The sequence below is a fragment of the Dromiciops gliroides genome, chromosome 2 (assembly GCF_019393635.1).
Source record: "Dromiciops gliroides isolate mDroGli1 chromosome 2, mDroGli1.pri, whole genome shotgun sequence".
Classification (NCBI taxonomy): domain Eukaryota; kingdom Metazoa; phylum Chordata; class Mammalia; order Microbiotheria; family Microbiotheriidae; genus Dromiciops; species Dromiciops gliroides.
The window spans coordinates 34,916,526-35,060,704 of NC_057862.1; the positions used below are offsets into that span (position 1 = coordinate 34,916,526).

At 45.5% G+C, this 144,179-nt stretch overlaps 1 protein-coding gene across 1 annotated transcript; it reads right to left on the reverse strand.

The window, feature by feature from the left end:
- Window positions 1-309: 309 nt before the first annotated feature.
- On the reverse strand, window positions 310-103,288 carry PSTPIP1 (proline-serine-threonine phosphatase interacting protein 1). Its single transcript, XM_043980696.1, has 15 exons — window positions 102,901-103,288; window positions 49,275-49,375; window positions 45,115-45,189; window positions 28,096-28,130; window positions 27,163-27,269; window positions 24,857-24,919; window positions 23,689-23,787; window positions 21,536-21,581; window positions 19,647-19,726; window positions 17,998-18,096; window positions 17,135-17,231; window positions 13,658-13,748; window positions 4,010-4,080; window positions 2,632-2,750; window positions 310-2,089 (listed from the first exon to the last, which is right to left on the reverse strand). The coding sequence occupies exons 1-15, from the start codon at window positions 102,931-102,933 to the stop codon at window positions 1,958-1,960; spliced, it is 1,248 nt and encodes a 415-aa protein (XP_043836631.1). The 5' UTR covers window positions 102,934-103,288; the 3' UTR covers window positions 310-1,957.
- Between the last annotated feature and the right edge of the window lie 40,891 nt (window positions 103,289-144,179).

A 144,179-nucleotide genomic window follows, 5' to 3' on the forward strand; every position in this document is an offset into this window, starting at 1 on the left:
TACGGGGCACACCCCCCTCCTCATCCTAATGTCCCTCCTTTGGATGTGGTTTTCCATTTTCATAAAACTGATGCCCAGAAGAAATCCCACTGTTCTGAATGAAGTCTGACCAGGGCAAAGGATGATGGGACTACTTCACAGAATCACGGATTTCGAGATGGGAGATCATCTCGTCCAACCCCTCATCTTGGAGGGGAGAAATGGCTCAGGTGGGGTTCTGGGCATAGTGAGCAGTCAGAATTTGAACCCAGTTCCTCTGACTCCAAATCCAGTAGGAAGCCCACACGGATGAAATCACATTGTCTTCAAGTGTTTAATTTCGGCAAAAAGAAAGAGGAAACACAATGGCGATCGCAGCATCAGTCTAGTCAATTTTCTACACTAGTAGAGAGGAAGAACAGAGATTCAGCACCGGGTGTTGTGTGATTTCTCCAATTAGGGAAAGAGCCAAGTAAGGACCATAGTCTTTATTAAGAAGACCACAATCGGTATGATGGGAACCGGGCCATGGTTCACCTCACTGGGGGTGGGGTTGTTGAGTGTGAGCCTGTAGGACTTGTACAAAACTGATGGGACTGGCGGCCTATCAGAGACCTCTGCACCCAGTCCTGAGGTGGGGGTGGGGACTGACTGAAAGATGAGCCCCTCACCAGCCAGCCTGGGCCTGTCCCTTTGTCCCCTGAGAGACTAGGAAGAACAGCTGACGCCTATACAAGCCTTTAAGCTTTGAAAAAGCACATTACAAAGATTAACTCATTCTGAGCCTCACAACAATCCTGAGAGGTAGGTCCTGTAATGATCTCCGTTTTACAGATGAGGGAACTGAAGATCAGATAAATTAAGTGACTTGCTCAGGATCACACAGCTAATTTTAACCTAGGTCTTCCTGACTCCCTATCCTGTGCTCTAACCATCCAGGCAGGCTGGAGCTGTGTGGGGGGGCAGCCCATGCAGGGATCCCCTCTACAGCATCATGGACAAGTGGTTGTCTAGTCTCTGCTTGACCTCTGGGGCAGCCCATTCCACTTTCTGATCACTCATTTCCCACACCCACATCCCCAAATCCCCCCCTTACTTTCCACTTACCCTGTGTGTGTATGTGTGTATGTGTGTGTCTGTCTCTCTCCCCTCTCTTCCCAATTCAACTTCCTCGTACACCATCTGCCTCCCATAGTCTACACTTTAGTCTGCTTGCTTCTCCCCCTGTACCCCTGCCCCACCCCCAGACCCTCATCTTCACCCTCTATACCATTCCTGGTATTTCTTTCTCTGTCTGTCTCTGTCAGTCTCTGTCTCTGTCTCTGTCTCTGTCAGTCTCTGTCTCTCTGTCTCTGTCTCTCTCTGTCTCTCTGTCTGTCTCTCTCTCTCTCACCTGGAACAACCAGCCACTTTTTCCCCCATCAGATACTTCCCATTCTTCCAGGGGCAGACAACACCCCACCTCCTCCAGATTCTTTCTCCTCTGAGCTCCTACTGTAAGGGACACATCCTTTGGCTCTTAATTTCTTAATTGGTGTGTGTGTGTGTGTGTGTGTGTGTGTGTGTGTGTGTGAGAGAGAGAGAGAGATTGAGAACTAGCTGGAAAGGGCTTAAAACAATGTCAGAGCTGGAAGGAACTTGCTGGGAAGAAACTTGGAAATCATCCAATCTAACTCTTTAATTTCATGAAGGGGAAACTGAGTCAGAGACTCTTACTGCCTATACTGAATTAAGGACAGAACTGGGACGAGCACCCAAGCCTCTCCTGACTCCTGATCCCGGCTCTTCCTATCCCATGTGCCCGACTTCCCACCTCCCCAGGTGTGGCCCCTTACAAGCGGTGGAGAAGGTTCACAGCGGAGGCCATGTGAGCCGGCCCCAGAATTGGAGTCCAGGGGGTTAAGAGGGCATCTCTTCCAGGGCAAGGGGCATGGCCCAGAGTGGGACAGAGGGGAGGGGGTCGAGGCAGGCTGCTTCCTCAGAGCTTCTCCAGGTAGGAGCCTGGCACAAAGCCCCTCTGCCCATTCCTCTCAACTGTCCACCATCCATCTTCCCCCTCCAGGATGACCACCAGGATGTCTCCAGCGGTGATGTCCAGCTCATCAGCATTCTGAAATAGACTCATGAAGTCAGCAGGAACCTGGAAAGAGCCAACCTCCCCCCCCCCCCCCCAGAGGAACCTATAGCCTCATCTTAAGTAGTCCATGTAAGGGGAGCTCACTACCTCCTAAGCCAGCACACTTCACTTTGGGCAACTCTGGTCTTTAGTTTCTGCTTATATTGAGCTGAAACCAGATTCCCTGCAATTTGTGCACCCCCCCCCATCTCCACCCTCCATGTGCTATGTCCAGTTCTGCCCTCAAGACCCAAGCTCCCCCCAGCCGTCAAAGACTTGAAGACAGCGTCATGTCCTCCCCTTCTCTCCATCCTACACATCCATTTCCTCCTCCAGATCCTCTGGCAAGCTGATTTATATCAGGGGGGTTAAGAGGGAAGGAAGCATTTATTAGGCACCTACTGTGTGCCAGGCCCTGTGCTAAGCACTTTACAAATACTATCTCATCTGAGCCTCACAACAGCCCTGCGAGGTAGGTGCTGTTCTATAACCCCATTTTACACATGAGGAAACTGAGGCCCTTGCCTCCTACTCACCTGGGCCGTATAGTCATAGAGCACCCTGTAGTCCTGGGTGGAGGTTTGGGGGGCTAAACTAGCATGCATAATGTCTGCGTAGACAATGTCATTCTTCTGCACAGGGGCGGAGATGAGGCCTGCCCAAGAAAAGTGGGGTGAACTTCCCTGAGAGGGCAAAGCCGATGGACCCCCCAGGAGCCTCCTGAGAAGCCCCCACCCCCAAACCGCGTCCCCCCAACCTAGATTGAAAACTCCTCGAGGGCAGGAATTGACTCCAGTCTGAGCTAAAATCGACCTCTGGCCTGTTCTAATCCACACCCCTCCGTGAAACCTCAGACCCTCCTTTTTCTCTACACTTTTGAGATGTGTGAAGGACTTTAGGTGAGGCCTCCCAGGGAGGAATTGTCCTTTATGGAAATTTCTTCCCTTTTTTGAGTTGCCTGGAGCCCAGACCAGTTAAGTATCTTGCCTTGGGTCACACAGCCGGAAGCGTTAGAAGCCCGACTTCTTTGCCTGAGGCTGGCTCTCCATCCTAGCTGCTGGTGGCCTCTAATCTAGTGTAGTCTGCTATAATCGATTAGGGCCCCCCCCCTCGATTTGGGGATCTCTCTCTCTCTCTCTCTCTCTCTCTCTCTCTCTCTCTCTCTCTCTCCCTCTCCCTCCCTCGTCCTCCTCCCCCCCCACACACACACATACCCCCTCCCTTGGTTTCTCCCTCTTTCTATGGTCCCACTTGCTTCCTCTCCCTCACCTCCCTTCCCGCCTCATGCCCTCACTCTGTACTGAAATCCAGTCTCCCTTGGCATCCCCTAGTCCTGCTGGGGAGCACGCAGGCCTGTCCTTGGGGCCGCTCCCGCTGATAATGCTCGTGCCCTTCTCACTGGGGCCAGCCCTCGGGCCAACAATCCCTGCCTGGTCTGGGCGCCAGACTCTTAGGGGAAGCGCCTCAGCTGCTCTGGGCGCCTTCTCTGCTTTCCCTCGCACTCACTTTCCAAAATTAAACGCAGAAAAATATCCCCAGCTGTTGTCCGGGGCCCCACCCGGGCCCAGAAGCGCAGGGTCTCCGCACGCCGACGGGGCCGCTAAGCCGGCCTCAAATAGCTTTTGGGAAAGTCCCAGAGCGATGAGGGGGGAGTCGGGAGACCTGGGTTCTACCAGGAATATTCCGGGGGACTTTTGGAAAGTTGCTTCCCTTCTCTCTGCTGATGTCCCACGCTCTGTGGCTCGCTCGGTGTCATCTCCTCGTCCCTCCTTCCATTCCTCCGCTCGGCTACTCGTACCAAAGGCCCCTGGGAAGGCCCAGCACAAGGAGCAGGGACCCACGCGCCCCTTTTCTGCCCCCCCCCCCCCCCGGCCAAAGCTCCGAGCTTTTATCCGGAAAGGACGGCACAGTTACCTGAAGGAGGGGCGGAGGGGACAACGTTCTCGGTGGAGTTTTTGGGGCTTCCCTGTAACAGCCCGGAGAACCTGTGCGGTCAGAAGGAAAGATGGCTGGGAAAAGTCTCCCTCAAGACCCCGGAGCAAGCAGCCCACATTGATGTAGGGCGTAGGGCTTTACACTGGCTTTCTTTCTGACACCTGGAGTCGGGGAATGTATGTTTCAGCATGCGGATGGAGACCGCGGAGGATCAGAGAGGGGAACGCAAAGCCTCAGAGCTGAGATTCCAGTCAAGCTCTCCCATCTCTGGCCCGGCAAGGGTAAAAAAAAAAAACAAAAAACGGGACTACAGGTATTCTCTTGGGTATTGAGGACAGAGCTTTATGGTCACAAGACCTGGCTTCCACTCTCGGCTCTGCCACTGTGGGATACCAGACATTGTTTCATCCCTTTGGGATTCAGTTTCCTTCTCAGTAAAATGTGAGGGTTGGCAGACTACCAATCTATCAATCAGTTAGCACTTATTAAGCACCTACTATGTGTCAGGCACTGTACCAAGAGCCAGGGCTACAAAAAGAGGCAAAAGACAGTCCCTGCCCTTCAGGACCTTACAATCCAACAGAAGAGACAACATGCAAACAAATATGTACAAGGCAAGATCTAGGCAGGATAAATAGGAAATAATTAACAGATGGAAGACACTAGATGGAAAATTCTCTTGGGTCACCATCCTCCACAGCCCCTGTGGGCAGGGATTTCTCCTGCTCACCCTCCTCCCAGCATGCTTTTCCTTGGCCTCCTATAGCCTTGGCCTTCTGTAAGTGCCCACCCCTTGTCCCATTTCACAAGCCCTGACCATCAGCAAGTCTTCACAGCATCACAGGCTCCCTGAGCTGCAAGTGACCACAAAGGTCATCCATTCAGCCAGAGCAGCCCCCAGACAGGGGCTCATCCAGCCTACATTTGAATACTTCCATTGATGGGGACCTCATTATCTATCAACTGTGATTATCAGGAAGTTTTTCCTTTTCCAAGTGAAAAATCTTTCCCCTCTAACTTGCTGTCATTGTTTCTCATTCTTTGGTGTCAAAGACATTTCTTTTCCAGGCTGGCCCTTCAGACACATGAAGGTGGTTACCACATCTCCCTTCTCCAAGCCAAACACCCCCAGTTCTTTCAAACACTGAGGAGTGTAGGGTCTCCTCACATGGTTTTTCTTCTCTGGCTGCATTTGAGCACCTTAATGCTCTTCCTAAAATATCATGGCCAGAACTGAAGGCAGCACTTCAGAGGTGTGGCCTGGCATGGGAGGACTATCACCTCTTCTGGCTTTCTTAAGACAGAGTCCTGGGGTCAGATTAGGATTTGGGGGCTACCTTCTTTTGTTGATTTTCATTGAGCTTGTAGTCCACTAAGACTCCTGGATCTTTTTCATACAATCTGTCACCTGGCCACCCCTTTTACCTGTCTTAACTGATAAATTGAAGGCAAACCCCATCACCCAGGGGGTATTCGTATTTTATTTGGGGGAACTCAAAGACCCAAAAGGCTAAAATTGTAATAGTGAGATCTCTGACACCATCAGAAGCTGTCATGGTAATTCTTTGGAGCCTTTGCTCTTTCCTCCCATCCTAAGTAGCCATCTTTCATTGCTAGGTCTGGTCCTCATGCTCTCCCCTTCCCCACCCCCACCCCCACCCCCATCACACCTGTTCTCAGGAGGGGACACTAGGTTCTCTTATAGTTCTCTCCAGGTGACTCAGGCTCTGAGTCGCCTCTACCAGGAAGTCTACTTTCATGTTGTTAGAAAGTGGATTAGAGGGGCAGCTAGGTGGTGCAGTGGATAAAGCACTGGCCCTGGATTCAAGAGGACCTGAGTTCAAATCTGACCCCAGACACTTGACACTTGACACTGACTAGCTATGTGACTCTGGGCAAGTCACTTAACCCTCATTGCCCCGTCCCCCCAACCCCCCAAAAGTGGAGTAGATTCCTAGAGAGAGCATTGCATTGGATAGAGTACTGAGCCTGGAGTCAGGAAGACCTGAGTTAAAATCTGGCCTCAGACACCTAAATGCTGTGTGATCCTGGCTCAATCACTTAATCTTTGCTTGCCTCAGTTTCCTCACCTGTAAAACAGGGATAATAATAGCATCTACTTCACAGGGATGTTGTGAGGATCCAACAAGATAATGTTTGCTATGTGCTTCATGTAGTACCTGGCACACAGTAGGTGCCCTGTAAATGCTAGGAGCTACTGAGCCTCCAGAAAGTAAAGGCTGAACGACCATCTGTAGGGGCTCCTGGTTGGGGACAGATTGGATGGATGATTCCTAAGGTTCCTTCTAAATGTGGAAGCCTGAGAATCTAGAGGGGCCTCCAGAGGGAGGCCATGTAGGTGGGGAGGGGCCCCCAGAGGGACACGGGCCAAATAAGGGGCAGGGAGGGGTAGTGAGAGGGTAGTGCCAGAAACAGATTGAAAGAAGTGTGGCCCAAGCTGAGTTACCACTTATCATTGAGGGATGGGGGGCAGTATAGAGGCAATGCACTTCCCCATTCCCCACAAGCTGAGCTTTCCCTGGGTGATGAACCGCTCTGTGCCCCAGGAAATAATCAGAGCAGCTCCCATTTCCAGTCCTGGGGGGATGGTGGAGGGATTCATAAACAGGAGCCAAGTTAAAATCAAGACTCTGCTGGATGGCTTGCCAAGTGACCTTGGGTAAGTCACTCCCCATCCCCACCTAGACTAGATGACCTCAAAGCTCCCATCTAGCTGCCCCTGGAAACACATTTTAAAAAAATTTTCTTTTTCCTCTTTGACAATTCCTCGGCCTGAAGTTTGGGGTTTTTTTGACTGGTTTCTCTCACAACCTAGCTACTGTGGGGATGTTTTCCATGACTGCTCCCTTCCCTTTCTAGTAATAGGCCTATGATCCCATTTCATAGGTGACAAGGTAGAGGTTTAGAGAGACTCAAAGACTTGCCCAAAGTCACACCCTTGCCTGGCCAGGGCTCCACTGTGCCCTTCTTCTTGCCCTTCAATGCCTCCTTGCCTGGGTTGTGGAGTATTAGTACGACGGGGAATGGCCCTTTGGAAAAGCCACATCCCAGTGGCCGAAGTTAGGACAAAACCAATTATGCAAGAAAACCTTGTCTGTACTAGGAGGGCACTTGGAGCCATCCTGGGTCTCAGGTGGACTCTAGAGAGAGGAGCCCTGTGGGGGAGGTCGGGGCAAGGAGGGGAGGCAGAGCCCCTCCCTGCCCCAAGAGGATTAAGGTGACCTGACCCACAATATCAGCAGCTCGGGCTGCTTTTGTCCACCTGAGATCTCCCCCAACTTTTAACTTCAAAAGGCTAGCAGGAGTCAGTGTGAAGAAATGGAAAATGTGTCAGATTTGAAGCCACAGGCCCTGGGTTCAAACCTCAGCTGTCCCACGGGTCTATCAGGAGAATTGGACTCTAGGGCCCTCGAGTTGTCATTTCCTCAGTGGGATCATTGCTTGTGCTGACCCAGCTTCCAGCCTGTTCATGCCTCTTGGTGAGGTGGAGGACCCCAAGCCCCTCACTTAGAGGCCCACCCTCTAGTGTGGGGCTTTTGTCCACTGGGCACCTCCAGGCCAGTCCTCAGACACAGACAGCCCAGGCCAACCCAGCTCCGGGCAGGGAAAGGGCTGAAGGAAGGGAAGCCCTCAAGGACAGAAAGTCTACGTCCTGGTAACTTTAGATCTAGATATGGTTGGCTCAGCCTGGTGGGTAACTAATCAATGCTTGTTAATTTCACCTGCCTCCAGCTGTGAGTGCAGGGAGGGAGTGACGTCATCCCTGCCTGGAGCTGGGAAATAATAAGGACTCCTATTTCCACAGCTCTTTGAAAAGAGCCCTTCTCTGGTTGATTTCCTTTCTTTCTTAGTTTGTAGATTTTTACTGATAGCCTTAGCTTCTCTGGAATCTGAGGGTTTACAAGCATTTTCCTCACACACACACACACACACACACACACACACACCTCCCCCGCCCCCAGGGCTGAGGCTGAGGAGGGAGACTCAAAGAGGGGAAGGAATGCGCCTAGGGCACACCGCTAGTCAGTGGTGAAGTGGAGACCTCAGATCTCTGGGTTAGAATCACTGCTCTTTCTGCCAAACCGAAGCACCCAGAAAAGTCTGTGGGAAACCCCTAGGAGTCAGGGGAGGGGGGAGGGGCAGCAAGAGAGACTAGGCCTATTCCCCGAGCCTCATGGTCTGACTCCAGGCAAATGGCCTTGAAGGTCCTCAAGACATCAGCTCTGCTGAACAGGAGTTTGCCAGGGGACAACAGACACAGTGACATGTTCAGTGTCGAACTTTTGTGGCCCCATTTGGGGTTTTCTTGGCAGAGATCCTGGAGCGGTTTGCCATTTCCTTCTCCAGCTCATTTTACAGATGAGGAAACTGAGGCAAACAGAGTGAAGTGACTCGCCCATGGTCACACAGCTAGTAAGTGTCTGAGGTTGGATTTGAACTCAGGAAGATGAGTCTTCCTGACTCCAGGCCCCAAGCTCTATCTGCTCCACCACTACACAGTAAAAGGCACACAGACACACACACACACACACACACACACACACACACAGAGTCCCCACTACACGTGTAGGGAAACAATTGTTTTTCTGTGACCATGACGAAGGCTGAGAGCCAGGGAGGGTGGGAAGTTGTGCCGGGAGCCAGAAATCCCTCAGAGAACCCACTTTGCTCCAACGTGGGAGCCAGGCTGGTTTTCCTTCCTAATCTTCTGGTCACATGAGAATCCATATCATTTTCCTCCTTCCTTTCAGCTTTTCACAAGGGAATAAATGAAGCTTTTTCTAGAGATTTCAATGGGGGAAACCTGAGTCCTGAGCCACAGAGAGGGAGTAACTAACTGTGTGCTCAAAGCAGAATCTGTGTGTGTGTGCGCACATGCATGTGCACATATTTAAAATCACGATTCCACAGTTTGGTGCATGGGTTGGTGATGTGAGCAGAGATGGCAAATCCCTCACTCTGGCATTCAATGCTGTCTGCAACCAACTTGCTTCTTGTCCCACAACTCCCGGCATGTTACTCTATAGGGAGCTGTGATTTCACTGGTAGGGAAATCCCAAGTGAGGAAACTCCCTCTCCCAGCACAGGTTGGCACCTCCAGTGAAGTTGATAGTCTCAGGAAATTCCCTAGGCAGAGGTGTCAGGCATGTAACTGGGAAATGTTTGTACAACATAGATAATGATAGTTTGTGGTTTTTTAAGGTGACAGGCGGCCTCTCCCAGATCCATTTCTATTTGGGTTTGACTCTGTGAGATTGGCTTGCTCAGGGTCACAGAGGCAGAATGTGTCAAAGGCAGAAATAGCCCAGGTCTTCTCATCTTTGAGCCCAGCTCTCTATCTACGGCACTGTACTGCCTCACACAGAACCCTTTCCATTCTCCAGCCAAACCTGACTCCTCGCTCTTCCCCCAAACACACTCCCTTCCTGCAATCTCTACTTCCAGAAATCCCACCCATACTCTCAGGGGGCTCTTGGATACCACCTCCTCCGGGAAGCCTTCCCTGGCCTGCCTTCCTCCCACAGCCAGATCTGAAGAGTCCAAGGCACCTGGATTCTGCCTCCCATTCCAATATCCCAACGGACCCTCTCTTGAGCTTGCTTTTTGAGGTCTTTGAGGTGCTCAGGGTCATGGGATTTTGAGCCAGAACACAGCTGAGTAATCTCATCCAACCCTGGCATGTTACAGAGAAGGAAACTGAGACCCCGAGAGGAGAAGCCCCTCTGACTGACTGCACTATGTCTTAAAACCTTCTCCTCATCTAAGTCTCCCCGACAGCCCCAAGTCCCAAAGATGACAGGTGTTTGCTACATGTTTGTTGAATGAATGAATACATGAATGAGCCAGCTTTGTGTATTATCCCTGAAGAGATGCAGGGGTGTGGGAGCCTTCGGCTCACTGTACCAAGAAGGCTCAGCTCCTCCTCATCAGCAGTGAAGCAGGGCTAAACGGTGGGGGAGGGGGCTCCCTAGGCCACAGGCAGCAGGCTCCCCCGCCCCAGTCCTAAGCAGAGGATTAGCCGGCTGGCTGAACTCCCTGACATCTGGGGTTGGGGAATTCTTCCCTACTGGTAGCTATGGAGGGAGAAAGGCGACTCCGAGAGAGCAAGGCAGCATGATCTTGGGGGAGGATATGAGTATATGCCTGCCGCATTATATGCCAGAAATTGCCTGTTAGAGTTTCATTCCTTTGGGAGTAAGCATTGCCTTCTCTAGGTTCTTTCAAAAGGCCACTCCCCCTGGGATGGGGACCATATGGAATTCCTCAGAACCCAATGTGAATTGGTCTGTTTACCAGCTTTAATCCATGAGAGCAGGAAATTCTGACCCCAGGTGAATCAGAGTAGAAAGATCACTGGATTGTGAGTGAGAAGCCCTAGGTTCAAGTTCTAGCTCTAGGCCTCAGTTTCCCTGTCTATAAAATAAGGGGATTGGACAAGTTGATCTCAAAAGCCCTTCCAGCCCTGCTTAATACTAGGATGTGAGGCTTCCAGGTGGTCAAACAAATGGACCTTTTTGTTGGGGCTAGAATTCATCCTTCCCACACCAAGTGACAGAGGACTTCAGCGACCTGAGTCTCTGCTTCATAAAGTGGGGAGAATAATGGTTATACTTAAAGGAGGAGGGGGAGTGGATGGACTAGACTCACACCAAATAACTCTCTGACCAAGGGCACACCCCTTAATGTCTCATGGCCCCAGGCAAGGAGAGGTGTAGCAGGGGAGGGAATTTCCACAGTGAGAGTTCTCCACATCAGTGAAATCACAAGTCTAGCCTCTCAGTCTGTTTCCTCATCTGTAAAATGGGGATGATGATATCTGCCCTGAGAGACAGGCAGTGCCCATGTGGCAGATAGCAGCCCCCGCCCCCCCCAAGAGGCAAATCTCTGGTTTCAATGCAGCCACCTCAGGGAAGCTAGAACAGAGTTGAGTTTGGCCTCTGACACATCCCAGCTGTGTGTCCTTGGGCAAATCTCTGGACCTTGGTTACCTTCTCTGTAAAACGGGCATAATAATGCTTGATCTATATGTCTCCTAGGATGGGTGGGAGGAAAACATTTTGTAATTCTGAAAGTGCTAAAGTAAACAGGGAATCCTTATATGATTTTGACTCTGGGGCTTCTGTAGGCAACAGACAATTATTCATATCTGTTCTGATGGGAGGGACCATGAAAAGACGAAAGTAAAAGTAGAGGGAAAAACACTTAACGACATTAAAAAGCAAATCAATGCATTGATCACTCTTGACTCCAGAGGACTGATGAGACAATACACCTCCATTGTGAGGCAGACACTGTTTGTATGTGGTCAATGTGTTGACTTCACTTGGTTAACCATTCTTCTTTGGTGTAAGGGGAATTATTTGGGAAAGGGCTGCAGGGAGTGACAAGTTTTTTAAAAGCAGCAATAAGACATTTTTTTAAAGAAGAAGGTGTCAGGAATAGGACAACCTGACCACAGGGCTCAGGGGAAAGATGGCCAGGAAAGCTAGATGAAAAACTCTTCAACTGAAGGTAGCTTGGGCTCCTTATCAATGCATTGCTGCAGGGTCCAGGTAATGAAGGCTTTGGTGTTTGTTGGAACATTTTTTCCCCTCAAGGCCTGTAAGAGGATATCAAGGAAGTTTGCAGGTGCAGAAACAACATGAAACACAGAAGTTGGAAAGCAGGTTAGAAATATAGAACAATAAAAAACCACATTGAGGAGATACTGCAGTAAGGAGACATACAGTACTGCCATAGCTTCACAGAGAAATAAGGGAGCCACAACTCAGCCTCAGGTGTTTTTCAAAGGTCTTGCTGGAACACAGGGGCAAGAGGCCTAGAGTCAAAAGACCTGGGCCTATGAGCTTGGGGGCCAAGGGCAAGACTTTTCACTTGTCTGGCCTCAGTTTCTTCCTCTGCCAAATGAGGGTGATAGCCCTTGCCCTCCCCAGATCACAGTGCCCCAACGAGAGAATGGATATCAAAGCTCTCTCCGCTGCATTCTGCTGGACAAATGTCAGCCACCATGAACCTGAGACCCTAGTCGGAAAATGTCTTGGCCAAGGCCATGCAGAAACTAACAGCAGAACAAGGGCTAGACAGGCTTAGTGGAGGCATCAGGATAGGGGTGGAAACCCTTGGATCATTAAATCTGTTACCTAGAAGAAATACTACGAATTGGGCCTACAGCAAGGGGCATGATGCTGACCTCCTCGGGGGAGATGATGTGGGATATTGCCTGATGAGGATGGAACCTAGACCCTGGGACACTGGTTCAAGGTCACTGATAGAGCTCCTGGGTGTGGGTCACTAGAGCTCACACCAGCCTACCTCCTGGCAGCTTCCCAGTTTGCCTAATTATTGTTACTCACTTGGCTCTTCTGCATCCCAGTTTCCCCCTTTCTCAAATGGGAGAAGGAGAAGCAGTTTGTCACAATGGGTAGAGAGTTGACCTTGGAGTCAGAAAGACTTGGGTTCAAGTCCAGCCTAAACCTCTTAGTACTCCAGGCAATTCTCTCAGTCTATTAGGTTGCAGAATAATTGGGGGGATCTGTATGGGGGCATCCTCTTCCATTGGCAGTTTCCTCACTCCAAAGAAATCACAGGTGAAGACAAAAAAATATTCTTACTAATTAGCTTCTAAGTTCTGCTGTTTCTAATGCGGCTAAAGGGCTTGCAAGTGCCCTAAATTAGGCACCATCTAAATTCAGTCACCCAGGGACAAAGGCACTGCTGCCCCATCTTTGTTGTGGCCTTTTCTAAAAGTGACATAAGTTCTAACAAAGACAAGAAACACTAAATTGGACAGCAGGGCAGAGTCTGCAAAGAAGGATCTTTCTAAGGGATCCCAGCTAGAGAAAAGTCCTGTGATTTGAAGAAAAAAAATGGAGGATACAAGACCTGTGTTATAAACCATAAAATAATGGCAAGTTAAGATGATAATGTATTTTGAGTGTTGACCTACTGTGATGGACTATATTCTTCTCACCAATGCAATGGTACAGAGAAGAGTTCCAGGGAACTCATGATAGAAGAGGATCTCCAAATCCAAGAAAAAAAAAAGAACTGTGGAGTATAGATGCTGAATGAACCATATTATTTCTTTTGTTTTGGGTGCTGTTGGTTTTTTTTTTCTATTTTGAGGTTTTGCATCACTACTCTGATTCTTTCTCTTGTAACAGGATTAATGCAGAAATAGGATTAATGTTATTATGTGTATATATATGTGTGTGTATTTATCTATATCTATATGTATATGTATAGAGATATATAGACATAACCTATATCAGATTACCTGCTGTCTAGGGGAGGGGGGAGGGAGGGGAGGGAGGGAGAAAAATCTGAAATTGTAAAGCTTGTATAAACAAAAGTTGAGAACTATCTTTACATGTAACGGAAAAAATAAAATACCTTATACATTAAAAAAAAAAGAAGAAAAAAAAAGATGATAATGTATTCACGGCACCTTGGGTGCAGACTGCCCAAAATGTGCATTCTCTGGGCCAGTGCAGCCCCTTTGGCCACAGCAACTGCCGCACGAGGGACAGGAATGGACTTAGGCAAGTCCCAGGGCCCCCGCTGGACTCCCTCACCAATCAGCCTCCCAGTCCCCAGGGTCCTCACCTCTTAATCATTCCACAAGCGGGGTAAATGTTGGGACTATGGGAGCCTCCATTGGCATTTCGCTCGTAGTAGTTCTCATAGAGAATGGGTTCTGTGCATTGGTAGAGAAGAAAGGAGGTGAGTAAGAAAAGGTCTTGGTGGCCAACAAAGGCACCTCTCGATCCCGCCCCTGCCCCTCCACCTACTGCTATTGGGCAGACCGAGCCTGGCACTGTCCTGAGAAAGAGGAGGGGGCCCTTCCCAGGCAGGCCCAGCTCATCCTCTAGAGGTAAGGCCACAGGTTAGAGTAGGGGGTCAGGGGGCAGTAGGGATCTCAAAGTTCTCACTACCCTAAGGAAAGGCCCTCCCTGAGCCCTTCCATTCCCTGCTGGGAGATGTAGGGATATCCTCCCATTGTCACTGGTAATAGAGGACTGGACTTGGAGTCAGAAAGACCCTTCTTCAAAGTCTTAGTAGCTTCATAACTTTAGTCTAATCACTTCCCCCGAGCCTCAGTACCCTCATCTATAAAATAAGGGGGTTAGACTTGACCAGCTCCCTTCTGGCTCTGAGTCCCTGACTCAGTGGTCCCCTGGAGCCAAGGGGAATGACTCCCGTGGCTAAAGCATTTTTCTTATGATGCCAACACGGGTCTTGTATCCTTACCCCCATTTTATAGATAAGGAGACTGAGGCACAGAGAGTTATATGTGACTTTCCCAGGGTCACACAGAAAGCAAATGTCAGGGCTGGGCCTCAAACCATGGCCTCTGGACTGGAGGACCCCATTTTCCAACTATGTGGCCCTAATTCTGTGCCCCCAGGGAATGGGCTGGGGTGGGGGGGGAAGGGTCACAGAATTTTGGAGCTAGACAACAGTTTGGCAACCATCCAGTCTAAACCAGGCTGGAAAAAGAATTCCCTGTTGGACAGACACACTGACAAGCGGTCACCAGCTCCTGCGGGAAGTCCTCCCACCCAAGAACTACATCCTGAGGCCGCCCCATTCCACTTACAGTCACTTTTAATCATTAGAAAGGTTTTCCTGACATGGACCCCAAACCAGTCTCTTTGTAGTCATCTCTACTTGTTCTGAGCCCTGGGGTCAAGCAGAAAAAATGGAAGCTGTGCTCTGCAAATACTGGGAAACAGCCTTGTCCCCAGAATCTTCTCTAGGCTGAGCATCCCTAGCTTTCAGGCATGGACGTGAGCCTGGCCATCACACTTGCTCTCCCCTGCCTGCTGTCCAGCTTACCAAGGTCTTTCCTAAAATGTGATATTCAGAATTGAATCCAGTATACTCCATGTCTGGTCTGGTCAGGGCAGAGTACAAGAGGGATGGTTACCTCCTGGGAGGGCCTGGGGACCATCCCACATTCCTGGGGGCTTTGCCTCTCTTCATTCAGCCCAGAATCATCTTCATTTCCCCCCTGACTTGATTCTTATCGAGCTTAAAGCCCATTAAAATGCTTAGATCTTCATCAGATAAACCCAAGTCTAACCATGTCTTCCCCCCTCTTGTACTCACAAAGTCAATTTCTAGAATGCAAATCTAAGACTCTATAATTAGCCCTATTGATTTTCAACTTATTCAACAAAGTCCAATATTCTAGCCTGTCAAGACCTTTCTGGGGCCCTAACTCTGCCAGCCAGCATCATACTAGCCCTCTCTCCCAGCCTGGGGTCATCTGTGCATTTGGTGAGTGTGTCATCTCTGACACTCCATTGGGTCAAACACAGATCTCCAGGGCTCCCCACTGGAGACTGTCCAAGCTGACACTGAGACATAAGACTAGTCTTTGAGCTCAGTTTTCAACCAGTTTCAAATCCATTTAATTGTCCAAGCATTTAGCCTACATAACCTGCTAAAACCCTCTTTCACCCACCTTGCCCTCCTCAATGCTAATGCCTTCCCTCTGAGATTTCCTTTGATTTATCCTGTCTATAGCTTGTTTGTATATCATTATTTGCTTGCTTTCTCTTCCCTTAGATTGTAAGCTCCCTGAGGGCAGGGACTGTCTTTTGCCTTTTTCATATCCCCAATGTCTGGTATATAGTAGAAGCTTACTAAATGCTTGTTGATTTGACTTGAGAATTCTACCAAATACTTTGCTAAAATTCAAGTTAATTATATTCATAGTGTTCTTCTGAACAACCCGTTCAATAACGTTGTCAAAATGGAAACTAAGTCATACAGGCAGGACCTATTCTTGATGCTGCCCTGCTGGTTCTTTTTTTTTTTTTTTTTGTGAGGCAATTGGGGTTAAGTGACTTGCCCAGGGTCACACAGCTAGTAAGTGTTAAGTGTCTGAGGTCGGATTTGAACTCAGATGCTCCTGACTCCAGGGCCAGTGCTCTATCCACTGCGCCACCTAGCTGCCCCTGCCCTACTGGTTCTTGAGATGCTCTATGATACTCAGATTCTATATGTTGGTTCTGGACTTACCACCTGAGGCAGCTAGAGGGCACAGTGGAGAAACCACTGTGGCCGGAGTCAGGAAGACTCAAGTTGAAATCTAGCTTCTGATACTTACTAGCTGTGTGGCCCTAGACAAGGCACTCTTTGCCTCAGCTGACTCATCTGTAAAATGAGGATAATAATAGTATCTACTTCCCAGGGTTGTTGTGAGGGTCAAATGAGCTAATTATCGTAGAGTGCTTAGCACAGTTCCTGGCACATAGTAGGTTTTATATATATATATATATAAATATATAAATATATATTATATTTTATATATTATATTTTATTTATAATATATTATATTATATTTATAATATATTATATTTTATATATAAATATATTATATATAATATATATTATATATGAATAATTATATATAATTAACATATATATGTTAATTATTTATTATAATTTTACTAGGAAGATTTAAAATCCAGTTTCAGATATTTTCTATGTATGTGACACTGGGCAAGTCACTTAACCTCTGCCTCAGTTTTGTCTACTATAAAATAGGAATAATAATAGTCCCAGCCTCCCAGGACTGTTGTGAGGATGCTTAGTACACAGGAGGTGTCTAATAAATGTGTGTTTGTTTCCTTCCTTTCTTCCTTGGTCCCTTCATTGATCTTCACCCAAATACTCTTGACTGTACCCTCCTTTCCTCCTTCCACTATGGTTCTTGGATTTCTTTACCTGAGTATGTCCTCATAATATACAGTGCTACCTCATTTTCTTTCTCTTCCTTCCTTCCTTCCTTCCTTCCTTCCTTCCTTCCTTCCTTCCTTCCTTCCTTCCTTCCTTCCTTCCTTCCTTCCTTCCTTCCTTCCTTCCTTCCTTCCTTCCTTCCTTCCTTCCTTTCTTCCTTCCTTCCTTCCCTCCCTCTCTTCCTTTTTTTATTATCTGAGGGCAACATTCTGTCTCTCCTAGGCTGAGGCTGTGGTATAGAAGCCTCTCTTTGGGTTCATCTCAAAACCAATGTGCCCCTTCCCCTTTCCCCCCACCCTCAGGAATCCCAGAAAAAACTCCAACTGGACTTACCTGGCCGTTCTGTTCCCGTCATTTTATTCTGGATGAAGAAGTCTATGTCTGACTCTATACTGCAGCCCTCTAGACTTATCCGGACCCCTTCATAGTACTGCAAAGGAGACAACATCAGCTTGTGTAGGTGAAGAGGAAGAATAGGGACCAGGACTCAAGAGATGTGGACTCTAGCCCTGGTTCTGCCACTATTTCCCTGCATGACTTGAGGCAAGTCCCTGACTCTCTGGCAAACCATTCATTCCTCTAATAAGAAAAGGAACGCTAGGGTATAATGAGGTCATTAGAGACAGGGACTTGACCAGTGCTTTCACTGGTAAAGAGAACTCCCAGATTAGGAATCTCCCTCCATCAATGCAAGTTAGAGTGTTAGAGAGCTGCTTAGAACATTGAGAAGTGAGTTGACTTGCCCAGGGTCACTTGGCCAGAGTGTCCAAGGAGTTACTCAAACCCAGGTCTTCATAGCATCAGGCAGGCTGCCTAGCTGCAAAACCAGACTATAGTTTCTCTGCCAGTGTCCCCACCCCCATGCTACTGCTGCCAGGGTCATTATCAGAATCAAATGAAATAATACATGGGAAGTGCTTTGCAAACCTTAAACTGCTCTTCTAAATGTTAACTATTGTTATTACCACATGAAGAGAGAATTATTCTTGTCTGAGTGTCATTGAGAAGCCATCCAGATTCAATCCATTAAAACCCTCCTTCCACAGAAGAGCTCCGGCATAGCTGTCAGCAATGCCCTTGACTCTGGACCTATGCGAAACCACCAATGGCCAGAGGTGTGCTGACAAGTGCCTTGGCTACCAAGGAAATGCAAGCAGGGGAACCAGCCAGGTGAGGGAGCAGAGAGCTATACCTACCTCATCATCTTTGACACATTGCATGGAAAGCTGATTACAGTGGACCCAGAGCGAGTTTCGGAGAATGGTGAGTCGGTCAAACTCCTGCAGTTGAAAGGCCTAAACCCAGAAAGAGATTTCCTGAGGTGGGGCTGGGGAATGATGGCAGCACCAAATGCCCATCTATCATACTGCCCAGCTCTGTTTCATCAGGGGTCACGCCCCTCTGACTGACAGACCATTTTTTTCATATTCATGTCTTATCATCCTATCCTTTAGGTAGCATTGGCCATTAGAAAAACATACTGGTTTTGGAATCAGAGGACCTGTGGCAGTTACTAGCCATGTGACCTTATTCAAGTCACTTCTCTCTGAGCCTCAGTTTTCTCTTTTGTAAAATAGGAATAATAATATTTGTACCATTTACCTCACAGGGCTATCTATGGTAAAGAAAGCACTTTGTAAACTTCAAAGTATTTTAGAAGTATGATCCATCTCTATTATTATTATTATTATTATTATTATTATAGAAAATGTTCTTGTCTTTGATGAAATTTAGACAGAAATGGCCCTGGGACAAGGTGCCAACCTTCTATGATGATTTTACATTTAATGTTGACAAATCCTGCCTTGGACACTTATTGCCACTTTATCTGCCTCAATTTCCTCATCTGTTAAATGGTATTCATAATAGCATCTACCTCCCAGGGTTATTGAGAGGATCAAATAAGATAGCATATGCAAAGTGCTTTGCATACCTTAAAGTATTATATAAATGCTAGTTACAACTATTATTAACTATTAATTGCTTTATTATCATTATTGCCACCATCATCATCTCTTTCATCTTTTTCAATAGAGCTCAGATAGAAACAGCCTTAGGATGTGCCAATATCCTGTGATGCTTCTTTTGTCCTAAGTACTCTCCAGGCTATCTTGATCACTCTCAGTGAATCCAGGCTGGATTTCTTTTCTAGGTGCTCATTCACCATCTCTTGGCTAAGACTTTCTAGAATTTTCTTGCCTCCTCCATGAAACTTTTCTGGAGTCAAAGAATCTTAGAAGGGGATTTTAGGCTACTTGCTTCAACCTTCTTACCAGAATAGCAATCCCCTCTATGCCACCCTGATTGGAGATCTAGCTTCTGCTTGAATACTTCCAGCCACAGGGCCCTTGCTACCATTTCAGACAGCCCATGCCCTTGCTGGATATCTGATCATTTTTCCTAATACTAAACTAAAATCTTCCCTCTTGGTTTAAAAAAAAAATAATGAAATCTTTTGTTTTTATATCACCTTCATTTCTCTCTCTCTCTCTCCATACAAACACACACAGAGAGAATCATGCTTTATAATAAAGAATAAATAGTAAAGAGAAAAAAATAGTTCAGTAAAATTACCAAATGCATCAATTATGTAGCAATTCACGCCCATAGGCTCCCACCTCTGTCAAGAAGCCTGTTGATCCTACCACCCCTAAATGGTAGTGACAGAGAATCAGGGACCCTCAGGAGCTTAGAGGGCATCTGGGCTAGCATCTCACGAATGTCACTTCTCAAACATCCCTGACTAGGACGGCTGATAGGGCATTGCCAGCAATGGGGACCTTGCTCCCTCTAGAGGCAATTCCTGCCATTGCAGTCCAGCTCCAGTCGGTAGGGAGCCACTCACCTCACAGGTCTGCTGGTGCTCCTGCTCCCAGTCACACCTGGCCTTCTCCAGCAGGTTAACATTTTGCTTGTACGTCCTCTCTGAAAGGTAAGTCCATGCACACGGTTGCTGGGTTTAATTTGGAAGTCAGTAGAGCCTTGCCGGTAAGAGCAAAGCCCTCCTTGATCCAAGTGTCATCATCCCCTTGTCCTGGGGCCAGTCCTGGACAGTCCTAGGCCAGCCCTAAGGCATGCTCCCTGTTCCTGGGAAACCCTCCCCTAGGATCTTAGTGTCACAGACTTAGAGTTGGCAGGTGCCTCAGAGCCAGGAGAACCCAGGATCTATAACTCCCAAGCTTGAACTATTTCCACTGCCTAACACTGTGCCAGGAACCATGCTGGAGGAACAAAGACAAAAATGAATGTTTCTGCCTGGAACACCCTCTCCTTATACCCTCATCTGTCCAAATCAAACCCACTCTTCAAGGCCCCCCCCATTCCAGGAAGCCTGTCCTGACCAGATCAGCCCCCAAAGATCTCTGCCTCCCAAATTCCTGGAGTATACACTGGAGTTCCAGGGGCATTTCACCATTCATTGTCTTTGATTTTAATATCATTCAATTCGGTGAGCATTTATTAAGTGACTACTATGTACAAGGCACTGTTTGAGGCATGGAAACTACAAAGATGGAAAACAGTAGCCCTTGCTTGTCCTCAAGATGCTTATGGTCTCAAAGAATGGACAGGACATGTGCATGGAGAGGTTTGCTATAAGGCAGCAAGTCAAACTCAATAGAAATGATCCCTGCAGCTGCATGTTGAGTTAGAAAACCACGAATCAGCATTGTCTATGTTAACAAATGTATGTAGTATCTATGTATTTATTCCATTACATAGTTATGCAATACACATTCTATAATAGCCTTGCTATCTTCTCTGTTCAGTATTAGGGCCTTTTATTTTTGTGGGGGTTTTATTTGTGGGGCAATGAGGGTTAAGTGACTTGCCCAGGGTCACAAGCTAGTAAGTGTCAAGTTTCTGAGGGCGGACTTGAATTCAGGTCCTCCTGAATCCAAGGCTGGTGCTTTATCCACTGTGCCACCTAGCTGCCCCTAGAGTTTCATTTGATTTTGGGGGTGGGGCAGGGCAATGAGAGTTAAGTGACTTACCCAGGGTCACACAGCTAGTAAGTGTCAAGTGTCTGAGGGTGGACTTGAACTCAGGTCCTCCTGAATGCAGGGCCAGTGCTTTATCCACTGCACCACCTCGCTGCCCCTGAGTTTCATTTATTTTGTTAACAACTCTCCCAATGACATTTTAACCTGGTTGGGAGTTTTGCCTGAGGTTGATGGCTTTGCTCTAAGTTATAATCCTATAAGAGATCCGGGTGAAGCTCTCAGAAATCGGGAACAGAATATTCACAAACAAGCGTGGGATTAAAGGGCAGAGGACAGAGCCTGGGTACAGGGACAGACAACAAGTTCAAGCAATTGGTGATGCAGTGGATAGAGTACTGGGCCTAAAGTCAAGAAGACCTAAGTTCAAATCCAGCCTCAGACCCTCACTAGCTTTGTGACCCTGAGCAAGTCACTTAATTTCTGCCTGCCTCAGTTTCCTTGTCTGCAAAATGGGGATGACAATGGCACCGACCTTCTAGGATTGTTGTGAGGATCGAATGAAGTAACATTTGTGAACAGCGCCCAGCACATAGTAGGTGCTTAATTAATGCTTATTCCCTTCCCGGTGACAAATCAGGAATAGGGACCCCAGCTCCTTGACTCGCAGTCCGGTCTGACCTATGTGGCCCTCAGAACTTGCCAAGCAGGGTAGGATAGGGATGCTCTGGGGTTGGGGATCTTAGCAGGGAAGGGCGGGGTTCTGGGGAGCAGAGAGGGGCAGGGGAGGATGTACCTGCTTCATTGGCTGCATCCTTACATTGCTTCGCTTTGTTCTGACTCTAGAAGGTGAAGAAGAAAGACATGGTGACTTACAGGTTTGGGCAGGATCATGGAAACCTTTCTTGGGGTCCCCAGCACTAGACTTATTCATGGCTGCAGAGCATTTGCTGCCCCTACATCTCTCCATGGGTCGTTCTTCACTTGGGGATTGACTGTGGTGCCCCACCCTCATTTCCAGCCGCCCTGCAAAGCCCCACTCAAGTCCCAACTCCTTCATGAAGGCTTTCCTGGCCGTACCGGTCCCCCTGATGTGATGGGTCCTGCCTTTTCCTTCCCAACATGAAGTCTATGATGCAGGATAAGCTGCCTTCTCTTGTCCTCTGTTTGGAGGGTTGACCGTATCTCCCCATTAGACTAAGAGCTCCCTGAGGGCAGGCCTGTGCCTTAAAAATTATGTGGGATGCATCCCATGGGGATCGTGGTATCTGGTCCTAGGAAGGCTTGTGGAATTCTGTCCTTACAACAGTGGTAAATGGATGGTATGAACACTATCGTTTTCATTTTATAGAATCAGGTCACCGAGACTCAGAGGGTCAATAGGATTTGCCCAGGCTTATACAACTGGATGGGATGTGAACACAGGCCTCCTGAGTCTGGTAATGATAATAATATACTGGACTCCACCATCTTGACTAAATAGACCAGTATTTCCATTATTTTAGCTGGTCTCTCCATGAAATAAAATGAGAATCAGAGACTCCCCAAATTGGAAGGGATCCGCCAGGGTATCTGGCCCAATATGCTTGTACAGTAGGACTGTTCTCTTCAGTATGCCCAGTAAATGGTCATCCAGCTTCTACTTGAATACCTTCAGTGACAGGGAACTCATTATCTATTGAATAAGCCCATTCTGCTTTAGGATGGTTCTCATTTGGAATAGCTAGATGGCTCAATGGAATCAGGAAGAGCTGAGTTCAAATCCTACTTCAGACGCCTAGCTGCTTCATGATTCTGAGCCTCTCTCAGCCTCAGTTTCTTCCTCTATAAAATGGCAGGTTTGTACTCATTAGTCTCTAAACTCCCTTTCAGTTCTAAGTCTACGATCCCATAACTGTTAGGAAGTTTTGCCTGTATATAGAACCACAATCTTCCTTCTCATTCATTGTCTCCATGTAAAGGAAAGATGGAGGATCAAGAAATGGGCTACCTTCCCCCCAGTTAATGGGCTCCCCCTCCTTAAGGATCTTTTTATATGTAAAAAACTATTATGTACTTAGGAATCACTAACCACCATAAACCTTTCACTATATGGAGAAACCTAAAACAAAGAGGAGAGGGAGAATTGTGCATGAAACTGTGAATCTCTGCTATGTACAGTTTATTTTTTAACGTGCATGTTAAACTTAACTAGGCAGGGATAAACTGTCTTGTTTGTGTCCACTCATCTCCTGTGCATGTTTTAGAAGATCTAATAATTATTTATATTTATTATTATTCAGTATTTGCTAATTATTTATTATTTATTAACACCAAGTTAGATGGGAGAGTTCTACAAAATCGTAGCATCATAGATTGAGAACGGGAAGAGAGCTTGGAGGCCACTAAATCTAACTGACTCATTTTATAGATGAAGAAACTGGGTGGGGGGGGGAGAGGTCCTGCCCAGGGTCAGGAAGCTGGCAAGTGTCTGGGCCAGGATTGAAAGCCAGGTTTTTCTGACTTCAAGTCTAATACACTACCCACTATCCCACACTGCCACTGCTCTGTCTTTCCATCACCTCAAAATCTGAATGATTCAACCTGACCCACAGGTCACCCCCAAACCTCACAAAACCACCCCTCCCATTCCCCAGTCTTTTCATCCCCTCTCACAGGCCCCAGGCCAGGCCCCTTAGAACTGACCCTGTGTTCAGTCCCTGCCTGCATCCTCAGAGTGCCCAGAGACCCCGGCTTTCCTAGCCTGGGCAGGAAAGAAAACCACACCTTCATTTCCATAAACCTGACAAAGATAGCATGAAGTGGCCCAGTGATGGAAGCCCTAGGAGAAGGGGAGGGGCAAAGGAGAGAACCCTGCTTTAGCAGCTGGGGCTCCAAGGTAGGGGAGAGAACTGGGGACTTGCCCCCCAGCCAGGTCTCTCCCTCTCGGGCTGGGCAGGCGCCACGCACCTTTTCCACCTGCTTCTGGTTGCCCTGAGAGCTGATGCGCTCAAAGATCTGCTCTGCCTCATCTGCATCCTTGCACTTCTGCTCATAGATCTTCTTGGACTGTGGAGGGAAGACAGAGGAGGCTCTGGAGTGGGGGGGCCTCCTGCAGAGGGATGAACGGGGAGGGGGGGCCTTGAGGCCGTTGTGGAGTGTTCCTGGGGGGTGGGGGAGGAGGGGTCCCCCGGGGTTATATGACATGGTGCAGCCCACAGCCAAAGCTTCCTTTAGACTTCTTCCAAGAGAGACCTGGGCGGAGTGTGCCCCCATCCCACCCCAAGGCTCTCCAGCTCCGGAATGTGTCCTTCACCCAAGGTACCACGGTGCCTGAAATTCCCCTATTCATGTGCCAAACCCAAGGCCAAGGCCATCACAACAGCCAAGGAGGCCCCTCCCGCATCCAACAGAAAGGAGTCTGTAAGAATCTTTCCTCCCCAGCTGGAGGGACCCAAAGCAGCCTGAAGGACCTGGGACAGAGAGACCTGGGGGAGAGAAGCAAGCCTGCAGAGAGAGGAGGGGAGGCTTCCAGAGACAACCAATGCCCAGGCCTCTGGGGCATTCCAGGTCTCCAGAGACTCCTCCCCCCCACAACAGTCTACAAGGGTCTCCAAGAGAGGGAGGGGGAAGGGAGGGGGGAGGGGAAAGGCCTTCACTAGGAATCTACCCCCTTTTCTTTTTGTTTTGTTTTTGCGGGGAAATGAGGGTTAAGTGACTTGCCCAGGGTCACCCAGCTAGTAAGTGTCAAGTGTTGCATTTGAACTCAGGTCCTCCTGAATTCAGGGCTGGTGTTTTCGCCACTGTGATACCTAGCAGCACCCCCACCCCCTTTTCTTAGTGCAGGTTCTTCCCTTATCCTGATGAACGTTAATGATTGTATTAGTGTCTTACCTGGGCCAGGCAAGGACTAGGGCAGAATAGGCATGACTTGCTCAGGCACCCACCACAGCCTGAACCCATCATGGGGACCAGAGTCCTGCTGCTGGTTACCCAGGACTCCACCCATTCTCCATCGAGGACTGCGTACCCACCCTCAGAATCTCCAGGGGCCTCGTGTGGGATCCGCCGCCCAGGGTCGGCCCCAGCATTCTTCAGGACACCTGGTCAGCTGCCGCTGGTGACCCCGGAAACTCACCTCCATCGTCTTCTTGTAGAGGGACAGCTTGCTCTTTTGCACCCGCTCCATGGCCATCTCGTACTGAAAAGAACACACAGGCCATGCGTGAGCAGTGGCCTGGAAGGGCCCCAGCGGAGGCGGCTGCCCAGGACCCAGCTTAGAGATGGAAGGAAGCTTCTAGCAGAGACACTGCTTGGAAGGGGGCGGATGCCCCGCCCGTGGTCCAGAGCCTAGTGACCGTCCTCAGCCTCTTCCTCGGGTGTTTGGCTTAATGCTGCACATTTTGGACAGGGAGGAGTGGGGGGGGGGGCGGAGGTGGGACAGGCTTTTATTGTCGTGAGAGAGATGTCAGTGAGGAAATCCCCTCTAGCAAAGCAGATCGAGCCTGGTTCTGCACCTGCTAGTCTTAGGGGCCGCCTGGGTTACAGGGCCAGAGGCTGGGCTTTTTCTGGGGGCTACCACAGACTGTTTTCTTGGCTCCGTACATAGGAAGCGCTTAATATAGGTCCCCGCAACTCCGAGGCCTCAGCTGCAGTGAGCTGAACTGCTGGGAAATCCAGGGTGGAAGTCCTGGTTACTGGTCAGTCCTCCATGGCCCTCCCCTAGCGGAGGGAAGCTTGTGTGGTATCTGTGGTGGCTGACCTCTGGGCCTCACTCAGGCCCCTTCTTCTTCCCTCCGAGCTTAGAAAACTCTCCAGAAAACTTGCCAGACCTCAAAGCCGCCGCTGCCCTCTATTGGGGGTTGGCTGAGCAGAGAGTGGGGGGGGGCAGCCTCAGGCTGTTCTGTGGGGAACAGACTTGCCTTCCTTCCCTGCTGCCTTGGGGCTGGTGAGAATAATCACAGAGCATGGGCTGACTCAATGACCCCGTGAGGCAGGGGCAGACTGGAGGTATTGACGGACCCAAATTACAGATAAGGAAACTGAGGCTCGGGAGTCAAGCCTTGCCTGGCGTCACAGAGTAAGTGCCTGCCTCAACTTACAGATATGGTAGCTTAGAACTTAGGTCATCCAAGTGATAAGTTAGGGGCAGGGGCACCCACTTCTCACTCCAGATTTAGTGTTCTACCCATTGCACCACACTCTCTCTCCTCCTGGGGAGATGATTGAAGTCAGTGAGTCCTGATGTTTTTTCTCTTCATTTCAGTTGTGCTGAGTGAGTACATGCCTGTTTTTAATATTCCAGACATTTTATAAACCAATTTCTCTCCTGGATGATTTTTATCCTCTGCTCTCTGGGTCAGAAGTATTAGGTGTCCTGGAGCCTTCCCTTCACAGCCCTGGTGCACCATCCTGGAGGGTTGTCCAAAGCCAACCCCCAGAAGGTCAGGATCTGAGTTCTTCCTCGTTCTCCAGATGGGAGCACTCTGACCCCACCTTCCTGGTCAGGGAGCCTGTTCCAACAACTAGTGACAAGAACCTTTTCTGAGGACCGGGTTGGGCTGGTGCTAATCTACCCAATGGGTGATTCTCTCCTAAAAGTGCATATGAGCACCTCCAAGAGAGACCACAGCTGCCTGGACCTCTCTGAGTCTCACAATCTGTAAAATGGGCATGCAAATGATATTTGTGCCACTCTGGGTCATTCAGTCTCAGCTTCAGAGAAGGAAGGGTCCTCAGGGCCCGCCCAGTCCAACCCCCTCATTTTACATAAGGCCAGGTAGAAAGTAGCTGAGGTAGGATTTGAACCCACCCCCTGAGCTACACCCCCTTTGGAATGCACTGGTTTATTCTGAAGTGCCCTCTAATGTAAACCTCCATCCAAATGCCAGCCATTAGCACCCCTCCCCCCATGCCTTCCCTCCCTGGGCTCCTGCTTCCATGGGGCCACACCAGCAGTGAATGATTCTACATACACTGGCATTTACTCATGTTGTTTCTCTCCCAATAAGACAGAAATTCCTTGAGGCCGGAGACCGAGTCTTTGCCTTTGCATCCTTGGAGCTTAGCACTTCCCTGCCTGGCACACAGTAGGTGCTTTGCAAACTGGCTGACAGCTCCCGGTCCCTAGACAGCACTGGATAAATGCTGCGAGCCCAGTCTGAGAATGGCCTCGGTCCCTGCTTTGGGGTTCCTGTCCAATGGCTTTTGTCTGTCCAAGGAGCTGGGAGATCAATGGGGGAACAATCTCACAGGGCTGGGGGTGGGGCGTGCTGTCTAATCACCATTATAACAACAATGATCGTTAATAATGACAATTCCATGTGTCCTGGGACGGCTGCCCCTGCCTGTGAGACGTGACTGTCCCGTCATTCTGCTCTCTCTTTGGTGCCCAGCCCCACCTCATACCACACAGTCAGCCCACAGCTGATGCAGCCGCCTCACCTTTTTCCTCTGCTCCTTTTGCCTTTCTCGAAACTCTTCGATGCTTTTCAGTTCGTCCTTCAGCATGGCTGCGAGCTGGATGTGGGAGTTTCCCACGTTCTCAATTTCTAGGGCAGAGTAGAGGCTTAATGGTATGACAAAGAGCCTTTGGTGCTCATGGCTGGGCTTGGCACGTCCCTCCCCCCTTCCCAAGGCCCCTCCGTCTGGGCCCAGCCTGTTACTGTTTCCTTAAAGAATGCCAAGGCTGAAAGACCCCTGGACATCCCCTAACCCAGTCTCTTCCATTTTACAGATGGGGAAACCGAGGCTTTGAAAGAGGAGATGAGGCAGCCTTGTGTCTTAGAGCACTGCCAATTACTGCCCGTGTGACCTTGGGCAAGTCACAACCTCTCTGGGCCTCAGGTTTTGCTCGTCTGTAAAATAAGAGGCCAGGTCCCTCCTGCCTCCAAATCCTCAGATCTGGTCCAACCTCTTCATCTTTCAGATGAGGACCTGCTGACCAGTGATTTGTCCAAGGTCATGCAGCTGCTAAGTAGCCAAGTCTGCATTTGAATCCGGGTCCCCCAACCTTGGAGCCCAGAGTTCTCTCTGTTGTACTGTGATGCTGCCCCATTTCTCTACCCCTTCTGCTCCCCCTCTTCCCTCCATAAGCCCAAGCGGCTCTCTGATGTCCGGTACCATCCCCTGGGGTAGGCGCTGCCTACAGGGCAGGCTTCATGCTGACCCTGCACCCGGCCCCAGAAGGAGGCCTGCCCGAGGAGTCACCACCCAGCCCGAGCAGCCTTTGTGACCATCTTTACCAAGAGCCAGACGCTGGATGGGTGGCTCCAGAATAGATTTGGGTCCCACTTCCTGGTTTCCATCAAAGTGCTTTGTCTGTTTGGGGAACCATGAAATTAAGTAAGTGGCAGGAGTGGTGGCAGAGAGACTTACGTTGTTTCAGGATTTCAAAGGAGGCCTTCAGTGTGCTGCAAAAGAGAACACCAGCCGGTCACTGGGGAGAAGGCAGTGTAGATGGGGCAGCCATGCTAATTTCTAAACAATCAAATATCCCAACCCAATTGCTGGGGGTCTTAGTGGACCTCAAGCTCAGGTGACACGGCAGCCAAGGGCTGCATAGAGAGAATCAGAGTGTCCAGGATGAGGGAGGTGACGGTGCTTCCTCTGCTCTGGTCATGCCACATCTGGAGCACTGAGTTCAGTTCTCAGCTGTAGGGTCTACTTGGAGTGGTGCCCTCTCCCTGCCTTATTTGACTCTTCAAATCCAACCTCTTCTCCAATTCAATTAAACAGAAATGTATGAAGTGTGTGCTTTGTGCAAGGCCCTGGGCTGGACTCAGAAGGAATTTACAGTAATCCAGAGCAAGCTTCTTCCCCACTGGGGGTCATGGCCCCCTCTGGCAATCTGGTGATGCCTGGGGACTCTTCCTCAGAATAATTTTTAAATGCATAAAAATTGCCCAGGATTCCTAAAGAAACCTAGTTATACTGAAGTGCAGGTATCCAGCTATTGGAGTAACAACTTCCCAGGGGTCCCTAGAACCCCTGATCAAGTGCTGCCTCATTCAGGAAGCCTCTCATGTCTGGCTGAGTCCCTCCCTTTCCAGGCTGCGCCTTCTTGTGATGAATGTTCCCTAATTGTTTTGTGTGCATGTGCGAGTGCACGTGTGTGACTGTACATGTGTGTGTGCGTGTATCTCTGTGTGGTTTCCATGCTTAGCTGGTTCTGCTCCCCCCCTCCCCGGGCAGGGCTCACAGCACTAGACATTATGGCCCTGAATGGAAAGATCACAGGATTCAGGATCAGACAACATGGGTCTGACACCCAGCTCTGTCCTTTGCTGCCTGTGTGACCTTGGATAAGTCCTTGCCCCTCCCTTGGCCTTAGACTCTTTTTTTTTTTTTTTGTAGGCAATAGGGGGTTAAGTGACTTGCCCAGGGTCACACAGCTAGTAAGTGTTAAGTGTCTGAGGCCGGATTTGAACTCAGGTTCTCCTGAATCCAGGGCCGGTGCTTTATCCACTGCACCATCTAGCTGCCCCCGGGCCTTAGACTCTTCATCTCTAATATGAACCAGCTGGTCCCTTCCAGTGACGATTTCTTCCATTCTATCAACCACTCCCGCTCCCATAGCACTCCAGGGCTTACAAAAGGCCTTTCTTCCCCTTGAACATTGAGGCATGTGGGAGTACAGGGGCCTTGTACACGTAGCTGGGAAAGGTCAAATGAACAAGATAGTCCCCAGAACCTTGTAGAGAAGCGTGAGGAGCAATCAAAGAACAAAGAGATTGCCCTGCAGGAGTGAGGGCCCCACTGGGATGGGAAAGCATGCAGAAGAAAGTCTTAAAAGTGTCCTCAGGTGCAGGTTACTGTGCTGGGCACCAGGGATACAAAAATAAAAGTGCCCCTGCCTTCCAGGAGCTTATCATCTCCTGGAAGGGCCGGGGGTAGCAGATGGATGTGCCACGCACACAGCTACATACGATACAAGGGAGGGAGAGCCCCCAAGGCACTGGAAAGGATAGTTTGAATTTGATTAGTTAAATTTAATTAATTAGTTTAAATTTTTTTTTAAGTATGGCCTTAGAACATAGAATAAAGCTGAAAAATCACCCCAGATCCAAGCCCCTGATTTTATAGATGAGGAAAGCAGAGCCCAGAGAGGGGGTCGATGATATGACCCAGAGTGATGCAGCACTTTGTAGTTCACAAAAAACCTTAACAACCTTTCACTTATCTGATCCTTGGCTGCTTGTGACTGTGTGGCCTTGGACAAGTGGCTTAAACTAACTCTCTCTCTCTCTCTCTTTTGGTGAGGCAATTAGGGTTAAGTGACTTGCCCAGGGTCACACAGCCAGTAAGTGTTAAGTGTCTGAGGCTGGATTTGAACTCAGGTCCTCCTGACTCCAGGGCTGGTGCTCTATCCACTGCGCCATCTAGCTGCCCCCGACTTAAGCTCTCTGGGCCTTGGTTTCCCTATTTGTAAAATGAGGGTTTTAGAGAAGCTGATTTGTGATTCTATGATTCCTCAAGGACCCTCTCCAGCTCTGACTGTAAACTCTTGTGATGCTAAGAACCCTGTGGAGTGGGTAGTACAAGCATGGTTATCTCTACTTCACAGAGAATAGGGCTTAGTGACTTATCCAAGGTCACACAGTGGAGGTAGAAACAACTCCCACTTCTCTAGCGTTCACCACTCACCATAACTGCTCTGGGAAGGTGGTGTCATTATTCTTTTGTGGACAAGGGCATCGAGGCCAAGCCTGGGCACCTCTCTCTAACCTCAGCTCCCTCCCACTTTGGATGACCTTTGCAAACCCACCATCTGTGTCTCATCACAACCAACATCCTAAAGTGGATTCCAAAAATCACAGGAACTTCTGTCCTCCGGCCCCACGCAGGGAGTCCCACCCAAGGGGAGGCTCCTAGCAGGCACTGAGGATTCTAGATGAACCGAAGGGAAGCAGGTGAAGGGGGATCCACGGGGTCTCTTCCCTCGTGATTGGGAGCTCACCTCATTATGCTGGGAACCAGCTCGGGAGCTCTCTCTGGCTCCCTTCTCCCCTTGGAGAAGAGTCTGTTCTGATTAACCACAGAAGCAAATGGAGGGGGAAGAGGAGGGGAGGAGCAAACGGCCCAGGGCAGACCCCCATGGGCCACGGGCACTGCCTAGCACCCAGGCCTCAGTAGGAGCTGCCCTCTGGAGCTGGGACCTGGGGGCTCTCCTAACGGTGCTGAGGAACAATATGTATTTGTGTGTGTTGCTCATGGGTGGGTGAGTGTGTCTGCCCAAGCATGTAGGTCCCCAAGTGCATGCACATGTGCTACAGCATAACCTTTGAACATGTATGTAGGAGCACGTCTGTAAGCATGTACCCACATGTATGCACATGTTTATTAGTTTATCCAAATATATGTACACATATAGCCCATACATATGCTTTTGGGAGTATGTGCACAGGCATACTACACATGGGCAAGCATGAACCTCTATACCTCTGTGTGTGTATGGTATGCACACACACATGTGCCCCTCTCTGGGTGCATGCCTGTGTATATGTGTAAGTTTGTGTTTGTGCACATTAGTGTGTCTGGATGTATAAATGTACTTGGACATGTGAAAGGGACATGTGCTAATTTGTCTGGTCATCTATCTGGGTATTTCCGACTCTCTGGACACAGCGTTTCCAGGAGGGACATCACTGATTTATTCTAAGGGTAGCTTCTCCTTCCCTGTGAATTCTTGCTCACTCTTCCCTACCTGGGCTCACGCCTCAGACCACAGGGAAAACATCCCCAGTGACCTCCTGGGGGGTCCCACTCACTGCTCCCAGCCCATCACAGAATGAAGCCCAGACCACTTAGAGATGCCTCTGAGACAGCTCACACAAAGCTCTTCTTCTGTAACTATGGATCTCCAGGGAAGGCTGGGAGGGCAACCTGTCACCAAAAACCCCAGGGAACCAACCCCTGGGGCCCAGAGGGAGATCCAGCACCATGTGGAGGAAATAATGCTCCATGGACAGAGAAGTCCTGAAACAGTAAATGGGGGCAGCCAGGTGGCACAGTGGATAGAGCACCGGCCCTGGAGTCAGGAGTACCTGAGTTTAAATCCGGCCTCAGACACTTAACACTTACTAGCTGTGTGACCCTGGGCAAGTCACTTAACCCCAATTTTGCCTCACCAAAAAAAAAACAAAACCAAAATTGAAAACAAAAACGCCTTCAGCATCTCCGGCTGTTATCTCCCCTCATCCCCAACACCACATACACACATTCACACTCAGAGAGACCCATCCAGTCACAGAGCCACAGACATGCCCCAAGCCTAGTGGTTGGGATAAGCTGGAGAGAGAGAGGACCAACTAATGCAGGGCATGAGGGCAGCATGAGCCAAGAGGGAATTCTGGGAATTCAGTTAAACTCAGGGCTGCAGCTAGGGGCCCTTGAGCACCAGCAGCCATTAAATCCAACCCATCTGGAATAAAAATGTCACCGTCCTTGACAAAGGGTCATGCTACCTTTGCCTGAAGACCCCTGGTGAGAGGGAACTTGCTGTAACGGGCAGTTATCTACCTCAGATGCATATTAGCTATGTGACCCTGGACAAGTCATTCACCCTCTGAGACTGAGTTCTGTCATCATGTTATTAAAGCCCTTTGCCAATCTCCCTCCAGGAGCTAGTTAGATGTCAGTCCATTGCCTTTTGGACAGCTTCAGAGCCCAGATCAGCCCCTCTGTGATCCCCACCCATCACTCTTGTCCTGCCTTCTAGGTTCAAGGGCTCAGGGATCAATCAGTCCCTAATTTGACCCCGGATTCCTGGGGGAGGGGAGCATGTGGTGTCAGCTTCCTAATGAGTCAGGCTTTCCAGTCTGGGTCCAGTGAGGGGATGGGGTCATGTCAGCCCAGCTGAAAGTAGAAAATGTTCTCCTGAGATTCGGTGGCCAAGGGGAGGGGTTAACAGCATCCTCGCTGCTCCTAGGGCCCTTCAGTTTCAAAAAGCAGGCTGCGTTCCTCATCTCCTTCCACGCACCAAATGTCTCATTCCTCTCCTTCTGGGGGCATTGTGGTACAATGGGAAGTGCGTTGGCCCTGGGGTCCGTGACCAGAATTCATACAAGCCTTCTCAAGTGTCTTCATGAGTCAGCATCCCCTGTTTCCCAACCTGTTCTCAGCTGGCGATCAGCTTAGAAAAGGCCTTGTTCTCTCATTCACAGGGATTTGTCCTCCCTCCCCAGGAAATGTGGATGGGCCCGGGGCGATGAGGCCACCCCCTTTTCACTGTTAAGATTAAGAGCCCTGGACAGATCTGCCAAATGGGTAACCCCTCAGTAATATCAAAGGGGCATCCTGCCCTCTAGTGGTCAGTGTGCTGAATGGTCCCATTCCCTGATCATTCTCAGGGGCTGGAACTTCCCAGGTGACTGAGGAAGGTGTGTATATGGGAGTGGGGATGGGGGTGGGGGTGAAGGTGGGAGGATGGAGGAAGAAGTGTGGATTCCTTTATCCTTAGACACAAGACAGGGGGTCCGAGGGGCTACACCTCCCTAAAATCTGATCATTCCATCTCTAAAGCACCTTCCTACCTACTATTTATTCTTTTTCGAAACACTGGAGTGGGGTGGGGGTGAGGGGGTAACTAAGGTTTCCTCTCTGAAATAAAGAGGTTAGACTAGGTGACTCTACGGTTCTTTTTTGGATTTCGTTTTCTCAAGCTTATTCAACCTGGTTGCAGTGGACAGAGCTCTGGCCTGGGTCCTAGTGCTGGATTTGGCACTCACTTGTTGTGTGACCCTGGACAAATCGTCCCTTCTCTGGGCCTCAGTTTCCTCAAATGTAAAATGAGGAGGGTGGACCAGCTGGCCTGTGAGGTCTTGTTTAGCATGGAGGCTTGCTTCATCTGCTTGGTTATTGTCAACCTCAATGGATCGTCTCATTGATCTAAGTGGCTCTTCTTGAGTTGCTGTGGCTGAAACATTTTTCATAGACTCAAATTCAACGCAAGGGCAAGAAGGCACCTCAGACACCATCTAACCCAACCCTATTCATTGACAGATCTAGAAACTGAGGCCTAGAGAGTTTAAGTGACTTGCCCAAAGTCACACAGTAGTAACAAAGCCAACGTTAGTCCTCCGGTCCTTTGACTATCAGACCGACGCTTGCTCTTTCACCCCAAGCTGCCCTCAGACCCAGCCCTCTGTTGATGAGACCCTCTGCACTTCCTCTGCCATCCCTTGGACGCAGCCTGTCACTGAGGCCATATTTGGGGCCTTTCCAGCTAGATCATAGACCTTCCGAGTGGGGAGGGGCCTTAGAAAGCAGCCTATAGAATGTCAGGGATGGAAAAGATCCTAGAAGATAGAACACAGAATGTCAGAGCTGGAAGGAAGCTTCAGACACAAAATATCAGGACTAAAAGAGACCTGAGACATCATCGCGCCCATCTTCCTCATTTCACAGATGGGAAAATTGGGGCCTGCAGAGGGAAAAATGGACTCATCCAGAGTCAGGAAATAAGCGAATGTCAGAGCTGGCCCTCAAACCCAAGCCTCCTTGCTCCCATCCCCGCCTCCCCCCACCCGAGTAACTCCACACTGTCCTAAACTCTTTTCTAAATGTTTTCCACAGGCTGGTTTTATTTCCTGGAAGAGATTCTGAGCTCCCTCAGGACACAGACCTTGTCTGCCTCTCCTGCCTTCTACCAGCGCCCAGCAAGGGCGGCCACAGAAAACCTTCAGTAAACAATGGTGAGACTGAACAGAATCTAGTGAACTTCTCTGTCTGTCTGTCTCCATCTCTCTGTCTCTCTCTTTCTCTGTCTCTGTTTTTCTGTCTGTCTCTGTCTCCCTCTCCCTTTGTCTCTGTCTCTCTGTCTCTGCCTCTGTTTCTACCTCTGACTTTATCTCTCTCTTTTTCTGTCTCTGTTTTTCTGTCTGTCTCTGTTTCCCTCTCTGCCTCTGTTTCTACCTCTGACTTTATCTCTCTGTCTGTCTCTCTCTGTTTTCTCTCTTTGTCTTCCTGTTTTCTCTGTCTCCCTCTCTGCCTGTTTCTACCTCTGTCTTTATCTCTCTCTCTGTGTTTTTCTGTGTCTCTCTGTCTGTCTTTGTTTCTACCTCTGTCTTTATCTCTGTCTGTCTCTCTCTTTCTCCCTCTGTGTCTATTTCTCTTTTTTCTGTCTGTCTCTGTCTCCCTCTCTTCCTGTTTCTGCCTCTGTCTTTATCTCTCTCTCTCTTTTTCTCCCTCTCCCTCTGTCTCACTCTCTGTCTCTGTCTTCCTCTCTGCCTCTGTTTCTACCTTTGTCTTTATCTCTGTCTCTCTATCTCTGTCTCTCTGTTTTCTCTGTCTCCTTCTCCCTGCCTCTGTTTCTACCTCTGTCTTTATCTCTCTCTCTGTCTCTGTCCGTGTTTTTCTATCTGTCTCTCTGCCTGTCTGTCTCTGACTGCCTCTCTGCCTCTGTTTCTGCCTCTGTCTTTATCTCTCTTTGTCTGTCTCTCTGTCTGTCTCTGCCTCTGTTTCTTCTTCTGTCTATATCTCTCTCTCATTCTCTCCCTCCCAAGCCCCATCAGTGCAGCCCACTGTGTACATTGCTCACGGGAAGTTAAGGGCCAATCAAATCTTCTTTCCCTTTGGCCTTCACAAGCCCATCTGAGACTCCTGGATCTGTGTCTGCTTTCCCTTCAAAGACTTCTCCTTCCTCGCCCTCCTTATCACCTTTATCAGCTTCCATTCCCATAGTTTAGAAGCCCACGTTTACACTCCCACGTTTACAGAACCTTTTCCTCTAAATAAGCCTGGGAGAGAGGTTGTACCCATAGGTTTACCCTCATTTGGCCCAGGGAGAGAAAGTGGCTAGCTCCACTTCACTGAGGGGACTGGCAGGACTGGGCTTAGAAGCAGCCAGGCTGGCTCACGGATGCCCGGAGTCATCCAGCCCAATCCCACAGGAGCAGGCAGCCCCTTCAAGGGGAGCCTCCTGCCCCCACTCCTCAGGGCGGCCGGTTCCACCATGGGCAATCTCCTGTTACTCCCTGAGATCCAGCCTGAACGGCCTCCCCTGTACCTTTCACCCATTATTCTGCTTCTGCCCTTCGGGGCCCAGCAGAAGGGGCTGAAGCCTTCTTCTTCATGAAGGTACAGGAGCATCCCAGCCTTGGAGCAGGTGGAGTCCCACCCGACCCCACCGAGGCCTCTTCTCCAAGCTAACCCTCCACCATTGTTTCCATCCATCCTCCTGGGACCTGGCTCTGAGGCCCTGCTCCTATTCCAGGGGGCTTCTCCCCGCCCCCAGCCCAGGACTCATTCTGCTGCTCTTGTTTTCTTAAGATTGCAGGCGTTACTATACTATGTTATGGAAATACTTGTTTTATTCCATAAATTAAAAAGAAAACAAAATTTTAAAAGATTGTAGTTGGCAAGCATCAAACCTAGAATTCAAATCCAGGTCTCCTAACTAAGGGAGCAGACTTGGGTTCAGGGTGATCTGGGTTCAGATCCTACCCCAGATTCTTACTATGTGACCCTAAGCAAGATAGTCTCTCCATGCCTCAGTTTCCTCAGGTGTAAAATGAGAGGTTGGGGCAGGATCATGTCAAAGGTCTCTTCCAACTCCAGATTTATGATTCTATCCCATGAAATATGTCCTGAGGCTCTTTGGAATTTCAATCGGCCTTCCAGTAGGAATTAGAATCCAGTCTCAGACACTTGACACTTAGTAGCTGTGTGACCCTGGGCAAGTCACTTAACCCCCATTGCCTCAAATATCTAGGGCAATGTCCAATTGTCCTGATGTATATCTTGCCACTGGACCCAGATGTTTCTGGAGGAGAGAGAGAGAGAGAGAGAGAGGCTGGTGACCTTGCACAGCCCTCCCTCACTTAAATCCAATTCAGTGCAAGTCATGACATCATCCCGAGGTCATGGTCCTCTTCGAGAATGAAGGACAAACAACAACGACAAGAATTTGTTAAAGCTCAGAAAAGAATCATCTTCTCCTGAGCATCTCCCCTCCCTGTCTGCTCCTAGTTCAGAGGCTTAGGCCCAGGCTAGGAAGGCCCTTTTCCCATCACTTTGGCAGCGACGGACCTGGAATCAGCAAGGCCTGAGTTCAAATCTAGCCTCCAACGTTTACTAGCTAGGTGACCCTGGACATGTCACTTATCCTGCTTGCCTCAGCTTCCTCATGTATAAAATGAGAACAAGAATAGCACCTCCCTCAAGGGTTGTTGTGAGGATCAAACGAGATATTTAAATGCTTAGCATGATCTTTGGCACACAGTAGGTGTTATGTCAATGCTAGTTGATATTATTATTACTGCCTCAGAGACAGAATTGTCATTACTTCCTTGCTCAGAGGATCCTTGGAGGAGAGAAGACAGAAGAAAAAAAAATATATATATATATCCTCTGACCGGAAAACCACTAACTTCTTTCCTTCAGCTGTGTAAGGGTGACTCAGGGGGGGAAAACAAAAACTCAGGTCTCTGACTGTTTGTTTCTCTTTCTGGTTGGCAACAGCCTCAGCTCCCCCACAGGAAGCAGGGTCCCCAAAGGATGTGATAAGGCAGGTGCTGAGGGGCCACTGGAGGGCCTGGACAGAGATCGGCAGCCTCTGCCGGAGGGATCCTCATCGATCCCATAGACCTTGGGTGGCCTCGAACATAGACAAAGGGGAGGGCCTCCTTCAGACACCTTGAAGATGGCTTGGGGTAAGGGATGGGGAAGCAGAGGTCCTGAGGGATCTCACTTCCCCACCCCCACTTCTGTAAGGGGTCGGACCACATGAGTGCTAAGGGGCCCTGAAGCTGAGGATCTACGATTCTTGGAAAACCACCTTTCCCAATCCCATTCAACAAGCACATTCAGGGACAGGGCAGTGCTAGGGGAGACCCTAGGGATTTGGGGGATGGGCGATTTTTCTCCGGGTCTGGACCTTTCATCAGTATGGGGAATTCAATTAAATTGAATTCTATTCATCAAGCATGAATGGAATGTCTACTGCACGCCAGGCTCCATGCAGACTGGTCCTGCCCTCAAGCTTGGGGAAGGGGCAGGATGAGCCGCCGGCACAGATAACTATAAATTAGGCTAGGGTTGAATGGCTGTTACTTGACTGAACCATGTTTTCTCCCATTTTACAGGTGAGGAAAGTCATTGGGTGACTTTCCTAAGATTTCTTTCTTTCTTCCTTCCTTCCTTCCTTCCTTCCTTCCTTCCTTCCTTCCTTCCTTTCTTTCTTTCTTTCTTTCTTTCTTTCTTTCTTTTTTTTGGTGAGGCAATTGGGGTTAAGTGACTTGCCCAGGGTCACACAGCTAGTAAGTGTCAAGTGTCTGAGGCTGAATTTAAACTCAGGTCCTCCTGAATCCAGGGCCGGTGCTCTATCCACTGTACCACCTAGCTGCCCTATGACTTTCCTAAGATTTCATGAGCAAGGAAAAGCCCCTGACTCTTTCTGGTAAGATGTCAGCTTCTTCAGGTAGATGCCACCTCATTTTTGTATCTGCCTCCTCAACACCCACGTGATGCCTGGCACACAGTAGGCACTTTTGAACGGAGTAAAATCTGACAAGCCACACTCCATTTCTCTTGGTTATTCTGTTTTTTCCATTCACTAAAATGGGCCTCACCATTCTGTCCTCAGCCTAACACAGGAAAAATGTAGTGGGTGTGTCCCCCACGTACTCCTCAGCCAAGTGGAGGGTTCCCCTTTTCAGAAAAAAGGGTAGCCCCCAACCTCAAATGTGCTCAGTCCCAGCCAGGCAGATGGGGCTGGGAGGGGCCACGATATCTCCTCCAGCTGCTCGGCCACACACACACACACACACACACACACACACACACACACACACACACACACACACTCATTCATTCATGCGTCTTTTTAACCAGTCCTCACCCACTTGGTCTACTTCTTTTTCCTACTTGCTTCCTTCTCCTCTCTGAACCTTTGCCTTCCTCCTGCGCTCTAACTCGGCCTCCCCCGGGAAACCTTCCCCGATTTGCCCAGTTGTTCAAGCTCTCTGCCTCCTCACATTTTCCTTGGTCAAGATTTCTCTTGGCCCCCACTGCTTCCTCCTTTGCGTTCCCCTGGATTCCAGCCCCTGCCTCTGGGAGAGGGTGAACTCTCCAAGGGCCAAGACTGTCTCTTCAGTATCTCTCGCACCTAGCACAGTGCCTGGTTTAATTGAACTCTAGCTATGAATGAGTGAAGAATGAGAACAAGCGTGAGCATTTGCACAAGCCAGGGCTCTTCTTTCCAAAGAGCGGCTAGGCCATTTCTTCCTTCGGGTCTTTGGGCTGTCTTCATCTATATTCCCCTTTTCTAAAAGAGGGGAACCGAGGCAGCAAAGTGGAGGGAGCACCTTGAGGCCAAACCGCCAAGGGGAGTCTATCTAGGTAAGTAGGACAAGCGTCCTTGTCTTCCATAAAGAGACCGAGGCATGGAGAGGTGACTCCCCAAGAACGGAGGCAGAATGAGGAGCGAGACCCAGGTTCGTTGGCTGTAAATGAAGCTCATCTAGTCCTCTCCTCCCATTTTATAGATGATACAACTGAGACCCACAGAGAGAAGGTCATACCAGTTTTAAGTGGCTGAGCTGGATTCAAACTCAAGACCTTTGCCCCTGGGTCTAGCCCATCTCTGAGACTCCATGGGATGTCCTGGCTCCAGGGCCTCAGTTCTTGTTTTGTTTTGTTTTTTGTTTTTTTAGTGAGGCAATTGGGGTTAAGTGACTTGCCTAGGGTCACACAGCTAGTAAGTGTTAAGTGTCTGAGGCTGGATTTGAACTCAGGTACTCCTGACTCCAGGGCCGGTGCTCTATCCACTGTGCCATCTAGCTGCCCCTAGGGCCTCAGTTCTTTCCACACGAGGCACGGACCCTGGCCCCACCGCAGATTCCCTGCCTGGTGGCCACCTCTAGGACCCTTCCCATCCTTCAGCCACAGGAGGCTCACTCTAGCTTCCAGAAAGGCCAGTCTTCCCCCCTTGCTTTTCTCCCAATCCCAGAAGTCTTGTTGTCTGGCTGAACTTAAGGCAGTTGGGCCTGGTGTCCCAGAAGGTGAGCCAGGGCCGGTTCACCTTCCAGGCCTTCTCTGTTCCCTCCTCAGTCATGGGCTACTCCCGGCCCCCAGTAGCAGCAAAGACCACCCCCACTCACAGTGGAAGCCCACCTGTCTGCAGAGCCTCAAGCTGCACTGCCCCTGCCCCCGACCCCTTCTCTACAAGTGGGCAAAGTGCTTGAGAGGAAGGAGCTGCCGGTGGGATTGTCTTCATGTTACCAATGAGGAAACAGGCTCAGAGAGCTTAGGGGACAGAAAAGGGGGCACTGCTGGGGGAGGGGCGGCATCGGGAAGTCACAGCCGTGCCTGCTTTGGACAAGATGAGGCTTCAAAGAGATTGCTCAGTGCTGCACCTTGGAGTGGGGTGGTCCTCCTTAGACACCACTGTGCCCAGTCACAGGGGAAAGTCCCCAAGGGTCCTGGTTATTTAGTCATTGCCAATGGCTCGTTCTGCTCCCAGACGCTAGGAGTTCCTTCCTTCCTCCCTCTCTCCCTCCTTCCGTTTCTCTCTCCTTCCTTTATTCCTCCCTCCCTCCTTTCTCTTTCTTTTCTTTTCTTTTTTTTTTTTTTTGTGAGGCAATTGGGGTTAAGTGACTTGCCCAGGGTCACACAGCTAGTAAGTGTCAAGTGTCTGAGGCAGGGCTTGAACTCAGGTCCTCCTGAATCCAGCTCCTTTCTCTTTCACTCCTCTTCCTGCCTCCTTCCCTCCTTTCCTTTCTCTGTCCCTCCCTCCCTCCCTTCCATCCTTCCTTCCTTCCTTCCTCTATTCCTTCTCTCTCTTCCTTTCTCCCTCCGGCCTTTCTTTTCCTTTCCCTCCCTCTTTTCTCTTTCCCTCCTTCTCTTCCTGCCTCCTTCTCTCCTGTCCTTTCTCTGTCCCTCCCTTCCTTCCCCCTTCCCTTTCTCCATTTCTTCCCTCCCTCCCTCCTACTTTTCCTTTCTCTTTCTCTCTCCTTTTCTTCCTCTCTCCCTCTCTCTATCCATCCATCCCTCCCTCCCGTCTTTCTTTGTCACTCAACCTCTATCTTCCTCAGTTTCCTCATCCATAAAATGGGGTTGTTACCCCAATTTTACATCCTAGAGTTCTTGTGAAGATTAAAAAAGAAATCATATTTCTAAAAATGCCTTGCACATAGCTTTGCCCAAGGCTTACTTTGTAAATGATAGTTATTGCCATTATCATTATTTTTATTAATTGCCATTAGCATTAAATAATCACTGGGTGTGTCCTGTATATCTGACCCTGCACTGAGCTTCATCTGGACAAGGTCCCCAGCCTCCCTGAGCCTCCCAGCTGCCTCTGTCTTCCTCTCCGAATACTTGCCATTCTTCACAGAACCACAGAATGCTGGACCTGGCAGGGGCCTCAAAGGTCTAGTCCAGCTCCCACATTCCACAGTGATTGGCCCTAGGTAAGCCAAGACTTCAGGAATCCAGTTCCACAACAGTCCTTAAGCCCAAAGTCAGAGAGACACAATCTCAGTGTGTCAGGATGGGAAGAGAATCCAGAGACTTCTGACTCACTAGCTGTGTGACCCTGGCCAAGTCACATAACCTTTGAGTTTCCATCACCTCAGGAGATAATAATACCTGGTTTACAGTGAGGTTGTGAAGACAAAATGGTCACAGGAGGGGGTATTTAGAGCCAGACAGGACTTTACAGGTGACCTAGTTTAACTCATTTTACCGATGAAGAAACTGTGACCCAGAGTGATTAAGAGACTTGCCTAAGGTCATACAGATGGTGTCAAAGGGAAGATTTGAATCTAGCTCCTCTGCTTTTAAATCCCTAAGCAAGAAGCTTTGCGAATCTTAAAGCACCCTCTATTATTTAGGTCAGGAATGCAGAGGTATCAAACGTGCCCCTCCAGTTGTGGCCAGAACCAAATGAAGATGTTGAGTCTGACAACACTGATCCGTCCAGCCTTAGAAAGGCTCTCCTCTCGGCCATTAGAAACAACGGGTTATCGGCTTCCACCCGAACAGCCCCTGTGATAGGGGACTCCACTGAAGGAGGGAGGCCTCTCTGTAACAGGTGAAAGTTATCAGACTGCCATCACTGTCTCTCTGCGGACCCCCCTGACCCTGCTCATCCCCAATGCTGCTGCTGCTGTCCTTGGTGGTCGAGCAGCCTAATCCCTATGCCACAATGACGGCCAGCTCTGGGAGGCTCTCCCATCTGTCTTAGAGCCCCTTGCTGGTCGGGTCCCCATTGTTCAGGGCCGGGTTCTCTCTATCAGTTTGTCGTATTGAGAAATCAAGGAGATCCAGCTTAACAAAGGACACAGAGGAGAGTCACCCAGCATGGGCAGGCATGGAGGGGTCGTGATCTGCATTACTGGAGAGAACTTTCCCACGGAAGAGCTCACAGATTCATTGGCATATCAGACTATTAGTTTGCATAGTCCTTTGACGTGCATCATTGCAGAGTCCCTGTAGCCTTTTGAGACAGTCTCAGAAGATAGTGAGTGACAGAAGAAGAAACTGGGACCTGGAGAATCTTAAATAAAATCTTAGAGGGAGTTAGCCGCAAAGCCAAGGCTGAGACCCAGGTCTGATAACCCTCCCCAATGGAGGCGGGGAAAGAAGAGACCAAGCTGCAGAATAGGGGAGTGGATGCTCATTCCAACAGTGGCTGGGACTTAGAGGCTATTGGCTTCCATCCCTTCATTCTATAGATGGAGAAACTGCGGCACCCAGAAGTCAGGTGATTGCCCATGGTCAGGCAGCTACTAAGTTTTGGAGGCAGAATTCAAACCCAGTGCCCTACCCAGGTGGTGGTGAAGGGTGATGGGATTTAATGGAAAAGGCCAAAGAACATTAAAGGGCACACAGCACCTAAGGTTAAGATGCCATCCAAGCTTGCAGACACCACAATTCCTCCTCCAGCTGATTCTGAGCTTCTCCCCATCCCCCTTTGCCCTCAGTAACCCTTCCCGAAGAAGGCTATTAATGTCCAACTTCCAGCAAATTCATGGGTTTTCTAAAGGCCCTTTAATCTGGGACGTGTCACTGGGGGAGGGGGCCCGGCGCCCAGCAGATTTATGGGCCCTCGCTAGCGCACGAGTGCCCGGGAAATCGTCCACGAGGGAGGTCAGGCTCTCTATTAAAAAACCAACCAAAAATCCGAGCAAGGGAGTGATAAATCGGCCGAGGCAGCAGGATGCAATTAAGGAGTCGGCAGAAGAGGAAGGGAGGGTGGATGACCCTTGGGGAAGACCCTTGGGGGTCTTCGGGATATTTTGTTGTGGCTGGGGCTGGGGCTTCAGTGGGCTGGGACTTCCCTCCTGTCCCCCCTCATCACTCCAGTGCAATTTCTGATTACTCAGGCCTGGGCGGGCAGGATGGCTCATCACGGCCCTGTCAAGGGTGGCAGCAATTTGGCCCCATTGCTTATGGAAGGAAGATTATGGCCAACCCTCACCCACCTCTCCTCCTAACGCAGCTCCTCCTTAGCAGGAAAAGGAGCTGAGCCAAGCTCCTTGTCACTTAGTAAATAACTTGGGGGGTGCACAGGGAAACACTTGCTGATGCCTTTATGGTGTGGGGTCCGTCCAGAGCCCGAAAGGATATTGAACTGAAGGGAGGCCTTCAGAGAGCAGCTGGTTCTGTCCCCTCCCCACCTTATTTTATAGATGAGGAAACTGGAGCCAAGTTAAGTGACTTGCCTAAGGTCACACAGAAAGTAAAAGGTAAAGTTAGAATTTGAACCTGGGTCTTTTGGCTCCAAATCCAGAATTTCGCCCATTATAGAGGCAGTGAGGGGATTCAGGTCAGAAAGACTTGAATTCAAATCCAGCCTCGGACATTGACTAGCTGTGCGACCCTGAGAAAGTCACTTAACTTCTGTTTGCCTCAGTTTCCCCATCTGTAAAATGAGGATAATCATAGCACCCACCTCGCAGGGTTGTTGGGAGAATCAAATGAGATATTTGTAAAGCTCTTTGAACACTTTAAAGCACTAAATACATGTCAGAGCTGGGAAGGCCTTTAGATTTCATCTAGTCCAAACAGAAGTCAAGTACAAATTGTATTTCTTCTACAGGCCCTGAACTGCACATGATGAAACCACACAATCCTTTGGCAGTTCATTTATCATCTTGTTTGGGAGATCCCTTGACTGCAGGCAGCAGGGGCAGAAGCCAAGATGTAGGGTTCAAATCCTGCCTCTTTTCTTTTTATAGAAGTCTTTTTGTTTGTTTGTTTGTTTTAGGCGGGGCAAAAAATCCTGCCTCTTTTCCCTAAGAGAGTGACCCAGGAGGCTTTCTCTGGCATGATTGTCCTTGGCCTCAAAAGGGTCCTGGTGAGACAGGGGATGGGTCCCATGCATCTCCTCCCCAGAGCCCCTCGAACACCTCCTCCTTACTGGCTCAGGGCTGTGACCTTTGGGCTACCCAGCAACTTCACTGTGCTTGTAACCAAATATTCTTTTCCCACCTTCCTCAAGGTCCTAAGTATGGTTAGGTCAGGGGGTAGGAACTTCAAGGTCTAAGAGCCCCAGGATTAGTTCTAGCAAAGTCATTCTTCCTCTCTGACTGTCCCTCTCTTTAGCTCTGTCTGTAAAGCCTTGTGACCAGAACAAAGCAGGTCTCCATCATCGCCAAGGACTCCAGACTTTCCCATGTCCTCAGCCTGGCCAGTGTCTCACTCCCCGCCTGCCTCCCACCCCACCCAATATTCAGTTATGGAAGAAGCTTCACCTCCTCGCCTTCAATAACCCAACGGTCATCCCTCCCCCTTTGGTAGCAACTGATGGGGTCACCAAGAATTAAGAAGTTCCAGAATTATTATTCCCATTTTACAGAAGAGAAAACTGAGGCTTGCAGTAGTGAATTGACTTGTCCAAGGTTGCACTTCTAGTAACTAGCAGAGCCAGGCTCAAACCCCAGTCTTGTTTTGTGTTGTTTTGTTTTGTTTTGGTGAGGCAATTGGGGTTAAGTGACTTGCCCAGGCTCACACAGCTAGTAAGTGTTAAGTGTCTGAGGCTGGATTTGAACTCAGGTCCTCCTGACTCCAGGGCCGGTGCTCTATCCACTGTGCCACCTAGCAGACCCCAAACCCCTGTCTTGTGACTCCATGTCTCATAATCTTTCCACTTCATTGAACTCATTTCAACAAGAAGCTTTTGTTAAAAGCATATTTTAGGGGGCAGCTAGGTGTCGCAGTGGATAAAGCACCAGCCCTGGATTCAGGAGGAACCAAGTTCAAATTCAACCTCAGACATTTGATACTTACTAGCTGTGTGACCTTAGGCAAGTCACTTAACCCTCATTGCCCCACCAAAAAAAAGAAGAAGAATATTTTAAAGCCACAACATCAAACATGGGTGCACGCATGCACTCAGACACACAGACCACCCCCCCCCCTTGCCCCAGAAATAGGAAGGACACATCTTACTTGATCTCCGTTTGTCCCCCTGCCTTCCGGGCAATCTGGACCAGCTCTTTCCCGTATCTTTCTTCTGCTTGGGCCCTGGGAACAAGACAAACAGTTCCCTGAGTGGGCCTCCATAAACTTAACAGCCAGGCCCCTCCCCGACTCCTCTTGAGAGCCGGAGCCTCCAGGGCATGTGAAGAGGCCAGAATGAAGACCCAGAGAATTCCTCTTCCCCATCTTTCTTCCAGGGTCTGGCTTTAGGGCTAGCCTCCCCCACGGGAGTGTCTACAGGTGGGTCCTGAGAAGGCCTTCTCCCTAATTTGACGTCTAAAGTTCCACTAGCAGCAGCACTTTGGCATCTTGGGGATGGAAGAATCACCTCCTAAGGGGATCCCTGAGAGGGCGGGGTTGGGGGGGCGCATCATAGTAAGCCTGGGACCTCAGAATGAAAGAAGTCATTTGCTATGCAGGCTATTATAAAGATGAGGAAGAACCAGTCAGTCAGTCAACAGATGTTTAATTAATGCTTACTATGGGCCAGGCAGGTTCTATACTAAGCACTGGAAGACAAAGAAAATCAGAAACAGAGCCACTGCCTTTAAGCAAGGCCCATGCAAAAAAAAAAAATTGTAAAAAAAAATCTATGGGAGGTACATAAAAACTATGTGCAAAAACAATGTATATAAAAATTTGAGTGGGAGGTAATTTCAGAGGGAAGGCAATAGTGGGGGTGGGGGGGACAAGAAAAGGCAGAAGGTGGGGTCAAGCTGAGTCTTGAATGAGGCCAGTGATGACAGGAGATAAGGGTGAGCAGGGAGAGCTTTCTAGGCTATGGAAAAGGTCCTGAGAATAGGACAACAATAATAATTGTTACAGCAATGATAATAATGGCTTGTATTTATATAGTGCTTTAAGATTGGCAAAGCTCAGGGCAGCTAGGTGGGGCAGTGGATAAAGTACTGGCCCTGGATTCAGGAGGTCCTGAGTTCAAATCCAGCCTCAGACACTTGACAATTACTAGCTGTGTGACCCTGGGCAAGTCACTTAGCCCCCATTGCCCTGAAAGAAAAAAAGAAAAAAGAAAAGATTTGCAAAGCTCTTTGCACAGGTTAACTCATTTGAGGCAGAACATGCCAGGCTTCACAGTTTTTTGGGTTATCCTCTCTGGAGTCTGAATTCACTCCCAAATCAGGAGACCTATGTCCTATTTCTGCCACTAACCGGCTGTGTGACCTTGGCCGAGTCACTTCCCTATGGGCAGTTTAGATTTTTTACATGGTCTTTACAATTCCTTCCAACACCAGAATTGGATGACTGTGAAATCAGACTGAACAACGAGGTCTCCTTTGCAAAGCACTCATTCTCATCTTAGAGCCCAAGAAGATGGGAGATGGAAGGGACCTTAAAAATCGTTTGGATGAGGAGTTCTGTCACAGACCCTCGGCTGGCCTGGTGAAGCCCACGGATCCCTTCTCAGAACAATCCGGGTTTGTTTTTTCATTCCTGCTTGAAGGAAATGCTAAGTTCCGGTTAAAGGTTAATGAAAATGAATATGTATTTTTTTCCTAGCCAGGTTCACTGACCCCCTGAAGTCTATTCTCAGACCCCATTGGGGTCCATGGACCCCAGGTTAACAAGCCCTGATCTGGACCAAATTTCTGAGAAGTGAGTGCCCTAAAACTGGGCCACTTCCTCCCAATGCAGAGTGCTTTTCACCCCAGGACAGCTGGAAGACTGGTGGGCTCAGTAAGTCCTGCCCTCTCCTGAACTCTCGCCTTCAACACCGAGCCCCAGGCTCCCGGGTATGTGACCCCCGTGTCTGCCAGCCGGTCTGTAAGCATTAGTACCCACAGGGTTCCAGGCTAGGCCCTGAGGATACAAAAAGAGCCAAAGGACCGTCCCTGCCCGCAAGGAGGCCCTCACTTCCTCAATGGCTCCTTCCTCAGGTGCTCCATCTCCACTTCCCCAAGCCAGGTTCTGTTATGGAACTGAAAGGAGCGGCTTGGGGCCAGCAGTCTGAGCCGGGGGCCAGAGTCAGAGGCTGAGCCCGATCCCCCAAAGTCTCAGGCTGGGGAGCATCTCATTTAGTCAAGGAGCAAACCCAGTCATCGTCTTCATTAAGGAGAATGGCAATCAGCTGCCAAAGGGTGGTAAGGATTTGGGGGGAGGAGGAGCCTGTGCATGAGACTGTGGGTCTGTGAGGGTGAGAGGGGCCCTTTGTCTCCCATACAGAGACAGCCCCTGGACTGGGCGCAGGAAGCAGTAGCCCCGCCCGAATGGGAGCCAGAGACTCTGGGAGGGAGGGAAGACCCCATGGAGCCACAGAACATCATGGACCGTCTTGGACCCAGGTCAGACAGACAGACAGACACAAAGAGAGAGATACAGAGATAGACAGACAGTGGGGAGAGAGAGGGAGAGAAGGAGAGACAGAGACAGAGAGACTGGACAAAGAGAGATAAACACAGAGGGAGCCCAGCCAGCCAGGACTGAGCCACCTCTGCAGCTAAGAAAGCAAGAAGGGAAGCTACTGATCTAGCCCTGAGCGTCTCTTCCCCTGGCAGCTCCCTTCTACAGGGGAGCTTCACACAGAGTTTAAAAATAACTGTATAAAAATACACGTGGGCTCAACACAATCATACCTGCAGACCCGCAAACTCTTGTGCGCTCTCTCTCTCTCTCTCTCTCTCTCTCTCTCTCTCTCTCTCTCTCTCTCTCTCTCTCTCTCTCTCTCACACACACACACACACACACACACCCCTGTGCACCTTTGCCCCTCCAAGTCCTTCAGCCAAACTCTCCCACAACCTCAGAGATCCCCTGGTCCCACTCCCTCATTTTTCAGAAGAAGAAACAAAGCTCGAGAGAGACAAAGTGACTTGTCTTGGGTCACGTGGCTTATAAGCAACACAGCCCAGATTCGAATTGAGGTCCTCAGATGAGCTACATTTTCCTAATGAATCATAATTCCCCTTTCCCCCTAGTGTTTGAAGGTGAGGTGGCATCATGGACGGTCCAGGCTTGGCAACAGGAAGACTGGACTTTGAATCCTGCCTCAGACATTTGCCGTGCGACCCTTAATTGCTTTCAGCCTCAGTTTCTTCATCTATAAAAGGGGGATAGTAACAGCGGCTTATAGAGTCCTTGTAGGGAGCAAATCAAACGAGACAATGTAGGAAAAGCACTTTGCAAACCTCAAAATACTATTTGAAGGCTAGTTGTTTATGATGATAGTGACTTTTGTTGTTGTTATTGTTATTATTATTATTCCAAAGTGCTCCTGAGAGGTCTATGCTTTGAGTATTTATTTCACTGATTTTCATATAAGGACACAAAGAAATAGAGTGATTGGTCCAAGGTCACAGACTCTCACAGGAAGGATGCCCATAAATAGTGTTAGGAAGAACTGAGGTCTGAGCCCAGGGAGATTTCCTAACTCCAGATCCAGGGCGTTCTCTGTCACACAAACACAAGCTCTCTCATCCACAAACACTGCCACAGGTCAACTCACAGCCTCACTGACTTTCACACACACAAACACACAAGGATTCACATAGACAGGTGGGCTCGTCCCCAGGGATTCATTCATTCACCCTCAAGCTGTGTAAGGCTCACACCTATAAACTCACCCAGATTCAAGTAGGATGCTGTACACACTCACACACACATTCACCCTCACCCTCACCACGCACTCTCTTACACACACACTCTCATACACATACACACTCACACACACACAATACACACACACACACACACAGGGCCCTCTCCAATACAAGGACGTGATGCCCAGGCTGTCATCCTCACACTCACATACTCCCTATGTCCTCAGGACCCGCCCCACCCCCTCCTCTTAATGCAAATGGGCTCAGGCTGGCTGACAAGCTGCCCGCCTCCAGCGGCCTCCTCACATGCCAGCACACCTTGCCTGGGTGCCTCGGAGCCCTTGGCACCGCCCCGCTCCTGCCGGTTCTCAGATCTATTGACAATTCCAGTGATGCGACCAGGGCCAGGAGAGACTCCCCTCCATGGCTGGCTGGGACTGTGGTCCTGCTGTTTCTGTGCCCAGACTGGGCCACGAGCTGCAGCCACCTCTTCTGGTGCCTCTGCGGTCCACCTTGGCCTTGACCTTGACCCACTTTCTGGGGAGAGCATCACACCATCCCCACAGCCCCTCTCACCTTTGCTTCAGCAGGTCCTCCACATCCTTACACATCTTCCTCCCATCCAGCAGCCGCTGCAGAAGGTTCTCATAGCCGGTATGGGCTGTGAACTCCTTACACTGAAAAAGATAAAAGCACCAGCTCCAGACTCAGAAATACCACCCTGGCAGGGGCAGGGGGGAATGGGCCAGTGAGGGACCCCGGTGTGGAGGTGTGGACCCCAGGTTCTCTAAAGGGGAGGTGAAGGAGGCATCGCTAGATGTCCCTCTCTGGGGTCCAGGAGAATGGCCCTTTGCACTCGACTCTGAGAGGGCTGCTGTTTGCCCCCTAAATGTCCCGGGTCTAGGGGCACGACTGACCAGTTCAGAACAAAAGCAGTTTCCCTGGTCGCTAAGGTAGCTGACACGGAGGACTTGAACCCCTCTGGATACCTAGGTCACTTGAGGAGTAGGGGAGGGGCAGTCTCGGCAGGATCTGCATCCTTTCACCCACGCTTGCTTCCTCAGGTAAAGCTCCCTAAACCTGGGAGGCCAGTTGGGCATGGGGGAAAACACACAGGCACAAAGTGAAGTCCCCACTGCCTCTTCTTAGAATGCACCTCTCCCCCCACAGGCAAAAAATAACAGGATGCTTTGGTCATAGATTTAGAACCGGAAATGACCCCAGAGACTAGTCAGTCAACATGCATTTACTACTAGGGAAGGGAATATAATGCCCACTATGTGCCAGGCACTGTGCTAAGCACTTTAAAATATTATCTCATTTAATCCTCTCAGCAACCCTCCAACATAGGCAGGTGGGTCCTCATTTTACAATTGGGGAAACTGAGGCAAACAGAGATTAAGTGATTTACCCAGGGTCACACAGCTATTGTCTGAGGCTGGATTTGAACTCAGGTCTTCCTGAGTCCAGGCCCAGGGCTCTGTACACTATGGCATCACCTAGCGCCAATACCTTCCTGACACAGAGGTCACAATGAAAGTGAAAACAGTTCCTGCCTCTAGAGGCTTACAATCTAATGGGAGAGATAACGTGCAAACCAGATGGATACAGTAGATGGAGGATAACCTAACACCAGAAAGCGCCTTCAGCAGGGAAACTGAGGGAGACCTCCTTCAGAAGGTGGGATTGGGGCTGGAAGCTGAGGGTGGGTGGTGAGGAGCAAGAACATTCTAGGCGCACAGTGGGGAGGTAAATTGTCTTGTTTGGAGAACATCGAGGGGGTCAGTCTGGCTAGATTGGGTGACTGGATGGGGCACCAAGCCTGGACTCAGGAAGACCTGAGTTCAAATCCAGCCTCAGAGACTTCCTAGCTGTGTGACCCTGGGCAAGTCACTTAACCCTGTTTGCCTCGGTTTCCTCATCTATAAAGTGGGGATAGCGATAGGATCTGTCTCCCAGGGTTGTTGTGAGGACAAAATGAGATATTTGTAAACCTCTTTGCAAACCTTAGAGCACTATAGAAATACTAATTATCACCGTCATCATTGTTACTGTTTAGTGCATGGGGAAATAGAAGCCTCATAAGCTTAGCTGGTTTTCTTACAAGCAAACAGGTGCTGGAGGCAGAGTCAAAATTCAAGCCCATGTCCTCTGACTCGGAATCTAGTATCTAATGCAAGGAAGGAAAAAGGACAGGATGCCCTCTGAACAGCTGACTACACCCCTGCACCCCCACAGCTTAGCCACCAACTAGGCCCCCTGTACCCCACAGCTGAGCCGCCAACTAGGCCCCCTGCACCCCCACAGCTGAGCCGCCGACTAGGCCCTCTGCACCCCCACAGCTGAGCCGCCGACTAGGCCCCCTGCACCCCCACAGCTGAGCCGCCGACTAGGCCCCCTGCACCCCCACAGCTGAGCCGCCGACTAGGCCCCCTGCACCCCCACAGCTGAGCCGCCAACTAGGCCCCCTGCACCCCCACAGCTGAGCAGACAAGTAGACCCCCTGTACCCCCCGCCCCGGCTAAGCAGACAACTAGGTCCCCGCACCCTCAAAAGACAGCCCGCTACACCACCCCTGACACATAGTCCTTCAGCTCCTCTGGGAAGGAGGAGCCACTTCCTCTGCGAGGAGCTGCCATCCTCCTCCTGAAGAATTCTTACCATTGGGGAAGAAAGAAAAGCCGTCCTTTCCATCAAGCCTCCATCTGCTCCTTCATAACTTCCACCCATCCCTTCTGCTCTCCCTTCTGGAGCCAGAGCAAGTGTAATCACCCACCATGATGCCCCTTTGAGCCAGCTCCTCTGAAGTGGACTTCAGGCCCTTTGCCACCCTGATTGTCTTCTTCCAGACTGCACACACACACACACACACACACACACACACACACACACACACTCGGGGAACCTGGTTCCCTGTGTAAGAACATCAACAACATCCCATCCCATCCCATCCCATCCCATCGTTGCCCCTATAGCCTCCAGGGCCTTAGGCACATCTTCCCCTGTGGAAGACTCTTGGTCAGACACAAACCAGAACCACACAAGAGGGACCTCACGGGATAAGAGGATGGTCGTTAGAAAGGACCTTAGTTGTCAATGAGTCCAACTCCCAGTTTTTACAGGGAAGGAAACTGAGTGACTTGCTGAATGTGCCACAGCCGGCCAGTCAGCCCCAGAGCAGGGGCGGCCCCTCCAATGAGATCACAGACAATTCCCAGTAGCAATTTCGGATAGATAGAGACACTGAGGCTGAGGGAGGTTGGCAGCCTCTGCCTCAACTTCTCTTATTTAGGCTCTGAGCCAAAGACCAAGGAGAAAGTCAAAACAAGCCCTTCTCCTTGTCTGCCAACCCTTATCTACAAGCACGGCCCACAGTCGTTGCCAGTTCTTTATTTCTTCAGCATTTCTTGTGCTACCACTAACCCCCTTAATCAGCCCAAAAGGCCACAACAACTTCCTGTCTGTTGGGTAGAAAGTAACACCTCCAGCATCTAGCTGACCCCACAGACCAAAGAAAATATGACATCGGAACCCTTTAATACCCTCCACTCTGACCAGGAGAGAGCAGGCAGGGGCCAGCCCACGGTGGATAGAAATATCACAAGTCTCTAGTGTCCCAGCCATGTCATCTGGAACAGAGGGGCCCCTTGCTCTTCCTCTACAAAAGAGGAAACTGAGTCTCAGAGAGAGGATGGGCCTGGATCAAGTTTAGACTTTAACCCAGGTCTCCTGATTCTTGTTACTAAGCCAATACAAGTGCCCTGACCTGTAGGCCAGAAGACCTGTGCTTGAACCTGAGTCTCAACTTCTGACTTGGTGAAATGAGGAGTTTGGTCTAGACAGCCTTCCAGCACTCTCCCAGCTCTGAGATCCAAGATCCTGGGCTTGGGAGCAAGTCCAGCAGAGAGTATGACTGAATTTCCCCCAACTTCCCTCCATCCCAAGCAGCCCAACTAATGGCCCCCAGGGGGGCCTGGAGGGGGGCCTGCCCTCTGCCCCAACTGACCCTTAGAGAAAGGGAAGAAAACCACACCTACATTGGCCATTTCCAGAGTGAATGAGGAGAGGCAGGAACGGTCTTCAGAAAAATCTCCTGCCCACCTGCCTCCCAGCTGTCCGGGCTTGGAGTGGGGGGATCCGGGAATCCTATCTCAGGGGAGCAGCATCAGAAGACATCCTATGGCCAAGACTTCAGGAAGAGGCAATGAAGGCAAATGACCCACAGTCACGGATGACTAGGCCATTCCAAGGAAGTGTGGTCCTCTCCTGAGTAAGAATAGCTCATGATGCCCCTGCCCACAGTGTTTCTCTTCCCTTTTCCCTCTCACCTCCCCCTTCCTACCTAGCCAGCCCTTCACCTCCACTTGCTCAGGGTCCGCTTTAAGATCTGCCTCTTCTAGGCTGCCTGATCTGATTTCTCCAGTCCATACTGACCTTCCCACTCACAGGAACCGTGAGCTGAGATGGTCCTTTGAGAACATCCCCCTTATCACTCATCACGACCATTTTACAGTTGAAGAAACTGAGGTCTGGAGAAGGAAAAGGACTTCGGATCCTACCATCATTGGACCATAGATTTAGAGCTAAAGGGATCTTAGACAGAACACTGGGCCTGGAGTCAGGAAGACCTGAATTCAAATTCAGCCTCAGGCACTTATGAGCTAAGTGATCCTGGACAAGTCACTTAACCCCTATTGGCGTCAGTTTCCTCATCTGTAAAATGGAGGTAATATAGCACCTCCTTCCAGGGTTGTCAAGAGGACCAAATGAGATAATGTCAAATCAAGAAACATTTATTAAGCGTTTACTCTATGCCAGGCACTGTGCTAAACCCTGACAACAGTCATGGAAAGAATGAGGGAAGACAAGACTCAGAAAAGGAAACTGAAAAGGACAATGGGGAGAGGGGGAGGGATGTGGTCAAGAAAGTCCCTTGGAGAGTCAGGACAGCAGTCAGTAGCAGAGCCAGAATTTGAACCTAGATCCCTTGATTCCAAATCTATTTCCCTTTCCATGAGGGTACGTGATCTCAGCACTTCATCATACTCCCTTTTATTATTATTGTTGTACTGTTTCACACCTGGAAGCCTTTCTCCCCAATAAGTGGCTAGGGAGCAGACTTCATGTTTCTTCTCTTGTCTTCCCTAAAGCACCTGAGGAAGGTTGGGGAAAACTGTGGGCACTGAGAGAGAGCGAGAAAGAGACCAAGAGAGGCCAAAACAGAGACAGACAGACAGACAGAGACAGACAGAGTGAGACAGACAGACAGACAGAGAGGCAGAGACAGAGAGATAGAGAGACAAAGAGAAAGACAGAGAGAAAAAAAGATGGAGAGAGGAGAAACAGATTAAGAGAGAAGAGAGAAAGGCAGCTATGTGGCACAGTGGATAGAGCACCGGCCCTGGGTTCAGGAGGACCTGAGTTCAAATCCGGCCTCAGACACTTGACACGTACTAGTTGTGTGACCCTGGGCAAGTCACTTAACCCCAGTTGCCTCCCCAAAAAAAGAGAGAAGAGAGAGAGGAGAGACACAGAGAAAGACAGAGAGAGAGGGAGAGGGGGAGGAAAGAAGGAAGGAAGGAAGGAAGGAAGGAAGGAAGGAAGGAAGGAAGGCAGGCAGGCAGGCAGGAAGGAAGGAAGGAAGGAAGGAAGGAAGGAAGGAAGGAAGGAAGGAAGGAAGGAAGGAAGGAAGGAAGGAAGGAAGGAAGGAAGAAGTGCCGTATCATTACAAGAACACCTCTCTTTTCTCAGGCACACTTGGGCACCTGAGTGAATTCCTCTGGGAGTGAATCACTTTTGCCAACCAGTGAGCAACAAGTATTGACAGTAGTTCTGTTCTGACTGCAAAGAAGGCATGAAGGTGCAGTGGAAACAACCATTTGAGTCAGAGTAGTCATGGCCAGGCTCTAGTCAAGTAACCTCAGTTTCTTCATTTGCAAAGTGAAGGGGTTTGACTGGGTGAGTGGTTCCCAACCTGTAAGCTCAGCATCCCTGGGGGAGGGTTTGCAGAGCTACTGAAAGGGTCCATACACACCCCCAGTGGGATCATTTTAATCTTCATTTAGCTCAGAAAAAATATCTAGCAGGAATGAATGAAAAAGAATTTATTGATCCCTTCCTATAGACCTAGCACTTAAGATACATATGCAAAAGACAGTCCCAGGCTCAAGAAGCTTATATTCTAATGGAGGAAACCATAGAGAGAAGGGAGTGGTGGCTAGAGTGGGACAATTGGGCCTGACAAGTCACAGAGATGATGAGTACAAAAATAAAGCAATACCATGGCTCTTTAATGTGAGCATTTGCACGATTTACTAACGTGCAAAGGGGCCCTTCATATTTAAAAAGTGTGGTTATCACTGGACCAGATCTCAGGATTTAAGATTCAGAGCTGTATAGGGCCTTAGAGAGCATCTGGATGATTTGCTTGAATGAGTGGAGTAGTCATTAATAAGACAACATTAACTTAAAGGACTTCTCTAGTGGAGTGCCCCAGAAATCTGTCCCTGGAGCACTCCACTAGAGACTTGGATAAAGGTGTAGAAAGCACACTTATCAAATTTTCAAATAACTCAGAGATGGGAGAGATAGCTAACATATTGGACAACAGAATCAGGACCTAAATACAACTCATCCAACCAGAATGATGTGCCAAATCTAATCAGATGAAACTGAAAAGAAATCCATATCCTTGGGTTAAAAAATCAGCTTCACAAGTACAAGATAGGGGTGACATGGCTAGAAATCAGTGTGTTGTATGAAAAAGATCCAGGAATCTTAGTGGATTACAAGTTCCATATGAAGTCATGGCAGCCACACAAGCTCATTCAGTTTTAGGATTCACAAAGAGGCATTGTATCTTGATCAATCAGTAAACATTTATTAAGTTCCTATTATATGTCAGACACTGTTCTAAGCTTATCTAGAGAGGGTAGAACCTCAGGGTACTCTGCCCTGGTCAAATAATATCTGGAGGTTTGTGGTAACTTCTAGGGAGCCCTTTTTAGGTAGAGAGAGATCAGAGGAAGATAACTAAAGTAGTGAAGAGTAATGAGATCATCCCAGACATGAATCAGGAGAGAGGCTCCTTTGTAGGTCATGAACCCCTTGGTATTCTGCTGGTCTATAGTCATCTTCTCCAAAATAATGTTTTTAAATGCCCCAAATGAAACAAATAGAATTACAAAGGAAATCAATTATTCTAAATGCAGTTATCAAAAATTCTTTTTAAAAAAATCAAGTTCCCAGACCCCAGGTTAGGAAATGCTAAATTAGAAGGCCCATGGATGTTGACTTTGGAGAAGAGGAGATATGGGGGGGAGAGGGGTGACCATAGCTGTCTTCAAGTATTTGGAAGAGTAAATGAAAGAGGGATCAGATCTGTCCTACTTGGCCTTGGTGGGGTAGAACCAAGAGTTTCAGACACAGATTTAAATTTGGTGTAAGGGAAAACTTCCTAGGAGAGCCATCCACAAAGAGTGTGGGATGCCCAACAAGGTAATGAGGTCCCTGTCATCAGGAGTCTACCAACCAAGGCTGGAGGATCCGTTGTTGGGGCTTTGGTATCAGGGATTCCTGTTCAGATAGGAGCAGGGCTCTGAGATGTCTTCTCATTTCTGATATTTGGTGATTCCTTTCCTTCCAAGGTCACTTTGACCTTGCGATTCCATGATCCTGTGAGCAAGGGCTTCAATCCACAAATGTGGAGATAACCCCTCCACAAATGCTTACCTCCTTTTTATCTACACCCTTGACCAGGGGAATCCAGATTCTGTTTTTTAATACCCACGTGCTATGGGTGCATGCCACACGAATGTAATTAAGTGATTAATTACATTCAGCTTCAGTTCCAATGAGTAATTGATCCAACCCGGCCAGCAACATTTACTTACACAGCATAAGTGTGAGGCAAGTGGTCAGACCCTACTGGCCTTCTTTTAATTAACTTAAAAACTTTTTTTTTGCTATTAATTAGCCCCATTTTTCAGATGAGGCTCAGAGAATTGAAATGATTTAGGTCTTAGAGATGATCTTGTCCAACCCCCTCATTTAACAAAGGAGGAAACTGATGCTCAGAGTGATCTCCCCAGTCACACATCTAGGAGACCTCTCTTCAACATCTAGCATCTCATTTTGTCTGCTATGACCCATGGTGGGATTTGAGCTGCTTTTGATGTCTACTTGTGGAAATGAGACCAAATGACGGCTCTCTTGATCATTATTGCTATTACTGTTATTATGATGATATATTCATGAGTTCAAATATGGCCTCAGACACTTACTGGCTGTGTGATCCTGGACAACTCACTTAACTTTGCCTCAGTTTCCTCATCTGTAAAATGAGCTGGAGGAAGCAGCTAGGTGGTACAGTGGATAAAGCATTGGTCCTGGATTCAAGAGGACCTGAGTTCAAATTTGGCCTCAGATACTTGATGCTTACTAGCTGTGTGACCCTGGGCAAGTCACTTAACCCTCATTACCCCCACCCCAAATGAGCTGGAGAAGGAAATGGCAAACCCCTCCAGTATCTTGCCAAGAAAACCCCAAATGGGGTCACAAAGAGCTGAATATGACTGAAACAACAACAATTATATGTACTGAAACTGAACAGGCAACTCCCAATTTAGGAGACTTGTTTTCCTAAGCAGTGGAAACTTTTGTGTTAGGTAAAGTTTACTGTAATCCTTTTGTTTGCATAGGGATAGGGACAGAAATTGGATCTGTGAGGTCATCGGGACCCTTGGATGGGGGAGCTCTCCACCAATGCAGGTTGGCACTTTCTTTGACATTTATAATCTTAGAGAGGTACTTGGAATATTAAGGGGTTCAATGATCTACCCAAGGTCACACAGTAAGAATGTGTCAAGAGAAGGACTTGAATCCAAGTCTTCCTGACTTTAAGGCCAACTCTCTGTCCACTATACCATGCTTTGCTTGCATGTTTTTTTTAAACTTAATTTTATTCTTTTCAATAAACAAAAATTTATTTTCTCTCCCTCCCACTGCCCCTTTCCCACTGAAAAAAAAAGAGAAATAAAACTCATAACAAATTTGCATAGCTAAGCAAAATAAATTCCCACATTGGCCATTTTCAAAAAATATATATCTCATTCTACATCCTGAGCCCATTCCCTCCCTGTCAGGAGTGGAGTAGCCTGCTTCATCATCAGTCCTCTGGAATCATGGGTGATTATTACATTGGTCAGAATGCCTAAGACTTTCACAATTATTTCTCTTTACAATGTTATTGTATAAGTATTCTTCTTCTGCTGCTCACTTCACTCTGCCCCAGTTTTGTCTGAAACCAACCCTTTCATCCCTTCTTATAGCACACTAATATTTAATTACATCATATGCCATCATATTTCCATCCATTTCCCAGTTGACAGCATCTCTTGAGTTTCTGTTTTTTCCATCAAAGAGAGCTGCTATAAATATCTTTGAACTTTCTCTCTTTCTTTGATCTCTTTAGCATACAGGTCTAGAAATGGTATTCCTAGGTCAAAAGACACACACAATTTAGTGACTTTGGGGACATAGTTCCAAGTTTCAGAGTTCTAGAATGACTGGACCAATTCACACCTCTACCAACAGTGCATGAATGTGACTGTTTTACTAAAGCCTTGCCAGTACTGACCATTTTCCCTATTTGTTAACTTTGCTGATCTGATGTGTGTGAGGTGGGACTCTGTGTTTGCATGTTAGGAATTAATCGTTTTCTTTGATACATAACAGTTCATCTCCTCAAAAATCTACATGTCAAAAGTTCAATAGGATTTTTTCCCCTCTTTGTAACTTTTGAAAAAAGCTTTCCCATTTGCTGTAGAGGGGCATCTAGGTGGTGCAGTGGATAGAGCACTGGCCCTGGATTCAGGAGAACCTGAGTTCAAGTCAAGCCTCAGACACTTGACACTTACTAGCTGTGTGACCCTGGGCAAGTCACTTAACCCCAATTGCCTCACCAAAAAACAAACAAACAAACAAAAACAATAAAATGGCAGTAGCTTCTGTCCAGGTCATTCTCAGGATATTTGTTAGTGCCCAAACAAAGGAGAATACCACCTTCCAATGGCATTGACTTTGGGTTAATCACTGGAAACAACCCATCCTTGGACAACAAGCACAGGAGTATATCCCTCGTTTAGAAACACCTTGGGGTGCTTTGTCTCACTATTTATTGGTGGTCCATTCATCTGTAACTTGCATCCTTCAATAACCCGCTTTGAAATATATGCAGTTATTCATTGGATTTTGCTTTCACTTTTTAGTGGTGCAGAGGTAATTCTGACCACAAAACTAGTCTTTCAGGAAGCATTAAATATTGGGAAAGGACATCTCTCCAAAACTTTGACCTGACCCATGAACCTAGAAAGAGGTCCCAAGGTCTTCTGACTCTAAGCCAAGCACCATTTCAATTGCACCACATGGGTGCTAGTGTCAGTAAAAGCAGATTGAGTAGTAGTGAGACATTCTCAATAGAATGGATACCATTTATAGATTCTAAGTTACATAGACAGTGTGGCATAGGGTAGAGAGAGCAATGATGTTGGAGTCAGAAAGACCTGGTTCAAGTTCTACTTGTGATCTTTTCTATGAATGAATGAATGAAGCAAGCAAGCAAGCAAGTATTTATTAAGTGCTTAAGCACTGCTTAGGTTCTGGGGATACAAATAGAAAAGTAAAACGGTCCCTGCTCTCCAGGAGCTCACATTCTAATGCAGTGGGACACGCTCCAGGCAACTAAGCTGTAAAGGAGGTGCTAATTTGCATCAGTTGGTAGGAGGTTCCCTTTACCAATGAAATCACGGGTCTCATCCAAAATTTGAAAGCTGCATAGAGGGCAGGTACAAGGAAAAGAAAGACCTGTGTTCAAATCCTGCTTTTGATGCATACTAGCTATGTGCAACAAGTAAGGGCATGGCATTGAACTTTCAGCTCCCTAGGCAATGCTCTAAAACTACATTATAGGCAAGCTGCCAATCCATAGCAATGGAGGCAGTTTCCACATCAGGACTTCATTACACTGAATAAACCACAATTCTAAATCCCCACTCCACCCCCTCACAACCATGCCGCTGACACACACACACACACACACACACACACACCCGCCGCCAAAAGTTACATAAAGATGCATTGTGCCTGATGTTTCCTTTCCAGTTACTCACCACAACTTTTCTCAAATGTTAACTTTCAGGATGGAAATTCTTCCTCTTCTGTGTTAAACCCATCTGATGCCATTAGGGCCCCCCATCCCCATCTCACAATGGTTAGTTAAAAATAGAGTCCTATTAGCACCAGTTCCTCCTTCCCTCCTTCATAGTTCTCCTGGTAGCCATGGGTCAGATTGATCCAAGAAACGGTGGTAAAGGAAGGGGTGACTACAAACTGGGTGCCAATATGGGTTCACTAGGAACAAGTCAGACCACACTATTCTTGTTTCCTTTTCTGATAGGCATCCTGAAATGAAGAAAAATGTTTTAGAGATGATGGATTTGGATTTCAGAGGGCTCTAGACCAAAAGTTCTTAACCTTTGGGGGTCGGGGTCCCCTTTGGTAGTCTGGTGAGGTCTATGAGCTCCTTCTCAGAATCATCTTTTTAAATGCACAAAATACCAAGTAAGCCAATTATATTGAAATACAGTTATCAAAAGATTAATAATAGCCAACTTTTATATGGTGCCTACTATGTACTAGGAACTGTGCTAAGTATTTTACAAATATTATCTTATTTTATCTTCACTGCAATCGTGGGAGGTAGAGGTTATTTTTACAGATGAGGAAATTGAAGCAAATGGAGATTAAGTAACTAGCCCAGGGTCACACAGCTAGTATCTGAGGGAGAATTTGAACTCAGATCTTCTTGACTCCAGGCTTCAAGGACCCCATGTTGAAAGCCCCTAGACTAGACAAAACTTCCCATGCTCCCTTCGTAGACAAGATAGATAGGATGGAGGAGCCAGCTAGCTGGTGCAGTGGACAGAAGGCTGGACCTGGAATAAGAAACTCTGACTTGAATTGCCATCTCAGACACTAACCATATGACTCTGGGCACTTTACTTAACTTCTGCTTGCCTCAGTTTCCTCAGTTATAATATAAGGATAATAATAGCAGGGTTATTGTGGGAATAAAATGAGATAATATTTGTAAAATGCTTTGCAAACTATAAAGTGCTCACTCTCTCTTTATAGATTCACACTTTAAATTATTAGTTTTTTAAAAATATTTTATTATTTTCCAGTTACATATAAGGATAGTTTTCAACATTTGTTTTCACAGGATTTTTGGTTCCAAATATTTCTCTCCCACCCTTTCTCCCTCCTCCCCAAGATGTGGAAAGCAGTCTGATATAGGTTGTATATGTACAATCACATTAAACATGTTTCTACATTATTCATCTTGTGAAAGAAGAATCAGAGCACAAGGGGAAAACCTCAAAAAAGAAGGAAAAAAAAACAGTCCAAAAGTAGAAACAGTATGATTCAATCTGCATTCATAATTCACAGTTCATTTTTCTGGATGTTGAGAACATTTTCTATCATGAGTTCTTTGAAACTGTTTTGGATCATTGCACTGCCGAGAAAAGCCAAGTCTATCCCCATTGTTCACCAGACAATATTGCTGTTACTGTGTACAATGTTCTCTTGGTTCTGCTCCTCTCAATCAGCATCAGTTCATGTAAGTCCTTCCAGGTTTCTCTGAACTCCTCCTTCTCATTGTTTCTTACAGCACAATAGTATTCCATTACATTAACATACCACAACTTGTTTAGCCATTGCCCTATTGATGGGCATTCCCTCGATTTCCAATTCTTTGCCACCACAAAGAGAACCGCTATAAATATTTTTGTACATTTGGGTTCTTTTTCCTTTTCTATGGTCTCTTTGGGATACAGACCTAGCAGTGATAGCCTGGGTCAAAGGGTATGAACAGTCCCATATCCCTTTGGGCCATTGTAAATTATTAGTATTATTATTGGCTTGTGCTGGACAATACTGCATCTAGATAGATTTGAAAATTAGTTAAGAGAGGAGACCCAAAGAGTAATAATGAATAACAACCACAATTCACATTGGTATAGTGCTTTAAGATTTGAAAAATACTTCCCTCACAGAAACTGGGTGAGCTAGGGTTGTGTGATCACCGCCATTTTGGAGACGAGGAAACTGACGCTTAGAGAAGTGAAATCATCAAATTACAGAATCTGAACGTTGGAAGGTATTTCAGCAGCTGTCTAGCACAACCCAGATATGGAAAGAATGACTTGCCCACAATTACATCAGAGTTTGAGATTCAAAACCCAGTCTTTCCTGATGCCAAGGAGGCACAGAGGTATCATGGACCGGAGGCTAACCTTGAAGTCACAGGACCTGAGTTCAAGTCCTCGCTTGGGCCACTGACTCCTTGGCAAATCATTTAATCACTTTGGACCTCGGTTTCCTCATGTGTAAAATGAGGTGGTTGGGTGAGGTGATCTCTGAGGTTCTTCTCAACTCTCTTTTTCTGTTCCTACACCTAGCACTCTACCTCCTACATCCTACTTGCCTCTCTTAAAATACAGAATTGTTGTCAACCTGGAGGGTCTAGTATTATGCCATTGGACTCTGTACTTGACCATCCATAAGCTGTTGAACATTCTTTGTTTTTTCCTGGGGCAATGAGGGTTAAGTGACTTGCCCAGGATCACACAGCTAGTAACCGTCAAGTGTCTGAGGCTGGATTTTTGAACTCAGGTCCTCGTGAATCCAGGGCCAGTGCTTTATCCACTGCACCACCTAGCTGCCCCAACTGCTGAACATTCTTCCTGAGATTTGGACTCAAAGGAGTTGGGTTCTAATCTCAACTCTGCCTTTGGAGAAACCACTTGGCTTCTCTTGGCCTCAGGCTCATCATAGTAAAGTGTGGGAGTTGGATTAGTTGACCTCCAATGTCCCTTCCAGCTCTTACTCTATAATCCTATAATCACATAATCAGCACTTTGAGGGAAGATTGCATGGCACCACTTATCAGGCATGATCACAGAGCTGGAAGGATTAGCTAATACACTGGATGACAGAATCCAGGCTAGGAAAGACATCTTCAAGTGGGGCCAATGAAGTGAAATTTAATAGGAACAAATATAAATTTTATAGGAGCAAAAATAAATTTCAGCCGTCATGGTACTTAGGTTAAAAAAAAGTCACCTTCACAAATAGTGCCTGGAGGAGACCCAGGATAAGCATTTGTGCATGCTTCATGTGAAAAAGACAGGGTTGGAAGGGACCATAGAGCTCATCTGGTCTGAACCCTCACTTTACCAAAGAGAGAACTGAACTAGGGCCTAGGGAGGGGAAACAATTTTCTCAAGGTCACACAGGAATAAGTGGTAGCCCAGGGCTTGGACCCCAAGTTCAGTGCTCTGGGTCCCTCAGAGCAACACCACAAAACAGAGGCTTCGCCGATGGCCAACTTAGCATGAGCCAACAACACAACACAGCTGTGAAGGTGACAAAATACTGCCCTTTTCAGGGTAACCGTTCATCTCCCACCTCTGCACTCTTGCACAGGTGGTCTTCCATGTGTGGAAATTTATTTTGATTTGGGGACCCTACCTTTGGGCTGAGATTAGAAAGCCTTAGGCCCTCAGGGTCTCTTCTGTGTGGGAGGTGCTGGTGCCCCTCCCCCTCTGCTTCAGCTGAGCCACAAAGCCCCGTAGGCTGTACAAGACGTGAGGTCAGACAGCTGGGGGAAAAAAGCCCCCAGCTCCCTCCACCCTGAGAGGCCGGGTTCTGGTGTAACCTGTGCTGAGGCACGTGAGGCTGGAGCGCACCCCCCACCCCTACCAGCCGCAGCCCTGGCTGGCAGATTAGCTTGGTCAGGTTGTACATTTTATTTCCCTGTATTCTTAATTTTAAATAGTATCTCATAAATAAACTCTGCTTTGATTATTTGGTTAAGAAGCTTCTTAATATTTTGCTTTTCAATTTGGGAGCAGTGTGGTGAAACTTTATAAATGGCCCACATTAAATTAACAGCTATCAGATAGCCAGTTAGTCAAAAGTCCCCAGATTAGTCCTCCAGTCAGCTTTAGCCCCAAATTAGGCCCAGTCATTCAAAATATTTTCACATTTTAATGGCAACCACGAAGGGACTTACGGCTCAATTATAATTTTTCTAAAGTTATAATTTTTCATATAATCATAATTTTTCATAAATCCAATTATATAATTTTTCCAGGTTAGATATAATTATTAATAATTTCTTTTTACACATGTCTGGAATTCAGGTGACCAGACATGGTGGTCTTCCATGTCCAGAATGCACCTCCTCCTAAACTCTACCTCTTGGAATCCCTAGAGTAGCCCTGGGTTAGCATCCATGTCCATGGAGGAGAGAATTGACTCAGTGAATGGACAAAGCTCAGATTCCTAAATTGACTCCTGAGGCTGAATCACATGAACTCCCTTGAAGACGCCTCCTACTTCCCTGATAGGGAGCCTTTCCTGATTCTCTCATTTGTAAACACTCTCTCCCTCCTGAAATTATTTTGCATATGAGTATTGGACAAAGACCTTGCCTCAAAGACAGGAAGACCTGGGTTCAAGTCTCATCTCTGTGACCCTCAATGAGCGTTCAGTGCCTCAGGCAGAGATGTTCATTGACTAAGGAAGTTGCCTCCATCCATGAAATCACAAATGCAGGCCAAAAAATGGTATGTACTTTGTATTTCCTCATCTGTGCACATGCTGTGTCTCCCTAGAGGAATAGAATCTCCTTGAGGACAGGCACTAGTTTGTTTCCACCTTTCTATCTTCTGCAACTATGAGTAATGCTTCACACAGAATGAGCACTTCATGGAATAGAATCTTGCTCATTGCAACCATCACCTTTTAAGGGGATCCCTGGCCAACTGCACCATACCGAGAAGTAGAATTTAAGAGGAGAAAATTGCCCAGAAGCAGACTTGGGCTCTACATGAGAAAGAACTTGCTAAGGATGAGAGCTGTCCAGCAATGACCTAGGCTGCCTTGGCAGGTTGCTTGGGATCCTCCCATTACCAGGAGCAATCGAGCATAGAGTCCAGCTTACCAACAGCAAGGGATGTTGCAGAGGAGATTCATCACAGTGCAGGAGAAAGGATGCTGGACCTGCAGGCAGAGGACCTGAGTTCAAATCCCACCCCTTCCACTTACTCCCAGTGAGACTTCAGTCAAGTCACTTGACTGACCTCTCTGGACCAACAGGGGTGAGGTTGGATTAAATGGCCTCTAAGGTTCCTTCTGGCTCCTATGGTTTCTCTGCAGGGTGCTGGGCAGAGCTGCCCATTTCCTGTGATGCAGAAGGTGAACATTAGAATCGAGACCCAAGAAGACCTGGACAAATGGCTGTCAGGTGGCTGAGACAAGCAGAATGAATCTTGACTCCCTCCTTGTGGCAGCATACACCAAAGTATTCTCCAGAGCCTCAACATGTGGCCTCATGGTGGGGAAGGGATGACCTCGGACTCCCAAGGGAGCCAAGCACAAGCAAGCACAAAGTCTGGCAAGTCCTACCAGGCTGGGTCGGGGCTTCAAGCACAAGCCATTTGAGCTCTAGCCTGGTTGGTGTGGTGGCTAGAACATTCAACCTAGAATCAGGAAGACCTGAATTCAAATCCAGCCTCAGACACCTATCAGCAGTGTTATCCTGGACTAGTCATCTAACTTCTCTCTAACTCAGTTTCCTTATCTGTAAAGTGGGCCTCAGTATAACACCTCCTTCCCTCCCCTGGTTGTCATGAGGGTAAATGAGATTATATTTGAAAAGTTCTTTGCAAACCTTAAAGCATTAAAAGAATGTTACTATTATTATAAAGTTTAGAGAGGTTCATCTTGAAGATAGTTAGAGAGCAATGAATTTTTCTTAGCTCACTCCATATCTTAGTAGGTGACCTTCATGAATTCATGGGGCTAAGAAACATGCATTACCTGGTAATTAGCTCTCTAGTGATAAGGCTTTCTAAGCTGGGCAAGACTGCTCCTCAAATGCAGGAGTAAAGGATTAACTCCAACCCTCTCCTGTCCTGTCCTCTACTGTCCTTCCCTCCTTCTTTCTTTCTCTTTCCCTCTTCTCTTTTTCCCTCCCCTTCCATTCCCTCCTCTCCCTTCTCTCTTCCTCCTTCTTTTCCTTCCCTTCCCTCCCTTCTTCTCTCTTCCATCTCCTCTCCTTCCCTCCCCTTTCATTCCCTCCCCTCCCTTCTCTCTTCCTCCTTCTTCCCCTTCCCTTCCCTCCCTTCTTCTCTCTTCCTCTTTCCTCTCCTTTTCTCCTCCTCCAAAGCAGGACTATAGTTAGAGCCTTTTCAGCTTGGTAGGATCTGGAAGAGCTTGGGTTCCCCTGGGTTACATGGCCTTTGAGGACCCAGGGTCGCCTCCACACCATGACAAGGTATCTACTTTTATGAAGGAAGTCGAAATTTAACAGAAACAAATGTAAAGTCCTGCCCTTGTGTTCAAAAAATCAATTGTACAAGTGCATGATCCTGTGATAGGGGAATAAAAGAAGAAAGCCAAAGATGATGGAGCTGAATGGAGGAACTACTGTGCCAGGAACTGTGAAGGAAAAACCATTGATGTGACTGGAGCCCAGCCTTGTTAACCTAATTCTCCGGTGCTCTAAAATCTGACTGAAAGTTACTTTAATTTCTATAACATTAAAGCTTTACAAAGCCCTTTTCTCACAACATCCTGTGAAGGATGAAGTAGAGGTATGAGTTCTCTCCATTTTTCAGAGGAGGAAACTGAAAAGTCACATACCCAAGAAATGTCAGAGTCAGGATTTGAACACAATCCTTCTGACTCCAAGACTAGGACTTACCCTCCTGTACCACATAGCATCTCATACTGGTTTGCAGAGACCACCGAGTGTAATAAGAACCAGCCCTTAGCAAAACCTTGAAGATGTCCTCCCCTACTCCCAGCTCTTTCCTCTTCTGCATTTCCTTCTGCAGTAGAATCATCTGCCTCCCCTATCCAGGCATCCTTCCATCTCCCTCCTCCAACCTCTGCTCCTGAAAAGATCCGAGGCATCAATGACTGACAATACCTTTGAGTGTTCCTGCCCCAAGAACCCAATCTTTGAGGTAAGAGGAATAAAGCCCTCTGAGAAGGTTAGACATCAGCCACAAGAAAGAAGGATTCGGAAGTGGAGGTGGGAATTAATTCTGTCTTTCAACTCCTAAAATCAGCCCCTACTCAAGTGGAGTGAGCACTGGCCTTAAAGTGGGTTCATTAGTCAGTCAATATTTATTAAGTTTGCTGCATGCCAGGCAGCAAACTTTGTAATGGGGCTACAAAGAAAGACAAAAGGCAGTCCCTGCTCTCTATGTGCTCACAGTCTAATGGGAGAGAGAAGATGTAAACAATTAAATACAAGATGTGTGTATACGTTGTTAATGTAAATATATGGGTCACCTGGATTTGATGGAGGTGACTTCTTACACAAAAGTATTTTTAATGAAACCCTTGGATTAATAGGATTAATAGGATCAAAATGTCCTTCAACTGAACTCCAAACTGAACCAGATGGCTAGCAGATAAAAGACCCTACCCAGTGACTTCTTTTCCCTCAGGATAATAAGTCCCTATCTTTTTTTTTTTTTTGTGAGGCAATTGGGGTTAAGTGACTTGCCCAGGGTCACACAGCTAGTAAGTGTCAAGTGTCTGAGGCTGGATCTGAACTCAGGTCCTCTTGAATCCAGGGCCAGTGCTCTATCCACTGTGCCACCTAGCTGCCTGTAAGTCCCTATCTTATGGTGACATCTGGGCATCCTCATCCTTGCCACAACCTTTTGTGGAATCCTGTAGTCTTTTCATGATGCTTCTGTATTCCCTCCATATTTGTTATAACTGAAATGATTAAACTGCTTTTTGTTTCTGAGTTGATTTTTGTAATCATACTATTGAAACTGACTACGCCCTGTAATCAGTGGACAAAAATCTTCATATGCTCTCAGAAAGAGGGGAGTCTCTGAGCTCCCTTCTAAGGAGGGGTGTCTCCAGCATGATCATGCTTATATTTCTTCTTGGGACAAAAATAAATTGTTATTGTGTTTTTCCTATCCATTCTCTGATTTGGTTTCTGTGAGGTACCTACTTCTGGTTAGAGAGTCAGAAATAGCCTTTTCTGATCTGGATGAACAAATTGTAGGACATATTATTGATGTCTCTGACCTGTTTATTATCTTGTAGGAGGATAGGTATGAAAGCTATATTTAATATTCAACAATATATATTCTATATCATGAACATATTCTCTATTATATATGTATATACACATGTATATATGTACATACATCTTGTAATTCCCTGATTATGTGTATATACATATATTGTGTATTTTAGATATATTAATCTATCATATGACATATGTATATATATCTTATAATGTACCTAATAAATAGGTACTTCATGGAATTGATGGGAGGAAAGGGCTTTGCAAGCCATACATTTCTACAGAATTGAAAGCATCTAGTGTTATTACTGGACTCATGCAGCCCCTGACCTGCACGTTAGAGCCTTGGGGGGACTGGCATCTGCCCAGAAAAAGGGGAGTGCCCTGGGGAGTTCTGGGAAATGTTCAACAATAGGCTCTCTGAGGAAGACTTTTGAGTTTCCTCTTTTGAGTTTACTTTTCATTATTCACACTTTTGAGTTTACTCTTCATTATTCACATTTCCCCAGCACTTTTTAAATTCCAGACAATCAATAGAACAATAAATCAGGCCCTGACTTATAGTATTTGCTGTTTCTGAGGTGCTCACACAGAAAATTTAACAATTTACTCCCCTGACACTCACAAGTAGCAAGCTACAGGAAATTGCCTGAGCTCAGAGTGGCTCAGTGGTATTATTGTTACCGGCATTACTCTGCCCAGAAAGGCCGGCCTGGGAGCTAGGTGTGGGGAGGGAGAACTAAGGTTTTCTTGAGATAGAGAGGAATCAGTAGTTATTTGAGGAGCCAGTGGGGACAAAGAACAACAAAACAAACAAACAAAAAAAGTTGCATTTGTTAAGGGGAGGAAGAACTCCAGTGGGAAACCTGAGAAAGTGGAGGGAGTCACAAAGCTACCGATTTTTATTCAGTTGGATCCAGGTCTACAGTGTCATACCACAGTGCTCAGTGCCTGACCCTGTCCTAGCCTATATTTTCATCCACACCAGATGGCTGTAGCAGAGACTTAGATGGGGAGTCAAGACAAGGCTTGGGGTCCCTATTGAGCCATTTTAGCGTGGCCTTGGGCAAGTCATTCCACTCTGTGATGAAAAGAGAGGGATTACTGAGGCAAGCTACCTCTCTCTAGGCCTCAGTTTCCTTATCTGTAAAATCAGAGAATTGGTCTGGATAACCTTTGGGCTCCGTCCACCCCTAGCACTCTGCCAGAGAAGCACTGACCAAGCTTCTTTCGTAACTGCTGAAGAGACACATATTTCATTCCATGTACCAATTTGTAAGCAAAGCTCTTAGAAAGATATAAATCAAGAATTCAGAGTCCCCAAAGCACTTAGAATGGATAGCCCATTGTTAATAATTTATGGAAATGAGTCACAGAACCCTCTGTGGCTGCAATAATGTCTTAAGCATTGTCTAGCATCAATATACCAACTAACTATTAAACCTTTCCTGGAATGAGGGCAGGGAAACACCTGTGTGGTATAATCGTGGGGTTGCAAGCTGGGAGAATGAAGGAGGTAAGGCTATGATGAAGGGCCTTTTAAAGTTTATGTCTTGGGGGCAGCTAGATGGCGCAGTGGTTAAAGCACTGGCCCTGGATTCAGGCGTACCTGAGTTCAAATCCAGCCTCAGACACTTGACACTTACTAGCTATGTGACCCTGGGCAAGTCACTTACCCCATTGCCTGCAAAAACAAACAAACCAAAAAAAGCGTATATCTTCACCCCTGCTGAGGTGCATGTACCCAGGCCTTCTTCTTCTTCGAAGAAGTAGAGAGAGTGCTGGGATTGGAGTCATATCTTGGAGTTTTGGCTTTGTCGTTTCTTAGATGTGTGACCCTGACAAAATCACTTCACCCCCTCTGAGCCTCAGTTTTTTCATTGATAAAATGGGATAGTCATCCTTATACTACATATCTCAGATTTTTCTCTGCTCCTGTCACAGAGCCTATGACATAGTCACCCTTAAAAATGCTTATTCAACTGAATTGCAAGGTAATGTATTAGGAGCTACTGCTATAAAGACAAAAAAATCTCTTTATTCTCAAGGGATTCACATTGGTAGGGGGAGAGGATCCCTATGTATACAGATAAGCAAAGACAAAGTACATGCCAAGTAATTTCTTTTTTTGTTTTGTTTTGTTTTTTGCAAGGCAATAAGGGGTTAAGTGACTTGCCCAGGGTCACATAGCTAGTAAGTGTCAAGTGTCTGAAGCCAGATTTGAAGTCTGGTACTCCTGAATTCAGGGCCAGTGCTTTATCCACTGTGCCACCTACCTGCCCCCCATGCCAAGTAATTTCAAGAAGGAGAGAGAGTAATCATGGAGGGCCTCCAGTGTGAGGTCGTAGCTGGGCTGGGCTTCAGAGATTGCCAGGGGCTGGAGCCTTAGACTCTTTTGTTCTTGTGCTTTGAGGAATGGACCATTTAGGTATGAGTAGGTGTGGCTCTTGGATATCACTGAGGGATAGGACACCAGCTGGTCTACCTGGCAGGTGGGTGATGTTACCTCTGCTTTATTTTAGTTTTGATTTTGGTCACAATGGATGTGCCTCCTGTTGTTTACTATTTTCCTCCTAGATTTTGTGTGTGTGTGTGCGTGTGTGTGCGCACGCGCACGCGCGCAATATGTATATGTGTGACTGTTTGGACTCCTTGTCTCTGGACTAGACTATAAGTTCCTTGAGGACAAGGACCATGTTTCCGATGTCTTTGGTGTCCCCCCAATGGGCTCAGCATTGGGCTGGGCACACAGAAGACGCTCAGTAAATATTAGCTGATAGGCTGGTTGATTATACACACACACACACACACACACACACACACACACACACACACAATGTAATCATGCTTTTAAAAATCCTGTTCTCATAACATTATAGGTTTAGAATTGGAAGGAACTCCAGGAATCACCCAGATCAGCCCTTTCATTGTAAAGAGGAAGACACAGATGCTCAGACACTGGGCAGCTAGTGGTACAGTAGGCCTGGAGTCAGGAGGACCTGAACTTAAATCTAGCCACTGACACTTACTAGCTGTGTGACTCTGGGCAAGTCACTTCACCCTGTTTGCCTCAGTTTCCTCCTCTGTGAAATGGGGATAATAATAGCACCTACCTCTTCCTTTCAGAGAGATATATTGCCTTGGTCAAGGTTACACAAGTAACAAGGAGAGGCAGGGTGCTTTTCCAAGACTTTAATTCCAAGGTCAGTGTTCTTTTCACTATAGGATAGAAAATGTTTTTAGACTAATTCCTTTGGCATAGTGTGGTATGAAAGAGCCCTGAATTTGGAGTCAGGGGATGTGGGTTGAAGTCATGGCAGATTTACAAGGTATATGATTTTAGGTAACTCATTTTTCTTTGCTCAGCCTTAGTTTTCTTATCTGGATAAAGTGTCAAGAGACCCAGGTTCCAATCCTAAATCTGCCAGTTATTACCTATGTGACATTCTCTGTGTATCTGATTAGTGCCTTGGTTTCCTTATCTGTAAAATGTGATTGATAATACCTATAATAGACACAATAAGGGCCCTTCCTCCTCTATAGGTATCTAAATTTAGAGTCACCCAGCCACATCACAGACCTGGATGGCAGCTGAGAACCAAGACAGAAGCAAAACTACTCTCTTATTAGCCCAAACAGGTCCATGCAGCAAAACTTAGTCACTTTCCTCAGAGGGGAATCTTTTAAGCCTAATTCAAAGCCTACTAACTCTGATTTTACACATAATTCTTACAGGTTGGGTTTTGAACCCCACAATAATGGAGAAGTAAATCGGGGGCGGCTAGGTGGCGCAGTGGATAATGCACCGGCCCTGGACTCAGGAGTACCTGAGTTCAAATCTGGCCTCAGACACTTAACTCTTACTAGCTGTGTGACCCTGGGCAAGTCACTTAACCCCCATTGCCCCGCAAAATAAATAAATAAAATAAAAAAAAAGAAGTAAATGGCTGACAGCAAAAAAAAAGATATTGAAAATATTAAAATGCAGACATAAGGACACAAAATCCCAGAATCCTGGGGTCATGCAGTGTCATGGCAGACAGCCACATACCTGTCAATAGCCCCTGAAGGTATACCTATATAAGGTATACCTATATAAGAGCATAGAATGGTGACAAATGTTTACAGAGATGGCCGAGGGTCATGAAGAAAAAGCCAAAAAAAAATTACATCCAGGAAAATTGATTTGAGGTAGTGCAGAGTAGCAGCTAGAAGGTTATTCATGGAGTCAGGAAGACCTGGGTTCAAAACCCTCTTCTGACCATTGTGGAGCTTTGTGACCCTATAGAAGTCACTTAACATCTCAGGCAACTCCCTAGTATTCACCTACCATCAGAGGCTTCCATCTGGGGAGACAAAGGAAATTCATGGACCAATCAAAGGAAACCATACACCCTTCACATCTTTGCATTAAATTTGTGTAAGAAGGAAGAGACAGTAGGTGCTTGGTCTTTGTCTCTGGTTTTTCATTAACTTGCTATGGGACCTCGAGCAATTCATAGGATCATCAGTTTAGAACCAGGTTAGAGTTGGGAAGGACCCAGAGGCCACCCAGTCCAACCTCCTTGTTTTACAAATAAGAAAACCTCTGCCCAAAGAGACTGACTTGCTTTGGGTTACTGGGGCTTAGTTTACTCATTTATAAAAAGAGATGGGACCAGATAATTTTTAAGGTCTCTTTCAAGTGTGACTGTTTATGGTTTGGGAGGTGGTGTGTCTTAGTGAAAGGCATGTGGAACTTGAAGAAGTGGGTTTGAGTCCTGGTTCTGAGACTTGCTAGCTGTGTGACCATGGGCAAGTCACCTAACCTCTCTGAGTCCCAATTTTCTCATCTGCAAGTTGAAAAAAATGTTGTGTGCCTGACTCTCTCTCTCTCTCTCTCTCTCTCTCTCTCTCTCTCTCTATATATATATATATATATATATATATGTGTGTGTGTGTGTGTGTGTGTATGTATGTATTTTCCTTGTAATATATGTGTATTTTCTTTGTAATCTTATGTGTTTTGCTTTATGAATTTAAAAGCATTATTCTAAGAAGGGTCCATAGGCTTCACCAAACTGTCAAAAGAGTCCCTGACACACGCAAAAAAATGTTAAGAATCCCCTTGATATCAATATAATTAATCATATTAAAAACTAAAACATCCAAAATCACATGATTATCTTAATAGATGCAGAAAAAGTCTTTGATAAAGTGTAGCACCTTTTAATGCTAAAAATCCCATAATGTATAGGCATAGAGGGACCTTTTTTAATAACAAAAAAAATCTATCTAAAACCAAAAGCAATCATCATAAGCAATGAGGATACACTAGAATTTTTCCAATAAAAATGAGAGTGAAGCAAGGATGCTCACTTCCCCCACTATTATTTGACATCTTTCTGGAAATATTAGCAATAGCAATAGGACAAGAGATAGGAATTAAAGGCATAAAGATATGTAAAAAAGAGAGAAAACTTCCAACTTATTGATGATGTGATAGTTTACTTGGAGAATCCTAAGGACTCAGCAAAAATGTTAATTGAGATGATTAATAGATTCAGCAAAGTTGTAGGCAATAAAATAAACCTTGAAAATTGATAACATTTCTATATAATAATTATGGAACAGGAGCAGCTAGGTGGCGTAGTGGATAGAGCACTGGCCTTGGAGAGGGGAGTACCTGAGTTCAAATCCAGCCTCAGACACTTAACACTTAACTAGCTGTGTGACCCTGGGCAAGTCACTTAACCCCAATTGCCTCACTAAAAAAAAAAAAGAAAAATTATGGAACACAAGAAGCAAAAATAGAAAGGGAAATCCCATTCCAAATAACTAAAAATACATGAAATATCTGGGGATCAACTTATCAAAGAACACCAAAGATATGTATAGATTTAATTACAAAGGTTCAAAAACAAATTACAAAGATACAATTACATAATGCACCTTAAAGAAATAAAGGACAACTTAAATACCTGGAGAAATATTCAGTGTTCTTGGATCAGCTATGCCAGTATAATAAAAGTGACAGCATCATCAAACTTAATTGAGACTATTAATATTATGCCAATCATATTACCAAGGGAATATTTTATAGAACTTGATAAAATAATAACAAATTAAAAATATAAATAATATAAAGGGAAAAGGAATGACAAAAGGGGAATAGTAAGATATATAAACAATAAATAGATGAAAGACTAATAGACATTCATCAATAGAGAAATGGTCAAAGGATATAAACAAAGAGTTCTTAAAAGAATTGCAAAGTATTCACAACTGTATGAAAGAATGCTCCAAATCACTAATAATAAGAGAAACATAAATCAAAACAACTACGAAGTTTTCCCTTATACCCTGCACATTGGCAAAGATAACAAAAATGGCAATATTTTTAAGGCGTTGGAAAAGATAGGCACACTAATACATTGTTGGTGAAGCCATAAAGTGGTAAGATCATTTTGGAAAGCAATTTGGAATTATGCAAATAAAGAGTTTAACATGTCCATATTCTTTGAATCAGAGACTCCATCACTGGGTTTATACCTCAAGGAAGCCATCAATAAGTAAAAAGCCCCCATATATACCAAAATATTAATAGCAGCACTTTTTATGAAAGCAAAGAACTGGAAACAAAGCAGATGCCCATTAATTGCAGAATGACTAAACAAATTGTGGTAATTAATGTAATGGAGTATTACTGTGCTATAAGAAATGCTATTTATGATGAATACAGAGAAGCATGGAAAGCTCTCTGAAATTATGAAGAGTAGATGAAATGATGTAAGAAGAGTAGAGAAAACTATACACATAACTACAACAATGTAAATTGAAAGAATAACCACACACTACAAATCAAAAGTGAATTAACAGGGGCAGCTAGGTGGCACAGTGGATAAAGCACTGACCTTGGATTCAGGAGCACCTGAGTTCAAATCCAGTCTCAGACACTTGACACTTACTAGCTGTGTGACCCTGGGCAAGTCACTTAACCCTCATTGCCCCGCAAAAAAAGTGAATTAACAAAATTATAAAGATCAAGTATTACTCAAATGAAGAAATATTAGAGGACACCCTGACCCATTGCTTTGTGAAGGTAGGAGAAGCACTGGTGTTAGACATTGTACATGTTTTTGGATTTTTTTAATGTATTGATTAGTTGTACTTTTAAAAATGCTACTCATTATATGGAATGATGGTATGGCTTTCTGGGATGGAAGAAGGAAGAATACTGGGGAAAAATATGAAGATGTAAGAAACTGAAGACATCAATAAAAACTTATTTTTAAAAAAAGAATCCCTTTTGTAAAGAAACATTAATACACTTTAGAAATATGAATCATTATTAGGAAGGTTCAATAGAGCACTGATATTCCACGGTTGCTTTTCAGAAAGACTTTCATCCAAACTGATTAACGTGAAATGCATCTTGGTTCCTAAATGGGTCAACCCCCAGATACACTAAAAACTAAGGGTTATAGAAGAATTTTTCTTCCAAGTAAAACATTCAAGGAATGTTTGGGGTTGACACTGGGCTAATTTCACCAGGCTTCCTAAATAAGATCCACATTAACTTTGAAGAGCTTGACCTAACCATACACAAAAGAAACACCAAGTGGATGAAGAATGCCTGCCATCCAGTCTATGCTATGTAGCTGAATGTCTAGCCTATAGAGTCCACTCACAGATCTTGGATAGAAACTGCATATGGACAATGAGATGGGCAAAGAATTGAATAGAAGGAAGACAGTGAGTTGGATTATGTGCAAAACTATGAAGTTCTTACAATTCCTCTAAGATGTTTGCTGAAAAAAAAATAGACCTATCTTTTTTCCCCAGGGCAATGAGGGTTAAGTGACTTGCCCAGGGTCACACAGCTTATAAGTGTCAAGTGTCTGAGGCCAGATTTGAACTCAGGTCCTCCTGACTCCAGGGCAGGTGCTTTATCCCCTGTGCCACCTAGCTGTCCCTGACCCATCTTTTTAATATCAGTATTCTTCAGGTAATACTATATGGTTGTATGTCATGGAAGACTATAGTCTCCAAAAAATTGAAGCTAGGATTGAGAAAAGAATTGAGAGCACCTGTAGAAGAAATGTATGATGAGGCTGCAACAAATTAGAATCAACCAAGCAACCAACAAGCAGTTATTAAGTACTGTCATTAAGTAATAGGAGGTTCTTAGATACTTAGGGAGAGTAGATGCTTAGGTACTTGGGTATTAAGATCAGATACTAAAGCAGCTTCTGGAAGCAAGAGAGAGTCAAGTAAAGTCAAATCAACAAGCATTTTTAAAGAGCCTACTGTGGACCAACCACTGTGCTGAGCCCTGGGAATTCAAAGAAAGTTAAAAGACGGTGTTCTCAAAGAAGTTTATAGTCAAATAAAAGAGACAACATGCAAAGAACTATATACAAACAAACCACATGCAGGATAAATGGAAAATAACCAACAGAGAGAAGGCACTTCCCTCCATTAAGAGGGATTGGGATGGGCTGATGATGAGTGAGATGAGCAGAACCAGGGGAACATTGTGCACAGTATCATCAACATTTTGTGTTGATCTACTGTGATAGACTAGATTCTTCTCACCAATCTAATGGTACAAGAAAGTTCCAAAGGACTCATGATGAAAAAGGCTCTCCAAATCCAGAAGAAAAAAAAGAAAAAGAAACTGTGGAATATGGATGCTGATTGGACCGTACTATCTCTTTTGTTTTTGGTGCTGTTGTTTTTCTTTTTTGAGGTTTTTCCTTCTTGCTCTGATTCTTCTAGTATAACATGACTAATGCAGAAATATGTTTAATGTTATATATCAGATTACCTGCTGTCTAGGGGAGGGGGCAAGGAGGGGAGGGAGGGAGAAAAAAATTGAAATTGGAAATCTTATCTAAACAAAAGTTGAAAACTTAGATAGATAGATAGATAGATAGATAGATAGATAGATAGATAGATAGATAGATAGATAGATAGATAGATAGATAGAGATAAGTAAAAGAGGGATTGGGAAAGGCTTCTTGTAGAAAGTGATATTTGAGTTGAGACTTAAGGGAAGCCAGCAAAGCCATAAAATAGAGATGAGGAGGGAGAGGATTCCAGGCATGGGAGACAGCCTGTGAAAATGCCCAGATTTGGGATCTGCAGTAATTTGTTCAAAGAATAGCAAGAAAGCCAGTGTCAGTGGATGACAGAGTAAATGGTGGGGGTGGTGAGGTAGAGAGGGGGCAGGTCATAAAGGGTTTTAAAAGCCAAACAGGGGGTTTATATACACCCTGGCTGTGCTAGGGAGACACTGGGGGGGAGATGTGGTCAGGAAGATCAATTTGATAGCTGAGTGAAGGATGGAATGGAGTGGAAAGAGATTTGAGGCAGGAAAACCAACTAGCAGGCTACTGCTAGTGTCCAGGAATGAGATGGTGAGGCTCTATATCCCCTTCTCTCTACTCTAGTTCAGGCTCACATCACCTCATGCCTTGATTATTTACTTCAATAGTTTTCAAGCCAGTTTCCCTGCCTCAAGTCTCACCCTACTCCAGTCCACCCTCCACTTGGCGGCTGGAGTGATTTTCCTAAAATAAGTCTGCCTATGCCAATCCCCTTCAACTCCCAACTCAATCAACTCCAGTGGCTCTCTATTACCTTTGTTGTTCTTCTTCTTCAGTCATGTCCAACTCTTTATGACCCCATGGACTATAGCACTTCAGGTCCTTCTATCCTTCACTGTCTCCTGAAGTCTGTGCAAGCTCTTGTTTGCTGCTTCCATGACACTATCTATCCATCTCATCCTCTGCTATCCCCTTGTCCTTTTGTCTTCAATCTTTCCCAATATCAAAGTCTCTTCCAAAGAGTCCCATCTTTTCATGATTTGACCAAAGTATTTAAGCTTCAGTTTCAGTATTTGACCTTCCAATGAATAGTCTGAATTTCTTTAAATATCAGCTGATTTGATCTCCTTGCTGTCCAAGAGACTCTCAAAAGTGTTCTCCAATACCACAATTCAAAAGTATCAATTCTGCAGCACTCAACTTTCCTTACAATCCCACTCTCACACATCTCTACTGGAAAAACCATAGCGTTGACTATGTGCACCTTTGTCAGCAAGGTGAAGTTTCTGCTGTCCAGATTTGCCATAGCTTTCCTTTCAAGGAGCAAGGGTCTTTTAATTGCATGGCTACAGTTGTCATCTGCAGTGATCTTTGAGCCTGCTTCCATTTCTTCTCCCTCTATTTGCCAGGAAGTGATAGGACCACTTGTCAAGATCTTTGGGTGTTTTTTTTTTTTTGGTTGTTAAGCTTCAAGCCAGCCTTTACACTCTTTTTTCTTATGCTCTTCAAGAAGCTTCTTAATTCCTCTTCACTTTCTGTCATTAGGGTGGTACCATCTGCATAGCTGAGATTATTGATCATTCTCCCACCAACCTTAGTTCCAGTATTTGATTCATCCAGCCTGGTATTTTGCATCATGTATTCTGCATATAAGTTAAATAATTAGGTGACAATATACAACCTTGTCTTACTCCTTTCCCAATCTTAAACTAATCAGTAGTTCTATGTTTGATTCTAAGTGTCGCTTCTTGGCCCACATATAGGTTCCTCAGGTGACAAGTAAGATGATCTGGTACTCCCAGATGATGGTACCCAGATGATGGGTACTCCCATCTCTTTGAGGACTTGTCACATTTTGTTGTGATCCACACAATCAAAGGCTTTAATGTAGTCAATGAAGCAGAAGTAGATGGGTTTTTTTCTGTAACTCTCCTGCTTTCTCCATAATCTAACAAATGTTGGCAATTTGGTCTCTAGTTCCTCTGCCTCTTCAAAAACCAGCCTGCTCTTCTGGTAATTGCTGCCCCCTACAAAATATTGTGAACCTCTGCCCATAGTTCTTCTGTACTCTATCCACCAGTATCTACCTGGTATGTATCTAGTTATTTTCATGTCATTTCTCTCATTAGAATGGGAACTCATTATGGCAAGCAATTGTTTTTGCCTTTCTTTGTATCCCCAGGCCTTATCACAGTTCCTGGCATATAGTAAGTACTTAATAAATGCTTGTTGGGCAGCTAGGTCGCACAGTGGATAAAGCACCGGCCCTGGATTCAGGAGTCCCTGAGTTCAAATCTGGACTCAGACACTTGACACTTATAAGCTGTGTGACCCTGGGCAAGTCACTTAATCCCCATTGCCCCGCCAAAAAAAAAATGCTTGTTGACTGACTGATTGACCAATGTTCTCTATTTGGTATTTGAAAGAAATCAAGGTAGATACTGGTAGATGGAAGGTAATCTCTTTGGGGGGGAGCAATGAGAGTTAAGTGACTTGCCCAGGGTCACACAACTAGTAAGTGTCAACTGTCTGGGACCAAATTTGAACTCAGGTCTTCCTGAATCCAGAGCTGGTGCTTTATCCGTTGCGACACTTAGCTGCCCCCTGATGGAAGGTAATCTCAAAGGGGAAGGCACTAGCAACTGGAAGGACTGTGAAAAGTCTCCTATAGAAGGTAGGATTTGAGATGAAATGAATCTTGAGCCTAGAGTTTCCCTTTTGGGTTATAGTCTTACTAAATTATCCTAGCTTTCCAAACCTAGGGTAGTTATGACAGAATCTTGGAATGTCAGAGCTAGTTGGAACCTTAGAACATAGGATTTCAAAGCTGAAAGGGACCCTCAAACAAAGAATGTCAGAGATAGAACATTAGAACAGAATCTCTGACCTGGGAGGAATCTACGAATATAGAACCCAGAGTGTCAACTGGAAGGGGCCTTAAAGGTGTTGTAGTCCAATCCTGTCACTGTACAGATGAGGAACTAGTCTGGGAAACTTGCTAATGGATGGGCTTCCCTTCCTACCTGAGGAATTCAGTTATAAAATTCTACTTATTGTGACTTCCTTTTGATCCTTGCTTAAACAGAATCTAGCACTCACCTCATCCCACACTGGTCTGTGGCTTTTTCTCTGTCTTCCAGGTCATGGAAGTTCAGAGCTAGAAGGGACCTCTGGGGGCATCTAATCCACCCCACCCAGCCTCTGCTTGAAGATCTCCACTGAGAGGGAAACTGCTACTTCTTGGGGAAGCTTTTTTGTGGGAGTCTTGTCTTCTAGTGGTGGGCACAAGACCTCCTTTTCCTGACTCCCTGACAGTACAGCTGAACACAGGTCTGGGCAGGCAATAGGTGCTGCATAAAGACTCAGAGTGGGGGGGTGCAGCTAGGTGGCACAGTGGATAAAGCATTGGCCCTGGATTCAGGAGTCCTTGAGTTCAAATCTGGACTCAGACACTTGACACTTACTAGCTGTGTGACCCTGGGTAAGTCGCTTAACCTCCATTGCCCCACTAAATAAATAAATAAATAAACAAATTAATTAATTAATAAAGATCTTAAAAAAAAAGACTCAGAGTGAATTAGACCAAATTGAATCCTGACTTTGATGTTGCTGTATTTGGTGATTTGGGGAGAACATTTCTTCAAAAATAAGAGTCCTTCCCCATCTCCCTTTCTTCCTCTTCACCTTCCTCTTTCTTCCTTTCTGGTTTTAGCTAAGCAAAAGCAGAACAGGAAATAGACCATTCACTTTGGAACCAAAAAGGGGAATTCACTCTGTACCTTTCTGTTCCTTTAGCACCTCAGCTCCCACATGGGAAGCAGATTTTGACTGCTGAGTCTATACACATTTCTGTTTGTGTTTTTTTCCCCTATGGGGGTTAAGTGACTTGCCCAGGGTCACACAGCTAGTAAATGTCAAGTGTCTGAGGCCAGATTTGAACGCAGGTCCTCCTGAATCCAGGGCTGGTGCTTTATCCACTGCACCACCTAGCTGCCCCCTATACACACTTCTAACAAGCAAGGTTATCTGGTCTCCAAGACTACTTGGAGGATCAGAAGCAGCAACTAAGAAAAGGGAAGGAAGTTGCATTAGAGGAAGACAACGGAAAACAGAAGTAGTTGGTGGAGTAGATTCTGCCCTGGGCCTGGAGCCAAGAAGACCTGAGTTCAAGTATAGCCTCACACAGTGACTAGCGATGTGACTCTGAGCAAGTCTTTTTAACCTCTGTCTGCCTCAGTTTCCTGTTCTATAAAATGGGAGTAATAACAACACCTACCTCCCAGAGTTGTTATGAGGATGATATAATAATTAATTAATTAATTAGTTAAATGAGATAATAATTGTAAAGATGGGGGGGGCAGAGCCAAGATGGTGGAGGAAAGACATTAAATGCACAGAGCTCCTGACACAATTACCCGCAAAACAGCAATAATAACTGTAAAGCATTTGGCACGGTGCTTGGCACAAGGTAAATATTAACTATTATTATTAAATAACAACCAGATACAAGAATCCCACATGCACAGCTACCAGCAGCCAATTAAGAGTCTTATCAGAATAGGCCAAAACCAGGTGTCAACTCCATCTCTTCTAGCTGAAGAGGAGAAAGTGGAAGAGATGTATGAGTTGGGGGGAGGGAGAAGGTGACCCCTGTCATTTCCTGGACTTGTTGGTTCAGATCGGGATTAGGGATGGGCAGAGGATCTGAGGCCTGGAAGCAAGATTTGGGCAGCCAATTACCAGTACCTTGCTCACTGACCCCCTGAACTCCCCAACTTCCCCTTAGCCCTCGGTGACCCTTTTTTAAAGTGGCCCAAGATAAACCTCCTGGAGCAACTCTCTGTCAGCCTTCAAGCTCATGTGAAGTGACCAAAAGAAAGGAAATGGTGTGACTGCTTCTACATTTTACACTGTGGGAACAGGCCCTCTGCAAACCACCCTGGCTCAAGATGCCTATCGCTTCATTCCTGGACAGTGACAGCCGCCTCCTCATTGGTCTCCCCGCCTCCACTCTCCAAACCATCCTCTTCCACAGGGCCCAATAGGTCAGGAAGCTCCACTGGGAAGATCCCTATTGCTGCAGGATCAAAGGCAAACTCTTCTGTTTGACATGGGAGCCCATCTGCGGTCTGGCTCCAGCCTGTCCTCCTGGGCTGCTCGCTCGAACATCGATCGAGGTAAATCAGCTTGTTCGCTGTTCCCCAGTATGACCTTCCATCAGCCCAGGTGTCCCTCGTGCCCACGCTGTTCTTTTTGACTCATTTTCAACTCTTGGAGCCCCTGTTTAACCTTCGAGGTTCAACTCAAGTACCACCGCCTCCAGAGGATCTTCCCTGTCTGCCCCAGGTGTTACATACCTGGCCCATCACTTTGCATATATTTTGTGTATGTGCTCTGCTTCCTGACCCATGAATATACTGCACCCTGCTCCCTCCCAGGAGAATGAAAAGGCTGTAGTACTCTCCTTTTTAACCCTAGTGTACAGAGCCTGGTACACAATAAGCACTTAATAAATGCTTGCTGATCCATCAATTGATTGAATGTGATGTAGTGGAAGAAGAACTAGAGCTCTAGCCAGAAGACCTGGGTTCAAATCCCAACCCTGACTTGGGACTGAGTGATCCTCCACAAATCATTTCCCTTCTCTGAACTTCAGTTTCTTCATCTGTAAAATGGGGCAAATAATGCTACCATCACATTTAGGTTGAGGTATTGCTAGGAGGAAAGAGCCCGATATGCTTTAAATTGTCATCAAAATGTAATTTGATAACAATATTAACAACAGGACTCCCGGGGTCACTGGATGGGGTCAGCATCCTTGGCTTCCAGGTCTCAGGCAAGGTTGTGAAGATGACATGACTCAAGGCATGTTGACTTTCTGTCCTGGCCTCAGTTTCTCCTCCATAAAATCAGGGTTGGTCTATATCAAAGCCTCTTAAACTGTGGGTCATGACCCCACATGGGGTCACATAATTGAGTGTGGGGGTGGCAAAAAATTTGGCAGTAAATGTTTGGTTTGTATACCTATTTTATATACCTATATACCTGAGGTGGCATAAAAATTTTTCCGGTGAAAAAGGGTCACAAGGAGGAAGAGTTTAAGAAGCCCTGGTCTAGGGGGCAGCTAGGTGGTACAGTGGATAGAGCACTGGCCCTGGATTCAGGAGGACCTGAGTTCAAATCCAGCCTCAGACACTTAACACTTACTAGCTGTGTAACCCTGGGCAAGTCACTTAACCCCAATTGCCTCACTAAAAAACAACAACAACAACAACAAAACCAAGAAGCCCTGTCTAGATGATCTCTCTGGTCCCTTCCAACTCTCAACCTGTGGTCCTGTGAGTGGTTGGTCTTCGGTGTCTTGGGCCTCATTTTTTGCCCTGTCCTTTCTTTTGGGGACCCAATGACCTACCCTTAGAACCATAACGAGGGTAAAGCTGGGGCATTATTTGGGGGAGCTAATATTGGGGGGATTAGAGGCATTTTCTTCTTGGGGTAATACTGCCCAGTCGTGGTCTTCTGTCAGCTCCTTAGGAATAAGGAGAGGTTTGGGCTTCGGCAGAAGATAAGAGAAAAAAGTAATGGGGTAAAAAAGGAAAGGGTAGAGATAGACCATTCCCTCTCCCAGGCAACTAGGTGGTACAGTCAGTAGAGTACTGGGTCTGGAATCAGGAAGACCTGAGTTCAAATCTGGTCTCAGACACTTAGTAGCTGTGTAAATGCCTGGGCAAGTCACTTAGCCTCTGTTTGCCTCAGTTTCCTCATCTGTAAAGTGGGGGTACTAAGATCACTGTTCAGCCTCAGTTTCTTCAACTCTAAAATGGGGATTATAATAACCCCTGGCTCCCAGGGTCACTGTAATGATCAAATGACATAATATGTGTGAAGCGTTTAGCACAGCGCTTACCACATAATAGGAGATCCATAAATGCTTATTTCCTTCCTTCTGGAGGCCGGACTGACTTTTGTGTGCACCACTGGGTTCCCCTGAATTGTTATATGAACAAATTCTTACTTATGCTCTTTCCACTCATATCTAGCGGGCTCCCAGGCACTGCCTCCTAGCTCCTTCTTCTTCTCTCTTTTGCTCATCTATTCATTTTCTCAGCTTGACCAGCCATCCATGCACTAACAGCTCTCAAGCCTTCAGTCCTATCTCTCAGCCAAAGTCCAGGCCTGGATTTCCAGCTGCTTACAGAGAACATCCCCAAAAGGAAACTGAGCTCAGCATGTCCAAAACCAAACTCATCATCTTTTCCCAACTAGCTTCTCCCCAACTTCCTCATCTCAGCTGGTAAGATGAAGTCTCTTCCCAGTCACTGAGATAATAATAGCTCCCAGGTGTCAAGCACGCAGACAGTTAGTATTTGTTTGAATTAAATGGTGTCTTTACAGTTTGGAAAGCACTGGCTGGCCTTTCAACAACCCCATGATCCTCCGTTTTACAGATGGGGAAAGTGAGGCACTGAAAGGTGGAGTGATGTGTTACTCTTGAATCACCTTGGACCCCTCCCCAATATTCTTCATCCCCAGTATTCAATTTATAATTCAGTCCCATCTAGTATTTCTTCAGAATAACTTTTGTCCTGTCCCTATATTCCTTCTCACCCAGCATCAGATTTTCATCCCCTCAGATAATCCAAGAGACTGAGCATTTTCAGAGCCCCAGCTCTTTAAATGTTTCCATTTTTTCTCTTCTTCCTATTGTTTTAGGAAGTGCACTCAAGAGGACTCCAACTGGGGCTAGATGCAGAACAGACAAATGGAGCTGTACAGATTGTGCCTAGACTTTGTGATCACCTTTCTGCATGTTGAAGCAGAATAGGGAGATTCCACCCTGCTTGAACTCTCAGCAGCACCAAAACTCAGGAGGGGCCATCTGGATGTTACACCAGGGTACCGACATTTAGAGGGCACTTAGCCACACTTCCTATTCTCTAGCAGCATAGAAAACATATCTTGTCTGATCATACTTCCCCTTGTCCCTACCTCATGGCAGCCTCCCCAACCAGAGATGTCATGGTGTCCGAGGATATCCGTCTCCCACCACACATACAACCAAGATGAGGGCATGTTTTGTGCTGCTTGCCTGAGGATCAAAGATCACCAGTTAGTGTTCTAAGTCTTGGCCTGTCTAGAGTATTACAGAAAAGATGGAAAATAATTAAATGCACTCACGGAGTTCCAAAAAGACAAGTTAATTATGCACACGTTAAAGCCTATTTTTATGTCACTTCTCAGGAGGACAGATAGAAAAGGTCAGAGAAAGGCTAGTGACCACTGAGGGAAGCTTAAATTAGAGGCCTTGGCTATGCATGCTGATCACTTATGGGCAATGCAGAGAAGCAGGAAGCAAGCCATTTTTGGAAGTTTCATTTGACATCCTAAAAGCAAAAGAAATCATAAAACATAGTCCAAAAGGTTAAGAAATTCTCTTGCCCTTCCCTCTCCTGGAGAATGTTCAGAGGAAGGCAAACAGGAGGATCAAAGGCTTTGCAATCGAGCTCTACATGGCTCCTTTAAGGAACTGAAAATGTTTAGTGTGGAGGAGAAAAGACTTAGGGAAGCCATGTCTTGTGGAAGGAAGACTGGACTTTTTCTGCTTAGTCCCAGACGGCAGGATAAGAAACAATGAACAGAATCCCATTAATAATGGCTAGTATTTATATAGTACTTTAAGGCTGAATTTCAATTAAACTCAAGACCTGCTAGGGACCAGGTTCTGTGCTCATCCCCACAGAGCTAAAGATGACTGTGACAGAGCCTCTGCTCCTGGACCATAGAGTCTCACAGGGGAGTGAAGACAAATTTGTAATATTAAATAGAAGGTCTTAGGAGAGGTACAAAGGACTGGGGGAGATTGCAAAGTACTTAGGAGAAGGACAGAATACTAGGGAGGCTGATGTGGGAGGGAAGGAACCAGAGAAGGCTGCACAGAGTTAGGCCTTGGAAGAAGGAAGGAAGGGATGCCAACAGGCTGACTGAGGGTTTGGAGAGAATCCACTCCAGGCACAACAGACATTGCTGAAGAACAATGGAGAGATAGAAGAGCAGGGTCCTACTCAGAGTATGCCTGCTAACTCTCATATCACAGGGTTTCTGCCTCAGTATCCCCAGTTTGTCCTCCCCCTAGATGCCAAAGTCATCTTTGCAAGACCCAGGACTAACCTCATAACTCTTCTGCTCAATCATCTCTGGTGGTTCTCAGGGGGTGCAATGCAAACCCCAACATCCAAGGTCCCCCGCAACCTATTTCCAACCTATATTTCCAGTCTTAACTCACAATTATCCCTTAAACAAATTCTAGCTATTTCAAGTTCCCAGATCTTGTTCTCTCCTATGTCCATTCATAAGCTACCCACCATACCTAGAACATGCTCCTCTCAAGAGCTGTTAAAATCAAGTGGACATGGGGCAGCTAGGTGGTACAGTGGGTAAAGCACTGGCCCTGGATTCAGAAAGACCTGAATTCAAATCTGGCCCCAGACACTTGACACTTACTAGATGTGTGACCCTGGGTAAGTCACTTAACCCTCATTGCCCCACAAAAAATATATAAATATAAATAAACAAATAAAAGCAAGTGGACATTTATCAAGCACTTACTATGTGCTTACTGACACAAGGCTAAGGGTGGGAGAGAACCTAAATCAAGGACAAGAATAGTCAAGGAGCTCCCATCCGAATGGGGGAGAAAACATGAAAATGACGGGGACTTGCAGGTAGACCCAGAGGGGAGGAAGGTACCAAGATGGAAGGTGACTCAGAAAGGGAGGCACTGGCTGGGAGCTGGGGTGGGAAAAGCCTCCTGCAGAAGGAAGGGTTGGTGCTATGTCCTAAAGGAAGCCACCCAAGCTAAGAGGTGGAGGGGAAGGATTCCAGGTCAAGCATGGAGATGGGAGATGGAAGGTCAGGTGGGAAATGTAGCCAGTAGACCAGGATGGCTAGACCACAGAGCACGTGGAGGGAGGGAGGGAGGGGCCAGGGTGTGAAAAGCTATAAATGACAAACAGGGGATTTTCTATTTGACCCTGGAGGTAAAAAGGAGACACTGAATCTCTTTCTTCAAAGCCCAGCTGGGAAAAACCTCCTCCATGAAGACTTTCTTGATTTCCCCAGGCAAAAGTGAGCTCTGCCTCCTCAGGTTTTCTTTGAGCATTTTGTCAAGATGTCTCCCTTTTGTCCCTTTCATAGCCTCCATGCTAACTTGCATCATGCTAGCTTGTGTACATGTCATGTTCCTCCTAGGAGAGTGTAAGCCCCATGAGGGCAGGTGTTGTTACTTTTCATCCACACTTCCCCAGCATGGGTCATTTACAATAGATACCTAATTATTGTTGGAGTTGCCCTCTGCAGTGTACCATAAGCAAGTCATATTTCCTCACTTGTCCATTAGGAATAACAGTAGCAATGCCTTTCCTACCCCTGGAGAATTCAGTGAAAGGACTCAAAAAGATAGGAAAAGTCAGGCATCTTCTCTTTCTCCCTCCTCCCACTCACATTCACATAGGCACTTGCCTGAAACCTGACCTCATAAGGGAACCCCATGAATTGCATTCCACTTCCTTCCCTTAGCCTCAGGAGCCCTAGAGAGCTCTCTGATTGATGCAGGTTCTGGCCCCTGTTTCAAGGTTCATGGGGAGATCTTCCTGAATGCAGAGAAGAAAAAACCCAACAAACCAACATGGGCTCTAACCACCAAGTTCCTCCTCAGGCAAGTCCCTGGGGACATTGGGGCTGACATCCTGTTGCCCAACAATATGTTGTCACGAGACCATATGTATCAGTCAACTGGGGAAACCTAGACCACAAAAAGTCCCACAAAGCAGCAGGTCCAGAGAGTCGTGGACAGGAATGTCTTCAGTTTCAAGACTGATAGATCAACCATGAGCACACATGGGGCTCTACCAATCCTTGGGAACAGCTGTACCCAGTTGACTCATGATGGGGATAGTCTAAAGGTGCCTAGGTTCTGCCAAGACACTGGAAAGGCCATCTTTTCCCTTGAACCTTCAGTATACAAAATGGCGCTATTTCTAAAGGCTACTGCCTGCCTGTCATTCTGTATAGGGTTGTAGCTTCAGGGTTTTCTGTAACTTTCCAAGTAGGATCCTTTGCCTTTCAGAGGCCAGGAAAGACAGAGGAGGACTGGGTCTCATCTTACAATCTTTCCAATCTTCTTGCCTATTACAACCCACCATGTGCTCTGGGATCCAGTGACCCTGGCCTCCTGGCTGTTCCACCAACAAGACCCTCCGGGCATTCTCCCCAGCTGCCCCACCATGCCTGGAATGTACCCCCTCCTCATCTCTTCCCACTGGCTTCTCTAGTTTCCTTTAAGACCTAGCTAAGATCCTACCTTCCACAAGGAGCCTTTCCTAAACCCCTTAATGCTGGCGCCTTCCCTAAGTTAGTTACCTGCATTTTGTCTCTCCCATTAGACTGGGAGCCCCTTGAGGTCAGGGGCTGATTTTTTTGTCTTTATATCTCCATGGCTTAACACAGTGCCCAGTACACAGTACACAGTAACTGCTTAATAAATGTTTGTTGACTTAACCTGACTTAGTTTGTATAACACTGGTTTATATTTCTATAGTATTGATAATCCTTGTAAAGCTGGATTTTAGGAATGTGTTTTTATTCTTTGTATACTAGGAAATGAGGTGGGTATATTTATCCCTCTGTGTATATGTGTGTGTGTGTGTGTGTGTGTGTGTGTATTTCATACTATCTAGATTGGGAGAATTTACTTTTCACATGAGAGAAAAGTGAGTTGTTTAGAACACTTTGGACTTATTTTGTGAATATTCTGTACTTAACTTATCTATCATAGTCAGTCAATAGGTATTTTTTTTTGGTGAGGCAACTGGGGTTAAGTGACTTGCCCAGGGTCACACAGCTAGTAAGTGTTAAGTGTCTGAGTCCAGATTTGAACTCAGTTCCTCTTGAATCCAGGGCCGGTGCTCTATCCACTGCACCACCTAGCTGCCCCGATAGGCATTTTTAAAGTGCCTACTCTGTGCCAGGGACCGTTTTAAGCTATCATAGCCTCTACTGTGAAATGTTCAGATTCCCAGAATTCAAAGAGGTGTGTGTGTGTGTGTGTGTGTGTGTGTATCTGTGACTGGTGAACAGAGATTTCTGGGAAAAAAAAAAGATGCAGTGGGAGGTGCAGAGTTTGAATGGTAGATGGACATTGAGAAGACCTTCTAAGCTATATTCTATGTGTGATATAGTTGAAAGAACAATGATCTTGGGAGTTCAAAGACCTGGATTCAAGTCTTGGCTATACCACTTAATAAAGGTTGGGTGTGGTTATAGAAGGGGTCAGTATGTTGTAGACCTTGTTTTATGTACCATGATTCTCTGAGTGCTGATGTGTACAGCTCCCCAACAGAGAATGACATCTTCTGCCTCAGATCCCCCCACTATTGACTTGAACTTCACTTGCCTGGGGGGGGGCATTGGCCCAACAGAAGTTGCCCTCCCCAAAAATGAGGATGGAGCTTCTCTCCAGTGACTGGATCCCTCTACCACACCCTGGAGTGGATGGGGCAGACTCTCAGACAATTGCTACATCAGAGATCTAGCTCAGGATCTCTCAGAAAACCCTCATCATCACTGACTCCCCAGTACTAGAAAGCTGGCACTACCTTCAGTCTTCCACCCTTAGTCAAGGGGCAGGTGTCAAGTTCTGTCCCCCCAGCACAGACACCTGGAGAAGGGAGAGTTCAGACTAAGCTACTAGGTCCTCTGACCACCTGCGTGTGGGCCACTATACCAAGGAAATATACAGAAACTTGGTGCCATCAGAGAAGTCTCCTGGGGATCCCCAACAATACAGCTGTACCATAGGCTCAGTATGAGTGAGTCAGCAGTGTGATGTGACTGTCAATGAGGCTAATGAGATCTTGGGCTGCATTAAGAGGGCCCAGGGAAGAGATGGTATCACTGTACTATGCCCTCGTCTCAAATACTGAATTCACTTAAGTTCTCCATGATTTAAGGTCAGTGACCCCAGGAGGACAACCAGGGTGGTGAAGCACCTTGTGGTGATATCTTAGAAAGATTACCTAAAGGAACTAGGGCTGTTTCATCTAAAGAATAGAAACCTCAGTGGGGACAGGAGAGCTGTGTTTAAATATTTGAAGGACTAGTATGTGAAAGATTGATGAGATTTGTTCTTTTGCCCCCAAAGGGCAACTGCAGGAATAGTGGAAAGAAGGCAAAAGGGAAAATTTATGGCTGATGTCAGGAAAAGCTTCCTAAGCATTCAAACTATTCTCAAATGGAGTGGGCTGTCTTGAGGGGTGTTGGCTTCCACCTCTTTGGAGATCCTCCAGGCCAGATGACCACTGTATGTCATGGCGGGGATTCCTTTCAGGTGTATGTTGACTGTATGTGACTGCTGAGTTCACTTCCAGCTCTCAATTCTGTGATTCATTTACCAGGATTTAAAGCTCCCTCTAGAAACAACCAAATCTGACCAAAGGCTCTTCAACTCTGGGCCAATCTAATGAACTAATCAGAGTAGGAACTGCTCTTTTTGCCCCTTAAAAGTTCTTGTTCCATGCCACCCCTGCATGGCAAAAGTGGTAGGACAATGGAGTTGAATTGTGCCATCTCCACCACTTTCCACAGTCATAGGACAGAGCAAGCCAGATTTTATTGGCTCTGTCCCTGTCTCTGGCCATGGTGCTGATATCAGCTGGCGATTGTCTTTGGCTGGACCTGTACTTCTCTGTGGGCATCTTGCTAGCACTCTAACTTCCAGCTTAGCATGGACTACCTGGGCAGGGGGGTAGGTAGGATGAGTGTGTGTGTGTGGGGGGGGTGGAGAGTAAAGCAACCCCCTCTAGTGGAAAGAACAATAGGTTTAGATTGAAAAGATCCAGGGTCTACTACCTGTGTGATGGTATCTTCACTTGTCAGTTTCAATTTCTTCATGTGTAAAATAGGTGTGTTTATATTTGTAGTGTTTACCTCATCTGGTTATTGTAAGGAAAGGGCTTTATGAGCCCTGAAATGCTACAGAACCAAGAATGTCTAGGAAGGGGTCCCTTCAGGGCCCAGCCCCTGACTCTGCTATAGCTGGATGCTAATCCAAACAGTGCCACAGGAAGGTTGCTTCGAGCTGGGGAAACAAGAGAAAATCTGGACTGGGATCTAAGAAAGTGGGGGTGGTGGGGGTGGGGATGGAAGGGTACTTGCATAATACAAGGCTGTGTCTATCTTTTCTTGTAAATACAATTATAGATGTTGCAATTCAATTTTAGGAACATATATTATGTGGCCCTTATTCAATCCAGGGTAGAGATACAAAATTCAAACAAGACATGTCCTCATGCAGCTTATAGTCTAACTGGGGGTATGACTCAAGGGCACATAGCTGTGGTACCCAATATTACTTGATAAATGCATTAAAGCAGTGCAAAACAGAGAATGAGGTGAAGTCTCAGCAAGAATATTGTTACTAATGAGGCAGATCAAGGATGACTTCCTGGAGGTAGAGGCATTTGAGCTAGGCTTTCAAGGATGGGGAGGAATTGAAGAGCTAGAGAGAGAAGAAGGTTATTCCATGCATAACAGCCACCAAAACATCTTGAGAACCTAGAGTCTGGATAGCAAGTGAGCTTGTACTTAGAGGTCTCAGAATCCCCACCTGTAAAAGGTCATGTGTGAGCCTTTGGTTTGGGACAGTGTCAAGAACACATGGTAAGTTGTTGTTCATGCTTCATTTTCTTTTTCTTTTTTTTTTTTTTTTGCGGGGCAATGAGTTAAGTGACTTTCCCAGGGTCACACAGCTAGTAAGTTTCAAGTGTCTGAGACTGGATTTGAACTCAGGTCCTCCTGAATCTAGGGCTGGTGCTTTATCTGCTGTGCCACTTCACTGCCCCCCATCCTTCATTTTCAAAGAGACCCAATGACTTGCCTGTGAATTGGATGTAAGTGAGGCAGAGTCGTCAATCTCATTCTCTCTTCCAGAGTCGTCTCAGTTCAGTGACAAGACATGTCAGGACAACTGGTGATGGCCCAGGATGCAGTGGATGACCTAGGCATCTCTGATGTCTGACCAAGTTCTCGGTGCTCTACAGTGCCTGCTTCAGCCTCCTTCATGGCCATTGGAACAAATTGTTCTCATCTGCCCAAGTCTTCACCTGCTTGGGGTAGACATCCCCCTAACTCACCAACAGGTTTGAGGCCTATCAGTTACCCTTACCCTGGTTTAGCCTGTCTGCTGAGATAGTTTACTGGGGAATAGTTGCGGCACATACTCAAATTTCCATAACTACTTAATAAATGAATGAGATGGCAAAGAATTGGAAAGTGAGGAGATGCCCATCAATTGGGGAATGGCTAAAGAAGTTGTGGTATATGAATGTAATGGAATATTATTATTGTTCTGTAAGAGATGATAGGCAGATGGATTTCAGAAAAACTTGGAAATACTTACAAGAATTGATGCTACGTGAAATGAGCAGAACCAAGAGAATATGATACACAGTATCAACAATATTGTGTGATGATCAACTGTGATTGACTTAACTCTTCTCAGCAATACAATGATCCAAGACAATGCCAAAAGACTCATGGTGGAAAATGCTCTCCACATTCAGAAAAAGAACTATGGAGTCTGAATGCAGATTGAAGCATACTATTTTCACTTTTGTTTCTTTTCTTTTCTTTTTTGGTGAGGCAATTGGGGTTAAGTGACTTGCCCAGGGTCACACAGCTAGTAAGTGTTAAGTGTCTGAGGCCGGATTTGAACTCAGGTCCTCCTGACTCCAGGGCCAGTGCTCTATCCACTGCACCACCTAGCTGCCCCTATTTTCACTTTGGTTGTTGTTTTTTGTTGTTGCCTCTTTGTTGTTGCTGTTTGTTCTTTCTTGTGGTTTTTTCCCTTCTGTTCTGATTCTCTTACAACATGACTAATGAGGAAATATGTATAACCTGATTGAAATGTATAACCTATATCATTTTGCTTGCTAGCTTTGGGAGAGGGGAGGGAAGGGAGAGCAGGAGAAAAATTTGGAACTCAAAAAAAATATCTTTACATGTAATGGGAAAACAATTTTAGGGGCAGCTAGGTGGCACAGTGGATAGAGCATCAGCCCTGGAGTCAGGAGGACCTGAATTCAAATCTGGCCTCAGACACTTAACACTTACTAGCTGTGTGACCCTGGGCAAGTCACTTAACCCCAATTGCCTCACCAAAAAAGAAAAAGAAAAGAAAAAGGAAAACAATTTTAAAAATAAAAATAAAATAAAATACAATACTCAAACTTTCCAACTCAGAAAATAAATACCCCTTCCAATGTGAAAAAAACAAAAGTAAATAAATGAATGAGAGAATGAATGAATGAATGAATGAATGAATTATCTAGCCTGGAGATGCTAACCATGTTTCTAGGCTAATGGGAAAAGGCTGCTTGGTATCCTGAAGGTTCAAGTTAACTTACGATTGCGGCTGGAGGGGAACAGGGAGGGAACACTGGACTAGGAGGAGACCTGGGTCTTAGCCCAGTCCTTGACTTTGACCCAAGACTTATCCTTGGGTGAATTACTCCCCCCTCTGGAGTACCTCAGTTTGCACATTGATATAATAGAGATGTTGAATTAAATGATCTCTGATCTTTCTTCCAATATAAGAATCCTTAACTCAGATAACAATCCAAACCTTTCATCACTTGGGAAAGAACTTGAGATTAGACAGGTTGTTATTTATGGCAGAGCCAGGGTTAGAGCTGAAAGCTTCTGGCTCATGGCCCAGTCCTCATTCTACCATAAAAGCATTTCTCCGTCTAAGCTTTGTGGAACCCCAGGGTTCTATGAAACAGATGAAAGGGCTACAGGAAGGTCCAGTGATCTGTCTGTGGAGCCAAAGTGTATGTGATGGCCTTTGTGATCTTCAGACCCTGCTCATCTCTGACTGTTCTTAGGCCCCTCCCAGCTCTGACATTCCCTGACATCTGACATTCCCAATTCTAAGGTCCCTTCTACCTCTGCCATTCTGGGTTCTAGGTTCTAAGGTCCCAGCCAGTTCCAACATTCCACATTCTGTCATCCTCTGATGTTCACCACCCAAACTCTGGTATTGAAGCAAACAAACAAAAAACCATCCAGGAGCTTAATTGGGGGAGGGGCAATCGCAAACAGAATTGCTCAAATTTCAACTTGTCTTTAATTTATAGCCTTAGAAAGTTTACTGAGGCTCAGAGAGGTCCATAGAGTCAAAGATTTCGAGTTGGAAGAGATGCTCGAGGTCATCAGACCCAACCCCCTCACTTTACAGGTGAGGAAACTGAGGCCCAGGGAACTGCCTTCACTTGTCCGAGATCACAGAGTGAATAAACATCAGAGGTTGGATTTGAACCCAAATCTTTCTCACCCCAAGCCTAACCCTGTGCTCACTATACCACAGCTCCTCTCTAAGTCTGATATAAGGTTGATTTTTTAGAAAATGGTCAATGATTTAGTCTTCCCCTAACCCCCCTCCCCACTTCCCAAGCACAAATTCTGGGCATTCCTAACATACTGGAAAAGATCACACAAATTGAGAGCTGGAGAGGACCATGGAGATGATCTAATCTAACCACTGTATTTTTTTTTTGCAATGAACAAAAATCGATTTTTTCTTTTTTCTATATACCCCCCATTGGAAAAAAAAAGAAAAGAAAACGAAAACACTTGTAACACATATGCACAATCAAACAAAACAAATTTCCAGATCATCCATGCTTGAAAACGTGCCTGATTCCGCACCCAGAGCCCCTCACATCTCCATCGGGAGTCGGCTTTCTCATAGGTCCTTTGAAATCAGAATGGGCCCATTTTACACATGAGAACCTTGAGCCCAGAGAGGTAGGGAGTATCAGAAGCATCATTCAGACCCAGATCTCCCAGCTCCCCGAAACTTCTTTTCAGGGCCCTACACAGGATCCTTTGAGCAGAAGCCATCAGCAGACCACGTGGTGGTGTCTAAGGACCCAGCCTAGCTATGGGAGCCTTGCACTGTTGTATGCAGAGATTGGGGTCTGTACTAGGGCAGGGAGAAAAAAATAATAATGGTGGTGGTGATGATGAAGAAGAAATAAATAACCCGTGCAACTCCTGCACTTTTCAGAATTGTTTTACAGATTTATGGGTACTTTACAAAGTACTTTCCTACAACTCCCCCCAAAAGGTAGGTAGCACAAGTAATGTCAGACCCAATTTTTTGCAGGACGATGAGGGTTAAGTGACTTGCCCAGGGTCACATAGCCAGTAAGTGTAAGTGTCTGAGGCTGGATTTGAACTCAGGTCCTCCTGAATCCAGGGCCAGTGCTCTATCCACTGCGCCACCCAGCTGCCCCAGATCCATTTTACAGCAGAAAACACTGAGGTTCAGATGAGAAGATTTCAGAAGTGGGATTCAAACTCACATCTATTGACCTGAATCAAGGCTTCTTCCTCCTCTTCCTCTGACAATGTCATGGATCTTTATACTCTTCAGTGCCATCGGTGGTGGGCATTTTTAGGAATTTAAAGGAAAAATATTTAAAGACTTTACTGCAAAGGTTTCTTTGACATTGGACAGCTTCGATCTCAGAGTTGGTTTCAGCGCTGGCTGCACAAAGGTGGTTTGCCCAATAGCTGGCTTCCCTAATTCGCTTCCATCTCAGATATCCTAAAACAACAATTCCCTCAGTTCCTCAAGCTCTGCCCAACCACCTCCTCCACAGGCGAACAATGGCCTGATTCTGTCAGTTTACATCCCTATCATCTCCCACAAAGAGCAGACAACAGGCCACCTCTAGAGTCAAGGAAACCTGGGTTCAAATCCCACAAATGCCACACATAGCTCAGTCACAGACCCCAAGCACGTCACCTCTCAACAACAAGTCTCTAAAAATTAAAGTTACAGAGCAGGGACCAACCTTCATTGATAGAGGAAGTGTCTACACTGCAGTTCCCTATACTGATCAAATTACAAGTATGGACCAAAACTAACCCTCCTCTCCCATCCAACTCTTTCTATTCACTGCCCCTGGCCCTTGTCCTTCTTGTTTGTCATAAAGCCTTCCTCCTGGGCTCTCTGTTTCCATTTTCTTCACCAATAACCCCATCCCTGACAAAATAATCTTCCTAAGTCACAGGTCACTTTTCTGTTCAGACCCTTTCTTGGCTCCCTATGGCCTCTAAGATCAAACACAAAGTCGTCAGCCCAGTGTTCAAGGCTCTCTCCAATCTGTCTCCAGGCAGCTTTCATGCTCTTCAGGCACTCTATATCCTGGCTCGGCTGTTTTCTGGATTCTCCCTGGTCTTTGAATTCATGAAGTTTGAACTCAACCTTGCAGAATCATCCCATGATTCCCTCTTGGCTGAACATTCTTTCACTCTGATCTCAGATGTCCCTCAAACCCTGTGCCTGCATGTCTCCTTGGCTGCCTCCATGTCCTTCAGCCGACCATGAGCTCCCTTTTCATTTCATCTTTGTTTTTCTAGCACCGAGATCAGCTGTCAAAGCTAGCTCGTGAGCCCAGGTTTTCTGACTCTCAAGTCAGAAAATAGGTAGAGGGTGCCACAGAAGGAGTATCAGACTTGGAGTCTGAGACCTCAAGTTCCAATCCCACTTACTACCTTTCTCTCAAGTTATTTCCTCTCCAGGAGGACCTGAGTTCAAACCTGACCTCAGACACTTGACACTAGCTGTGTGACCCTGGGCAAGTCACTTAACCCTCATTGCCCCACAAAAAACAAAAACAAAAACAAAGTTGCTTCCTCTCTCTGGGTCTCTATATTATGTGTAAAATGAGAGAATTGGATCAGATGGTCTCTACTGTCCCTTTCATCTTTATTGTAAATCTAGGACCCATAGTAACTGAACATATGTATTCATTCTATGACTCTAAGAAAGTGAAAAGAGGCATGTCTTGGGCTTGTCAGCTTGGGTTCAATTCCAGCAGATGACTCAGCTTCCCCTACATGTACTGAGCTGCTACAGAGAAGGAGTCTTTGCACTATGATGCACTTTATTCTTATTCTTATTATCATCCCCACTTTAAAGATACAGCAACTGATACATGACTTGCCAAGGGTCACACAGCTAAGAGGCATCAGTGGTAGGATTCAAACCTGGATTTTCTTGATTATAAGACCTATTCAACCAGGCTGCCTCCCAAGAGAAGAGATGTCATGGGACAGGGAAATCGGGAAAGAGTAAGGAGGGGCTCCAAGCCCAGAGTTTGTTTTTCTTTCCTTGAAAATTCTAGGGGGGGCTGACCAATTGGGAAACAAAGTCATTTTTGCCTGAGGGAGTAGTTAAAATGACAATCAGTGCCTGATGAGGAATAAAGCCCACACCTGAGAGTCTGAAAACCTGTGCTCAAGGGCCAGCTTCGATAGCCATAGGCAACCCACCCTACCTTGGGTTCCTCACATCTGTAAAATGGGGCTAATGCTTGCACTGCTTACCTCATGGGGTTACTGTGAGGAAGGATCTTTGCAAACCTCCAAGCTCTATAAAAATGCAAACTATGCTTATTTTGGCCAGGCTGATGGGTCCCAAGCTCTTAGCCACTCATACAATGTGAGACTTTAGCCTGTGAGACTACGGTTTGGTTTCTGTGGCTCAAGTATCAGTAGAATGGTCATCTTTGGTCCCCCAGAGCCTTCCTACCCTTGGACCCCATCCTTACTCCCATGCCTAGCCTCTTAGGGGAAGTAATGTGAGGGGGTGTGGCCTTGGAGTATTGGGGCATTGGGACTGGGAACTCTTCCACCCCCACAGAAACCAGCCTGCAGATATTACAGTTGCTCCCAATATGGTGGTGATAGAGAAGACCAAGGAAACGCTGCCTTTCCTCCCCCCTTGTTTGATTGGTACCCTCTGCTTACTTCGACTGCTTTTCTGCATGAGTGACTTTTCTGGATAACTGAAGCTTTCTCATTTACTTTTCAACATCTCAGTTTAAGCCTCGAGGATACTGATCTTTCCTCAAGGGACTAAAACCAGTACTGTGATATGACATCTTTTTTGGTTTGTTTGTTTTTGTTTTGTTTTGTTTTGCGGGGCAATGGGGGTTAAGTGACTTGCCCAGGGTCACACAGCTAGTAAGTGTCAAGTGTCTGAGACCAGATTTGAACTTAGGTCCTCCTGAATCCGGGGCCGGTGCTTTCTCCACTGCGCCACCTAGCTGCCCCCTGTGATATGACATCTTAAAGGCATCAGAGTGGGGAAAATACCAGCTGAAGAATCAGAGGACCTGGTTCAAATCCCAAACCCATCCCTTACCCATGTGATTTTGGATCTCTCTGGGCCCCAGTTTTCTGGCCCGTAAGATGAAGTGGGGGCAGCTAGGTGGCACACTGGGTAAAGCACTGGCCCTGGATTCAGGAGGACCTGAGTTCAAATCCAGTCTCAGACACTTGACCCTGGGCAAGTCACTTAACCCTCATTGCCCCACAAAACAAAACAAAAAAACAAAAACAAAAACAAAACAAAAGATGAAGTGGTTGCCCTAGGTCCCTTCTAGCTCTAAATTTCTCATTCTGAGATGAAAAGCTCACAGGATTTGCAGTCACAAGACCCAGGTTTGAATCCTTGCCTGGCCCCTTCCTGGCTGCCATGACCCAGAGCAAGGTACACTTCCTCTCTCTGGGACTCAGTATTCTCCCCTATGAAATGGAGGTGTTGATTTTTTTTAAACTATCTACTTCATGGGGCCCCTGTAAGGAATGTATTTTGTAAACCAGAAAAGATTATAGTGCTGTCAGCTAATATTGTTCCCTGATCACATCTCATCTCTCCTGCTCACAAACATTTGTACAAGCTGTCCCTCATGCTTGGAAGGTACTTCCCCTACCCTCTGTGGAACCTTTCCCTTTCTTTAGGCCACTACCCAACACTCTGAGAGTTGGACTCTCTGAGTTCCTGTGCGTGCTCTTTTTAGTTTTTCTGTCTCCTCCTTTTCCATCAGCTGGAAATCAAATGTCACTATCCAATAATATCAATGCGTGAACACTCCTGTCAGTAGCCCCTTCTTGTAGAGGAGATTTCTACTTCAGATATATAGTGAACTATTTTACCTCTGAGGCTCCTTTCAGTTCTGAGATTCCAAGAGTCTATTCTAATGTACAGCATGCTTCTTTTATGAGTTCAGTAGCCAGGTGATCCAGTTGTTAGAACTGTGTGCAAAGAAAGAGTCAATAAATGCTGAACGAGGCATCAGGGGTTTTCCAAAAGCTGCAACCTGGGCTGCTCAGAGGACTTTTTGGCTTCTTTTCCTCTGTGTTCCTAATGAGTGTAATAGACACATAAATGACTTGGGATCATGAATCGGGGACTGGAAGGGCCTTTGGGACCATCTAGCCCAACCTCCTCATACTACAGATGGTGAAACTGAGAAAGTTTAAGAGACTGGACCAACATTATGTAGTGTGGGGCAGATCTGGGAACTGTCCCTGCCTTGGTATCCTCCCTTTGGGATAAGTGAGGTTCATAAGCCTTGCAGTGATATCATTCTTGGTATTATTACCACATGGGATCATTTCAGACAAACCCAGGAGATGAAAGAACAGCTTCAAAGACTGTCTAGAATGCATCACGTCAGAAGTGTACTTGATAACGTATCTTTAGAGATATCTTTTATAATCAGTACCTCATCTGATACTCACAAGCACCTTGTCAGGGAGGCCGCAATGGTTTTATTTCCCCTGATTTCCAGATGGAGAAACTGAGGCAAAGATCAACACATAGAATCTCAGAGGTAGGAGGGACCTCATTGGTTACATGATTTGTCCAAGGTTGCCTGGCCATTTTGTGGCTCAGTCAAGATGTCCCATTCGATTTCTCATCTCCTAGCCAAAATATCAAACTTTTTTGGCTCTCAGTCTCCTCCTCTATAAAAAATCAAGCAAGCTTGTTCTCAATAAATACAAAGCAAGTTGGGATGGGGGTCCTAACAATAAGGGGAAATCCTAAAAGGCCTCCTATAAGAGGTGGCATTGGAGGTTACAATGAGAGAGGTTCTGTGGTGTCAGCCCCAAATTCCTAGACTTCAAGAGTCTCTCAACACTACCCAGTGTTTGTTTTTGTTTTTTGTTTTTTGCAGGGCAATGAGGGTTAAGTGACTTGCCCAGGGTCACCCAGCTAGTATCAAGTGTCTAAGGCCAGATTTGAACTTGGGTTCTCCTAAATCCAGGGCAGGTGCTTTATCCACTGCACCACCTAGCTGCCCCAACACTGCCCAGTGGATGAAAACACAGGTTCAGAGCCCCTCTGCTCTACACAGAAGATTCAGAAGGCAGGGCAATCCAGGTAGTAATAACTCTGGAAGCTCCTGCTGGAGCTGAGTCTCAGCCGCTCCTGTTAGCCAATGGTAGGTATGGTGGGCACACCAGGGAAGGGGAGACTGGGACCTCTGCCCAGGTGCACCCCCTGGAGCCAAGACGCAGAGGAGAACAGGGACTACAGATCGGCGAGCATCCTGTAGGCAATGGGAGCTCTGAGGAGGGCGGGGTTGCCAATACATCAGGCTTCTGAGGAAGCTATTTCCTGCTGATTACTCATTTCTCACCACTGCCTGCCACACCCTCCATCTTTACCAGTAAGCTCAGCCCCTAGTTCTTCCAAAAACCTTCTTCCCTGAATCATTCTCCCCATTTCCTCCCCATTTCATCATCTCCCACTGTATCTCCAGTGGGCAGCTGTCTTTCAGGTGCCCAGCCTGGCCTCAATTCAACTAGCATCTTCAACTGGTCCCATCTCAAGAAATGCAAAGTCCATTATGGGTTAAAAAAAAAAAAGTAGACTAGGCATCAGTGTGTATAAAAAATACTTCAGGCTTGGTGTCAGGATCAAAGATCACAGGTTGCAAGGTGCTTTAGAGGCCATTGAATCCACCCTTCGCCTTCCATTTTTCAGATGAGGAAACTGAGGCACGGTGAAGCCTTTTAGCAAGATCACAGAACCAGGGTCTGAGACAGGATTTGAATCTAAGTCCTCATAATAAACCCAGAGCTCTTTCCACTATTCATGATGCCACTCAGAGAAAGCTTCTTAACAGTAAGAGCCATCCAAAGTAGAATGGGCTCCCTCCAGAGGGAGTGGGCTTCCCCTTCCCCCTAGCAAAGGACAGATGGACATTGGCCTGATTTGATGCCAAGGAGAATTCTTATTCCAGTCAGGTTAAGCTAATTGGCCTCTGAGGCCCCACCCAACTCTAAGATTTGGGGGCTCTATTTCTGATGGACCGCAGGTGCAGGCTGAGCCAGTGGCATGGCTCATAAGACCCCAAAGCCCATGTCATCTTGGGCTTCTGGATAGTCATCCCACTTTCTTCTGCCCTGGTCAGCCACAGCTGCATGGTGAACCCAGCTCTGGGTGCCAAGCCCAGAAAGGGTCAGAGGAAGGCAAACGGGTCATACCAAAACCAGTCAGAGGAACTGGCATGTTCTTAACTGGAAAAGAGAAGGTTTGGGAGGGTGTGTCATTGTCTTCAAAGGGCCAAAGGGCTAGGTCAGAGACTAGCTCTGCATGGCCCTGGGACAGAGGAAGAGGTAGAGAAGCAGATGTAAGATGTAGAGAAGCAGAGCTAGGCCCCCTCCAGATCACCTCTGGTTTGTCCTGTCTGTGGCTAGTTTGTATGTTGTTAGCTTGCTGTCTTCTCCATGAGACTGTGAGCTCCTGGAGGGCAGGGACTGTCTTTTACCCTTTTTTGTATCTCCAGCCTTAGCATACTACCTGGTACACAGCAATTGCTTAATAAATGCCTGTTGACTGGCTAGCACACAGTAGACACAATGCATAATGACTGGCACATAATAGACACTTAATAAATGCTTGTGGACTTGAAGTATAAGGGAAAACTTCCTAATAATGACAGTTCTCTCCAAAATACCTCATAAGGTACCCCCATCACTGGAGATCTTCTGGCAGGGGCTGGACAATCCCTTGTCTGGGATGCTACAGAGGGGATTCCTGTTCAGGTTCCCATCCTCAGTGCCTTCAATATGGTGCAAAGTCGACTGCATGTAGAATCAGTGGCTACCATTATGTTTTGGACCCTCAGCACTCAGTTACGGCATGACCTCACTTTTCTGTGCCTCGGTTGTCTTATTTGTAAAATGAACAAGTTTTAGACCACTTGCCTCCAAGTTCCTTTCCAGCTCTCAGTGTACAAGCCGACAATGCACATATTGACAATAGCTGAAATCCACACAGAATTTTACAGTTTGCAAAGTCCTCAACTGACATGAAACCCATCATTTCATTCCTTCAGTCAACCAGTATTTATTAAGTGCCGACTGTGTGCCAAGTACGGTACTAAACATTGTGAGGTTAATGATATTATTATCCCATTGATAGGAATGAGGAAACAGGCTCAGAGAGATTGTGACTTGAATGGGATCACAAAACGGACACATGTTGAACTCAGGGCTTCCTCACTCCAAGACCACACACTACAAACACTGTCTCTCCTGTAAAATGAAGATGATCACCAAGACCCCTTCCAGTTCTGCATTCTATACTCCTCACCCCTCCCAGCCACTTGAGGAACAAGCCACACACTAACCCTTAGTCAGACTAAGGACAGCCCCACGCCTCAGCCTGCAGACAAGAAGACCCAAGTTCAAACCCAGCCTCAGATACTTACTAGCTGTGTGACCCTGGACAAGTCACTTATCCTCAGTCTGCCTCAGTTTCCTCAACTTCAAAATGGGGGTAATAATAGGACCTCCCTCCCAGGGTTTCTGTGAGGTTCAAATAAGTTAATATTTAGAAAATACCTGGCACATAGTAGGCACTTAATTATGCTTGTTTTCTTCCTTCCTATTGGGCAAAGGCTCTGATAATTTCTCTGAGCACAGCACCTTTCTGAGCGCTTCTACATGCATCCGTCTCATTCACACCAGAAGCTGCCTAGCAGGCAGGACTTCTCAGCCCTGGGTTTGACATTTAAGGAGAAAATGTCCAATCCAGACTTTCATGAACTCACAGCCCTCTCTTCCCCAGGAGGGATAAACAGGACTCTCATTGTTACAGAAGCAAGAGGAAGCTGGGGGGAGGGGAAGGACACTTGCAAAGGGGTCCTTTTCCTTACATTTTGTACTATTAAAAACCGGATCAAGCACACCACCATCTATCAACTGGAAAACTTTGGGAGGAAGAGGGAAGGAGACAGACAGACCTCCTGGGGGAAGAGGCAAGCCACTCACTCACCCAAAAAGCATCTTTGAATTGCATCTGGGCCATGGTGGGGCCAGGTTCTTGCCCGGGTCTCTCCGGAACTGGCAGAGCAGCCTCAGGGTCCCAGCTGGCTTGCCCCAGCGGCCAAAGGGAGAGGAAATTCACCCCTCCAGTCAGTCGGGGTTTTTTCTGCCTGTGTCTCTCTCTTTCTCTCTGAGCTGGTGATGGAAACCCAGTGTGGACTGAAGTTTAAAAAAAAAAAAGGGGGGCTGAACCTGTTTTGATTTTTTTTTGTGAGTTCAGAATCAGGAAGTAGAAGCTGCTCTGTGATGTAAGCCCCAGGCCTGCCCTTGGCTGGACCAGCAGAAGGGCTCCCAGCACCTACAGAATCTCTTTTCAGAATGATGGACTCCACAGCCCAGCCCAGAGACAAAGGGCAGCCTCCCAGCCTAGTGAAGGAGGGCAGGCAGTCAGAAACAGAAAGCAGGAGAGAAGACAGGAACCCGCAGGGAGGGCGGCTCCTCCCCCTGCCCCTGCCCCTGTCCCAGCCCCCAGACCGGTGCCTCTGCAGGGACCGTGCTGTCATGTCATCTCCAGGGCTACTGCTTCTTTTGCAATGGCAAGCATCCCCACACCGGAAATGTGGCTGCTCAGATACCCCATGCAAGCGAGCTTCCTTCCAGGGCCCCCAGCTGAATCAAGGAAAGCATTATGTGTCAACTCCTCTGAGATCAGGGCTAACAGCTCTCTGCAGGGAGGCCCTGGGGCTGATGGGGCTGTCAGGGCCTCTCAGAGGGGCTGCTAGCATCTCCAGTGTGTCCCTCACCCAAAGATAGCCCATCGCGGTGGCTCCTCGTGTGAGCAGGAAGGACAGATGGTGTCCATGGAGGACATGAAGGCATCTGAAAGAGTGAGGATCGTAGGGGCATCATGGGTGTGGGAGGTGGAGGAGCCCCTTGGCATCTGATACACCCTCTCCCATTTTATAGACCGGCAGTGGAAGCTCACAGAGGTGGGAAGCAATTTACCTAAAGTAATACAAGTGGTAAACCCAAACCCAGGAATTGGTCCCAACTAGCACCACCACCAACAACAACATCTAGCATTTACTTAGAGTTTTAAGGCTTGCAAAACTTTCCCAGTATTACCTCATTTTATCCTTACAATGACCCCACCCCACCCCCAAGTAGGGGCTTTATTATTATTCCCATTTTACTGATGAGGAAACTGAGGCACAGAGCGCTTAAGTGACTTGCTAAGATTCACATTGTTGCTAAGTCCAGATTTGAACTCAGGTCTTCCTGACTTCATACTTCCAAACTCACATCTACTGTGCCACCTCTCTGCCTCTCAAAGACTGCAAATTGAGTGTCCTCTGGGCTGGACCCTGCCTACTGCCCTTCTGAACCTTCAAATAAAAAGCCCTTACCTGATCTGCCTTGTCCCTTCCCCAACAAAGCAAGGCCCCTGAGCCTCAATCTAAGCCTGCTTGTTCTTGTTCTCTCTCCCAAGCATAAAGTGCTACTTGGCACCCGAGAGGAACACTCAAGGGAGAAGGAGCAAAGGCGCATAGGGTATGACTTGAAGAGCAATAAGGAGGGCTCCCTGCCCCCAAATAATATTCTCACTCCCTGTCATCTTGCCTGAAACCACCAATGAAAGCTCATCTAGTCCAACATCCTGGTTTCACAGAGGAGGAAACTGAGGCCCACAGAAGGGGAGCAGCTTCCTCAGCCACATGGGAAATAAGAACCAACACTTGAACCAGGTTCAACCAGGCCCATTATTACATTGATGTGGGACAATGGTCTCCAAATTGTTTTTTTGTTTTTTTTAGTGAGGCAACTGGGGTTAAGTGACTTGCCCAGGGTCACACAGCTAGTAAGTGTTAAGTGTCTGAGGCCAGATTTGAACTCAGGTACTCCTGAATCCAGGGCCGGTGCTTTATCCACTGCGCCACCTAGCCACCCCTCCAAATTGTTTTGATTACGTACCTTCATCAGTTAAAAAAATTGAGCACATATCCTCCAGTACATTCACAACTTACGTAATTTATGTGCTATGTGATACATAATTTATATTTAAGTTTTATACATCTACTATTGAACTAATAATTATATACAAGCAAAACACACAAAAACAGAGGTGAAAAAAGAATGTAATCTCCTTGAGGACAAGGAATGTTTCACTTTTGTATCCCCAGTGCCTAACCCAGTGAGTGGAACACAGAAGGCGCTAAACGCACGTTTATTGATTGAATAAACCTTACTATCGACTGACAAAGGAATAAGCACAGGAGATGCATCTAGGTAGCACAGTGGAGTGTAGGTCCTGGAATCAGGAAGACCTGAGTTCAAATCTGCTTCAAACACTTCCTAGCTGTGTGACTCTGAGCAAGTCAGTTAACCTCTGTTTGCCTCGCTTTCTTCATCTATAAAATGGGGATCATTATAGGAGCCACCTCTCAGAGTTGTCGTTAGGGTCAAATATGATAATGATTTTAAAATGTTTAGCATAGGGGCAGCTAGGTGGCTCAGTGGATAGAGCACCGGCCCTGGAGTCGGGAGTACCTGAGTTCAAATCCGGCCTCAGACACTTAACACTTACTAGCTGTGTGACCCTGGGCAAGTCACTTAACCCCAATTGCCTCACCAAAAAAAAATGTTTAGCATAGTACCTGGCATATAGGAAGTGCCGTATAAATATTAATTATGATTATTATCACAGGATGGAGAGTTGGGAGAATAGACAACACCTTGAACTGCTCAGGGGAGGAATTCATCTGGGGAAGTTGCAGCCAGAGAGTACTGGCACCTCTGCCTGGATACTTAAGGGAGCTATAAAGAGGGAAGGGGTCAGTTGCGTCTTGGACCAGTTTATAAGTGCTGATGAGAAAAGAGTTTGGTGAAAGTGGAGTCAGGGGAAAGTGGTGTATTGGAAAGAGTGCTGGACTTTGCGTTAAAAAGATGGATTTGAGATAAGGCTCTCTGGCTCCTATGATGTGTGTGCACATCTGGCTGAATCACTTCCACTCCTCTAGCCAGAGGCTTAACTAGGGTGGGGTAGTCAGGGCTTTGTCCCAGGGCACCTAATACAGAGGATGTTGGCAGTACTTGACGTCCTTCTGCAGCATAGAAACAATAAAGTGCTGTGCCCAGCTAGCAAGACAATTTCATTAAAATAGGAAGTTACCAGATGGCAAGGTAAAGCAAGCTTTCCTGCTACCCTGCCCACACACTCCCAACAGTGGTCTCGTGTTGGAGTCCTGAGGAAATCTGTCTGTCTCCCCTCTCTATCTCATGTACCACTTGTTCTTGGTGCAGGAATTCCTCTCTCTCTCTCTCTCTCTCTCTCTCTCTCTCTCTCTCTCTCTCTCTCTCTCTCTCTCTCTCTCTCTCTCTCTCTCCCTCCCTCTCCCTCTCCCTCTCCCTCTCCCTCTCCCTCTCCCTCTCCCTCTCCCTCCCTCCTTCTCTTGTCTGTCACTCTGTCTCTGTCTCTATCTCCATCACTCTCTATCTCTGTCTGTCTCTCTTTCCCAATGAAGGATTCAGACACCATAACCTCAAAGGTCCCTTCCAGCTCTAATATTCTGCGATTTTGGAAGTATGGGGAGAGACCAGCTGAATGTAGTCCTTGAGAATAAGAACATTTTGTTATGTTTTTTTAATCCACTTGCACACAGTAGGGGCTTAGTGGATGTTTGCTGAATTGGAACTTGGAGCTGCAAGGCAGCTCCAGTAACCACAGTGCTTGGCTGTGGGACTTCTGCCCTTGCATAATCATTGGGTTGGATGTGAGCATTTTTGGGTGTCTGGTCAAGGGCTGAGTCTCGTGCTGTCCCAGAGCTTACACACAGGGAGCAGTAGAACTGAAAAAAAGTAAGTTGTGATGAAACTAGAACTTGAGATGACAGAGATGGTCAAAATGATAGTGACAGAGTTGGAGACAAAGAGGCGATGTGGAGCTAAAGACAGATAGAGATATCTGTATGTATGTATGTTGATAGAGAGGTGGATGAGCAGATACATAGATTAGATGGATAGATAGATAAATGATAGATGGGTGGATAGATGATATATCAATGGATAGTTAGGCAAATAGATAAGTGGCTAGGTAGCTAGGCAGGTGGGAAGAGACATGGTCAGACAGGCAGATAGATAAATAAGACAAACAGATAAAGAGAGTGGCATAAATAAATAGAGATAGAGTAGACAGACAGACAGATAGATAGACAGCTAGATGGATAAATAAATAGATAATCAGACAGACAGACAGATAGACAGCACTTGAAGTCCTACAAAGTGATTCCTTCACAAATAGTCTGGAATGTGTAAAGTGAGAAATGGAGCTGATCAGAGGGATTACATGGCTTGCCTGTGGTTATACAGGCAATAGGTAAAAAGCCAGGACACAGCTAGATCTTTTGACTCAGTCCAGCAATCTTTCCACATTAGAAGGCAATCTCTCTGGACGCATCCCAAAGATTTAACTTTGGGCTTTTGGATAGCTCTAAAAATCACCCACATGTAATAACATTCATGAGGTCTTCTGGGCACTGTGGGCTGCCTCCCCCACACCCACACCCCCAACCACCCTGATGTTTATCAAGATTTTACAAAGTTTGCTTAGGAATCTGATTCTCCTTCAGCATGTATCTCTTCCAAAAAAGAATTTTGAAGCTGGAATTCTTACAAGTCAAAAGGAAAGATGGCTCAGGAGTACCAAAAAGTCTCTGGAAAGCTGCTGCCTGCTTACAAACTAAGTCTGCCTCCCATGCCAATCCACTATACAGCCAGCAGCTCATCACAGATGAGATGCTACCTTCAGTTTTTGTATTTTGGGTCATTTTTTTCAAATAATGAATCCTGCGACTGTCTATCCCTGAGGCTGGCATTCAACCAACCAGTCCACGAGGGGCAACCTCCATTTAAAAAAATTCCTCTGAAGCATAATAAACTCTGTTCTATCCTCTCATTTTAACTCTGTGTGAATCTTTACATTGGATTCAACTTTCTAATCCATTCTTTAACCTTCTTCCACTCTATGGGCAAGTTCATCCCATTCATGAATATGACTATTAACTTTATGTTTTCTTCCATCATAGCCTCTTTTACATTTTCCCTTCTCTTTCCTCTTTGCAGAGAAGGAAGTGAGAAAAGAGAACTCTGCCCAATACTAGTATTCTAACATTAGTTTATTCCTGCTCTTCTGCCCTTCTTACATTCATCAAGCCCATATCCTGATATTTAGTTCTTATACGTTCACTCTGTGTTTTGACCCCTCCTTTATCATACATCCCATGTGAGTGGTGTTTATTTTCCTGTAACTCTTTGCCCCTAATATTTGCCATCCCTCTTAAATCCTCTTCTCCCCTTTCCCTATCCCACATTGTTTCCTTCTTGAGTTTAATAGATTGCTACACCAGACTATATGTTTGCTCCATCTTCTATTGAATAACTGAGCTAGAAATGAGGATTATGAAATTCCTGCTTCCCTCTTTCCTCCATGTTTATATTCTTTTTTAAAATAAAAGTATTTTATTATTTTCCAGTTACATGTAGAGATAGTTTTCAACATTTGTTTTTATAAGATTTCCGATTTCAAATTTTTCTCCCTCCCTCCTCTCCCTCCCCCCTCCCCTAGACAGCAGGTAATCTGATATAGGTTTTATATATATATGTATATGTATGTATATGTATATAATATCCATGCTTATATTCTTTTCCCATGCACTCCAAATTAAGCTAAATCATAAATTTTTGCCTTGTCTTCACCCTTTATTCCCTAGCACATTGCTTTACCCCTGCCTTTTCTTCTCTTAAAACCAATGAGGGGGCGGCTAGGTGGTGCAGTGGATAAAGCACCTGCTCTGGATTCAGGAGTACCTGAATTCAAATCCGGCCTCAGACACTTGACACTTACTAGCTGTGTGACCCTGGGCAAGTCACTTAACCCCCATTGCCCCGCAAAAAACAAAAAACAAAAAACCAATGAAATTGGGGGGGGGATAGAAACCATACCCACTCCCTGTTTATACATTTTCATTTTTTTTGTGGGGCAATGAGGGTTAAGTGACTTGCCCAGGGTCACATACCTAGTAAGTGTCAAGTGTCTGAGGTCAGATTTGAACTCAGGTCCTCCTGAATCCAGGACCAGTGCTTTATCCACTGCACCACCTACCTTCCCCTATATGTTTGTTAACTCTTTCTGTGATTATTAAAAATTGTGGGATTCTAAAAGAACATTAATCTTCTCCTTTGCTTCATTTAGTCATTCATGGCTCAAGTTAAAGGTAATACCTGGGTTTGGTATTTCTAGAAAACTAGTACTCAGGGAAATACAATCAAAAGCATTATTGTTTTACAATGTAGCAAGCTGGCAAATAAAGCATATATGCACATTACGGCAATATAAACAGAGATCTGTCCCAATCTGCAACAGGAGGTTGAGGGAGACATGTTGGGGAGGGAACATGCTCAAAAATGGGGTTCAAGTGACAAGATTTTATACTTGAAAAATGGCTTGATTGAGAAGTAATTAGTGTCAGATGTAGAAGGAGGCATTCCTAATCAGACCCAGATGTGGTAGAAACAATCTCAATGTCCCTTATCATTACCAGGCTTAGGGGAAGTTTGGGTGAGGGGAGGATTTTCTTTTTGTGGGGGAGAGGGATCACAAACTGGTGGGAGTGTGCAACAATAACTGGCAGCAGAAAGACATCAACTAAAGGCCCTTGAAGCAAGTCAAGAGTTTATCCAAGGGGCAGTTAGATGGCTCAGTGGATAGAGCACCAGCCCTGGATTCAGAAGGACCTGAATTCAAATATGACCTCAGACACTTAACACTTACTAGCTGTGTGACCCTGGGAAAGTCACTTAACCCCAATTGCCTCACCAAAAAAAAAAAAAAAAGAGTTTATCCAATCAAAGAGCCATGAGCATTATCTGTCTGATATGTAGTTAGCAGTGGAAACATACAAACTATCTTCCTATATTCTTCTATGGCCATAAGGGCCATTTAACCTAAGGGGATCCATATTGGAGTCCAGCCATTATAAACAGAATATCAAACAAGATCTATAACATCAAACAATTATCATGACATCAAAAATATAAAGTTTACAATGATAATGCCTTTCTAACATGTATTTCATAATAATTTAGCCCTTTCCATTTGCTCAACTGTAATGACCTTTCTGGGTTTCTCTTGAATAGTAGATTGCATTTTGTTGTTTTAATTAAGCTCTGGTTTATTCATGTTTATTTATGTTTAAAAGTGCTCTGTTCTGATAGAGTATATTATAAAATGCAAAATGGATGATTTTGATTACATTAAATTAAAAATTTTTTGTACAAAGAGAAATAATGCATCCAAAATTAAAAGGGAGGCAGAAAGCTGGGAAACAATTTTTATGGCCAGTACTTCTGATAAAGGCCTGATTTCTAAAATATATAGGAAACTAAATCAAATTTATAAGAATTCAAGTCATTCCCCAATTGAGAAATGGTCAAAGAATATGAATAGGCAGTTTTCTGATGAAGAAACCAAAGCTATCTATTCCCATATTAAAAAATGCTCTAAATCTCTAATGATTAGAGAGATGCAAATTAAAACAACTCTGAGGTACCACCTGACACCTATCAGATTGGCTAAAATGACAAAAAAAGAAAATAATAAATGTTGGAGAAGCTGTGGAAAAATTGGAACACTAATTCATTGTTGGTGGAGCTGTGAACTGATCCAACCATTCTGGAGAGCAATTTGGAATTATGCCCAAAGGGTGATAAAGCTGTGCATACCCTTTGACCCAGCAATACCACTTTTGGGTCTTTTTCCCAAAGAAATCATGGAAAGGGGAAAGGGACCCACATGTATAAAAATACTTATAGCTGCTCTTTATGTGGTGGCAAGGAATTGGAAGTTGAGGGGATGCCCATCAATTGGGGAATGGCTGGACAAGTTGTGGTATATGAATACAATGGAATACTATTGTGCTATAAGAAACGATGAGCAGGAGGAGTTCAGAGAAACCTGGAGGGTCTTGCATGGGCTGATGATGAGTGAGATGAGCAGAACCAGAAGAACATTGTACACAGTATCATCAACATTGAGTGCTGATCTACCTTATGAACTATATTCTTCTCACCAATGCAATGGTACAGAAGAGTTCCAGGGAACTCATGATAGAAGAGGATCTCCAAATCCAGGGAAAAAAAAGACCTGTGGAGTATAGATGATAAATGAACCATACTATTTCTTTTGTTTTTGGTGCTGATGTTTTTCTATTTTGAGGTTTTTCATCATTGCTCTGATTTTTCTCTTATAACATGACTAATGCAGAAATATGTTTAATGTTATTATGTGTGTGTGTATATATATATATATATATATATATATATATATATAACCTATATCAGATTACCTGCTGTCCAGGGGAGGGGGGGAGGGAGGGGAGGGAGGGAGAAAAATCTGAAATTGGAACGCTTGTATAAACAAAAGTTGAGAACTATCTTTACATGTAACGGGGGAAAAGATTAAATACTTTATGAATTTTTAAAAAAGAAAGTGCTCTGTTCTATTAAAGGTCCTTTTTCTTTCCTCAATAGGATTATATTCTATTTTGCAGGATAAATTATTTTTGGTCATAAGCCTTTATCTTTTGCCTTTTGGAATCTTATGTTCCATGATTTTCTCTCATCTAAAGTAGTAGCACCATAGTATTGTGTGATCCTGATTTTGGTTCTTTGGTACTTGAATGCTTTCTTCTTGGTTGCTTGCAGGATTTTTTATTGAAACTGGAATTTTCAGCTAGAAGTTTCTTTCAGAATTGGAAATCAAAAGGATGCCGGGGGGGGGGGGCGCAGCTAGGTGGCACAGTGGATAAAGCACTGGCCTTGGATTCAGGAAGACGAGTTCAAATCCAGCCTCAGACACTTGACACTAGCTGTGTGACCGTGGGCAAGTCACTTAACCCTCATTGCCCGGCCAAAAAGGATGCCTCTGTGTCATTTGAAATTATATGGGGGTGCCTATCTCTGTTCTAGGTTTTAGGGAAAATTAGCTGGGGTTTCTAATATATTGCTACTTACAAATTAGAGGCTATAGTAGCAGTTTGGAGGAATTAAGCACTTATTAAAGCATATTAAATGTTAGTAAAGAGAGAGCACAAGGCTCCAAAAGTTCATAAGCCCTACATACCTAGGATAGAGGGGAGAGAGAGGGGGCCTGGTATTTGCCTCCTTCAGTGTTCCAGCCCAAGAGAGAGCAAGTCAGAAAGCATAAGCTCCTTGCAGTCCAGAGGAGAATCCAGGGCCAGTGCTTTATCTACTGTGCCACCTAGCTGCCCCCAGTTATTATTATTATTATCATTACTGACAAGGTGACAGTCACCAGTGATACTAAGACAAAAATGAAATATTTTCTTCCCTCAAGGAACTTATAGTCTATCAGGTAGGCAATAAAATACATAAAGAAATAAATTCCAAATATATACAAGATAAATATTGGGGCAGGGAGGACACTAGCAGCTGGGGGACCAGGAAAATCTTCATGTAGAAGGCAGCCCTTGAGCAGAAACTTGAAGGGAACAAGAAGTGCCAAGAGGTGGAGATGAAAAGGGAGTACATTCTAGGCTTCAGGAAGAGGGACCCAACCAGCCTGATTGGGATGAAGAGTTGAGGAAAGGGAATAAAGAACAAGGGGACTGGAAAGGTAGGCTGGAGTCCTTGAAAGTTAACCAGAAGGTGGTGCAGTGGATAAAGCAGCAGCCTTGTATTCAGGAGGACCTGAGTTCAAATCTGACCTCACACGCTTGACACTTACTCACTTGACCCTCATTGCCCTGAAGAGAGAGAGAGAGAGAGAGAGAGAGAGAGAGAGAGAGAGAGAGAGAGAAATTCAACCACAGGAATTTATATTGTATTCTAGGGACAATAGGAAATCATTAGGGAGTGAATAGAGACAATAACCTAGAGGTGCAGAATGATACATACATTTTTTTTTAGTGTGGCAATTGGGGTTAAGTGACTTGCCTAAGGTCACACAGCTAATAAGTGTTAAGTGTCTGAGGCCGGATTTGAACTCAGGTACTCCTGACTCCAGGGCCGGTGCTCTATCCACTGCACCACCTAGCTGCCCCGATACATACATTTTTAAACATGGTCAATGCAGTGATTTGTTTTGCTTAATTGTTTATTGCAATCAGGTTTGGGGGGAGAGTTAGTGAATGATGAAGATTGTAAAAAAAGAAAAGAGAATCAATAAAAAACTTCTCCAAATACACAAAACAAAACAAAGAGAAGTTCAGAAGGAAACAAATAGGGAGATTTTATTACTACCCCGATGAATAAATGCTTTCAAAAAACAAACTCTGCATGACAGAAATCCTGATTTCATATTCAATCCTCTTTTCAATCCTCCTTTATACATTGAAATGTTTGTATTTATTGGTTAAATTAATAATTAAGAAAATTTTAAATGAAAATAGATTTTTAAAAAACAAGTGTTCTCAAATATCATAAAAAACAAACCCAAATGAAAATTATTCTTAGAGGTCAGAGAAAGGAGAAATCCCTAAGGGTAGGCACAATTTTATCCTTCTTTGAATGTCCAGACAACTGGTCCTTGCTCATGATATTGTATAGGCTATCTCCACCTCACACACAAAGACTCTCTGTCTATTTCTCTCTCTCTCTCTCTCTCTCTCTCTCTCTCTCTCTCTCTCTCTCTCTCTCTCTCTCTCTCTCTCTCTCTTTCTCTCTCTCTCTCTCTCTCTCTCTCTCTCTCTCTCTCTCTCTCTCTCTCTCTTTCTCTCTCTCTCTCTCTCTCTCTCTCTCTGTTTCTCCTTGTCTCTGTTACTCTATGTCTCTGTCTGTCTCTGTTTCTCTGTTTCTGTCTGTCTGTCTTTCTGTCTGCCTCCATGCCTGGAATGCTCTTATTCCTTACCCTCAGCACTGAGTGTACACCATGGATTTCTGAAACAATGCTCTAGACATTTCCTTAGTAACAGTCAATCAGTCAGCAAACATTTATTAAGAACTTACTTTGTTCCAAGCGCTGTATTAAGTGCTCGAGTTAACAAAGAAAGACAAAATATTTGATCCCTGCCCTCAGTAAGCTCACATTCTAATGAGACAACATGCAAACAACTCTGTGCACATACCATTGTATAAGGGTGTAAAATGGAAGGTAATCTCAGTGCTAAAAAACTTGAATACTTTGGGATCTCCAAGCAAATAGCTTTTGTGGCTTCTCCACAGAAAGAGCCACTGACTCATTGGATTTTTAAAAAGGGGTGACCCACCCTCTGCCTTAGCAGGGAGTCTGTGAGCCTCTCCCTGAGGGCTGGGGGGGGTGCATAGCTACAGTGAGCCCATGGCAGCAAATGCACAAGTCTTCTCTGAAGCCAAACCCAAGTTTGGGTAGTCTTCCCCCCAGGTCTCCCAGGTTGGTGTGTAAAGAGTCAGAAAATGTGAAACAAAAGAGCCTGAGCTCTCCTTTTGTAGGTGAGGGTCCCTCAGGTTGGACCTAGTCAATGTGCATGAGTCCAGGGCTGAAAGGCACCCTTTCCTGGAGAGGGAGAGTTAACATTGGCCCCAGGGTACATTTTTTTTTACTGCTACATATCTATAAGTGGGATAAGTATGTCCACAGTGCCTTCATCCAAATTGCTAATTAATGTAGGATTGTTATTTTTTTTCTAAATCACTAAATGAGTGGTCCAGAGTAGTGAGGGAGGACTTCCTGGAAAAGTGAGGACCTAAGCTAGGGCTTGAACTATATGGAGGAAGGAAAGAAGAGTGTCAAGAGCTGGAAGGAGCCTTAGAGATCACCAAGTCTCAGACTATCATTTTCATTTTTACAGAGAATGAAGGGGCAACTAGGTAGTACAGTGGATAGAGCACTGGCCTTGAAGTTGGGAGGATCTGAGTTTAAATCTCACCTCAGATACTTATTAGCTGTGTGACCCTGGGCAAGTCACTTAACCCTAATTGTCTCAAACAGCCAGGGCCATCTCCAATCATCCTGGTATATATCTTGCCACTGGACCCAGATGACTCTGGAGGAGAGAGTGAGGTTGGTGACCTTGTACAGCCCTCCCTCACTCAAATCCAATTCAGTGCAAGTCCTAACATGACCTGCTATCCTCTTCAAGAATGAAGGACAAACAACAAGAGAGAATGAAATTGAGATTTCAATTTGCTTATGCTCTGTGGTTCACATGCTTTGTTTTCCCTGGTTACTCTAGAAAAAACCTGGATTTGCATATTTCCATACTTGAAAATTTTCTAACTCCAAATGTGCAAAATAAAATAAATCAGTGTGATGACATAAGAATCATAAGGTTTTAGAACTGGAAGGGAAAGGGAAGTTTTGAGGAGCTAATTAGAGCCCAAAGGAGTGGCTATTAGATCTCTTGTGAGTCACAACCACAAAGGCAAATAACCATTTGGGAGATACCTCATGGAAGAAATGTTTAGATACTTCATTAAGTGGCCTATAATGTAAAAGTTTTGCTTGCCTCTCCCATTGCTGGGCTTTGTAAAAAGGCTTCATTGTAGAGGACCTCAACATGTAGGTCTCTATCTGTGAATAAGGCAAGGGGCTTTTGGAGTTCCAGGAACATATTTGCTATATGCAGTGAGTAAAACACCCTGAGAAACCAGTCACATGCACAGTCAGGAGCCAGACCCATCTGGACACTGAGAACCCTCCTACCTAAGATCAAAGGCAGACCTACCACCTCCATTCAAGTCAAATCAAGCCAGCCAACATTTATTAAGCATCTACTATGTGACAAAAAAAAAATAAAACAGTCACTGTCCTTGAGAAGCTTACATTCTATCAGAGGGATACAACATGAGCAGAGATAAGTAAATACAAGATATTTGCAATGCTTTGTACATAGTAGGTGCTTAATAAATGCTCAGTGAATTGGATGGAAGATCACTTCAGGAGGGAGAAGACGCTAGCAACAAGTCTTTTTTTGTTTTTATTTTTATCTTTTTGCAGAAGATGATTGAAAGAAAGCAAGGATGCTGAGAGGCATGGGTGAAAAGAGTATGCATTCCAGGCATGGGAAACTGCCCGTATAAAGACATAGAAATGGGGGCGGCTAGGTGGCACAGTGGATAAAGCACCAGCCCTGGATTCAGGAGTACCTGAGTTCAAATCCAGCCTCAGACACTTGACATTTACTAGTTGTGTGACCCTGGGCAAGTCACTTAACCCCCATTGCCCTGCAAAAAAAAAAAGACATAGAAATAATAAATGGAAAGACAAATTTGGGGAGCAGCAAGTATACCAATTTGGCTAGAATGTAATCTATGTGATGGGCTGTTATGTGAAATATCTGGAAAGGTGTATAGGATCCAAATTGTGGGGAGTTTTAAATGACAGACAAGTTTATATCTCATCCTTGAGTCAATAGAAAGCTACCAAGGATTCTTGAGCGGAAGAGTAACATGGTCATCCCTGTATTTTAGTAATATCAGTTGGGTATCTGTATGGAGGATAGATTAGAGAGTGAAGAAACTGGAAGTGGGGAGACCAAAGTAGGTGGAGTGAGAAAGGAGAAAGAGTCATGGATGAATTCAAAGCCTCAAACCTAGATGACTGTACTGGAAGAATGGTGATGTCTTCAAGGGAAAAGGGAAAATTCTGTGGGGCAGGGAGTTTGAAGAGGAAAAATGAGCTCAATTTGAAATATGTTGAGTTTGGGAGGCCTGTGGGACATTTAGGGGAAATTATTCAGCAAATGATAACTGAGCTCACGAGAGCTGAGATCACAGAAAGAAAGGGTAGCAAGAGAAAGCGGCCTGAATCAGCACCTTGGAGAGCACCCATGCATCTCAGACAGAGAATAGATCTCCATCAGGCTAGCCACCTTTCCTTTGGCTTCCATGGTGTATCTGATCATTGTTCTTGGGGAGATGAGTGACTGAGCCAGGGTACCCAGGAGTCTGGGCTCTACTTGTGCTGAACACAGGGGTGATGACTGGTATCATCTGTGCCCCTTTTTTAGTTACTTAGGGAATAGAGAATCATTCCTGTCTGGTGTTGTGGGGACTAGTGCCAGTCTTAGCCCTTAGCTGCCCCTTGGATTATTATGTGGATCTTATCCAGGGCCTACAATGGTTACCATACACAAGCAAGGGTGGCCAGAGGAGACCTCCTGCCCTCATCTGCCATTTAAAAATCTCTGCCGGCTGGATCCCATCTACCTTTTCAGATATTTCATGTTATAGCCCATCACATAGATTACATTCTAGCCAAATGGTGTAACTACTACTCCCCAAATTTGGCTTTCCATTCATCACCTCCATGACTTACCCCTCTCCTTCCCAAGTATCTGTAGTCAAGGTGTTGCCAAGAGTCAACCTTTGATTCTTATGGTCAAGAAGCCATAGCTGCATCACCCTAACTTGATATTAGACTGTGCCCAGGCAAGCAGAGGAGGTAATAAATCTTTCTCACTCTTAACAGAAAGATCAACACACTTCCTGCTGCACAGTAATCCTTTGCTGCTTCCCTGATTGATTTTTCTCCCATTCTCCACAGTGACTCTTCCAAACATTCTCCAACCCTTAAGTCCCTCCCTCCCCACTCCCTCTCAGTAGAGGACTTTGTTTTCTTTCTACTTTACCAAGAAAATAGAGGTTATCACCTCTCCTCACTCCCTTCCAAAGCCGGAGGATCCATGGGTTGGGAACATTGCATATGCTGTCTGGTGCGTTGATTGGTTTTACTGATTTTCCCCCTTCTTTTTCATTAAAAATGTAATAAGGGTAGGTTCTTTGGTAGGGGAAGGGGAGAGGCACAGGGGGATAGGTTGGTGTTATAAAAACAAGAAATCAATAAAATTTTATTTAAAAATAAAATAGAGATTAAGGAATATAGAATAATGCAATCCAATTTTAGAGCAGCCAGCAGGAGAAACTTGTCTGCCCCATCCCTTACCCCACACAGTATGAGCTCTTCTACCTTGCTCAGCCATATGAAGGAAGCCTGATGCCTAGTGAACCTCATCAGTTTCTGTGAGCACCTAATAAATACCACAAGCTCTCTTTTCACTCTACTCAATAGCTCGAAATCCTTCTAGATCATCCCCTATTTTCTTCACCTTTTCTCCAGGCTTTGAGGAAGATATGGGCCCTTTTTCTTAAGATTAACCCATGGGATAGCTAGATGGTGCAGTGGATAAAGCACTGGCCTTGGATTCAGAAGGACCTGAGTTCAAATCTGGCCTCAGACACTTGACACTTACTAGCTGTGTGACCCTGGGCAAGTCACTTAACCCTCATTGCCCTGCCAAAAAAAAGTAAGGGGGCAGCTAGATGGCACAATGGATAAAGCACCAGCCTTGGATTCAGGAGAAGCTGAGTTCATATTTGGTCTCAGACACTTGACACTTAATAGCTGTGTGACACTGGGCAAGTCACTTAACCCTTTTTGCCCGGTAAAAAATAAATAAATAAAAGATTAACCCTCTGTTTGTTCCTTTGCTCCAGTCCTCTTCTACCTCTTCCAGGAGCACGTCCCCGTTCTCATTCCTTCTCTTTTATCTCTAAGCTCTCCTTATTCATTCCTTCCCTCCAAACAAACTCTGATCTCCTCTATCCTTTAAAACAACAACACTTGGACTTGACCCTGCCATGTCTACAAGATATCACCCAATATCTGTTCCCTTTCACAACCAAACTCACAGAAAGAGGCATCTGTATTCAGTGTCTATTTCCACTCTTTCCTTACACTCACTTCCCCAGCAGGTGGAATCTGCCTTCTGACCTCACCTCTCCACTCAAACTGCCCTCTCCAAGTTCAAAAATATCTTAATAGTCTGTCCAAGAAATGGACTTGTCTCAATCATCATCTCTTTGACCTCTCTCTAGCTAGTGACACTGTCAATCATCCTCTCCTTCTGATTATTAATCACCCTCTTCTCCTTGGCTGCTATATCAGTGCCTTCTTTTGGTTCACCTAACTGTCTGCCAATGTGATTTTCCTAATGGCCAAATCTGACCCATCTCTCTTTCTCTCTCTCTCTCTCTCTCTCTCTCTCTCTCTCTCTCTCTCTCTCTCTCTCTCTCTCTCTCTCACACACACACACACACACACACACACACACACACTGCTCAATAAAACCCCACTGGCTCCTTATTCATTATCATCATCCCAGCTAACATCTATATAGCACTTACTACATGCCAGACACTGTGCCAAGTATTTTACAAGTATTATTTCATTTGATCTATTATTATCTCTAGGATCAAATATGAAGTCCTTTGTTTGACATTTGAGGGTCTTTACAACCTAACTTCCAGTCTTCACACACTCTCTGGCCCAGGGATATGAGCCCCCCTTGATGCTCTGATCACACGTGTGCCTTTGGCCTGGCCATCCTCTGCTTCTTGATACCCTTGGCTTCTTTCCAGACTCAGCTCAAATCCTGCCCTTTTTTTGTGGGGCAATGAGGGTTAAGTGACTTGCCCAGGGCCACACAGCTAGTAAGTGTCAAGTGTCTGAGGGCAGATTTGAACTCAGGTCCTCCTGAAACCAGGGCCTCTGCTTTATCCACTGCACCACCTAGCTTCCCCCGATTCTTCCCTTCTAAAGCCACCTTCCTTCTACTACATCTGTATCATATATGTACCTATTTCTCAATTGCCTCTGCCAATTAGTCTGTGAGATCCCTGAGGGCAGGGACTTTTTTGTGGGTTTGCTTTTTGTTTTTATCCCCAGCACTTAGCATAGTGCCTGGTACATGGTAAGCACCTAATAAATGCTTGTTAGCAGTTATTAGACGCTTACTATGTTATTGTTAACCAAAAGAAAGCCCAGGGGCCACCTCATCAGCCCAATTTTAGGGCAGCCAATGGGAGAAACCCATGAAAGATTAGCTCCTCCTCTAACCCAGTCTCATGAAGGAATCTTGATGCCTGGTACATTTCATCAGCTTCTGGAGGCAGTGAACCACTCATTTAGGCATAGTCCTATAGCCACTAGCCACTGATGGATGAGGCTCTTTACACATTACATTATACTGCCTCTCATAGGATTGAAGTTAAATTTTAAAAACCAGACTCACCCCACCCCAATAGGGTCCATATGATGGGCTAATGATTATAGTTCATATTTCTGTAATACTCTACAGTTTATAAAGTGAGTTCCTCACAACAACCATTTGAGAGGAATAGTATAAGTATTATTACACCCATTTTGCAGATTAAGAAAGTGAGTCTTGGAGAGGAAAAGTCATGCAGATCCACAACTCATGCTTGAATCTTCCAAGTCCAAGTGTTGTAGAAACAGTTACCTGTCGCTTCAGCCAGAGACCACTACACTGGACTAATGGGACAGCATCAGGGATTATCCCCTGAGACCAGAAACAGCTGGTATCATGAAACAGCGAATCACACTAAGTGAAAATGATTCCCTGTAAATGTATGAAATTACATCCTCCAAAACCACAATTTTCTCCCTATTAGTCACAAATTGAAACTGTTACACATCTCCCAGAGAACTGACAACTTTATTTTCACCCACCATTTCAAATCCTGTTGTATTTTTTTAATCACAGGACAAAGAGAAAAGAGCTGAAATTGGAGAAGAATCCCAGCCCTGAAACTTACAGCTTATGGAATGTTGGGTAAGTCACCTCCCTTTTCCAGACCTCAGTTTCCCCACCTGTCAAATTGGAATGAGTAAACCCAAAGTCCACCCCAGCTCAAAGTCCTATGATCCCAAGACCCACAATATATTAGAAGGTCCAATGGGCCTGGAAAAGGAAACCTAGGTTCAAATTCTAGGTCCTATATCTATTAGGCAATTCTCAGCTACTTTCTAGTAGACCTTGCTGCCTCCTTGTTCAATCCATCAATCAGTAAAGCAACAAGCATGGGGGCAGCTAGGTGGCACAGTGGATAAAGCACCGGCCCTGGATTCAGGAGGACCTGAGTTCAAAATCCGGCCTCAGACACTTGACACTTACTAGCTGTGTGACCCTGGGCAAGTCTTTAACCCTCATTTCCCCACAAAAAAAAAAAAAAGCAACAAGCATTTATTAAGTACCTTCTATATGGCAGACACTGGAGATACAAAGACAAAAGGGACACAGTGCCTGCCCTCAATATGTTTATGTCCTAGTGTAGAGGACAACACGATCTATAGGCATACACATGATACACAAAAAATAAATGCCAAATGACCTTAAAGAGGAAGTCACTGACAGCTGTGGGGAGGAGGAGGTAGGGGAAAGGGCCCCTGTAGGGCTTCCTGTAGAAGCTGGGGCTTGAGCTGAGTTTTGAAAGAAACCAAGGATCCCAAGAGCCAGACAAGGAGGTGCATTCCAGGCATGAGGGCCAGCCAGGGCAAAGGCACAGTGATGGATGGGAAGAACTAGAGAAGTGGGCATTGGTATTTTTCTGACAGCCCAGACTACCCCCAACTTACTTTTGCTCCAAAAGTCCCTTAGGAAGGCAGCTGCTGGGAACTTGGAATGCACAATCCCACCCACAGTATCTTCAAAACAGAAACAGAAATAGGGAAGGACAACGTGGAGGAGGGTGGTTGCCTGTACTTTCTCCCCACTGGTCCTACACTGCAATTCCCTCTCAGGGTCTTGAGTCACCATCTCTCCCTAGGTTCTTAGTTGTCATTGTCATACTCCTTTCCAAACCTGATCTTCCCCCATGTGGACTGCATCCTCATGGGCCAAAGAACTCACATCATGCTGCCACATCATATGAGACTCCCACAAATAGCATATGCCAGCCTCCATAGGAGGGGCCTCAGAGAGCCCTGGGGGGGGGGTTCTCTGTAACTCCCTCCCACCACCCTTGCAACATATCCCAGAGGCCTGCAAGTACATTTTTTCCAGGGACTAGAAGACCTATGGAAGTGATTGTCTCCACTATCCCCACCCACACCCACATACAGAGTCACAGGAAGTCCAGAAAATAATCACAAGGTATAAAGAAGAGCATAAAGGAATTGTTAAGAAATGTTCCTATAGCCACACAACAATGTGTGAAGAACTTCCTTAATCAACCTGATTGTATTGTAGGTCTTTGGCCAGGGGATAAAGGTAATGTCATTGCATGACACGTCCAGTGATTGGCTGAATGAGTGATGCCCTTGGATCTGTATAGTAAAAGAATCAAATCATGTAGCTGTTCATATTTGAGAGATGGAAACACTGGAAGTCAAGAGCTGCATGTGGAGGAGAGGGAATTTCACTCTCATTCATACCCCACATACATTGGCCATGTAGCTTAGGAGATAATGCATCCAACTGGAAGCAGAGAAAGACACACGTCAGACATATCCACAGATATGGCTACAGACAGACAACCCAAAGAGGAAATAATTTCAAGGAATATGACCCCTGGCAATAAAGAGTTGAGCTGTAGAAAGAAGCAGACCCTGGGAACCCAGCATGAAGACTTTAAAGAGGAAAAATTACTTCCAGGACCTGTAATACAGGAATTGAGTTGCCTTTTCCCTAAGTGTATCCTTTACTCAAAGTTTGAACCCACTCTTCCCATGGGAGCAATATGTGTTTATGGGAGAGTACACCTCAGGTTTAAGAGGAGGGGGATATTTTGTATCTACTTGTTCTTGCTATGACATTTAAGTGAATGCCTTTTCTAAGCAATAATTGAGTCCACTGATTGATTGTTAATGAAAAGCACACTGGTGGGGTCTTATGAACTCTAGTTTTAAGAGTAGTACCGGGGCAGCTAGGTGGTGCAATGGATAAAGCACCGGCCCTGGATTCAGGAGTACCTGAGTTCAAATCCGGCCTCAGACACTTGACACTTACTAGCTGGATGACCCTGGGCAAGTCACTTAACCATCATTGCCCTGCAAAAAAGAAAAAGAAATAAAGAAAATAGGTGTGGTATTAAAATATAAGATTACTAAAAGCAAGAAGTGGTGCATAGATTCCATCATAGGATGAGAGGTTACAGTGCCCACCAAGGGAGCCCAAGGATCAGGGCAGGATTTTATTTGTAAGGAATGACATTCTGCAAAATAGAAGGAGGGGCATTGCCTATATTTGCTTTAGCTGGGAGCCTGCTCCCCCAACAAGATTAATGACAGTTACCTGTTCTTTAATAAGGAGCTCATAACCCAGGGAAGCTCCAGGGACAGGAGGAGCCACAGTGCAGGTCACTGGATCTGGGGAAAGAAAACCTGAGTTCGAATCTGGCCTCAGACACTTAATTGTAGTGTAAACCTAGGCAAGTCCCTTAACCTCTGCCTCAGTTTCCCTAACTGTAAAATTAGTATAACAATAACACCCATCTCCTGGGATTGTTGGGAGGATGAAATGAGATAACAATTGTAAAGCACTTAGTGCAGTTCTCCACACATAGAAGTTGTGAAATAAACACTAGTTCCCTCACCTCCCTTCTCCTTGTTTGCAAGCCCAGGGAAATGGCAAACATCACAAGTCACTTCTTGCTCTTTTAATCCTTTCAAGTTCTTCCCAAGGCTCTGTCTGTCCTCTGAAAACTGGGAATTAAAGGGCATGTTGTTGTCTCCCTGATTCTGCCCAGCAACTGTGTGTGTTGGACTAGCTTGATATCCTCAGCCAAACATCAGGCTCACTCCCTACATGCCCACTCACTGGGTACAAGGCACAGGGTCACAGCCACGAATGATCCTTGTCACAGCAGTTAGAGGTTTCCTTTCCTATAAAATGAGGGGGTTGAACTAGATGGCCTCTGAGGTCCCTTCCAACTCCCAAAGCTTTGATCCTATGCATTCTAGTGACTCACTATCAATGAGGCAAGTTTAGTCTGGGTAGCAGTAGAGGTGGATTCACTGTGGGTCACCCACACTTGTCTTAGCCATTCCCCCTCTTAAAACCAAGTGCACACAACTGTGGCAGATTACAGGGGAAGGGAAGGGAAGGGAAGGGAAGGGGAGGGGAGGGGAGGGGAGGGGAGGGGAGGGGAGGGGGAGGAAAGGGAGACAAAACTGGAACAGGAAGTTCAAATCACACCTTCATCATTTGCCAGCTAGGTGATCACAGGCAAGTATCTTAACCTCTATGAGTCTCAGTTTCCTTATCTGTAAAAAGGAGGGGAATAATAGCACCTATATCACAGAAGTCACATGAGATAATATATGCAAAATGTTCTTCACATGTTAAGGTGCTAGATGAATGTCAGCTGTTTCCCTTATTATAGGAGTGATCAAGCTTAAACACAAATAAGACCTATGAGGATGCATTTCCTTCTGTTCTTTGCCGAGGTAGAATATGTACTATAAATGTGGAACGTGGCACATACCACTGGATTCGATTGATGGGTTGGCCAGTTTTGCTCATTATTTTTTCTTTTTTATTATAGGGATAGTTTTCTTGGTTTGAAAGAGGGTTATATTGGGAAGCTACTATGAGGTAAAAATAAGAGAATAAATTTTTAAGAGAGAAAAAGTGAGGGAGAGAAAGAAAGGTGTACAGAGGGGGGACAGAGGGAGGGAGAGAGAGGTGGGGGAGGGAGAGAAAGGGGGGAGGGAGGGAGAGAGAGAGAGAACTTGAGATCTCCACCCCCCAAAAAAAAATATTATAGGACTACTTGCATGAACCTGGGCAAGTAAATTGCCTTAAACAAACATTTCCCACCTGCCATTATTTCCTTAATGGTGACTCCCTCTTTGGCCCTATAGTTTTGAGAATGACCCTAGTGATGCTTCATATTAGTCTTGATTAAAATGTCTCCTTCTAAGGTGACCATCTGCTTCATTTCTCCTGGAGCATTGTCCCCTTCTTTCCCTCCCCTTTCTGTCAATTCAGCAAAGGATGTGTTGATTTTCTTTATTAGAATGCAAACTCCTTGAGGGCAGGGACTCTCTTGTTTACTTTTATTTTTATCTCTAGCTCTTAGCACAATGTCAGGAATGTAGTAAATGCATACTAAGTGCTCTATATATTTATCTACATACTCATCTATATCTATCTATCTGTCTATCTATCCATCCATCCATTAATCTATCATCTGTCTCTATGTCTGTGTCTGTCTAACTGTCTGTCAATGTCTGTGTCCATCTGTCTACTTGTCTGTCTGTCTGTCTGTGTGTCTGTCTATCTGTGTGCCTGTCTGTCTATCATCCCTTCCAGTTCAAGGATTCCATGAGGATGAAAAATATTGTTGATACTAAAAAAAAAAACAAAAAAAAAAAAACAAAAAAGGGCAGCTAGATGGTGCAGTGGATAGAGCACTGGCCCTGGATTCAGGAGTACCTGAGTTCAAATCCGGCCTCAGACACTTAACACATACTAGCTGTGTGACCCTGGGCAAGTCACTTAACCCCAATTGCCTCACTAAAAAAAAAAAAAAACAACAACAACAAAAAAAAATATTGTTGATAATTTCATCTATTCTCCTAGACCCTGGTACCCCTAGGACCCTGAAGGGTGTGGCTACTGACCTTGCTCTGGAAGAGTTATCTCCCTATACTTACATATGTTCATGTCTCCCTGGTCTAGACTAGATGCCTCTTGGGGGGTAGGCACTGATTAATTTTTGTCTTTGTGTCCCCAGAAAATAGCACAGTGTCCAGCATGTGACAGGCACTCAATAAGTACTTGATTGATTGATTGATTTCATGTCTCACATGGTCAATAAAAACTGTCCTCTTTAGCAAGGCTTTGAAGCAGCTGTTAAAGGGTCACTCTCCTTTTTGGAGTCACATGTTAAAAGTATCTGCAGCTCTCGGGCAGGAGCTGCCTCTCTCCCCACAAAGCCTGAGCACTAGAAATGTTCATCCCATTAAATCATCCCCCAAAGCAGATCAACAACTAATCTGCTTTTCCCATTAGGAAAGCCTTCGCAGCCTCTCCAATGGGGTGATGGTGGAAGATCAGGTTGTTTCCAGGTTTTGCCATTTCAAATTCACAGCAAACTTTCCTCCATCTTCATGAATGCTTTTCAGGCTGTTTCTTTGTCTTTGTTCTTCTTTAGCGCTCAGTTCATTTTTCCCCAGGGAGCAAAGAACCAGTATTTCAAAGAGCTAAGCCTGTCAGTTCCAATTCATCCCTACTTTTAGAGTTGTTTTTGTGAATTTCTATACCTTGAAAAACTCCAGGACACATGGCTTTGAATCTTAGGACCAGTTTGGGGCAAATCACTTCACATCTCTGGGCCTCAGTTTCCTCACCTGCAAAATGTGAATCATTATACCTGCACTCCCTGATTTACAAGGTTTTTGTAAGGAAAGCACTCAACAGACCAGACGGTTACATAGAAATATGAAACTAGGTTCATCAGAGTCGGGAGCGCCCAGAGGAGGAAACGCCCCCTACCTTTGCTGATCTGAAGCTGCTCTAAAGTTCCTAGTGTCAGAGAATTGCCTGAGACTCAGGGAGAGATTAAGTGATTTGTCCAGGGTCACACAGACAAGACATCAAAGGCAGGACTCCTCTCCAAGCACAACTTTTAGTGGGAAGCTTTTATGGGTCCCCATAATTCCTAGTGCAGCCACTCTCAAACTGCTTTGCCTTTATTATCTTTAATGTAGTGTATATTATGTATACCTTAAATGCCTTTATAATATGTCCTCATTGCTTTCCCTGGTGGAATCTTTGAGATTAGGACTTGTTTCCTTCTTTGGATTTGTATCTCCGGTGCCTGGTACATCGTAGGCACTTCATAAATGCATGTTGATGGATTGATTGACTTGAACTCAGGCCTTCCTGACCCTTGGGACCAGTTTTCTATCCACTAAACCATGTTGCCATTCAAACTATTGTTATCGTTATTGTTATCATTAATTTGTTTACTCTCTCCACTAACAACCTCTTCCAATGCTTCATGCTGGCACAAAAATGACTAATTTCTCAACATGGGGGTGGAGCTTGAGTCATCTGCCTTGTTAGAAGGGCAAGGATTGCTTTCGATTTTTGTATCCCCAGCACATAGCACAGTGATTGGCACACAATAAGCAATTTAACAATGCTTTCACATTAGTTCCTTCATTCATCCATTCTCAAAGACTGTGGCAGGTCCTACACCAAACTATGAAAACTTCCAGTGGGGACCAAGTATTTGTTATCTGAGCATGAGTTTGGCCAAGGAGCAGAGCAGCTCATCAACAGAAGCACTGGACACCAGAGAATGAGTTTTCACAAAAATGGAAGCTCATAATGGTTGTCCCCTGAAGCAAAGAATGGGTGGGCTTTGCATTAATGGAGGGATGAAATCTTCCATTCTTTTTTTTTGGGGGGGGGGGCAATGGGAGTTAAGTGACTTGCCCAAGGTCATACAGCTAGTAAGTGTCAAGTGTCTAAGGCTGGATTTCAACTTGGGTCCTCCTGAATCCAGGGCTAGTACTTTATCCACTGTGCCACCTAGCTGCCTGCAAAATCTTCCATTCCTTGAACTATTCCTTCATTCTTATCCCTGACTATAGGACCAATAGGACAATATATAGCTTCTTCTTCTTCTATCCTATATTTCCCTGATGACACTCGGTTTTCTTCAAAAATCCTAATTAGGTTTATGATGCAACTCTCTCACACCCACCACTAGCTTACTCATTACCCTATCTGTGATCATCAGTTTCAGTTATCTGGAAGCAGTTCTATTTCCATCCATGCAACTTCCCATTTGTATTAAATAGAATCAATTGAACCACATTTATTAAATATCTTGCATTCAAAGCACTCAAGAGATGTCAAGAATATGTGTGCATGTAAATAAATGGTTCAGTCAGGGAGTTTGGGACTTCGGAAGAATTTACTGTGGGCTGACAGGTCAGGGAGATCATCTTGGAAGAGGCGAGACTCAAACGGGGAAATAGGGCCGTGAAGGACACATAGAATTTGGAAAGGCTACTTTTAGCCTTTTTAGGAAGGGCACACCAATCAGTCAATCAATCCATGCTGGGAGAGAAACAGCCATGTGAAAATTAATGCCCATGATGAGTTGAAGTGTCTGGTGTAGTGGAGGCTGGAAAGGTAGGTTGGGGTCAGAGAGGAGACAGCCTTGAATGACAGGCTAAGTAGCATGAACTTCTTGCCCAAGTTAGAGGTAAGCATGGCAATTTTGAGCATAGGGATGACATAGAGATAGTAATTTCAGAAATCAACGTTTCAGCCTCAACGTTTAGGATGGATTAGAGCTGGGAGAGGCAATTAGGAGGCTATTAAATTAGAGATAATGAGGGCCTGGACCAGTGGAGTGGGAGGAGTGGGAGTGGAAACAAGGTGACGGATGAGAGAAAAATTGCAATTACCAGGGCTTGGTGACTGATTGGAAAATGAGGCATGAGGGAGAGAGAGAGCCGAGTCAATGATAAATCTAAGACGCCGAACCTGGGGGACAGAGAATTAGGGTTTCACTGGGAGAGGCAAGAGTGTGACAGAGAGGAATTTGGAACCAGAGGCACAGAATTCCAATTCCAGATCCATTACTTATCACCTGTGTGACTTCAGACAAGCCACAGCCTCCTCGCTTGTAAAATGAGCAAAGCTCTCAGGTCCCTTCTACTCTACAGAACAGAGAAGGAGGAAGACAAGCTGATCTAGGGCTGTGGGGATTGAGAGCTGAGAGAAAGGAAGGATGAGTTTGGTCCTAGAAGGGTTGAGAATGAAGGGCCAGGATGCGTCCAGCAGGATAATGAAGATCCAGACATTCTTTTAGGCTTGATTTCATTTAACACTCATTTATCTGGTGCCTACTATGCGCTAGGCACTGTGCTAGGTGCTGATCAGTCAGAGGCAAAAAAGAAAGAACCTTTGCCTTCAAGGAGTGTGAATCCCACTCCCCATAACCTTCAAATCAAATGTAATGGGGCAGAGATAAGTCAATGCAAATGATATGCACATTTATGCAAGGTAACTAATTGCAAGAGGGGAGAGTACTCAGGACTGGTAGGACATGGAAAAGTAACAGTGGAGATGACACCTGGGCTGAGCTTTAAAGGGAGGGAGGAATTCCAAGGGGTGGAGATGAGAGGGAGGGCATTCTATCAGGAGAAATTCAAGGGCAAGGAGGAAGGAGATGGCATGTCATTGTAGATGGGGACATTAAGTGAGGACATCAAGGAGGACTGACAACATGGACGATGGAGATCTCCAAGAGTGGAGCAGCGATCAGATTACAAGCAAACACCATAATGGCCATGGTGATGCTGAGGATTTGGGTCATGGTCCCTAACATTTCTCCAGTAACTTTGAGTCTACAAGGCCCTTTCCTGATGTTATCCAGCTAAGTCAGAGGAAGACTCAGGAGGGGCAGATTGTGTCATGGAGCCTTGGTGAGCTGGGAAGTGTGTGTGTGTACATCACATTTCCCAGAGTTACTAGGTTTCTAGTCCCCTAAGCCTTGAAAAAGGCATCTGCCTGGAGGTTTGAGGCAGGCTGCTAGAGAGAGAAGGAGGAAGGAAGGGAACATTCCCCAGATTCTCCCTGCTAGTCCTTCCATGAGGCAACAAGCAAGGTAGGACTGTGCTGTCCCACCAGCTTAAGGTAGGCGAATTCAGAGCAGAAACAAAGGTTGCTTTGCGAGGACTTGGCCTGGACTGGAGGAATGGTAAGAATGGCAAACTGGTGGAGAACTCTAAAAGTGGACCAGACTGGATCAGAGTGGGAGCTGCAGATAGCACTGGCCTCATGACAAAAGCCATTGGGATTCCCATCACGGGGCCTTTCTCTCCCCCACCCCCATTTCCTTCAACCGGACATGATATTATTGTTATTATTGCCATTTTACAAGGTAGGAAATTGAGCCCCAAAGAGGTGTAAGTAATTTCCCCAATATTCCCCGGGCTAATGTCCTTCTCCTTTTCATGCCTGGACCCAGTTCATTGCCCATCGGCAGCGCTGTCCGAAATAAATGCACTGATGAGCCAACTCAATGGATTGCCCACCATAATGCATGCCACAATCTGGATAATATATATTTTTCACCCATTTTTTGGTTTTTGTTCCGGTGTAGATAGCGAGACCAATCTCTTCTGAATGACCATGGATCTCAGGAGGCCCATTCCTGTTAAAGGGACAGAGTGTTATAATGGAACGATCGCTGGGCAATTTTCAAAAGAAGAAATAATTCAAGCTATTATACAGGAAAGGATGCTCCAAATCATGAATAAGGGAGTCTTCACGTCATCATTAGTCATTCTAATTTGGTATTGGTCTTGACCTTTGGCCTAACTAGTTAATGATCTGGCTAAACAGGGAGTTGATTCTAAAATGACAGGAAGCAGTGGTTTCCTGTCCATTAAATACCATCTTTTTATGATGTTTTTGAACCTCTCCACATCCATTGTCTTTGGAATTGTTCCCAAAGACTAACTTCATGACCCATAATGGGTCCTACGACTTCTTAGAAGTCCATGAGCCTTTGCCCTCTTTCATTTCTTGATCCTGAACCATATTCCCAGATGGAATATAAGCCTCTTGAGAGCAGGATTTTTTCATTTTTGTCTTTATATCCCAAGGGTCTAGTATAGCTCCTGGCATATAGTAGATGCTTAATAAATGCTTGTTGAATCGTTGTTGAATTGGCTGCCCTGTGCCACAGAAGCATAGCACAGAGCTGGAAGGGAGCCCAAAGATCATTTAGTAGAACCCCTTCATTTGACAGATAAGGAAACCAAGAGAAATCACTGGTGGTAAGTGGAAGAGCTAGGATTTGAACTCAGGTCCTTCCAATTCCCGCTCATGCCGATGGTTTGCAGTAGCCTTGGCAAGACTAGGGTATCCCAAGAGAATCCACCAATAGTGCTATTTCCTGGCTATGTAGCCCTGAGCTAGTCATTGAAACTCCCTAGGACTCAGTTTTCTCATCTGTAAAAAACGATGGCATCTGTGTGACCCTGGGCAAGTCACTTAACCCCAATTGCCTTACTAAAAAAAAAAAAAAAACCCACAATGGCATCTGAGTTTTCTTCCAGCTTTTAATCTATGATCCTATGTCCCCAGGCTCTAAGGGTGCTCACCACCACATAGAAATCATTCCCTCTCCCTAAAATATTGACCCAGGAGGACTTATCACCACTGCCCCACCCCAGAAAGAGGCACCTCTACTTTCCCCATAGGTGGGCCCAGGAAAGAAGTGACTCCAGAAGTTGGTCCTTAGACATGATCCGTGTGCCCTGCCTCCCCCCAGAGGCTTTGGGTAGGAAGAAGGGAGGGAGGCAAGATTGGGGCCCGATAAACGGCCTCCTCTTCAAGACTGATGGAGGGAGAGCTCATGCTGTGGAAATCACATTGTGACGGCCCTTTTTCGGGGCCCAGGTTGTTTCTCCTATTTTTCCCACTGTTGTGACAGTGACTGCAGACCCACCATCCAATGCCGTTACAGCCATGCTAACCAGTCACTTAAGCGCCATCTTGTGGCTAGGAAAAAGAGCTGCACCTCGGCCATACACCATTGGACCCCTGCTCTCCATCTCCCTTGGACGGTTTCCAGTAGCCTCCAAGATCTCATCATTTTCAGCTTCTGTTTGGTATCTGGTGAAACAACGGCCCTTTCTCAGAATAATGTTCTGAAATGCAGAAGATAAAATACATAGGTTTGCAAAGGAAACCAATTCTATTGAAATACATTTATAGAGATTTCTTCAAAGCCAAGCCCCTGTATCCCAAGTTAAGATCATTTGCTCTACATCTATGACCCTCTGATCTTTGCTAAGCAAATACTAATTGTTTCTTTGCTGCAGCAGGAGCATGATGGATGTTAGCTCCCTAGACGTTCTACAAACCTGGGTGAAAGCCCTGATTGCCCTACTCTAGTTATTGCTCTGGGACAATACATGAGCCCTTTCCAACTTGGCAGGACCTATGATCTTGTGCTCTGCTGGCATAACCTTTTAAAAACCAAGGACTCCTCCATGTTAGGATGAAGTAGCATAGGAGGATGTCAAAGGGAGGTGTTAGAATGAACTGGGTCATCATCGTCATCTTTCTCTTCCTCTTCCTCTTCTTCTTTTCCTCCTCCTCCTTCTTTTCTTCCTCTTCTACTTTTTCTCTTCCTCATCCTCTTCCTCCCTCTCCTCCTCTTCCTCCTCCTTCTTTTCCTCCTCTTCCTTCTACTTTTTCTCCTCCTCCTCCTCCTCCTCTTCCTCCTCCTTCAGAACAAGATGGCAGCAGTGACGTGAGGGCTTCATGACCTACTTGAGCCCTGTGCATTTATAAGGGCAGGCTGTAAAATGGCCACATTTTAAAAGCCTTCTCTCTCCTCCCATAGGGGACTGAAGCTCCAGCTTCAATAACCCAGAAGTGTTTTCATGTGAAGAGGCAGACGTAAGCAGGGCTGCCTAAAGACAAATTGTCAGACAGAGGTTCGCCTTCCTTCTCTCCTCCTCTTGCTTCCTCTGCCCTTCTCCACTTTGGCTTCTTTCTCTCTCCCTCCATTTGCATGTTCAGTGCTCTCATTCAGCCGCTTAGCTCTTGCCAGGAAGACAAACCTTTGACAAATTCATTCCCTCAGAGGCACTCTGCATGCGTCATAGGAAAAAAACCCACACCGTACTGAGAGCCAAGATACCTGGGTCATAGACCCAGCTCAACTGCTTATTGTCTGGGGAACTGGGGGCAACTGGCTTCCCCCCAGCCTGGGCCTCATCTGAGAAGTGAAGGGGGTGGAAAGGGATGGAGCACCCTCCTCCCCCTCTGCCTGCCTTTCCCTCATCCTGCACTTTCCTGGGAAGTAGAGACAGGAAGTGAGGAGAAGAATACAGACTTCACTGTCAGAACAAGGGGTGAGAAGGTGGCCATGATGGTAGCAGGCTTCTTTCTGGGACCCACCATGCACTGAGTGCATTCACCAGGATCCATGGTGGGCTAGATGAAGCCAGATCGAGGACCTCAACTCTGAGTCCAAGCACAGGGTTTTTGCCTCTCTGGCCAGACTAGAAGAGGGAAACAAGCAGCCGGTGGGCAGGCGATTGGCAGTGGGGAAGTGGGGCTTCAAGGAGGGCATTTCCTAGCGTTCCTGAGTTTGAAGGAACTTCTGGTACAATCTGGAGACTTCCTGGGTCTAGGAAACAAATTCAAAACTCTGTTTGCTATGCACTGTTTTCTTATTACCGTGGACTGTGTCCTTACTAAGGGTAAGTGCCGCATCTCAATTTAAGCATGCTTACTGGCTTCTGCAAAGTCATCTCGACTGTGCCAAGACCACATGATGAGAGCTCAATGAACTATAGCACGTTCAGGAAGGAGCGGGGTTTGGATAGTGGGTAGAAGTGCAAAGCTTATTTCTGATCGTGTAAATCCACCAAAGCACACATGCATTGATACTAAGTCAGCACACAAAGGAAGGCGGAGATGAAGGTTAATTCTGATGCTTACTATATAGGCAATCAACCCCTCTGACCTCAGGTTCCTCATCTAAAAAAATAAGGGGGTTGGCGCAGATGACCTCTGATGACCTTGTAGCAATAACTCAGTGAGCTTATGGCATTATTTTCTTCGAAAAAATGATCTCAAAAGTAGACAAGAGAGACAAGTAATTCTCAAAAGAAAAGAAGAGGGGGCAGCTAGATGGCGCAGTGGATAGAGCACCGGCCCTGGAGTCAGGAGTACCTGAGTTCTAGCTGTGTGACCCTGGGCAAGTCACTTAACCCCAATTGCCTCACTGAAAAAAAAAAAAAGAAAGAAAAAGAAAAAAAGAGAAAATGTCTCCCTTCTTTACAGAGCTAGGGGACTATTCGTGTGGAACATTCAGACTTGTCTAGCATGACATGCTCTGGCTCACTCTCCTCAGGATTCTAGGGCACCCCAAGGAGCTTTGGTTTTTTTTTTCTTTTTCAGCAGCTACTTGGGCTGGTTGTGTTACCCCCATTGCTAAGGGGCCAATGACTCGCATCCTAGTTCCAGTTAACCTTTTGATATAATTTGCTTTTGCAAAAGGATATTTACTTCAAAAACATAGCCAAAGAACTGAGAAAACATTGTGTACAGAGACAGCAATATTGTTTGATGAAAAACTGTGAATGACTTGACTCTTCTCAACAATACAATGATCCAAGACAATCCCAAAGGACTATTGATGAAACATACTAGTCACCTCCAAAGAAACAACTGATATTGATGGAACACAGACTGAAGCATGCTATTCTTCACTTTCTTTCATTTTTTTTCTTTTAATTAATTTTTCTTGTACAAAATTACTAATATGGTAATGTTTTACATGATCGTACATGTATAACCCATATCTGATTGCTTGCTGCCTCAGGGAGGGGAGGAGGAATAAAAATTGGAACCCCAAACTATAAATAAAAATGTTTATTACATTTAAAAACCTAGCCAGAACAAACATACAAATATTTTCCCCAGAACCTCCAGGGCAAACCCTCCCCAATAATATTGGTGGCCAGATTTGGGGGGAAGTGGGAGGGGCTCAACTTAGCTCAGTTCCTACAGATCATTGGTCCCACCATGTTCACATGCAGAGGTGAGTCCTGTTAAGGAATGTTAAGGGGGTCCTTGAACTTGTCTTTTTCGGTTGCCATATTTTCCAGAAACACAAGACCCAGAGTTTGCAGGAAGCCCTGAATGTGTCAAGGATGAAGCCCCTATGAGCTGACATTTGTTGTTTGCATCCCAAGGTGGGTTCCTCATATCAGTTTACATTAGGTGGGAAATTCAAAGGTCACTCCTTGCTCCCCAGGGCATCAATGCTATGATGGCTGAGCCACCCAGCCATCTCTTATATTTTTTCCTCTATGTGGACAGAGATCATCTCCTCATTAGCATCCTCCACCTGGAGATGTCACCTGAGCCCCTCTGGACACATGCCAGAGCCCCAGTACATTTATCCCTTTGGCTAGTGGTTCCCAATGTTCCTAGGACCTTTTTCACACTCTTGAAAATTATTGAGGATCCCTCCCCACAAGAACTTTTGCTTATGTGAATTATATCTGTCATTATTTACCTCGTTAGAAACCAAAGTCGTGTTAATATGAAAAGAGTTTTGACCTCAAAGACCTCCTGAAAGGGTCTCCAGGATTCCTGTGGCTCCCCTGACCACACCTGGAGATCTATCGTAAGGCTTAGAGTGACGGGGTACAGTCTTGTCCCACTTGGCCCAACAGGTAAGCCAACTTAACCTCCCCCGCTGGTAAGCTCATCCTAAGTCCAGGTGTCCTCATTGGAGGGGAGGTGTCAAAGTATAGCTGTTTTACAGGAGATGATGGAAAGGAAGGGAGACATAGAATGTGAGAACCAGAAGGGACCTCACCTCAGATCAGGTAGGAACCTGACACATGGTCAACCAGTTGCCAAGTGGCAGAGTCCAGACTCAAACCCCAGGGTTTGGTTTTGTTGTTCAAATGTCAAGTCTTCTCTTTCTGCTATCCCACAGCTAGGAAACAGTCAATCCCTCAGCCTCACCTCAGTAACCAATGAGGTGAGTTCATGTATGAGCCACACTGCTCAATGATAAGGCAACCTCCACCCAGCTGTACCTGCACCATTTGTTGACCACTTTAGAACACTCACTTCCTCATTTCCTCTCTCACCACAAACCTAAATCTGCTGCAGGCAAACCTACAGCTAGTCTGTAAGGACACATTAAAGCTCCACAGACAGAGCCCCAACCCCAGAATCTGAGGACCCCCGTTCACTCCCATTTCGGATGCTTACTGTTAGTGTTACCTTGGGCAAGCCATTTGTCCCACCTGGTCCTCAGTTTCTCCATTTCTAAAAGGAAGGGGTTGAACTAGATGGTCTCTGGGCTCCAAATCTATGATTCCTGGTTTTATTTACTGCCTACAAAGTCTCAGAGGGATCCCACGAATGAATGTGTCTACTCGAGGATGGAAAGAACAATGACTTTGGGATCGTGCTTCTGATAGCTGGGTCACCTTGGACAGGTCATCTCACAACCTGAGTTTTCTCATCTATAAAATGGGGATAATTAATATCTGAGTTACCTACCCCAGGGGATTGTCTGGAAGAAATGATTCAATGATATCTGTAAAATGTAAGCAGTGGAGCATTCATTTTTGGAGTAGCAAAGAAGGGGAAACAAAGTAGAACACCAGTTGGAAAAGGACTAAACAATTTGTAGTGCTGTGCGTGTATGTGATAGAATATTATAAATGACAGAAGATATGGGAAGACTTATATGAACTGATACAAAGGGAAGTTAGCAGAACTAAGAAAACAGTAAGCATGATGCTCAAAACAATGTAAGGGGAAAGAATAACAACAAAGACAAAATCACAACTGAATACTTATCCTGAACTGAGCTTGATCCTAAAAAAGAAATTAGAAAATGCCCATCACACCCTTCTTCACAGAGGTAGGGAACTATGGATGAGAACACTCCATATACTGTTATACTCAATTGATTTGTTAGTTTTCCTCAACTGCTTTTCCTTATCTCTTTTTGTTGTTGTTGTTGTTATATAAGTGATATATTGAGAATTCAAAATCAAGATAACAGCAAAGAATTAAAGAAAAATATAAAAAAAGAAAAAGAAAAATATAAAGTGCTATATACGTGTCAGTTATTATTTATATAAATGTCAGCTATTGTTTATATAACTGTTAATTACTATTTATACAAATATCAGCTGTTGTTATGTATACATCAGTGGTTATTACTATTTGTAAAAATATTGATGCTATTTATTTAAATAATAACTCAACTTAGAGATATTATTATTCTCATTATTCCCCTCTATCAAGTTCATATAACATTAGGCTTATCTCTGAAAAATAGATGACAAGCTCCAGAGGACAGGCTGTCTTCTCTATTCCCCACAACACCTCACTCAGGACTGGATTTAGAGCACAGTTTTTTAACCTTTTTTTTTTTTTTAGCCCTAATCTGGTGAAGCAGAGGGACCCCTTCTCAGAAGCATGTTTTTAAATAACAGAAGGAAATGCTGAATTTCACTTTGTAGTTAGTGACAATAAAGATGGAATTTTTTTCCATGAAAATTCACAGACCCCCTGAAATGTATCCAGGGGACCTATGGACCCCAAGTTAGGAGCTCCTGGTCTAGAGTATTCAGCAAATGAGAGTTAAATTGATCTGCAGAGCCTCTTTAAAAACATTCAAAGGAGAAGGGGTGGAAAGTGGAGAAAGGAAGTGTAATTAAACTGCTTTTATTCACCCCTCTGCTTACTCTGAACATTTAAAAACTCAGGGTGCCTCCCCGATTGTGCTGGTGGAGCCGTTTTCAAAGCACTGGCGTATTTCTGGGAAGTCAACAGGAAGGCTAAGAAGGTGCCTGGAATGTTTATAGGCTAAGCTGGGGGGCGTGGGAGAAGAGGGACATCTAAGCATCAAAGACTGACAACAAGGTGTGAAGGTAGGATAAGGATGGAGCAGTCAGAGGTGACAGCCGTTCTATAAGTGGCATGTCGCTGGTTCGTCCATTCCCAACCCGCTCAGCTCATTCGACACGCAACGTAATTAAGCGGCTTGTTCTTCACATCTTAGGAAATTGTCTTAGAAAGATGGAAGGCTCTGGAAAGGCCAGGGTTCTCACATCAGCATCAGTTTGTATCACGAGTTGTTCCAAGGACCTGGGTGGGTGGGTACTCTTACTGCCGATAGTCAGCACCATATTCTCCAGACCCTTAGTAAATGGTCTTTACAGGCTCTGTGGCTAAAAATGCCATCACCCTATGGCTGACCTATGGTAATGAGCCTCTCGTAATTTAGCTAGGTTGGTCCTTGGATGACAGGCTCATTGGCCCGGTGGAAAGAACACAGGACCTTTAGTCCAAAGGAACCTGGCTTAGAATCCCAGTTCCAACACATACCAGCCCGTGTGACCATAGGCAAGTCACTTAACTCTCTGAATTTCCTCCTAAAAAGCAGGGAGAGTGACCACTGTCATCTCTACCTCACAAAGGTGTTGAGAATTAAATGAAGTCATGGCTGTAAAGCCTTTTGTCAACCATAATGCTCTGTGTGAATGTCAAAGTGGAAAGAAAAATGAAGTGAGCATCTGAAGATTCAGGTTCTAAACCTGGTGCTTCCATTTACTCCCATTGTGGCTTTGAGTGACTTTCTTGGCTTTTCTAGGTCTCCATTTCTAAATCTATAAAATGAAGGAACTGAACTTTTTAATTTTGAAATCTATGGCCCCTGATTCCAGAGGCCTGATGAAGCTTGTTACCCATCTCCTAACAGAGAGAGGATGGACTCAAAACCCAGAAAGAGACAATCATTTTGGGGGCAGCTAGGTGGTGTAGTGGATAGAGCACCCGCTCTCCAGTCAGGAGTACCTGAGTTCAAATCCAGCCTCAGACACTTAACACTTACTAGCTGTGTGACCTTGGGCAAGTCACTTAACCCCAACTGCCTCACTTTAAAAGAGAGAGAGAGAGAGAGAGAGAGAGAGAGAGAGAGAGAGAGAGAGAGAGAGAGAGAGAGAGAGAGAGAGAGAGAGAGAGAGAGAGACAATCATTTTTGGGGACAACATGAGAATTTGTTTTGTTCAACTATATATATTTGCCACATAGGTTTGGTCTCTCTCTTTTTTTTCTTTTAAATTGGAGGGAGGTGAAAGGAAGAGAATAAATGCCTTTTAATTGAAAAATAAAATGAAATTTTAAAAAATCAATTGGTCATCTTCAGATGATTAGCATCATCCCTCTAAGCTTGGTAGACCTGTTCAGATCTTGGGCTCTGCTTAAATAACTTTCAGAAAGCCTAGGTTCACCTCTATGCCACACCAAAGCACTGAAAGAGGACATCAGGGGGCTGTAGCAGAACTTAGAAGGGCTTAAATTGTCATTTACACATTTCATGCTTTAGCCTTTCTCAGAAACTAAAATTAAAGGTCATTTGAAAATTACTGGTAGATTAAGAACTAAAATTAAAATGTCAAAAGCATCATTACTTAAAGCACTCTCCAGTTCTAAGCTGTTATTATTGTTAGGCAGAACAAAACAAGGAGATTTTTTTCCCCTTTGTATTTATTTTTTAAGTAATAAACATTTTTATTTATAGCTTTGAGTTTCAATTTTTATCCCTCCTTCCCTTGCTCCCCTGCCCCCTCCCTGAGGCGGTAAGCAGTCAGATATGGGTTATACATGTATGATTATGTAAAACATCATATTAGTCATTTTGTACAAGAAAAAAATGAAAGAAAGTAAAAAATAGCATGCTTCAGTCTGTGTTCCATCAATATTAGTTCTTTCTTTGGAGGTGGATAGTATGTTTCGTCAATAGTCCTTTGGGATTGTCTTGGATCATTGTATTGTTGAGAATAGTTAAGTCTTTTTCTTCATCAAATAATATTGTTGTATCTGTGCATAACATTCTCTTGGTTCTGCTCACTTCACTATACATCAGTTCATATAAGTCTTTCCAAGCCTTTGTGAAGCCATCCTGCTTGTCATATTCTATAACACAATAATGTTCCATCACCATTGTACACAACAGCTTGTTTAGCCATTCCCCTATCCATGGGCATTCCTTTGATTTCCAATTCTTAGCTACCACAAAAAGAGCTGCTAGAAATATTTTTGTACAAATAGGTCTTTTTCTCTTTTTGTTTCCCCTTCATATTGATTTTATTTTTTTTAATAATAAACTTTTTATTTATAGTTTGGGGTTCCAATTTTTATCCCTCTTTCCCTCCCCTCACCCCTCTCTGAGGTTGAACAAACAATCAGATGTGGGTTATACATGTATGATTATGTAAAACACCCCTTCATATTTAAATGCTAGTTTATAGTACCTATGTAATGGCATATATCAAAGACAGGAGTCTGCCATGTTAATAGCCTAATATAGTGGAAAGAAAAGTGGCACGGTGTATAGAATAGAGCCAGTCTAAGAGTCAGGAAGTCCTGTGATCAAGTTTTACCTGTATGACCCTGGGCAAGTCACTCAATCCTTCTGTGCCCCACCCTACCCAAGCAAATCCCCAAAGGTAAAAGTTGCAGAGTGTGCCCATCTTCATAGGTAGAAATAGTTCTCAGACACTGACACAATCCAAGAACTGGACAAAAACAGCAAAACTGGGGAAAGAACCCTGGATTTGGAAGAGGACCTGGCACTGAATCCTGGCTTCCATGTGACCTTGGGCTAGTCCCTTCACCATCCTAAGCCTCAGTTCCTCATCCGTGATGAGACAACCTGGCTAGATGGCTTCTAAATTCCCTCCCAGGTTTAAAAGCCATAATCCTAATTATGTGAAAGTCTGGGGGAAACAAATTGAACATCTGAACTTTTTCATGACCAACTACATTTCAAAGTCTAACGACACAACAGACAAATCGCCTGGTATTTAAAAATTCAATCGCTAACTGAACTTATCACTAGTCATTGGTTTTCTTTTCTTTTGGGGGGGAGGGGGAAATGAGGTTAAGTGATTTGCCCAGGGTCACACAGCTAGTAAGTATTAAGTGTCTGAGGCCGGATATGAACTCAGGTCCTCCTGAATCCAGAGCCAGTGCTTTATCTGCTGTGCCACCTAGCTGCCCCTAGTCATTGGTTTTCAAGTTTTCCTGAAGTCAATTTCTCCTATTCTGCTTCAATAATTTTCTAAACTGGATCTGCTCATGGAACTTAGGAGTGAAAATCATTTCCTTTTTGTACTCTCCCTCCTGGTGCAGGGTAAGAAACCGTTTTAAAACCCAGGATACTGCTGAGGCAAGGCAGAGATAAAGAGAGGAGAGATCCAACAGGCAAGGGCTTCATAACAAAAACAACTTTGCCACCTCTCCCTCTTTGTTCTCTATTTCGTCATCATTGTCGTCATCATAGTGAACATTTAGATAGTGTTTGCAAAGTGCTTTACAAACATTACATGTACATTTTATAAACAGACTCAGGGTGTCCTTCCACTCTCCTCCTCCATCTATATCCTTGCTGTCAAAATCCAATCCGTTCCTCCAACCAGATGCTGTTTAGAACCTGTATTCAAATTTTGCCTATAATACCTACTATCTGTGTGACCACAGATAAGTCACTTGACTTCCGAAGTTTGATTTCTTTCTCTGTTAAATGAGGGCAACAATTCCTGGATTACCTACCTCACAAGGGGTGCTATGAGGCTTACAAGGGACAGTGTGCATATACAGTGTTTTAAGGCTTTACAGACAAGGAAACTGAGGCACAGAGAGATTAAGTGACTTTGCCCAGGGTCACACAAGTATACAAATAGACTTCTCTCACATCTAGCTCAGCAAGCACAGGACAAGACCTGGCAGGTCTTTCCAAGTTGGAAAGCCTCTGAGTAATGGGTTGGCTAACATTGCTGGGAATCAAGGTGAGTCCACAAGGAAAAAAGTCAGATTTTTCCCAGCCCCCATCTCTTCCTCCTCTTAATTAACAACTTATACTCATAGAGAGCCTTAACACTTACTGGGTAGTTCAGTCAATCAATAAGCATTTATTAAGCACCAGCCGTATGCCAGATACTGCACTAAGTGATGGTGATACAAAAAAGGGTCAAAAATCCCTACTCTCAAGGAGTTTATAGTCTAATGGAATTTGTAAGTAACTAGGTACATACAAGATATATATGTATGTATACATATGTGTGTGTTTGTCTGTATACATACTTATATACATATACATACATATATGTGTGTGTGTATATATATGCAGGAATAGATGAATGAAGATGGCATTAGCAACTGGAGGTACAGGGGAAAACCTCTTGGAGAGATTCTTCTGTTATAAGATGCATTTTTTGCATTGGAGATAATTTTTTATCTCCATTCTACAGATGAGAAAACCAAGGCAGAGCAACTTACTTGCCATAGACACATGAAAGCTCTGTCCAGGGATGGGAGAAGGCCAATGCAAAGTCCCAAAGGTGGGAGATGGGGTTCATGTAAGAAAGGTTCATGTATGGAATATCAAAGAGGCCAGTTTGCCTAGATGGCAGTGGAGGTAAAGGGGAGTAGCGAGGATTGAAAACTAAATTGGAAATAGGCTATGAAGAGATTTAAATAGGGTAGATTTCATATTTGACCCTAGAGGTAATAGGGATCCACAGCTAGTTTATGGAGGGAGGGAGGTGGGGTAACAGGGTTAGACCTGTGATTTAGTAAAAATCATTTGGTTCTTCTGAGTGGAAGATGAACTGGAATAGGGAGGGACTTGAGGCAGGGTAACTAGTGGGGGAAGCCTTTGCAATAACAGAAGCAAGAGATGGTGGAACTGAACAAAGGCTCTTCAGAGAAGGGGTTGAGGTTTTGGAAAAAGAGAATTTTGCTTCACAAATAAGAGGAAAATTGTTGTTTTTAATAAAGCCAAGAACTAGAGTTTACACAACATGGCATCTTGATTTAAGCTTCCTATAATCTGGAAACAGGTGGCCTGGCATGTCCTCCAAGAGCTAAGCAGCCCATTGGCTGCCCATATGGACAAGGCCTGAGGAAACCTCCCAACATCTCCCCCTCCTCTCCTCCACCCTGCCCGAGACTGTCAGTTGTATAGAGGGTGCCAGTCTGCACTGGTAGAGAGAGTTTCTCCCCCTGGGAGTTCCCTGCATCAGCAAAAAACCTGCTTACAGATCAAGGTAATAGAATATTACTGTGGTTCAAAAAGGAAGATGTGCATTTATTAAGTACCTACTATGTGCCAGACACTGTGCTAGACACTTTACAAATGTCTCATTTGATTAAAAAGAAGCATTGCAGATGGGCAATATACCACAGAACTGAACAGGAGGGAGAGAGAAGGATTACTTTAGGAAAACCATGCACCTCTTTAAACAGTACCAAGCTGCACCCTGGGCCAAATTGTATTCTTCATGTAAATACTATCATTGACACACACTCTGTGGTTGTGTCTTGGAACTCCACAAGCACCAAGTCAAAATTGTGGGTAATGGTAAAGGGCAATGGAGAGATACAAGGCAGGTACCAGCAGGTTGCAGCGTGTTCCCAGGGATGACCTACACTCAATAAATGGCAGAAGAATTACTCTGAAGAAATGTAGGATCAGCAAAGGAAGTGGGTTGGCCAAATGGTGAGTGAGGGATAATAAACAGACGGACAGCCAGAGTAACCCATTGGAATCCTTGAAGCATATATTTTAAAAAAGCAAAAATACTCAAAAAACTCCTAGAGAAAGGTTTCTGAGACATTGAGTGGAACCTCCCTAAGCGATCAGTGGAAGAGACTGGACAAGAAGGATGCTGGCTATGTATGGGTTTGGAGCACTTGAGACTTTCACTGACTGGGGGGCGTATTCATGTCGATGAGATCATGGATGAATTGAAATGCTGAAGCAAAAAACAACCAAGGAGCATAAAAGGAAATATCGAAAGACACTGAACGCATCTCAGTGATACTTAGAAAGTAGAATTAGAATGAAATTAGAGGACAAGGGTCTGGCACCGGGTCCCACAGCTAGGAAGTGTCTGAAGCAGAATTCAAACTCAGGTCTTCTCAACTCCAAGACCAGAGCTCCAAGCCACCTGATGATGAGGAGCTCACCTCATTCTATATAATTCTTTTCTATGTCCTTCCAATCACCACACCAGCTGGCAGGCTCCATGGATACCAGCCTGAGACACCAAGGGCTGGTCGTGTAATGATGGGAAATGAGGATAACAGATGGCCCACTAGAGTGTTGCCCTGGAGACTAAATATTTTTTAAAAACTACTTGCCTAAGATTTTTATAGTCAGATCCACAAAACAGACTGCCTGGCAGACAGAAAGAGCTGTGTTCTATAGAAGCCTTCTTTTTAGGCTTATTAATTGCAATGGGATTAAAATTGTACCAGTTATTACCTTCACCACTTTGAGTACCATAGTAATAAGGACACCATGACTTCTGCTCCATTGAAATAAGCCTACAGAGAGCAGGAAAATCAATGCCTTATGCCAAGCAAAGCAGGACATCATCGGGGGCTCTTAGAGTGTTTTATAAAAAGTCAATAGTGTGAGATATTTTCCATGGAAGCTCAACTGGTACCTTTTTGTTATTTATCTGCAGGTCATGAATTATATACCTTTGGGTATTTTTTTGAGGAAAAGCAATAGCAAACGGTAGATATTTCATTTAAGAGTTGTTTTGCCAACATTTGGCATTAATCCCTTTTCCAAATAAAGTGAAGACATTTTAATAGCTGCATTTAATGCCCCGGAGCAGTCCAGCTACCCTTCCAGACCCAGTGATTCTGCATTATCACTTGTAAAGGAGAGAAAAACAAACTCACAAAATCCAAGGAACTTGGCCGAAGATTTTAGCCAACCAAAATGCTTCTGAAGTTGGTAGCCAATTTGTAAATGCCAAGCAAGTCAGTCACTGTTAAATGGGTCACACACTTGCCATATCGATCAGATAATAGGTGGCTTTTCTAATGTAGGATCCAAAATGGAAGCTTCTCAATATAAACCTAATTTACATCTTTCCCT

Excerpts from the sequence above, each read along its gene's own strand:
- PSTPIP1 (XM_043980696.1), bottom strand. The coding sequence starts at position 102,933 with ATGGCCCAGATGCAATTCAAAGATGCTTTTTGG. Across the intron at positions 21,582-23,688 it reads ACCAGAAGCAGGTGGAAAAG|AGTCAGAACAAAGCGAAGCA; the intron begins GTGCGTGGCGCC and ends TTCACCTTCTAG. Across the intron at positions 19,727-21,535 it reads GGATGCAGCCAATGAAGCAG|AGAGGACGTACAAGCAAAAT; the intron begins GTACATCCTCCC and ends CTTACCTTTCAG.